Source organism: Hylobates moloch, unplaced genomic scaffold (assembly GCF_009828535.3).
Source record: "Hylobates moloch isolate HMO894 unplaced genomic scaffold, HMol_V3 SCAFFOLD_7, whole genome shotgun sequence".
In the NCBI taxonomy this organism is placed as follows: domain Eukaryota; kingdom Metazoa; phylum Chordata; class Mammalia; order Primates; family Hylobatidae; genus Hylobates; species Hylobates moloch.
The window spans coordinates 18082275-18226453 of record NW_026652282.1 but is presented as its reverse complement, the minus strand read 5'-3'; the positions used below and the strand labels follow the sequence as shown (position 1 = coordinate 18226453).

Here is a 144179-nt window from a genome sequence, read left to right as displayed (position 1 = left end):
TTTTTGATAATGCAACTTCACCACAATACCTTGTCAGAAGAAATACATATTCAGATCAGGGGCAAAGTTTTAAAAATAAAACTTAAGTATATTTTACAAATTCACAGAAATACTTAAGAATTGGGTCTTGTCTTTCTGAGAGACTCATATGCCAAAGGAGAGATAATCTGGGAAAAGTTGGGAAGTTGCCCAGCTTCTGCATGCTGCTTCTACAGCTTGCTTCAGCTGCAATGTATGCAAATTCCATTATTTGCCTACCTTCCCAGAATCAGAGGGTATGACTAAAAATTCAAACTTCAAAGGGATTCTCCTCAAGGAAAAAAGTAAACATGATCTGAATGTATACTCTAGTAGTGGATAATAATCATACAGAAAGTAACTATTTCAAGTATCTTTAAAATATACGCATTTACTAGCACATTCCTAACGTGATCCAACAAAAAGAACTGTTAAAATAATCTTAAACTGTTTTCAGTAATGATATGATGTTAGATGGTAGTGTTGTGATTATTATTGTCATGCAGAATCTGCTGTGTGTCCTTTATAAGATGAATAACTGAACAATTATGTGATTGCCATTCTATCACTCCAGTGTCATTGATAAGTATTTTTAGCATGGGATAAAGCAGACACATATATAAGATTGAAGAAGTTTAATAATACGCTGGTGTCTCTTGAAGTATTATCTATATACATATGTACATATATGTATGCATGTATTTCTTAGCTCTGCATCCTGAAAAGGCATAGGAACAATGACCAACATAGTAATGATAAACTTCCCAGACTTTAGGGTCTTAAAACCACATTTCCCAAGCCTTCTTGGAAAATGGCTGATTTGAGATCTGGAATAGGAAATGTACAAGATGAGCTTGGATTATACTGTGATACAAGACAGAAGGAAGTTATCAAAGACTACTAGGAGTAATCTATCAAGACTATTAGGAGTTGACTCCTGTTTTAGTAGGACTCAGGACTCAACATGAAGAGATTCCCCCTGGTCAAACATGGAACAATTTGAGCATCTAAAAGGACAATAACTGCAATGGATGGAAACACAATAAATACTATTAAATATATGTTTGATGCTATATTAATATTACATTTTAAATATGCTACCTATATCTAAATATAGTTAGTCATATTTAAATAATATTCAATACACTAAATTAGACAATATAAAATAGACATATTTTTCCCCTTGATTCAGCAAATATTAATCAACTGTACTAGAGATAAAAGGATGAATAAAACATTGCCCGACTTAGAGAAGTGCTGTTTAGGGAGATAGGAATTCACACAAATAAGTTAAAACACAGAATTTCAAAGTATTCATGCTGTTTTAAGTGTTTTTAACTTTAGAAGTATAAATGATACACAATTACACAAATCAATAGATAAAAGTACAATTATTTAAAATTTTAAGATATTAATATATTTTTATTAAAATTCAACAGGAAATAAAATTCAACGTATAGTATACTGGGTTGTACTATATATTGCTCTAGTCAAATTTCAAACTTTTTAAAAACTTCTACCAGCTGCAGGTTAGTGACAGAAAGGATGACATCTGTGATCCTAGATTTAAGATTATTTGAAGAATAAAATATTGGTGTACACTCAACTATTTTGACATGACCCAGCAAGAGAAAGTTTAAGGGAGATATATGAGGTGATTGAGGTGGTCAAGTTTTTCTACCAGTCCAAAAAAATGCCACATATAAATAATAAAATTAAGAACTATTTAAAATAAAACTAAATGGTTGTAAAATAAATTTAAATAAATTTTAAATAATGTTTTTGGTAAGGTTGTAGCACTTATGTATGTAAAGCTATTAAAGTTTAAATCTGCATTAAGAGATCTGGAATACTCTTGATTAGTGTAACAAAGGCACAATTGGGGTGCTAGAGGAGCAGAGGAGGAAGAAACTAAACTCTGTGTTAAAACAAATCAAGAAAGGTGGCTTTTAACTGGGTCTTGGAAACAGTGGGTCTTTAGAAAGAGAAAATAATGGCATCATCCACACTCAGTTAAGCTACTATAGTAATTTTCAGATTTTACTTCTGCATATATAAGAATCATTTGAGGGGTGGGTTAAAATGCAGATTCCCAGAAGTACAGATATAGTTGATTCAGAGTGAGGCCTCCAAGATGATATTTATAAAGATGGTATTTCGAGAAACACTTGATCTATTTTACAGTATTACCATGTGAGACAGGAACACCAAAGCTATCCCAAAAGTATCATATATATAGAATCCATAAACTGGTAACCTGCTTTTTATAACATTATCTGCCAGCTCACTCCAAATAGTTCTCAGATCCTCAGAATTGTATGTTTGATTACACATTCCCCCAATTTATTATTTTTTCCCATTAAACTTATTTCTTTCTTTAATAGCTTACTATGTTGAACAGTTGCTTCTAGTTTGTATCTCTTCTTTCAGCAAGATCGGCTTGCTAGTTATTGAAACCCAGAGGCTTTCCACAAAGGGTGAGGATGCAGCATATTTAAAATAGAAGCCAGGCACAGTGGCTCATGCCTGTAATCCCAGCACTTTGGGAGGCCTAGGTGGGCGGATCATTTGAGGCCAGGAGTTCAAGATCAGCTTGGCCAACATGGTGAAACCCCATCTCTACTAAAAATACAAAAATTAGCTGGGTGTGGTGGCACATGCCTGTAATCCCAGCTACTCGGAAGGCTGAGGTAGGAGAATCGCTTGAACCTGGGAGGTAGAGGTTGCAGTGGGCCAAGATTGCACCACTGCACTCCAGCCTGGGTGACAGAGTGAGACTCTGCCTCAAAACAAAAAAAGAACAACAAAACCAAACAGAGAGAGTGCATATTAACCTGCTACTTTATATTAGGGAGAAGAATAGAAACTAAATGACTATGTTATATTTTGTTAAGCTGTAATTTTATGGCATTCATTTTATCATGCTAAGTATTTAAATCGCTCTAGGTACTTTGGGGGGTTTATTTATTAGTAAGATATTTTACTTCCATCAACAGGTGATTTTAAAATACTTGCTTCTAAAGTATGGGTTTTATTAATACTTGGAGTCAAATCCTTTCCCAAAAGATATCTCAAGTTTTAAAGAGAAAATAGCACTGCATATGGATAAATCTATACTTTACAAACCTATTCATGCTGTGGAAAGGTACACCTCTGACATTCCAGTTATTTTTAGGTTAGAATTAAATTTAGTTTTTAAAGACTGGGTTTACAGTCATGATACTATATACTCCCAGGAATTCTCTTCAGTAGCTCAAGCTTTTATTGTATATGCAAAACAAATTCATTTCTTCTTTTTCCTTTTCCATATAATGCTTCTACAAACTATGTGATGCATTTACATGAGCCAAATTCCTAATGAGAAAATATTCATTAAATGAGGCGTGTTTCTTGAATTTTGATCACTAAGTATGCACAGAAACAACCTCCCACAGATGAGCTATACACCCACACAGGATCATAATGTTATCCTTTCTGTGAAACAATGATGCAATTGCTATACTGAGCAGAATAACAGAACAATTTTTACTCCTACATATTACCACTGATGTTCCACACTTTGTCAACAAGTTTTAAGCACCTGGTGGGTCAGAATGCTCAGAACAAGTAGTATTTCTCATCAATTGTATATTATAATCATAAGAACAGTGCGTATGTTATTAATAGTAAATATATAAAGAGAGATAGTGAAGGGAAATAGTGTATATCTCTAATAATAATACTATTATATTTCATGGAACTTTATAAATGCCATAAATTTCCATATGTCTTATTTTCATGTATATATTGTATACTTTTACAAATAATATAAAAATATTGTTTTACTTAGAAGTAATATATAAATAATCCATCTATGTAAACCTTTGATAATGGTACCTTCATACTCAATACTTCAACATATTCTATTATTATCAAAATGTCTTTACATGCCTAAGGGGTTAATAATAGGTAGGGGAGAGGCACAGAGCAAGATGGCAGAATAGAAGGCTCCACAGATTGTCCCCCCAGCCCCCAACAAGGACACCGATTTAACAACTATCTCCATAGAAAAAAACACCTCCATAAGAACCAAAAATCAGGTGAGTACTCACAATACCTAGTTTTAACTTCATATCATTGAAAGAGGCACAGAAGAGGTAGGATAAACAGTCTTCAATTGCCAATGCCCCGTTTCCCTCAAACCCGGGCAGCAGCTGCCTGGTGATGAGAGTGTTTCTGTGCACTGAGGAGAAAGAAAGCCAGTAATTCTGAGGCATTAAACTCAGTGCTGACCTTGTTATAGCAGAAAACAAAACTGAACCAAATTCAGCTCATGTTCACCCATGGAGGGAGCATTTAAACAAGTCCTAACCAGAGGGGAGTCAATCACCAGTCCCAGCCATCTGAACTTGAGTTTCCACAAGCTTGGCCACCATGGGCTACAGTGATGTGGGGCCCCAAATAAACTGCAAAAGCCATCTAGGCCACAAGGACAGCAACTCTTAGGCAAGTCCTAGTGCTGAGCTGGGCCCAGAGACAGTGGACTAGCGGGGCGGCACACAACTTACTGAGATACCAGCTGGGATGGCTAAGGGAGCACCGGCATCAGCCCTCCCCTAACCCCAGGTTGCATAGCTCGTGGCTCCAAAGAAGGCCCCTTCCTTTCACTTGAGGAGAGGAAATGGAAGAGTGGGGAAGACTTTGTTTGCGTCTTGGGATACCAGCTCAGTCACAGCAGGATAGGGTACCAGTCAGAGTCCTGAGGCCCCCTTTCCAGGCCCTAGCTCCTGATAGACATTTCTAGACACACTCTGGATCAAAAGGGAACCTGTTGCCTTAAGGGGAAGGACCCAGTCCAGGTAGCATGCATCACTTGCTAACTGAAAAGCTCTTGGGCCCTGAATAACTAGCAGCAGCGATATCCATCCATGGCAATAAATTGGAAAATTATAGATAAATTCCTAGACACACACAACCTGCCAAAATCTAACCATGAAGAAATCTAAAACCTGAGGAGGCCAATAGCAAGCAATAAGATCGAAGCCATAATAAAAAGTCTCCCAAAAAGGAAAGCTGGGGACATAATGGCTTCACTGCTGAATTCTACCAAACATTAAAGAAGAACAAATACCAATCCTACTCAATCTATGCCAAAAAATAGAGGTGGGGGAGGAAACACTCAAACTCATTCTACAAGGCCAGTATTACCCTGGTACCAAAACCAGACAAAGACACACCAAAGAAAGAAAACTATAGGCCAATATCTGATGAATATTGATGTAAGAATCCTCAACAAAATACTAGCAAACCAAATTCCACAATATATTAATAAGGTCATTCATCATGACCAAGTGTCATTTATTCCTGGGTTCCAAGGATGGTTCAACATACAAAAATCAGTCAGCGTGATACATCATACCAAAAGAATGATGGACAAAAACCATAGGATCATTTCAATTGATGCTGAAAAAGAATTTGATACAATTCAACATCCCTTCATAATAAAAACCATCAAAAGACTGGGTATAGAGCCGGACACAGTGGTTCATGCCTGTAATCTCAGCACTTTGGGAGACCGAGGCTGGCGGATCACAAGGTCAGGTGATCGAGACCATCCTGGCTAACACCGGTGAAAACCCGTCTCTACTAAAAAATTAGCCAGGTGTGGTGGCACGCCCCTGTAGTCCCAGCTACTCGGGAGGGTGAGGCAGGAGAATCACTTGAACCCAGGGGTCAGAGGTTGCAGTGAGCTGAGATCACGTCACTGTACTCCAACCTGGGTGACAGAGTGAGAGTCTGTCTCAAAAAACAAACAAACAAAAAAACTGGGTATAGAAGGAACATACCTCAACATAATAAAAGCCATGTATGATAGACTCACAGCTAGTATCACAATCGGGAAAAACTGAAAGCCTTTCTTCTATGATGTGGAGCACAAGGATGCCCACTTTCACCACTGCTATTCAACATAGTACTGGAAGTCCTAGCCAGAGCAATTAGGCAACAGAAATAAATAAAGTGTATCCAAATTGGAAAGGAAGAAGTCAAATTACCATTGCTTGCAGATGATAATGATCTTAAATTGGGAAAAATCTAAAGACTCCAAGAAAAAACTATTACAATTGATAATCAAGTTTAGTCAAACATACAGGACATAAAATCAACATACAAAAATCAGTAGCATTTCTACATACCAACAGTGAACAATTTGAAAAAGAAAACAAAAACAGTCCCATTTTCAATAGCCACAAATAAAATTACATATCTAGAAATTAACATAACCAAAGAAGTGAAAGATCTCTGTAATAGAAACTATAAAACACTGATAAAAGAAATGGAAGAAGCCACCAAAAAATGAAAAGATATTGCTTGTTCTTGGATTAATCAATATTGTGAAAATGTCCACATTACCTAAGCAATCTATAGATTCAATGCAATCCCTATCAAAATACCAATGACATTCTTCACAGAAATAGAAAAAATAGAAAAAAATCCTAAAATGTATATGGAACCACAAAAGAATAGCCAAAGCTATCCTAAGCAAAAAGAACACAACTGGAGCAATCACAACACCTGACTTCAAATTATACTACTGAGATAGAGTATCTAAGACAAGATGGTACTGGCATAAAAACAGACACAGAGTCCGGTAAAACAGAGCAGACAACCCAGAAACAAATCCACACACCTACAGTGAACTCATTTTCAACAAAGGTGCCAAGGACATACACTGCGGAAAGTACAGCCTCTTGAAGTGCTGGGAAAACTGGATATCCATGGGCATTAGAATGAAACTAGACCTGTATCTCCCGCCATATACAAAATTCAAATAAAAATGGATTAAAGACTTAAATCTAAGACCTCAACCTATGAAACTACTGCCAGAAAACATTGTGGAAACTCTCCATGACATTGGTCTTGGGAAAGATTTCTCGAGTATTACCCCACAATCACATGCAACCAAAGCAAAAATGGACAAATGGGATCACATCAAGTTAAAAAGCTTCTGTACAGCAAAGGAAACAATCAACAAAGTGAAGGGACAAGCCACAACATGGGAGAAAATATTTGCACACTACCCATCTGACAAGCAATTAATAACCAGAATATGTAAGGAAATCAAACAATGATATAGAAAAAAAATCTAATAATCTGATTTAAAAATGGGCAAAAGATTTGAACAGACAGTTTTCAAAAGAAGACATACAAATGGCCATCAGGCATATGAAAAGGTATTCAACATCATTGATCATCAAAAAAATGTAAAGCAAAACTAAAATGACATAGCATATCACCCCAGTTAAAATGGCTTATATCCAAAAGACAGACAATAACAAATGCTGGTGAGGATGTGGAGAAAAGGGAACCTTGTACACTGTTGGTAGGAATGTACATTAGTACAATCATGATGGAGTACAGTTTGGAGGTTCCTTAAAAAACTAAAAATTCAGCTGCCACATAATCCAGCAATCCAACTTCTGGGTATATACCCAATAAAAGGAAATCAGGATATTAAAAAGATATCTGCACTTTCATGTTTTTTTGCAGCTCTGTTCACAATAGCCAAGATTTTGAAGCAAGCTGTGTCTATCAACAGATAAATGGATAAAGAAAATGTAGTACAATGGAGTACTATTCAGCCATTAAAAATGAGATTCAGTCATTTGCAACAGCATCGACGGATCTGGAGATCATTATGAAACAGGCCAGGCACCTAAAGACAAGCACTGCAGGTTCTCACTCATTTGTAGGATTTAAAAATCAAAATAATTGAGCCTATGAAGATAGAGTAGAAAGATGGTTACCAGAGGCTGGGAAATATAGCGGGGGGTGGGGGGTGGAGGAGAAGTGGGGATGGGTATAAAAAATATACAGTTAGAAAGAATAAGATCTAGTATTTGATAGCACAACAGTGTGACTATAGTCAATAATAATTTAATTGTACATTTAAAAATAACTTAAAGCCGGGCGCGGTGGCTCACGCTTGTAATCCCAGCACTTTGGGAGGCCGAGGCGGGCGGATCACGAGGTCAGGAGATCGAGACCACGGTGAAACCTCGTCTCTTCTAAAAATACAAAAAATTAGCCGGGCCCGAGTGGCGGGCGCCTGTAGTACCAGCTACTCGGAGAGGCTGAGGCAGGAGAATGGCGTGAACCCGGGAGGCGGAGGTTGCAGTGAGCCAAGATTGCGCCACTGCACTCCAGCCTGGGCCACAGAGCGAGACTCCGTCTCAAAAAAAAAAAAAAAAAAAAATAACTTAAAAAGTATAATTGGATTATAACATGAAAGATAAATTCTTGAGGGGATGCATACCTCATTTTCCATGATGTGATTATGAATACATTGCAGGCCTGCATCAAACATCTCATGTATTCCATAATATATATGCTTACTATGTATCCACAAAAAATTTCAAATATGCAAAATAATAAACAAGAAATAATGGAGAAGGAAAAGTTAAACATTACTCGCAAATTAATAAACAAGAAGGAAAAGTTAAACATTACTCTTAAGTGTTCAAGCCTGAGGAAATGGATGGATGAATGGTATAGTAGAGATGGAGAAAGGAAATTGAGGAGATTAAAACAATTTTATTTTGTGCACATAAAATTAGAAGCGGCTGAAAACAGAACATGTTACATACAATTGTCTAGCAAGCATTTGATAAAACTGAATTAGAATGGAAATAGAGACAGATCTTGGAGATACTGACATTGAAGGGATAGTTAAAGCTACAAGAAAACAACAATGATGACTTCACCAGAACAGAGTATGTATGGTGGGAAAACAGCTGAGGATAAAACCTCAGACAATGCTTGTTTAGGAGCCAGAGCAAGAATTAATCCCATGGCCAGGATTAAATGAAGAAAGTGATATTACAGAGACAAGAAAAGAGTTTTGGAAAGGGAGAAGGGAAAAACAGTGTCTAATTTAAGTAAGAGTCTGAGAAAAATGACAGCAAGAAGCTTTAAAAATCAGTTTTAATTTAAAAATGGAGATGGAGTAGTTGAAAAAGACAATGTGAGGAGTTCAGATGTACATGTAAGAGTACTAATATAAACTGGCCTTCTAAGAAATATTTCAAGGTAGGAAAGGAACTATAAGTATAGTTTTTTGAGAAGCAGGGTCAAAGTGATGAAAAAAAGAGGGCAGTTTAGCATTTATCATGATACAGTAATTTACAAAAATCCAGATAAACATACTTATATAACTCAGCTGATGTAAAGATTATACATGCAAAGAATATATAAGTATGCTCTATATAACATGATTCTTGTCATTTTTGTTGGGACAGTGTATTAGGAGATGGAAGATCTAGTACTATATACACACCAAGCAGAACGCATCATTAGAGGAGTTGACATGACAGATATGAAGAAAGGAGACTAGCTGACTGAAGTGTGATATTAAAGGGAAAAATAAATGAATCAAGAATATATCTAATACTTTCCATCTTCTTAAAACAGTATAATAAATGTGGCAAATTTATCAATCAGGGGCAAGGAGGCACAAATCTGGTGAAGCTTTAGGATAGCTGGGCTTGGTGGCTCACGCCTGTAATCCCAGCACTCTGGGAGGCCGAGGCGGGTGAATCACTTGAGGTCAGAAGCTCGAGACCAGCTTGGCCAATATGGTGAAACCCCGTCTCTACCAAAAATACAAAAAGTAGCCGGGTGGTGGTAGTGCACACCTGTAATCCCAGCTACTTGGGAGGCTGAGGCAGGAGAATAGCTTGAACCCAGGAGGCAGGCATTGCAGTGAGCTGAGATCGTGACACTGCACTCCAGCCTGGTGGACACGAGCAAAATTCCATCTCAAAAAAAAAAAAAAGAAGGATGAAGAATATTGTCAGGAGGAGAAAATGTTGAGATGAGCTGCTTATTCCTCAGAGAAAAAAGATACTATGATATAGTATTGGCCACAATGAGCTGAAGAACAACAAAAGCAAAATTTATTTTGTAAAAAGAAAACTAACACAGGAACAGAAAACCAAATACCACGTTTTTACTTTAAGTGGGAGCTAAATGATGAGAACACATGGACACATAAAGGGGAACAACAGAAACTGGGGCCTGTCGGAAGGTGGAGGGTGGGAAGAGGGAGAGGAAAAGAAAAAATAACTAATGGGTACTAGGCTTAATACCTGGGTGATGAAATAATCTATACAACAAACCCCCATGACACATACACTATGTGACAAACGTCAACTTGTACCCCTGATCTTAAAAGTTAAAAAAGAAAGCAAAACTTCAGTTTTTCACTAGTTTTAAGTCATTTTATAGTCTTTTACATTCAAAAAAGTTTCTAACAACTTTTCCATAGGGGAGAGGGACTATTCCATTTTTAATAATAAGCTAGAACAATCCTCATCCATTTACCACTTATTGTCAGTCTGATTACTTTTACAGATTTCTGCCTTACAGCATCCCAGCTTAAGTACTGACAGATGACAACTTCATCAAGATGCATACATATAGCAATGGTCTAGAATAGCACTGTCCAATAAAACTTTCTGGGATAACAAAAATGTTCTTTGTCTATTCTGTTCAATTTGATAACCATTAGACACACGTAGCTATTGAGCACTTGAAATGTGGCTCATGCAAATGAGGAATTGAATTTACTTAATTTTAATTGACTTAAATTTACATTTCAATATCCAAATGCAGCTAGTGGTTACTGTGGTGTTAGATGCAGTGCATGTCTAGAGAAATATACTACAGTCCACCCAACAGTTACAAAACAGGAAGCCATTTAATAAAAATGCCAAACAAATAAGAGTAAAGGCCACATCTGGAAGAAAACATGGAGGGATTCAGTTGTACTAACAAGATGTATCCCTTATTATTCCTTCAGCAAACAGCAGATTCCAGTCTATCATGAAATCTACAATAGCAGCACAGTACAATGAAACCAATTCTCTTTGTAGAGTTACCATGAGCATCATAACAATAACAACTCTGTTGAACTGCCTATGAACATCAAGGGATATGGAAATGTTTTGTAAATTACAAAACATGCAAATTTTAGCTGTTATTATGATGATCCACACACAAATTTCAAAAGCAGCTGAATTAAGGTGACTCCTAAGTTCCCTTCCAAGTGAACAAGGCCCTGATTCCATAATTCTGTACTTGCAGTGTCTCCATACCCACAGCTGTAGTAATTTTCCACCTACCACATACACTGGTATACTTGCATCTGCACACATTTACAGATTATCATTACCTTTGAAATGCGTTATGTGCTTGAATCGCTAAAATACATTAATCAATATCATGATGTATCATACAATGATGTTTAACAAAAAATATCAAAGTGTCTTACCTAACTACAAAAGAATAACGAAATGTTCTATTCTTGGCATGGTGTTTATTGATTATTGACTTCTTACCAATACATTATGCCAAGTTATATGTTATTTTACTTAGTGGTCTAGAGAAAAATATGCACAGACCATCCAAAAGATACAAGGATAGAAAAATACCGAAATTCCCAAGGAAAGAAGATGCAAAGAGCTCAAAGGGTAGCAGGAAAGAAAAATCGCATATATGTGTACAAATTGGTAGTCACCGGCAACAAAAGCAAAAATAAACAAGTGGGACTACATCAACCCAAAAAGGTTCTGCTCAGCAAAAGAAAGAATCAACAAAATGAAAAGGCAACCTACAGAATGGGAGAAATATTTGCAAACCATGTATCCAATAAGGGGTTAATATCCAAAATATGTAAGGAACCCACACAACTCAACAGCAAAAATAGAAACAAATAACCTGATTAAAAACTGGGCAAAGGACCTGACTAGACACTTTCCCAAAAACAACATACAAATGGCCAATAGGTATATGAAAAAATGTTCAAAATTGCTAATTATCAGAAAAATGCAAATCAAAACCACAATGAGATATCATCTCACTCTTGTTAGAATGGCTATAACCAAAATGTCAAAAGATAAGAAGTACTGGCAAAAATGTAGAGAAGAGAATTCTTGTCTGCTGTTGGTGGAAACGTAAACTGGTACAGTCACTATGGAAAACAGTATGGAGGTTTCTCGAAAAAATTAAAAATAGAACTACTATATTATCTAGCAATCCCACTTCTGAGTATATATCCAAAGGAAATAAAATCACTATCTTGAAAAGATGTCTGCTTTCCCATTGCAGCATTACTCACCGTAGCCAAGATACAGAAACAATCAAAGTGTACTACATAAGATGAACGGATACAGAAAATGTGATACACACATACACACACACAATGGAATATTAATCATCCTTTAAAAAGAAGGATATTCTCCCACTTGCAACAACATGGATGAACCAAGAGGACATCATGCTAAATGAAATAAGCCAGACATAGAAAGACAAATACTGTGTGATCTCATTTATATATGAAATCTAAAAAACGAAGTCAAACTCTTAGTAACAGAGAGTAGAATGGTGGCTACAATGGACAGGGTGGGAGGAGATAATGGTCAAAGGGCACAGACTTTCAGTCATAAGATGAATAGTTCTGGAGACCTAATGTACAGCATGGTGACAGTAGTCAATAATAATGTATTGCATACTTGACATTTGCTAAGAGAGTAGATTTCAAGTGCTCTTACCTCACACAGATACACACACATATACAGGAAACTGTGTGAGGTGATGAATATGTTAATTAGCTTGTTTGTGGTAATTATTTCACAATGTGTACATACATCAAAGCATCATGTTGTATATCTTAAATATGTACAATTTTAACGTGTCAATCATACCTCAATAAAGCTGGAAAAATATAAATTAGTAGCTGTAAAGAGAGACACGGGTAGAGGGTGTTAAGGAAGGAAAGACTACCACCTAGGTAAGCAGTCTGAGAAAGGCATTTATTTTAAAGAGAAGCATGAGTAGAATCTGGAGGAATAAACAGGAGTTATCCAGATAAAGGCTGAGGAATAGTCAAGGTAAGGGGAATAGCATGATTAAAAAGGCATAGGGCTGAGAACCAGATTTATGCAGGGAGCTAAACATAGTTTGTTCTTACTAGAATATGAATTGTAAAGCAAGAAGAAGTGAAATGAAGCTGATGAAATAGGCTAGTACTTGACCATTTTGAAAGAGCTTAAAATTTATCTTGTACATTAAGGGGGTACCCCTGAAGGGGTATAAGCAGAAGAGTGTTATGATCAAATATGCCACTGACATCAATCTCTCTGGTGGCAATATGATTTAAGGGGATTAAAAAAGAATGAGGGAGAATTTTGCCAATAAGGTTTTCTACAAAGATTTATTTCTGACTTGCTTTCATTCAATCTGTTACATAAGGCAATCTTCATTACAGAATGGCTTGGGGTATAAAAGTTTCATTTACAATCTCTTGGGTAAAGCAAACATCTTTACATAAAAATGACTTATTGGTTATACACTGAAACCATAGAAAGAAGACTCTGTAGAAGCTTTATGCAAAAATGTCACATAAAATCATTAATATAATTTTGTTGGTTTAATAATTAATAAAATAAAAATAGTTGGATTTTCATGTTTTCTGAGACTTAAATCCAATACTTTAACACTTTTATCTCACTATAAAAACCTAGAACATTATTGATGCCAAAAACTCAGAAAGTAGTAAGAATGAGTATATAGACACTCTCAGGTTTGTAAAGGCTCTAGAAGATATGTAAGAGAGAAAAATACTAAGCTTACTTTTTTCTTTTGAAATATAAAATCCATTGATTTACCAGTCAGTTGGAAGATATATTCTAATTGCGCCATTGCTTTACTTTGATCATCATGAATAAGCATTCAGGTTAGGAATTTTCAGTGACAGAAAGAATTACATTGCTCTATAGCCAGAGGTAAATTGATCCACAGGTTTCCATATGGAGAGGTTATTTAGAGTCAAAAGATGTGGACTTAAGTTCTAGTCCTGCCTTACTGCCACATAACTTTGCAGGTTATTTAACCTGTCCCAGCGTGTTGCCTTATATCTGAAACTTAGACAAAAATATCTGCCTCCCAAATGTACTATAAGGACCAAATGAGATGGTATATTTGAAAATACTTCATAAATTGTAAAATATTATACAAACAGATGTACCTTTAGACATAGTTTATATTCATATTTTCCCTCATCTGAAGATCCACTCTGTTATACAGTGAGTGCGACACACAGGAATAACTTGATCTTCACGTCCTTTTAGGTCAGAATTGCTCATCTCTAAGTATAAACTTAGAGAAGGCAAGGCTTTTGAATAAGTAATTGTAAACCATGAGAAACTAGGTTAACATTGATTTTTTCATTTAACAAATATTTATTGATCAATATCCATGTTCCAGGCATTGTCCTTGTTCTGGGGATAGGATGTTGAACAATACATAATTCCTACTATCAAATTGTTTACAGTCTAGTAAAATGTGCAGGAAAATAATAAGATTATTTAATAAGCACCATGATGGGTTAAGAACAGACTGTTGTGCAATAAGCAAACAAGAAACTTGATTTTGTGAAATAAATATGATACTCAATACCTCAAAGAATAAAATCATCAAAATAGTCACTATTAGGAAACCAAAATTTCAGACTTCATTGCACTTAATATTGTGTTTATTGTGAATAATACGGTGGTAGGGCAACAGTCATATAACTTATATGACCTTTAGTATTTGAGGCTTCTAAAATGTCTTAATTGGGCTTGGGTGTCATATTTTGGAAGGATCAGAGGCAACTTCCCAGAGGAAGTGATGTGTAAATTGAGGTTGGAAGGATGAGAGGAACTAACGTTGGAAGAATTGTACTGGGCAAAACAAATATGTAGAAAGGCTTTGGATATGGTTTGGACTTGTGTCCCCACCCAAATCTCATGTCAAATTGTGACCCCCAATGTTGGAAGAGGCGCCTGGTGGGATGTGATTAAATCATGGAGGTGTGTTTCCCCCTTGCTGTTCTTGTGACAGTGAGTTCTCACGAGATCTGGTTGTTGAAAGGTATGTAGTACCTCCCCCTTGCTCTCTCTTTGTCCTTCTCTGGCCACGTAAGATGTGCCTGCTTCCCTTTCACCTTCTGCCATGATTGTAAGTTTCCTGAGGCCTCCCAGCCATGCTTCCTGTACAGCCTGCAGAACTTTGAGTCAATTACACCTCTTTTCTTTATAAATTACCCAGTCTCAGGTAGCTCTTTAAAGCTATGCAAGAATGGACTAATACAGCTTTAGAGACTGAAAATTTGAAAAACTTAAAAGGTCCTATGGCTGAGGCATACAGAGCAACAAGGGCATGAGATATGAAAGAGAAATATGGAGAGATGAACTGAAGAGGGAAAACTTTGGATTCCAATCTAATAATGTGTTGCCTTGAAAGTCAGTTAAATAATATGAGTTTTATCCTGAGGCTAACGAGCAAGCCACTAAGGAGCTTCAAGCAGGGTCTGATATGACTACTATATCAAACTTCTGAACCACTTTAATTATCCTATCATAATCCCACATCCTTCTGTTTAAACTCCATGATGTTTTATTGTTGACTAAAATTGAGAAGTAAAATATATTGTTTCTGCATATATGTATAGCAAAGTATATAAATATCAACTAAAAGGATACATGCCAATGCTCATGCATGCCTCTGAGGAAGGGGCCTGAGCAGAAATACAAACAACTTTATAAAAAAGTTCTGATGCAAATATGACCAAATCTTAATATTTATCAATTTGAAGTGTTGGTCCATGTGTGCTTGTTACATTATTCTCCATTTCTTTCTGTCATTTAATTTTTTCCAAATTATAAAATAAAAGAGAAAGATATTATTACTCATATTTTCCAGGATAGTATATAGAGATAGCTCTGGAGGAGTGTGGCCTGAGAACCACTATGGGTAATTCAAAAAGGGCAAAAGAAACCATATATTGCACAAACTGACTTTGGTAACACTGGTTGTCTCCTGCTGACTAGTGGTTACACATCATTAATCAAAAATTAGGGAAATTATTATTATTACAGAAATGTAGTTCAAAAGCCTTAAATTTTTTAACACATGGGGTCTGTAAAATAAAATAAAATAAAATAAAATAAAATAAAATAAAATAAAATAAAATAAAATAAAATAAAATAAAATAAAATAAGTCATGCTTGTAAAATGGCTGAGAACTACTTTGTTCTTCTGTCAGTGAACATGGCCAATTCTTCCACATCTTGCATAATATTCCTCTACAAAATTCTATTCCAGTTCTCTCCCACGAGGTCATCTAAAGTTAGCTCCAACTACTGTAGTCTTTCACTTCACAATGAAAAACTAATGCCCCAATAATTGAATGAGTGTGTAAAATAATTTTTTAGCATATAGAGACGTGAGGGTACAGGCAAAAGAAAGGCTAATTGTTTTTTCAGCATTCATACGGGTCTTTAACAAATCAAAAAAATCAAAATTTCAAGACTGAAGTAAAAATGTCAAGGTTATCAACGATTAGAAAATTCATTCAGAGTGGGCCAGGCATGGTGGCTCACGCCTGTAATCCCACTACTCTGGGAGGCCTAGGCAGGCAGATCATGAGGTCAGGAGTTTGAGACCAGCCTGGTCAACATGGTGAAACTCCATCTCTACTAAAAATATAAAAAAAATTAGCCGAGCATGGTGGTACACCCCGTAATCCCAGCTACTTGGGAGGCTGAGGCAGGAGAATTGCTTGAACCTGGGAGGTGAAGGTTGCAGTGAGCCGAGATTGCGCCAGTGCACTCCAGCCTGGGTGACAGAGTGAGACTCCATCTTGGGGAAAATAAATAAACAAATGAATTAATTAATTCATTAGATTGAGACTGTAATCCCTGTAACTTTAATAGCTGTCTTGTAACTTTAATAGCTGTGTTTTGACAGCCTGAAGAGGCGGTGAGTTAATTCTCATTATGAACTAAGTTTGTTTATTTTGCATGTCTTGAGACAAGGCCTAAATGGTTTTGAATGGTCTACCAGATAAGTCTACTAGCTTTACATATTTTAAGTTTTCATCAGTTATTTGCTAGTCTTAGTCTTTCCCATTAGATTGTTAATATTTTCAAAGAAGGAACCCTATATTCAACTTCAACGTCTCTTTACTTTCTCAAGGTTCTCTGTACACTCTATAAATATAATCTGAATTTATCTGTTATCAATATTTTATTGCATTGATTCTCTATTTTCACTTTCCATAATAAATATTACACATTGGTTTTACATGAGTATAAAAATGCAACTCATAAAGCCATATCGTTGAAAATAAAATTTCTAATTGCAAAGCTAGTACGGTACACTTAGTTTCTTCACACTTCTATTTTATACAAAAATAGACTGAGTTTCACAGTTTTTAAAACATTCTATATGTGAGTTTGGTTTTAAACTTCAATCTGCATGATCTCAGAAGATATATTTAACAAAAATAGTTGAGCCTTTACTGCAAGATTTGTATTATAGAAAAGATATCAATAACTTTATAGTCATAGAATGAGGCTAACATTTCTTTGTAATAGAAAGTCTCTCTAGCTTCCAGATATTCAAGTTGCTTATGGTAATGACCATCTACGATGTCCCAAGGAAAGGAAACTCTATAGGGACTAAGCAATGGGAGGCATTTTTTCCCTTGTAATAAACTCAAATAAAGGGTGCAAAGCAAAACTAAAATCAAATACTATCATAAAAAAATATAAATTCAACATTAATTCTTTAATTCAAGATTATTCACTTGGCTGTCAGAAAATAGAGATGGTATGGTATATAATTTCTACTATTAGTTTAAAAAATTCCTCAGGCCCTATACATTTGTCTCTTTTATCTATTTAGATTGCATTTTCTTGTAAAAAATGGAATCATTTCTTTTCAGTAATTGTGTGCAGTATTTGAAAAAGCGCCAGTTATGTCCGGGTATGCAAAAAAATAGTTTTAGATCATTGATGATGACAAGATATAAAAATCATAATAAATACTAAATTGTCCAAGTAATAGTACTATCTTAAATCTAGGCTTAATTTGGTACACCTTGAAAAGAGATATTCCATAGAATCCATATCCATTTAAGTTTCCTAGTACTAACGCTGAGTACTGAGTGATTATTAACCAGAATTTTGTGCTTGGACAAAATCTAACAGGTCATTTATTGCCCCCCACCCAAACCTACCAGTCATATTCCAGCAGATTATACTTAAAAAACCGAGTGATCCTTTCTCTGTCACACACACACACACACACAGTACAAACACACTTCAGTATTGAGGAGAGAGAGTTTACATTCAAATAAAAAATATTGTCCTCAAAATTCTAGTATAATGCTATACTGGAATTCTTCATAGATTGATTGCTGTGGCAGACTGTATTATGATTTCCAAACATATACCTGCCATTTTTTAAAGGGAAAAGTAAACTTCCTTGAGCCATTGAAGTCAGTCATGGCTATATGACTTGTTTTGACCAATGAATTGTGAGTAGATGTGTTAGGTAGGTCTCATTTTCATGCAGAAGCTTTAAGAGCCAGTGCATGGTTCACCATGTTCTCTTTTTCCTCTGCCATGATGACCAGCAATGTTCTAGAAGAGACTACTCTATCAGCCTGGGCTTTGAAGTGAATAAGACATAGAGTAAAGCTATAGCAACCCAGGATGCACATGGAGCATGGGCATTTGATATGAGCATTATTAAAAGCCACTAATATTTTCAGGTTGTTTGTCACTGCAGCATAATCTAGTTTTCCTTGACTGATACAACTCTGTACCAATAGAAGGGAAACATAAGGCAGACGTGCATATGAAGACCTAACCAATGCAGATTTTAATGCAATAACCATTTCATTAATTTTCCAGGCTGCATCTCTTCACTTCATGGGTTATTAATTTTTTTTAGTGGTGCTATGTCAAGCCTCACATATTGTTACTCACAATCAACCTCAGGTTACATTCTGCTACCTTCTTGCAAATCTAGTCTTTTTTTTTTTTTTTTTGAGACAGAGTTTCATCTTTGCCAGGTGAGTGCAGTGGTGTGATCTCAGTCATGCAACCTCCGCCTCCTGGTTCAGGTCTCCCTGGCTAATTTTTGTAATTTTAGTAGAGACAGGGTTTCACCATGTTGGCCAGGCTGATCTTGACTCCTGACCTCAGGTGATCTGCCCGCCCTGGCCTCCCAAAGTGCTGGGATTACAGGCATGAGCCATTGCGCCTGGCTCAATCTGGTTTTAACAGATAAATTTTGACTTATTTTATAAGTTTGATTTGTGCTCACTTGTCCTAATTACTTGATTCTGACCAGTTCTTCAACCTGCCGCTGTCATTTACAATTTCAATCCATTATTTTACTTGTGTTAGGGCCTAATTTTATTTGAATTACCTATCTGATGTTGGTGGTCATTCTGACCCAACCTAAGCAGACTGGGATGTTAAAAACTACTTCAGGGCCGGGCGCGGTGGCTCACGCTTGTAATCCCAGCACTTTGGGAGGCCGAGGCGGGCGGATCACGAGGTCAGGAGATCGAGACCACGGTGAAACCCCGTCTCTACTAAAAATACAAAAAATTAGCCGGGCGTGGTGGCGGGCGCCTGTAGTCCCAGCTACTCGGAGAGGCTGAGGCAGGAGAATGGCGTGAACCCGGGAGGTGGAGCTTGCAGTGAGCCGAGATTGAGCCACCGCACTCCAGCCTGGGTGACAGAGCAAGACTCCGTCTCAAAAAAAAAAAAAAAAAAAAAAAAAAAAAAAAACTACTTCAGCAGAAGCGAAATGCCTTAATAAATCAGTGCCTATAACTATTAGGTTGGTGCAAAAGTATTCGTGTTTTTTGCCGTTAAAAGTAATATTAATATTATGACATATGACAAAAACGGTAATTCAGAGAGTAGGAAGATAATGAAAGTACAAGACATAATAAGCATTAAAAGTAATGGCAAAAACTATGATTACTTTTGCACCAACCTAATAGTAACTATAATTTATTTGGTTTGCTGCTTTCATCTTATGTAGGTATGAAAATCTATGTCATGTAATTCATGTATGGTACAATATGATATAATAAATGCTTAAAACATTACTAACGATTATTATTGCTTCTTGTTTTACTAACCTTAGTGCCTTCCCCTGTCTACTACCACCACATCAGTTTCTAGCACTGGTTCTCTCTTTCTTATTACAAGTGTGCAAAAACCACTTTTTAATTAATAACTTATATTTGATGTTTCAAAGAACAAGCCTAATCATTTTGGATATGTATTTACTACAGAGGGACTATAACCCACTAATAACTACAGTTATAAATTGAAAACTAACCAGACTCCTTTATAAATGTATAGGCTCTGGGCTGTTATCACCTATAAATAATTGAACCTCCTGATCCACACTTCTCAATCATTCAGTCTGTGGTAAAGTCTAAAGAATCTGCATTTTCAGTATGCCTCCTTAGATGAATCATGGTCCATGGAAACATGGTCCAGTGTTTCCTTTGGGAAATACTGTTCTTAATTACGTGCATTTTTCCCACCCATATTGTCTCCCTCTAAAGAATGAGTATAGCATAATTGCTATCAACTTTGGCTTCATATTTGAATCGCTTGAGGCATCACTTCAAAAATACTGATGCCAAACCCCACCAAAAAGAATCTAATTTAACGGGTCCTAGATGGGGTTCAGGCATCAGTGCTTTGAAACAGCTCTTTACTTGATTCTAAGCTCCTAAAGTTTCTAAATTCCTGTAATCATTTTTGGTGAACTTTTAAGGGAAAAACAATTATATCATTCTTTCAACAAACACTTATTTGCCAGGCACTGGAGACACAAAAGTGCATGGGGACTACTCCTGCTTCCAAGTCTGTCACAGCAAATCTTTTCTTAAATGAACTATTACTGTTGGCTTGGTTCTTTAAAAAGAATAGTCATAGTATATCACAAATGGTAGCATATCAGGGGCTCTCCTCTGAAGTTTATTTTATCACTCATGAGGGTCAAAAATAGCCTAAGCCACCTTTCTACATCTGTATCCCTATATGTAGTATAAGAATAAAGGTAAAAGTTACCTCTTCTTAGGGTCTTTGTGAGAAAACTATAAAAGCCTCTTCAAAGGTGAACTGCATAATAGGACTCAAATACAGTAATTCAGAGAGTAGAAAGATAATGAAAGTACAAGACATAATAAGCAATAAAATTTTGAGAACATGATATTCACAACTGTAATGATGAGCATGTGCAAACTGTATAGCCTAGTAATTACACTCCTAGTAATTACACTTAAATGTAGGTATATACCCAAATGTCCATGATCAGAACAATGGATAATCATATTGGGGTATGCACATAATGCACATAATTCAGTATTACATGCAGTGAAAATGAATGAACTACAGCTACAGAGGAAAACATGCATGAATTCAGAAATACATACATTGAAAAAAGTAAGAAACAGAGTGACAGCATTGTTACAAGCTCAAAGACAAGCATAATCAAATGATACATTTAGAGAAGTATACGAAACTATTTCAAGAAAAAATAAAACGATAAACACCTTGAGGAGGCAAGCTGATGAAATGGGGGAGGGGCTCAAAAGTAACTGAAACAATATTGGTAATGCTGTAGTTATTTAATTAGAGGGCAGATTGATGAGTATTTATTATTATTCTTCATAACATACATATATGCACTCTTTTGCATGTATGTACGTTTCATAAATTTCAAAATGTAATACACTGAAGAAAGAAGATGTCTGAGAAATAGGATTTACCATTTGCTATCTAAAAGGAATTGATGAGTTTAGTACACCCTCATCTATTCTCCTTCTAATATTATTGATGGTGATAATATCTTTAAAAGTGCATTGACAGGGTGACTCTGATAACATGCAATATAGTTTTGGTTTATAAAAGAATAAACCTATGAAAACAATCTATTCAGCATCCATATTAATATTATACACCGTAAGTCTTTAAGTTTTTGCTCACAAGCCAGGCCAGTATCAGAAAGCTGCAAGAATAATAAATTATTATGCCCCACTCTTCTAGAGTCCTTTGCTAAGTATTAGTATGAAATGATGTCATCACTCTTACCTCTTCATTCTGAGCCTTCAGAAATATGCAGCTGCCAAAAATTAGGTGTTTAATATCATGAATGAGAATTTCTTGTATGTGTATTTATATCTATTTTGATAATATTCTCATACACACACCTTTGAGAAGATACAGGTGCACATATATAACATATCTTCGGTTTTGAAAACTATATATTTTTAGTTTTTGTATTTTTTTTCAGAAAAAAGTCTTCAAGTTATCTGGGTATTATTTCTGATAGTTTTATATCTTACTTCTGACTTACTATATTAGCATTATACAGAAAATTTGAAAAGATATTGCTTCTTTATAATTAAAGTAAAAGGCTGAAGAAAAATTAAAGGATAAACTATAATTGAACTGAATTAAAAGCATTATTTGTTTAAACAGAAAGGAAATGAAAAAATACTGTTGGTATGAATGTAAATTTGTAGAGCCATTATGGAAAATAGAATGTATATTTCACAAAAATAGAACTATCATATGATCCAGTATTCCCACTACTAGGTATTTATCCAATGGAAAGGAAATCGGTATGTCCAAGAGATATCAGCATCTCTATGTTTATTACAGCACTATTCATAACAGCCAAGATAAGGAATCCACCTAAATGTTAATCAACACATGAATGGATGAAGAAAACGTGGTATATGTACACAATGGAATATTATTCAGCCATAAAAAGAATTAAATCCTATAATTCACAGCAACATGGATAAGTCTAAAGGATATTATGTTAAGTGAAATAAGTCAGGCACAGAAAGATAAATATTACATGTTTTCACTCATATGCGAAAGCTAAAAAATTTGAGCTCATAGAAGTAGAGAGTAGATTGTGGTTATTAGAGATTGGGAAGGGTAGGAGAACGGAGGGCATAGGGAGAGATTAGTTAATAGATACGAAATTACAGCTAGACGGGAGGAAAAAAATTCTAGTGTTCTATAGCACTGTAGAATGAATATAGTTACCAATAATTTATTGTATATTTTCAAAAAGCTGGAACAGAGGATTTTGAATGTTCCCACCCTAAAGAAGTGAAAAATATTTGAGATGATGGATATGCTAACTACCCTGATTTGATCATTACAGATTGCATACATGTACTGAAATATGACTCTGTACTCCATAAACATATACAATTATGTGTCAAGTAAAAATAAAAGAAAAAAGTGAAAAAACAGAATCACATTTTAAATTGCCTTGAGTATGCTAATATAATCCATATTGTTTTAAAAATACATATAAAGCTTGTCCTGTTTTTTGGTCTGAAATGTCCCAGTTTCAATCTCAAGAGCCCCAATACAATTTTCAGGTCACCTAGAATGTCTGATTCAGGAAGGTTTAAACACTAACTCTGAGTACATAGTAACAGTAGTATTTAAAGTTGTGTTTTAAACATCTGTGAGACCATTCTGGACAGGCTTTTCATATGCTTTCAACACTTACCATATGAACGACAGAATATGTACCTTGCCTACTCCAGCATAATTTATATCCCCATTTTACATCATTATGTGTATTTACTACTTGAACTTGAATGTGTGAATAGAGATGATACATTCCTGGGTAATCAAAATTAATTTCTGTATTACATTTGAACATGAATGTTTCAACATATCTTGCAGAAAATGAAGCACAGTAATGAATTTGCATTAAAATCTAAAGAACATTCTGAATTATACTAAAATCCTTTTCTTTAAAAAAAAATCACTCATTTTAGAAATGAGATCTTTCTTCACTGCCACTCAATACCAAAAGTAAGCAGAGCATCACTCCTTGAAATTTTCTGTGGAGCAAGAAACTAGCTGAGTTTAGCATTTCCAAAGGCTCTTTCGCTACACAAAATAACTCGAGTGGCCATTTATTAAGCTCCCACTATATGCCAGATGGTGGGCTAAATCAGTTTCTAATCTTCACAACAGCCCAACAATAATCTAAAAATGGTAGGGATCCACTTTTACAGAAAAAGAAAAACAGTATCAGAGATATGAAGTAATTTTTCCAAGTTTATACTGTTTGTTGAAAAGCAAAGCCAGGATGATGAACTTGGATCTACTTCATGTCAAAGCCCACTGCATTATTTTGCCATAAATTGTGAAAGTAAATGATATGAAATGTCAACTAAGAAGGTAAATGAAGTACTATTCATATGCATGAATGTAATTAAGTAAACTATAATATCTATAATCAATAAAATTACAGGCTAAATTTCCTTGAATAAATCTTTAATGAAACTAAAAATTACTTCTGGGCTATTCATTTTAACAAAATTTTGAACTCTAAGCATTTAAAACACAAATTCCAATTCAATAAGTCCTAAAAACTCTTATCTTCTCAAGTATTTACCTTGAGCAATTAACAACTTAAGATAAAACAGATAAAATGGTTATATTACATTTGAGCAGGAATACACTTAAAAAGGGCTATGTACTCAATATGCTCATTTATATCTTTATTTTAAGATGCATTTAGAGGATGTTTCATAAATTATTTACTTTTATTTTCTGTGTTTAAAATAATATAAAGGTAACACAAGTGAACAGAAAGCACATACACATAATTTAAAAGAGGCTGTCCATCAAAAATAAACATTTTTAATACTGATCTTTAAAGAATATTTGTCCATTTACTTGAATAAAGGTTTAGAAAATAAAATACAGCTGACAGTTAAATATGGAACAAAGTAAAACAAAAGAACTGTCAGAAAGTCAGAATAACAACTTAAGTAAAGACATTTATTACAGGAAAGACCAAAGCAACAGCACTAATTGTTTCTGTGTAATTAGGATTGGATTATTGTAAATATCCTTCCTTATAGTTTTCTGTAAAATGTTTTTAACACTATTCAGACAACCAGTGATAACCAAGAACATGTAAAATGGATCTAAGAAGGTTAGAAATGAACAGACCCATAAGCAAGCAGAGATTTTTAATAAATACAGTTTAGAGAGGACCAGTTCAGGTAAAAAGCATATCGTCAAAACTTGAGTTTTAAGAGGAATTTTTCACTCTGTATTTAACATTTCAAAATCTGATTTAAAATGTTCTTCAACATGTTTGAATTTTTCCCTCAGCACCTAATTCAGATTTCATTGTAAATGCAGCTCATGTAAACTAACACCAAATGGAGAAAAAAATCTCTGACATTTATTTTTCAAAACAAAGTTCCTATTTTACTTCCTTTTATCAAGTCTCTTTATTCCTTACCCATTTTTGTAAATAATATTATTTTCATCTTTGTTTTTCACTTTACACTCATTGGCTATTTTTATTTTATTTTACTTTTTTAACTTTTATTTTAGGTTCAGGGGTACATGTGCAGGTTTGTTATATAAGTAAATTGGGTATCATGGAGTTTGCTGTACAGATTTTATCACATACGTAATGAGCATAGTACCCGAAAGGTAGTTTTTCGATCCTCACCCTCCTCCCACCCTTCACCCTCGAGTAGGCACCAGTACCTGTTGTTCCCTTGTGTCCATGTGTACTCAATGTTTGTTCCCACTTATAAGTGAGAAGATATGGTATTTGGTTTTCTGTTCCTGTGTTAAGTTTGCTTAGGATAATGGCCTCCAGCTCCATCCATGTTGCTGCAAATGACATGACCTCATTCTTTTTTATGGCTGCACAGTATTCCATGGTGTATACATACATTTTCTTAATCTAGTCTACTACTGATGGGCATTTAGGTTGATTCTAAGTCTTAACTATTTTTAAATAAATCTCATTTGGTTCTTACAAAAACTTTGAGGTAGAGGTGATTATTTCTGTTTACAGATGGCGAAAACAATGACATGGTTTGTCCAATGTGGAATCATCATGAAAAAACAGGGCTGAGTCTCAAATCTTCCAAGATTATGACCTTGCCCCATGTATTTTAAGCTTCACCAAAGTTTCACCTTGCAAACCAACACTTTTGTGCTTGTTTCTTAACTAGTGACAATCTAATTCATCATTTTTGTGTTTGAAGTGGAGAACATAAAAATGGTACAGTAGAATAATTTTAGGTTAAGCTGATATCCATTAAGGAAGGCATCATGGCAATTATTTCAATGCTGACAAGTAGTGTGTGGGTACCTGTCTCATTGTTCTGATTCAGTTGCTGACAGTGTTCTAAATGAAGCTTCAGTTCTTTGTGAGAATTATATTTAAGATTTTAAAACCAGTTTCTTTTTTTTTTTTTTCAAAAGTGTCATTATAACCAATCTTATGTGACGAGGAAAGTGTTGGGGAGGGGGGCGGAAATCTCTTTAAAAGGCTTCAAATACAATGATCCAAACCCATCACAACTGGGAATAAGTAAAATAAATATAGTAGATTAAATAAATTCCTGCAAATGGAGGTTTTCAAAAGAAACTGACATTAACTTTCTCCTCTAATTTTAGTATTATTTTAAATGTAAGTGGCCAATATCAAGAAGCACTTTCCTTTTACTTCATAGTAGCACCACTTTGTGTTAGGAAGGGGAAAAAAGCCATTTGTGACAGTTTATTTTTAGATATTGATTATCTCATCTTGCTGCAAAGGGAATAAAAATAATTAAAGCTGAATGAAAAATAATTTGAAGCATAGCATATTTCAAAGCATAATCATCATCATAACTGTTCAGAAGAGATTTCTTGAAAGCCTGGTAATAAATGCATGCCCTAGATTTTTTTAAAAGTCTACACCTTGCTTATTCAAATTGGCCTCTTTTACTGGCAGCTTAAGTTTAATTCCTGTCTTCAGATACTTCATACAATTCCAATCGAATGCAGTGATTAGCATGTATATAATGGCTGAATTAGATGATTAGATGAACATTAACTGTTTGTAAGCGATGTAATTTATTTTAAAGTATAATTTAAGTATTTTTCTAAGCTGTGTTCCTTTGGCAAACTTAAAGAGGTATTTCTTCAATGTACTTAACATTCTTTTTTGTTTTTTGATAACTCAAATTCATTTTAGAAAATAAAAATTCATTTGGAAAATAGAGAAAAGTAGAGTCTAAATAAAATCACCCATAGTTTCACCATAAAGAAATAAACACTTAACTATTTTATTTCATTATTTTACCTATTAATCCTTATTCTTCTTGCTACTACTGGTAGCAAGAGACCACAGAGCCCAGAAAAACTTGGTACTGAACAGAGATATCATCACATAACAGTAGAAAAAGAACAGATTATTTAAGATATAATTTACAAGCACTAATATTTCATGCCTACAATTACATTTCCTCTAAAAGATATGTTTGGATATGGGATATGTTCCAGTCAATTCACTCAAGTCTCTTCCATTTCTCCTTGCCTTATACCGGACTTAATTCAAACATTTATATTAGCTGCTGGACCCTGAAGGCATCTGGTTTGGGGATCCCTGGCTTAGATATATTCGAAGTGGAAAATCAGTTCGGGTAATTAGATCACTGTTAAAACCTATTAGGCACATTTGTTTGTATGTGTACAGGTCAGGTTCCTTTTATATCTTCTGGTAAGTTAACTGAGCTATATACATAGTTTCCCAATAAATAATTACACATTTCATTTCTTTAGAATGGTTTGTCTTTGAGAAACTTCTAAACCAGTATCTTACAAACTCTTGGTACACAGGATACTTCCCATTGTTGGAATATGAGGTTGCTAATAAATTAACAGAAAGAACGTTTGTCAGCTAATACCTGTTGCACAATTGTTGTTAACTCCAGGCAGAGTTGTATGACATTATTTCTCGTAACTGAATAGTCTGTCACAGCAGCAAATGGTGACCTATAAAGGGAAAAGGAAAATTGTGATTACTAGTAACAGCTTTTGAAAAGTCCCAAAATATAGTAGCCTAAAATGAGTTTTTCAATAATATGAAATAAATTGTTCTGAAATTTCCATATTGATAAAAATATTCAGGACTTATTTTAAGGAAAGATTTGAAAGAAATGATTGGAAGAAAATTAAATTCAGGAAATATAATGTTTGCTTTCTAACAAATTTCTCTCTTTCTAAAGTTCTTAATTATTTAAGTTCTTTGGTTCTTACAAAGTATCTTAACTACATCTAAAACAAAAATGGAATACTTTAGGCAAAGATAATATGTTAGTTTATTTTCAAAAGAACCTAAGATTCTGAGTACCGTATCTACTTAGAATATTCACAATTAAGAGCTAGTAATAACAACTGCTAAGGTTTACTGAGGGCTCACTATGTGCCAGTTACTATACTAAATGCTTTACATGTATTAGGTCATTTAATCTTCACAACCATTATGAGATAGGCACTATTATTATTCTCATTTTACAGATGAGAAACATAAGGTAGAGAAAGATTAAGTGACTTATCTAAGGTCACACAACTAGTAAGTGGTGGACCTGTATACCGATGTATCTTCAAGTGTTTGAAGCAACTCATTTAGTCATGTGTATAATTCTTTTTACACATGGTTAGATTTAGTTCGGTAATATTTTGTTGAGGGTTTTAATATTTAAGCTCCTGAGAAATATTGGTCTGTAGTTGTTGTTTTTTTTTTTTGGGGGGGGGGGTGTTATATCAGGATAATGATTGCCTCAAAAAATGATACAGGAAAAGTTCCTGCCTTTATTTTCTGGAAGAGATGGTGTAGAAATGGTGTTTCTTCTTCAAATATATAAAATTCACCAATGAAATCATTTGAGCCTGCAGACTTTTTCCACACCTTGAGGCGTTTCTAGGTAATATTCACTTTCTTCAATAGTTATAGGATTATTCAGAGTATCTATTTCATTTTGGGTTATGTTTTAGTACTATTTCTCAAGGAATTGGACCACTTCATCTGAGCTGCCAAATTTATGTGTGAAGTTATCTGTAATATTCGTTCATTAACCTTTACATTTTCATTGACTTCTCTATTGTTTTTCAATTTTGCTAATTTCTGCTCTTATCATTAAGAGGATCTTATTGCTCTGTATTTATTTTGTTCTTATTTTTCTATTTTCTTGAGATGGGAACTTAAATGATTGATTTGAGATCTTTTCTCATATAAAGCATTCAGTGCTTCTGATATATTTACTATATATATTTCTGACATATTTTGAATATATATATTTCTGATATATATAAGCATTCAGTGCTATACACTTCCTTTTCAGCACTGCTTTAGCTGTGTGCCACAAATTATGATTTGGTCTTTTTTCATTCTGTTCAATGTATTACTTTTTATATTCCATGAGACTTGACCATTGGATTACTTATAAGTGTGCTGTATGAGTTACTAGTTTCATTTTATTATCTAATTTCAATTCTTTTAAACTTGTTGAATTTTGTTTTATGATACAGATATGGTCTATCTTGGTGAATGTTCAACGGGTACTTGAAAAGAATTTTTATTCTCCTGTTGTTGGATGAAGTGCTCTAAAAATGTCAATTACATCCTGTTGTTAGGTGGTGGTGCTCAGCTCTTCTAATCTTACTGACTTTCTGTTTAATTTTATCTATTCTTGAGAAAGAGGAAATGAAGTCTACAACTGTGGATTTGTCTATTTCCTCTTTCATTCTGTCAGTTTTTGCTTCATGCACTTTAAAGTTCTGTTGTTTGATATACACATTTTACCAGTGATTTCTGTTTCTTCTTTTTGGATTTACCTACTTATATGCTCATCTGTTACGTTTTGGTGGGCTTTGTTTTTTATCAATATGAATATTCACAGATGTTCATATATGAATATTACACATTACACATTAACCCTCTGCTTTTCATGTTTGTTGCAAATATTTTTCCCACTTTGTCATCTGTCTTATACTTTATTTTTTCTTTTTTATGTAGTCAACATTACATTCCTTTGTATTTTATTGCATTTTAAAAATACTTAGAAAGTCTTTCCACATCTAGACATCATTTTCGCCTATATTTTTTCTAGTTTTCTTGTAAATTTATATTTTCTTCTCAGATATCTGATATATCTAAAATTTATTTTAGTGAAGAAAAATAGATAATGCTCTATCATTATTTATTTTCCAAAGGCTTAACCAAGTGCCACACTACAATTTATTAAATGGCCCTTTCTTTTTCTAGTGGTTTTAACATATTGTTTTCTAAATGATTCTATATACGGCCATGTGCTGCATAAAATGACGTTTTGGTCAACAACAGACCACATGTACCACAGTGGTCTCATAAGATTATAGTACTGTATTCTTACTGTGCCTTTTCTGGGTTTAGATATGGAACAAATACTTACCATTGTGTTACAATTGCCTATAGTATTCAGTACAGTCACATGCTGTACAGGTTTGTAGCCTAGGAGCAACAGGCTATACCATATAGTTTAGGTGTGTAGTAGGCTGCATCATCTAGGTTATGTAAGCACACTCTATGATGTTTGCGCAACAACAAAATTGCCAATCCTTATCATTAGCAATGCGTGACTATACCACAGTGTATTATAGGCTCTCTTTCATGAACTTATCTATTCCTACTCCAAAACCCAGTATATTTTTTCAAGATAATTTACTTAAATAAAAGGAGACATAAGAATTTAAAAAACTGAATTAGAAAAAAATGTGATTAATCAAAATTGTCAGTTAAAAAAAATTAACCTCTTTAGTTGTAAGCAGAAACCAACTTTTAAAAATCCATCCTGATGGAAGTTTTCTAACACTGGATTGTAAGGTGGTTGTATAGGTGTTATCGAAATTTACTAAAACCTATCAAACTGTATACTTAAAATAGGTTAATTTATAGAATATAAATTAGGCCTCAATAAAAATAGTTTTTAATGAAAAATATAAGCACTTCTAGGAGAATATCATTAATTTAAAAAAATTACTTTGGGAGGCCGAGGCAGGTGGATCACGAGGTCAGGAGTTCAAGACCAGCCTGGCCAAGATGGTGAAACCCCCGTCTCTTCTAAAAATACAAAAATTAGCTGGGCATGGTGACGAGTGTCTGTAATCCCAGCTACTCAGGAGACTGAGGCAGGAAAATCCCTTGAACCTGGGCGGCAGAGGTTGCAGTGAGCCGAGATCATGCCACTGCACTCCAGGCTGGGCGACAGAGTGAGACTCTGTCTCAAAAAAAAAAAAAAAAAATTACGTAGAGACCATTTTTGCTGCATTGAAGCATGAAAACTGGCATTTTAAGAATTCAAAAATGCTTCTGGCATGATTAGAAAAGAGTTTCGATTCTTAGGTTTGAAAAGGTCAGAGCCTGTTTATAAAATCTTAAAATTTCATTAAGAAGTGATGAGGTGATGCACAGCATGTTTGTCTTGTTTTGTTTTGTTTTACCATAACTACTTAAAAGGATCTCACTTGATTTTCAAACATAGAAAAGAAAAAATCTATTTGATCACTAAATGTCTATAGCAAACTGAATTCCAAGGGCATGTTTTCCACTTTCCTGACCATTCATATTTTAAGTAGGACAAGCTTCTCACTCAAGATTAAATTTAAAGAAAAAATGAAAAGAAAAATCTAAACACATACCAAGGAAAATAGATTTTATTTTGTAGTGATATAGAATTACCCAAAAGTTTTTGTCTTAGAGGCAAATCGTATACAACTGTACTAACAGCCATTCTTAGCCAGCAGATTTTAAGGTTTGGTATGATGATTTGGGCTGTATCTACATATAAATAAGGGTAAAAGGTCAGGTGGGGCTCCAATCTTTGTGGTTTACCAAAGATTATTACTCAGTCATGACTTAATGATCACCTATAAGAGTAAAAACGATAGATCTCTGTAGAATAACTGAACATGATCAGCATGCATGCACATACACACACATACAAAAACAAAAACAAAAATAAAGAAACTGTTCTTAAGTCTGAAGAAACCCTCAAGTAGAGTTCAGGGTACTTACAAGAAGAACACAATAACTCTAATTAAACGAAATTAAATTCATAGCAAGAAAGCTTTTTGATGCCAGAAAGAGAAAAAAAGATAAAATCCTTGGATCATCGATAAGTGGCTGTTACAGGAATTATCCTATTTAAATCTTAAAAATTAAGCAACTGTACTCCTTAAATCATCATATAGATAATACGATGCTTATATTTCTCTCTGGTGCAAAAGTTTATGATCCTATAAGAAATTATTCTTTGTACATTATATCTAAACAAAAGCATTACATTTATAAAAAGGTTATTAGCGATTCAGAAATCCTAAACAAATTAGAAACTAATAAGGAAAGCTAAGACGTTAATAAGGAAAATCTGGAATGCCTTACTATTTCTCAGGTTGGCACTGCTGAAACCTTAGGGTAGTCTATGAATAATGGTAGTGCCAATGTCACTGCTCTTCCCTGGAATAATTAGTGCTAAGTGAGAAACAATGAGCAGATGAGAGAAAATAAGACCAAACAATGAATCACATTATCTGGTAGCATTTGATGTGGTTTTCTTGGTCTCTGTAATATTTTTCCTGGTATAAAATTAATTTGTCCCATAGTTTCTTATCATGGAAGAAGAAATTAGTTTAACAATTTTCTTACACAAGACAACAAATTTCAGAGAAATCTTAGCAAAAATTCCCTAGTACCTTAAACTCTTATGGCTTAAATATGTAAAAGGTTTTCAATGATATCAAGAGATCTCATTGATCCCATCAAAACAGGATGGCCTTAAAAAGGTATTTTATAAACTATCAGAATTGGATATTACTGGTAAAAATGAAGGAAAAAAACTTTTACTATGAAAGGCAAAATAAACTTTGTTTAATAATAATTTTGAACATTTTTACTAACGTTACTATACAACATAACACTTGTAGTGATCTGTAAACTTCTGAGTATAGATCGATTTGGCAAAGCCACAGAAAACTGCAAGAAATATGAGGTGTCAAAAACAGTAGGATGTAGGTTAAAAACAGACAAGTAAACCATGCATTGAAAATAAACAGTAAAGCTACCAACTGTGATTCGCCTCTGAGAGTATTCTTCTGGGAAAGTCTGGTGTTTCACTCAATTCAATATTTTAATTAGGAGAAAAATGGAATTGTGTTAACCTTAGATTTTATCTTATTTAAGAAATGTAAGGAGCTGGTCTTTGAATGTGTATCTCATTTAAATGGAAGCTCCATTGAAATTGGAGTTTTTGTGAGTCATAAATATTATTTTCCTAGCACACTATTATGCCTTAAACATTTAAAGGTTTTGCAATGGTATCAAAAAATATTTCATTGATCCCTTTAAAATAGAATAATCTTGAAAGGCATTTTAGAAACAATTAGAATTAAATATTAATGTTAAAAATGAGAGAAAATAGTAAACTTTTACCATAAACAGTGAAATAAACATTTTCTATAAATGAAGTTCTATATAGCAATTTCAGATACTGAGGCCCAAAACAGAAAAGTGGTAGTCTTGATTTAGCTTTTGAAGAGAAATAGCAAAATGTAAATAAAGGTTTATATGCCACATCCCTTCCTCAAAATCCTCAAGAATTAGTCAGCATTCAAAATGAGGTGTAGCATGACAAAGGAACATGAAGGAAAAAATAACAGGACTTCAATGTCAGACAAAAATAGATTCAACGTATAACTTTCATACTAGATGAATAACTTTAGGCAAGTTATTTCACATTTCATATGTAAAATGGAGATAATGATATCTGCTTTGTGAGAATTCAATGAGCTGAGAGTATATATACGTATGTATAAAGCATCTAGTTCAGCATCTAGAATAAAATTAAAGATTTTTTTAACCTATTCTTTTTCTTTCTCCCCTTTCAAGTGACATAAAATAAAAACTGTAATAAACCCCAAACATATTGCTGTGGATACACGTTTCCTCCAAAATGTAATAAAAATTTTGTAATGCCATAAAACTTATAGCTGTTTAAAAATGAAAACAGGTGCTTATAACATCAAATTAATCCTATTTAACTGACAAAATTTTTATTCTTCAACTAAAGTATTGTATATCGAAGGAATAAACTAAAGTTAAAGATCAAATGCTTGGCAGTATTCATTTGCAGGGTTCATTTTAAATTCCCCAAATTAAAGCAAATCTGCACTGACACACTGTGTGTGTTTTTATGTGCTTTTGTAGGTGTGTATGCACATATGTGTTTTGTAGGTGATTTGGCACTTACCAAAAGCATTTTATTACATAATGAAAGTAATACCACCATAAAAAATTGATACAATAAAATCTCAAGGACTACTATAGTGTGGGAAATGTGCGATTTTATAAATAGCCATATTTGTCATCAAGAAGTAAAAACATTCTCTATTCACTCTAACAATTTATCTATCCTTCTAACAAATACTAGGGTAAAAAATATATAAATGAATTTACTAAATGTTAATATCAAGGCTGAGCAAATTTATAATTATAGGGAAAATGAGAGTAAAAGAAGATATAATTATAATCAAGGATGTATTCTTTAAGCCTTCTGATTACTGTAAAGCCTACCAAAACAAATGTATTATATTAATAGTACTTAAGGACTAAGCCATATTTTACTTACTGACCATTCATAACTTTTGGAATGTATATATTTAAAATTCAATTAATTTAAACACTTGATAATGTGGTTTAGACAATTATGAAAATTAAATTTTAATAATGTTATAATGCAAAAGAAACATGTAGTCCATTAATTAATTATCAAAAAGCTAGTAATATATAGTTTAGTGTTTCCTATTTGGATTTAGTATCATCACTTTATATTATGTATAAGTATATATAAAATTAGACAATATAAAATTAAGGAAAATTATCTCAATTTTCACCTTAAAAATACAAAAGCTTTACTTTTAATATAAGGCCTCATGTTTTTAAAATGCCAAAATGTAATACTGGTGTGTGTGTGTGTGTGTGTGTGTGTGTGTGTGTGTGTGTGTGTGTGTGTGTGTGTGTGTGTGTGTGTGTGTGTGTGTGTGTGTCTGTGTAGGAACACATGAATATCCTACTGACATTTATTCAAGAAAGAATTCTGGTAATGCATATTATCAGAGTTTCTTATGAAAGACAAAGAGCATTTTTAAAATTTGATTATTAAGCCATTAAACATAGTACATACCCCTTAACAAAAATTCCAAAACTGAAAGTAGAGAACTTGTTTAGTTTTTTAATAAACAGTTGTAATATGTTTTATCATTATAATGTTTAACCACATACAGTATATAATTTAAATTTAAACTTTTCATTTCATATTACAAGACTTTTATACTATTTTATGTGTTCCAAAACAAATGAAAATCACCTAAACCTTAAAAAGTCTAAAAGTGTGTTTATGATATCCAAAATAGTACAATGTAATTAATAACAGAGAATGAATGAAGCGAGGCCAAGGAGACATACAAGGCATGCTATGAAGGTGTCAGTGTCTAATTACCTATTTAAAACTGTTTATAGCATCCCAATGGTCATTTCCTTAAGTACAACCAATTAATACGAATAAAGAACATCAGGACACAAAGCAGTATTATAATAAACAAAAATTTATAAATTTTATTATGACAGCCAAATAATGATTTTGCTTATAAAGCAGCAAGGTATTTTACAGTTGTCAGACTAATTATTGATTGGCTACTTAGTTGGACATCAAATTTTATAAAAGACTAATATCTATTTAATACCCCTATATTGTGGTAAATCATCATTAGACATTTATTACTTGGTAGTCCTCTGCCTGTCCAATCCTTTCACAACAAAATGCAAAATAATGTTATATTCAAACTGGTGTCTGAGGAGAAGATACTTATGAAACATGTGGAAGACTTTACCTGTCCAACCAGGCAAGCAGACTCTTGGCTGCTCCAATCAGATCCACAACTGAGGTCAGAAAGTCGTTTGGCAATTTTCGGCTGGTCCTCCCATCATAATGGCCACTCCTTCTCCTTCCTGTTATAAAATTCTGTAGATTTTTGGCAGATGCATTCAACTTGTGAGAAAGGGTTTTTAGATTTTCTGTTTCCAAGCCATAATTCTGAATTATAAAAAAAGAGAGAGAATATACTTAAAGTCAATTCTATTCATTCATGAAAATATTTACTGAATACTTTATTATGCACAGGCAATGGGGTAGCATTAGAGTTACAAATGAATAAGATAGGATTCCTGACCTAGCAGAGCCCACAGTTAAGTGACTATTTGGGAAGATGTCATATAAAGAAATTATAATAAAATGTGTTAAGTACTAATATGAACATGGAAAGATAAGGGCATTGTATCTTAGAACTATGCTACCCAAGATAGCAAGATTGTAAGAAATAATAAATTTGTTTTTTAAAACCAAAACCTAAGTTTATTTACTTGTGAAATTAATTATTATCAGCAATTATTTTTGAGTAGATATTCTATTAACAATACACATGGTCAGGAATGTAGGTACTAGGAATAATTCTGCTTCCCCAAAGTTAGGAAAATAAACACAACCAACAATAATAAAATGAAAAAGTAAGAAATAAATCAGGTAAATAAATCAGATAAAAAATACGTACTCTACATAATGATGCATAAGAAGCTTCTTTTATAATATGGTATCAGGAAAAACTCTGCTTCCTCAGGGGAACTAATACACTTTCTCCTTTTTGTAATACAAATTATGAAACTAAAATTATTTTTGTTTTTGTCCTGGCTGTATTAGCTCACAACTAAATATGGAGCACACCAAAAACAATCACAGTGACTTTTTGGTAAGTGTATTTGTTTTCTTCTTTTCTTTGTTCTCACATTTCAACTAATATTTGTTAATTCATCCTAAATATCTTATCTATTATACCTTATTGCAGAAAGGGGTTATATGAATAAGTGTAATAAGCCTTTTTACTATCTTCAAATAGAAAAAGATTGTAGGATCCCTTCAAACTTTGGGGAAAGTTTTCATAAGTTACAATTAAAATGTAAAGCAGCTAATTGTGTGTTGTAAAACATCCCTTAAAAAGGCTGGTTATTATTATCCAAGGATAACCTTGATTAAAACACTTAGCAGCAAGCACATTACTGTTGTGTGTAAAGTTAAAATTATTACCACCTTACTGAAAATGACAAAACCCAAAGAATGTAAGAATTTGCTTGGGCCTGGGAGGCTAAGTTTGACTTACCTTTTCACAGTTGGGGAAACTGAGGTATGGGAAGATTTCTTTTTTTAACAGTTTGCTTAAAAACCCAGTACTTAGACTAGACAGAGTTCAGAATGGAACTACAAGTCACCAGGCCATCTGTGAGCGGATATGTCTACTACATTCCTTAGCATCAATATTCTACTCCTATTCTCAGAAACATGGTAACAATAATTAAGTCAAAGTGGAAGATGAAGGGTGAAAAAGGAAAGTCATACAATGAATTAAACTATGTTATTAAGTCAACAATCATTGGGTACCTACTTTGTATATAACATTTAGGTGTCTTCTTTTCCTATGGCAATTTAAGACAAGAGAAAATTTAGTGGAGACAAAATGAGGGGAGAGGAAGGTTCTGATGCCTAAACATTAAATACCAAGTTATGTATGTTACCACTACAGATTTAATCGTGATAAAAGTCTGCCTGTCTTTTGCTGAGAATTTACATATTTATTAAAAGAACACTTTCTTCTAAAGTTATAAATTTGTTTTCTAAAATAACATAGTATAAATATGTTAAATATTCACTGCTTAATTTGAACTGTAATATTCTTCTCTTATGTTAAAAGATTTGGCTTGGGCAACTAAAACAACATTCTATTCAAATTCTATTGCATCTGAGAATGGAATATTTGTGAAATGTGGGAGAGTTTGTCCAGCCGGTCACTAAAGTATGAAAGAAATCCTCTTATGTTTATAAAAGATGTTCTCTAATGACTAGATAAGAACAATTTATAACTATACAAACTAACTGTAAATGATCCTTCTTCTGTAAATGTAACTGTAAATGAAAATACTGAAAAGTAAAGTATTTTCAGAAGTTTTCCCTGTGTTAAAGCATTTTTCTAAAGTAAAAAATGATTGCATTTTTCATTTTTGTGTATAAATGAGTTTAATAAGAAAACATTTGTTTGCCAACAAATTATAGTAATCTCTTACAGAAGTTCAAATTATAACAATTTATTAGAGAGAAGCCTACTCAATCAACTTGGTAACTGATATTTCACTCTGTAGCCATTAGCCTCCATAAAAGATTATTTTAAATTGTTTCTCTCTATATAACACTAGCATCTCAAATGATTTATTAGGAAAGGTAAAATAATATTAATCTTCTTATAAATAAAAATCCAAAGGCAAAGTAAAAATATTTCAGTCTTTAAAATTTAAGAAACTAAAATTATTATTTTTCATATGACTCAAGAATTAGGTAATATAATAATCATGAGGACAAAACCTGGAAGGATACTCTCAGAAGTTCTAACTTGGAAACCTTCTAAAAATAGATTATGCAGAATAGAGGTGAAAAATGTGGAGGACAGAGAAATGCAGAGGCAAAAAGAATCTTTAAAAGATATGCAGCAGAGGATGGGGAAGGAAATTCTTAAAACTTGTTCTAGTTAATGAACATAACTACACTGATAATCCAAAAACATGTTTTAAAAATTTAGAAGAGTATAATAGATTAGAAGCTCATCTGTATGTAACCAGATTTATGTGCTATACTATTTTAACAAAAGAGTTTAATTGATCTCTCAAGTTAACTTTTTAATTTTTAGAAGTTATTTTATTTTATTTTTTTGATACAGGGTCTCGTTCTGTCACCCAGGCTGGAGTGCAGCGGCATTATCACAGCTCACTGCAGCCTGGACTTCCTGGGCTCAAGCGATCCTTCCACCTCAGCCTTCTGAGTACCTGGTACTACAGGTGTATGCCAGCACACCTGGCTAATTTTTAAATTTTTTGTAAAGATGTGGTCTTGCTACATTGCCCAGGCTGGTCTTGAACTCCTAGGCTCAAGTGATCTGCCCTCCTCAGGCTCACAAAGTGCTGGAATTACAGGCAAGCCACCATGCCCAGCCTCAGGTTAATTTTTATCATTACAACTCTCAATTACTACCAATACAGATACCTTCTGGCTATTTCTTTCATGTAAGTGGATGGTTTGTTTTGACTTGGTAAGTCACCAGTAAATCACACACCCTTACCTACCATTTAAAGAACTGACGAGTAAATCAAGCACCTTTTGCTTTAGGCCAGGGGTATGGAGGGCACTGCCTCAACTTTTTACAAATGCAGGTTTATTCACCACAGATTTGCTTTTTACTGGATATGCATAGCAAAACTTGGTATTACTATTAGTATAAAAAGGACTACCTCAAGAAAACAAAAACTTAGACATGAAATGTACTTAGCTGCTGTGTTTGTCATATATGTTACTTATTCGTTCATGTACTTGGCCATTACCATGTGCCAGAACCAGTAATGACTTAGAACTGATTCAACACAGCCATTTAAGTCTTAATGAATTTATGCTAAGTTCATATCAGCCTTCTCTTTCAATCATATGCATGCAAAAGCATTTGAAAGAAATAAAGAAATGTATTTAACATTTTAGAAAAATAATGTTAGCTATATCCTCACTAGTGGCAAATTTTCACTAACCACTTAACTAGAAATAATATTGGCACCACAGATTTTACAGTGTCAATGCCATTTTATTCAGAGCTCTTAATTTAAATGCATCGTATAGCAGGTTTTTAGCTTTATAATACACTGCTTTATAAATATGAGTGAGTCCTAAAAGGCTTGCTTTAATGAATTTTTTTGGAAAACAAATTATTTTAAGATGAATGAACCAAGCAATTATGTTGCAAAGAAACAAATCCCAGCAATTGCAAACATCAAATCTTTCATGCAAAATGCCTGAAATTATAAGTACATGAAAAATGAAATGAAAACTGTTCTTATCCTGTCACAAATGATTTATTTACAGTTCCTAATAAAAAGTGTATTGTCAGAACACAAATTAAGGACCATACATTAAGCTATATATATTTTTTATTTACATTTTTACTCTTTCAGTTAATATTCTTTGCTCTCTATTGAAGCATACTAAATTATAGCTTAATAGCTTGAAATATTATTACACCTCCAAATCATGAAAAGCTTACTTCTTTCTAGAATAACACGATGCAAACAATATATCTGATGCTTAATAAATATATATTGCATGAATAAACAAGTGGCTAAATAAACCTTTCATTCTCATCAGCTGCCATAAACATTTATTCACATAAGGAATAACTTCAAGACAAGGTAGACGAAAATACAGTATAGCTTAAAGAAACAAAAGGAATCTACTAATTTTTCTGTCTTCCTTATATGAGGAACAGAAACTTCAAAGTCAAAGGCTGTGTAGGTAAGAGAAAAATCATGCTTCTCTGAAGAAAGACGGAGAGTTTAATTCAGTAAGATAACATTAATTTAACATCTTTTTTGAGCTAAGCACTGGGCAGAAAGCTGAATACAAAATATGAACTAAACAAAGGTGTCTTCCTTTGAGGAGCCCAACATGAATTAAAGGATAAAAGAACCTAAGCAAAGAATTGTAATACAAGGTGTTAAGTTACCTTTTTTCCCATCACCTCCCATTCTGCACAAGCTAAATGAAAATTCTCAATTTTCTCTGAATATTCCATATTCTTTCACAATGATATTTCTTCCGCCTAGATAACTTTTCTCCAACTTTTTGTCTGGCAAACATCTAATCATCCTGCAAGACCAAATGCATATCTTACCTACACTTCCTGAATCCCTCAGAAGTGTTCATTTCCTTCTACACTCCCCTGGAATTTTCTTTAAATCTATGTTGTCTTCTAATGGCTATTGTCTTTCTTAATGGACTGTATATATTTCAGGAGTACAGACTGTGTCTTTTTCATCTTTGCATTCCCCGTGATAGCACTCTTTGAGCATGAATATGTAATTGTTGAAAAAGAAATGAATACAGTAGACATAAGGAAAATGCAGAAAGGCCAGTAAAGATCAGAGAGACAAGACTTAGCAGGGTAAAGGGAAATTCAAAGAGCAGTTGGGGACAGAGGGGAAGGAGATAAAGATACAGTCCCAATAGCACAACTTCCTGGACTAGTCAACTCAGCTTGTTGAGAAGGAATCTCACCTCCTGATTTCATAATGGTATGTAGAAGAAAATTAGAATTCACTACCCAGAAATTTGCTTTACATTCCCCAGAAAGCATCTGTTGCATAAACTGAAATACATCTGTACTTCTGACTTGTTGATGTATATCCACTACATTAGGAAGGGGTAAGAAGGAAGTTTAACATTTGACCTCTTTGGGGACTGCGACTAAGGAACTGTTGAATAAACAGAAAAAAAAAATTGCTGTTTATTTTCCGTGTTAACTTCCAGAAGAGCTCAATTACATAATGAAGTATCCAAATGACATGACTTAAACCTGGTGCTTAAACCCAGAACTGTACAGGGATTAAAGCTCAGCATCTGAAAGGATTCACCACAGCTACATGGTTCAAACTTAGAAGTGGTCTAGACATCTATTTCTGATGCCATGCTTTTAAGTAGGTTTAGGTCAGCAGAGCCTTGTTCATGGGTCAAACTTCAAACGTCTAGACTGTATGTATGTTAACACTGTCAATCAATATTCCTTCCTTTCTCAACTGGCAGTGTGAGAGCCTAGCACATGAGTGGTTCATCTATGAAGAGCCCTGCTTATGAGACATACAATCTGGACTTAAGGTTCTGATATACCCAAGTCTTACTGTTATAAAAGATGTTACAAACAGGGAACTGTTATTTGGCACTAATATAACAAATTTAAGGAAGGAAGAAAATATCAGGTCCAGTTGGTTGAGAATCAGGGTTTTTTTCTTCTATTTGCATTTCAATTATCAAAAGAAGACAAGAAAAAAGGGAAAAGCAACAAAAGAAGAAAAAGAGAAGTTTCCCTCTTCACCAGTTTTATGTCCTTACCAATGCACACAGAAGGTCAACTGCTTCCAAGATCAGTTCCTGATGGCCAATGCGGCTGACCCCCAGATCTTCTAGCTCCTGATGTGTAATGCGCAGCAGCTGGTCCCCACTGATCTTCTCCCTCTCGAAGTTCTTAATATACTGCTGCAGACAGTCATCAAGACCTACAAAATAAAAGTATGAAAGACCAGAATGAAAACATGGTCAAACCAAATAAATGTGAAGGGTGGGTTAGAAGCAAGCATTAGTGCTACCATGTCACAAATTAAGTCCATTTTAACTCTGAACTAGCCAAATCCTTCGCCCTTTCTTAACCCACCTATGGGCTACAGTGAAAAAGAAAATCACTTCATCATACACATAGTTGTTAGGTACCTAGTTGAATTTTCCTCAGCACGTACTGGAAATCTTTACCTTTCTTCTGTGCAGTTCTCCTTGCTGACTATTTCATAAAGTATGCCAACAGGCAAGTTCCCCTATTTTCAAATTTATCTGCATCACATTCTTACTTTCTTACTTAAACCCCACTTCATAGGAAGAGGTATCCTTCCTATTTAAAGCTAATCTATCTTTCCGTACTCTGTAGTCCCATATTCTGCCACCTTAACACGACTTCAATAACTAAAAAATTAAATTCTCTCTTTGTTTCAACTATTGCCTATTGACTCATTCTATGTTCAAATCTCTGCCGTCTTAAAACAAAACACAAAATCCTTTCTTTGATTTCGTTGATCATGTGTGCTCCCCACTAGTCTGTTTCCCTCTTTGGATTCAAGCCCTTACTCTTATTTCCTCACCTGTGATGCACTCCTTAATCCATTATCATTTGGATTTTACTCAAATCTAAAAGTAGAAATCAGGATTACCCAGGGCAATTCATAAGTGATTGGCTAGGCTATAGATTAAGTCAGTTTCAATCACCTGTGAAGTGGCCTGATACAAATGATGAACTGGACTAATAAAACTAACGCTCTAGAAATTTAAGTAAAGAATACCAAGAAAATAAGGCAATTAGCTGAAACTAAGAGGTCCTCATTATGTCAAGGAGGGAGACCAGAGGCTATAAGGGGCTACATTCCAGCTGAAGTTATGGAGGAGCAGAAATTATAAGAGAATAGAAAAAACAGAGATGAAATTAGAAAAGATGTGCAAAAGGAAGTCAAGTTTCCAAACAGGGAGATTATGTAGCCATTGAGAAAGAAAACGAGTCAGTCCTAAAAGCAGTGTGATTCCTGACAGGGTCTAGTATAAGGCCACAGATGTCTTTACTACAGTCTCAAACTTCCTTAAAGTAACTAGAATTACTTTGTAGCCTCCCTATACAATCTTCTTTTTCTTTCATTCTCCATTAGTATGTGTATACTGATGAGGGCTGAAATGTTCTCACTGGATATAGCAATGTGAAAGTCACTAGTGACATTCCTGAGAGTTGTTTTCACAGTGATGGTAATAAGCCAGCACCAAATGAGTTGAGGAGTCTTCAAAACAGTCAGGCTACGTAAGAGAAGAGAAAAATAAGAGGATATCTAGAGAATATGGGATTGAGAGAGAGAGTTTGTTTTTCTTTCTTAAAGATGTTAGAGACTTGAAGATATTTAAATGTGGATAAGAACTGTATATCTCTATTGAAAAAGGAGGGAAGGAGGAGAAGATGGGTGTAGATGCAGGTAGATTTATAGCCTGTGAGTAAGATGAGGGACTCCCTGCCTAATAACTAAGACAACATTATGGATCTGTGTGAGAGTTCACTGAGATATTTGTAAATAAAATAAACATGTAAATTGATACTACTACAAATATGTGCTGAATACCTAAATGGATTTGGTACTAATTACAGTGTCACAGAGCTAAACAGGATTTATATTTTAAAAGGAAGACTCTAAAGTCAGGAACAAGGGGAAAAATGAAGGAATTATTTGTCAGACACTGCTGTGAACGCTGGAGATAAAAGGGTAAATAAGACACAGACCTCAAGGGATGCAGTACTTGCATTAGGTATTATTTGTAACCTAGAGATGACTTAAAAGTATACAAGAGGATTTCATAGGTTATATCCAAATACCATACTATTTTATATAAGGGACATGAGCATTTGCAGAGTTTGGTATCAATGGGGGTTCCTGGAACCAATCTCCCTCAACTGTATAGGGTGAAAGGTATAGTGGTCCATACAACTTGAGGGTTGGCCAGACAAAGGGGCATCTAAGAATGAAAACAAAAACGGATCAGAGAGGACAAGGTAATAATAAGGAAGGCATGACAGACAAGTGTTAAATGCAGCACAGCATTCTAGTAAGATAAGGACTAAAGCACTCTGAGAATTAAGAGATAATCAATGATTTTAGCCAGAACAGTATTAGAATAATGCAAAGAGAAGCCAGACAGACTACGGGATTGAGCAATGACTGGGAAATGAGAAAGTGAAGGCCTTGCATGTAGAATATTCCTTTAGAAGATTATAGGATAATGGTGAGGATGGGAAGTAAACAGAGAGATGCCAAGTCATGTCAAAGAGACTGCTGTTATACCAATTTCAGAAGTGAAGAAACTAAAGCTCAGTGAGATTAGGTAATTCTCTAAGTGTACACAGTAAGTAAGTGGCAAGCAAACCAATAATTAAAACCTGGTCCCAGAGGATCCAAAATCTAACCTAATTTGACTATATCAGACCATCTCAAGACTGAAAAAACACATCTCAACAATAAAGTGGATTCATACCCTTGCAAAAATAAATGGGTAAATGGAGATAGAAACATACAGTTATTAAAATGAAAAAGAAGAATAACATACAACAGTGGCTAATGAAATCACACTCTTCTAGACCTATCAGAAAAAAAATTAAAACTACCAAGGACTAAAGTCCATGCTAGCATACTCTTGATGAATTCAATACTGTGTAAAGTACCCAGATGGCATTCAATCTGAAGTTGCATTTGAATGAATGAAAGGGGAAACATTGCAAATAGTTTTTGATACCACTGAAACCAATATAATACATGTTGACCTGAGAAACCCCTGTTCTTTATGTTCTTCAAAGGCATCCTTAACAGTCATCCTCCTACAAGCAAGTAGTCGCTCTATAACAAGTAGTATATGATTTGTTTTCACAAGGATTCTCAAGAAAACCAAATAAAATTTTAAAAGGAAGGATAATTTTCTTCTGGGACTGTTCTCATTTACTCTGTCCTAACTTATTTTGAAAAAGGCTACACTTTGAATAGTTTTATATCAATTCTATATAGAAGAATTGATGCTGAATAATAGTAATACCTTCTATTATTTATGAACTGTATATCATTATCTTGATTTTACAGATAAGAAAATTTAAATTTAGGGACCATGCCTGGGATCCCACAGCTTATAAATGGTAAGGCAAGGTCTAAACCCAAGTCCATTTGACTCTAAATCCATGCTCTTAAAGACTATGCAGAATTAGGAGTGAGGGAGGAACGGAAAGCATGGTTTCCAAACCTCTAGACTGTACCATACCAAAAGTCATTATACCAAAAATGTTTTTCTATTTTCCATTAAAACTTTAAGGTCTTTGTTTAATATATATTTATTTAAATTATGCTTTGCATCAAAAGGCATTTAAGTATATTGTTTACACATACACAATTCAGAAGGGCAATACAAATTGAAAGTAGATGAGGAAAATATGGTTAGTCATAAAGTGGGAGCCAGAATAATGAAAATATAAAAAATTCACACAAATGAAAAACACCAATAGTTTAAAACATTCATTAGATAACAGCAAGCCAGTTTCTCGGAGAAGCCCATCCAGTCTTTTATTAAACTGATACATAATAACTGTATATACTTATGAGATACATGTGGTATTCTGATACATTATACAAAGTATAATGATAAAAACAGGGTAATTGGAATATCCATCACCTCAAACATGCCCATCCATTTTTGACACTAAAGTCAGCAAAAAGGATTTCTTGTGGGAAGAAATCCTTGTGTAATGTAATAAACAACACCTTCAATAAACTCTTTTGATAAATACAACTATAAGTTCCCATTGGACTGTTTTCTTACAGCAAGGCTGAAAATACATTTAAAAAATATTACATTGTATTGCAGACCAAATAATAACTGGTTATCATGAAGATAGAAACATGTTTATCTTTGCTGACTTTAAGGACATTACAATCTATCAACAGGGTTTATAATTCCAGGGAGAAAATAAGTACATAAGTGAAAATAGGCCCCCACAGTAGGAAAGAGCATCGGGGCAGGGATGTGCGGGGGGAGAAGACCAGGAAGAGATTGACAGCTGAGGCCAAGATTTAGCCACGGTGAAGGTTAGGAAATTTCTTGAAGGCACAGGAAAGAAGGTCCAGGGTGACTGAGGGAAACCCATGCAGTAGCTGCTGATCCTGCTGGCCCTATAGCTGGGCACCATGGGATTAGGCAGGGCTGAGCTCCTAAGGGCCTAGCAGCAGGGCCTGCAGGTACCCTGGGGAAATTCCATAAGCATCCACTTATGCAGTGAGCCTTCAGGGAGACCAATATGAGCAGTGCTATGGATACACTCTCCCCAGCAGGGTCCTTTGTGAGGCTAGAATTTAAGCTCCAGTACACAAGTTTCTGCAAGAAGAATCTGGAGTGCAAAGTCAAGTCCAGTGGAAAGAAGCAGAAATGCCTGGCCTACATCAAATTTGAGGATAAAGTTTTGGGCCAGATGGTCCATTGCCCCATACAGATGCAGGATTGACAGGAGCCTGAAAAGCACCAGGAGATCCAGTGCAGTAGAGTGGAGCAGGGCAGCCATGACCCTCACAGCTACTACTTCCCTGGACAATTTGCCTTCTTTTCAAGGCCCTGCTCCCCAGCACAGAACCCTGGACTGAATTTTATCATGCTCCCCAGACAGTTGCACGTGGTAACCAGTGGAATACCCTGCCCTTCTAGTGATGATCCCACTATATCCCCAGCTAATAAAACTACTCTCCAAAAAACAAAGAAAAAAATAAATATAAAATAAAAAAAAAGATTACCATAGAATTCAGCAATTCCACTTCAGGCTATATACCCAAACAAAATGAAAGCAGATATTTGAAGAGATAGTTGTACACCTATGTTCATAAAAGCATTATTCACAATAGGCGAGAGGTGGAAGCAACCCAAGTGTTCACTGATGTATAAGTAGATAAAGAAAATGTTGGAGGAGGTGGAGCAAGATGGTAGAACAGAAGGCTCCACCAATTGCCTTCCCTAGCCCCCAGCAAGGACACCAATTTAATAATTATCTACACAAAAAAGCACCCTCATAGGAACCAAAAATCAGGTGAGCACTCACAGTACCCGGTTTTAACTTTGCATCACTGAAAAAGGCACTGAAAACCTAAAAAAAAAAAAAAAAAAAAAAAAAAAAGTCTTAAATCAGTGATGCCACACCTTCCTTAAGCCCAGGCAGTGGTAGCGTGGTGACTAGAGTGTTTCTTTGTGCTGGAGGGAGAGCACAGCAATTTGTGAGGCATTGAACTTACTGCTGTCCTGATAGAGCAGAAAGGAAAACAAGACCAAACTCAGCTGATGCCCACCCACAGAGGGAGCATTAAACCAGCCCTAGCCAGGGGGGAATCGTCAATCCTGGCAGTTGGAACCTGAGTTCCCACAAACCTTGCCACCATGGGCTAAAGTGCTATGAGGATTTAAATAAATAAACTTGAAACACAGTCTAGGCCACAAGGACTGCAAATCCTAGGAGAGTCCTAATGCTGAACAGGGCCCAGAGACAGTGGATAGGGGTGACACACAACATACTAAAACACCAGCCAGGGTGGTCAAGAGAGTGGTATTATCCCTTCCCTAACCCCAGGCTTTATAGCTCATGGCTCCAAAAGAGACTCCTTCCTTCCGCTTGAGGAGAAAACAGGGAAAACTTTATCTTGCATCTTGGATACTAGCTTAGCCACAGCAGGATAGGGCACTGGTCAGAGTCATGAGGGCACCTTTCCAGGCCCAAGCTCCTGGATGACATTCCTAGACATACCCTGGTCCAGAAGGGAATGACCCCATCCTGGCACCATTCATCACCAGCTAACTGAAGAGCCCTTGGGCCCTGAATAAGCAGCAATGATACCCAAGTACTAAATCAAGGGCCCTGTGTGAGACTGTGAGACTTGTTGGCTTCAGGTGAGACCCAGCACATTTGGAGCTGTGGTTGACCACGGGGCACAGTTCCTTCTGCTTCAAAAAAGCAGAGGGAAAAAGAAAGGGGACTTTGTCTTGTACCTTAGGTACCAGCTCATGCATAGGGGACTAGAGAACAAAGCAGGCTCTTGGGGTCCACAATTCTAGGACTTGGCTCTTGGATGGATGGCATTTCTGGACCTGCCCTGGGCCAGAGGGGAGCCCACCGTCCTTGAAGGGTGAGGCCCAGGCCAGGCAGCATTCGCTACAAGCTGATTGAAGAGACCTCGGGCCTTAAGGAAAGAGCAGTGGTAGTCTGGCAGTACTTACCGTGGTTTTGTGGTGATGGTGGCCATGGGGTGGGGCTCCTCTGCCTTTGGAAAGGGGAGAGAAGAGTGGGAAGAACTACATCTTGTGGTTTGAGTGTCAGATCAGCCGCGGTACAACAGAACACCAGGTGCACTTCTAAGGTTTTAAATGCTAGTCCCTGGCTCCCAGACAGCACCTCTGGACCCACCCAGGGCATGGGGGAAATTGCTGCCCCGAAGGGAAGAACAAAAGCCCATTGGCTTTGGCATTTGCTGACTGTAGAGCCTCAGGGTCTTGAGAGAACATAGGCAGTAGCCAGGGAGGGGTTAAAGCAAGACTTGAGCAAGATGTAGTGCTGTGTTGGCTTCAGGTATGACCCAGCACAGTCACGGTGGTGGTGGCCACAACGGTGCTTGTCTCACTCCACCCACAGCTCCAGGTGGCTCACAACAGACTGAGAGACTGTTTATTTGGGAGACAGTAAGGGAAGAGAACAAAAGTCTCTGCCAGGTAATCCAGAGAATTATCCCAGATCTTGTCCAAGATCATCAAGGAGGCCTCTATGAGTCTGTAAGAAGCACAGCATCACTGGGCTTGGTGTGCTCCCTGAGGCAGATACAGCTTAGATCATAATACCTAAGTCCTTTCGAATATCTGGAATGCCTTCCCAAGAAGGATGGGTACAAACAAGTCTTGGCTGCAAAAACTATAATAAATTCCTAACTTGTCAATGCCCAGCAACAGATAAACATCTACAAGTATTAGGACAATTTGGGAAAACATAACCTCATCAAATGAACGAAATAAGGCACCAAGTACCAATCCTGGAAAAACAAAAGATATGTGACATTTCAGGTAGAGAATTCAAAATAGCTCTTTTGAGGAAACTTAAAAGAAATTTCAAGATAACACAGAGAATAAATTCAGAATTCTATCAGATAAATTTAACAAAGAGATTGAAATAATTTAAAAGAATCAAGCAGAAATACTGGAGCTGAAAAATGCAATTGTCATACTGAAAAATGCATCAGAGTCTTCTAACAGCAGATTTGGTCAGGCAGAAGAAAGAATTCGTGAGCTTGAAGACTGGCTATTTGAAAATACACAGTCAGAAGAGATTAAAAAAAGAATAAAAAACAATTAACCATGCCTACAGGCACCTCAAAAGGGAATATATAAGAGTTATTGCCCTTAATCAGGAGGTAGAGGAAAAAGTCAGGGTTAGAAGGTTTATTGAAAGGAATAATAACAGAGAACTTCCCAAACCTAGAGAAATACATCAATACCTAAGTACAAGAAGGTTATAGAACACCAAGCAGATTTAACCCAAAGACGATATCAGATAAATTTAACAAAGAGATTGAAATAATTTAAAAGAATCAAGCAGAAATACTGGAGCCGAAAAATGCAATTGTCATACTGAAAATGCATCAGAGTCTTTTAACAGTGATTATTAAGTGCCTTGACTACCTCAAGTCCAAAAGTCAAGGATAAAGGATCCTCAAAGCAACAAGAGAACACAAACAAACAACATACAATGGAGCTCCAATACCTCTGATGACAGAGTTTTCAGTGGAAAACTTATAGGCCAGCAAAGAGTGGCATGACATATTTAAAGTGATGAAGGAAAAAACTTTTACCCTAGAAGAGTATAAACAGCAAAAATATTCTTCAAACATGAGGGAGAAATAAAGACTTTCCCGAACAAAAGCTGTGGAATTTCCTCAACATGAGACCTGTCCTGCAAGAAATGCTAAAGGAAGTACTTCAATCAGAAAGAAAAGGACATTTATGAGCAATAACTAGTCATCTAAAGGTAAAAAACTTACTGGCAATAGTAACCACACAAAAAAACACAGAATAGTATAACAACACTGTAATTGTGGTGTGCAAACTCCTTTTATCCTAAGCAGAAAGATTAAACAATGAACCAATCAAAAATAATAACTACAACAGCTTTTCAAGACATAGTACAATAAGATCTAAATAGAAACAACAAAAAGTTAAATAGTGGGAGTATGAATTTGAGGCGTAGAGTTTTTATTACTTTTCTTTTTGCTTGTTTGTTTGTTAGTGCAAACAGTGTTAAGTTCTTATCAGCTTAAAATAATGGTTATTAAGATAGTATTTGCAAGGCTCATGGGAACCTCAAACCAAGAAACTAAATCATTTCAACAGAGAAAATCACTTTCACTAAAAGGAAGATAGAACAGAAAGAAAGAAAGAAGGAAGAGACCACAAAACAACCAGAAAACAAATAACAAAATGGCAGGAGGAAGTCTTTACTTATCAACAGTAACACTGAATATAAATGGACTAAACTCTCCAATTAAAAAGTCATAGAGTGGCTGCATAAATTTAAAAACAAAACAAAACACAGTGATCTGTTGCCTATAAGAAACACACTTCACCTATAAAGACACACATAGACTGAAAATAAAGGAATGGAAAAGATATTCCAAGCCAATGGAAACCGAATAAAACTAGAAATTGATGACAAGAGGAATTTTGGAAACTATACAAATACATGAAAATTGAACAATACATTTCCAAATGACAAGTGGATCAATGAAGAAATTAGGAAGGAAATTGAAAACTTTCTTGAAACAAATGATAATGAAAACACAACATACAAAAACCTATGGGATATAGCAAAAGCAGTACTAAGAGGGAAATTTATAGTTATATGTGCTTACATCAAAAAAGAAGAAAAACTTCAAAGAAACAACCTAACAATGCATCTTAAAGAGCTAGAAAAGAGAACAAACCAAACCCAAAATACTAGAAGAGATAATAAAGATAAGACCGTAAACAAATGAAACTGAAATGAAGCAACACAAAACAGCAATAAAACAAAAAATTGGCATTTTGAAAAGTTAAACAAAATTGACAAACCTTTGGCTAGACTAAGAAAATAAGAAAGAAGACCCAAATAAATAAATAAAATCAGAGGTAAAAACGGACACATTACACTTGATACTGCAGAAATTCAAAGGATCATTAGTGGCTACTATGAGAAACTACATGCCGATAAACTGGAAAATCGTGAAGAAATGAGCAAATTTCTAGACAAAAACAACCTACCAAGATTGAACTATAAAGAAATCTAAAACTTGAATAGGCCAATAACAAGTAAGGAGATTGAAGCCGTAATAAAAAGTCTCACAGTAAAGAAAAGCCTGGGAGCTGATGGCTTCACAGGTGAATTCTACCAAATATTTAAAGGAGAACTAATACCAATCTGACCTAAACTATTCTGAAAAATAGAAGAGAATACTGCCAAACTCATTTCATGAGGCAAGTATTACCCTGATACCAAAACCAAAGACACATTGAAAAAAGAAAACTACAGGCCAATATATCTGATGAATATTGATGCAAAAAACCTCAACAAAATACTAGCAACTGAATACAGTAATATGAAATACTTTAAAACAATCATTCATCATGACCAAGTATTTAACCCTGGGATGCAAGAATTGTTCAACATATGCAAATCAATCAATGTGGTACATCATATCTACAGAATAACGAACAAAAACCATCTGATCATTTCATTTGATGCTGAAAAAGCATTTGATAAAATTCAACATCCTTTCATGATAAAAACCCTCAAAAAGCTGAGTATAGAAGGAACATACCTTAACATAATAAAAGCCATATATGGCAGTCCCACAGCTAGTATCATACTGAACAGGGAAAAACTGAAAGCCTTTCCTTCAAGATCTGGAACACGACAAAGATGCCCACTGCCACCACTGTTATTCAACATAGTACTGGAAGTCCTAGCTAGAGCAGCCAGGCAAGAGAAATAAATAAATGGCATCCAAATTGGAAAGGAAGAAGTCAAATTATTCTTCATATATATATATATATATAAAAAATAAGTTCTAGGGTACATGTGCACAACGTGCATGTTTGTTACATGTGTATACATGTGCCATGTTGGTGTGCTGCACCCATTAACTCATCATTTACATTAGGTATATCTCCTAATGCTATCCCTCCCCCCTCCCCCCACCCCACAACAGGCCCTAGTGTGTGATGTTCCCCTTCCTGTGTCAGGAAACCATCATTCTCAGCAAACTATCGCAAGGACAAAAAACCAAACACCATATGTTCTCACTCATAGGTGGGAATTGAACAATGAGAAGTCAAATTATTCTTATTTGCTGACGAGATGATCTTATATTTAGAAAAACCTAAAGAATCCACAAAAAAACTATTAGAAGTGATAAATTCAGTAAAGTTGCAGGATACAATATTAACACACAAAAATCAGTAGCATTTCTACATGCCAACAGTCAACAACCTGAAAGAGAAAATAAAGTAATTTAATTTATAATAGCCCCACATAAAGTTAAACACCTAGGAATCAACTTAACCAAAGAAGTGAAAGATCTCTACAATGAAAAGTATACAACACTGATGCAAGAAATGGAAGAGACCACCAAAAAAATGGAAAGATATTTCATGTTCATGGATTGGAAGAATGAATATTTTTTAAAATGTCCATATTACTCAAAGCAATCTACAGATTCAGTGCAATCCCTATCAAAATACCAATGACATTCTTCACAGAAATAGAAAAAAGACCATCCTAAAACTTATATGGAATCACAAAAGACTCAGAATAGCCAAAGCTATCCTAAGCAAAAAGAACACAACTGGAGGAATCACACACCTGACTTCAAATTATACTACTGAGGTATAGTAAACAAGACAGCATGGTACTGGCATAAAAACAGACACAGAGAAGAGTGGAACAGAATAGAGAACACAGAAACAAATCCACACACCCACAGTGTACTCATTTTCGACAAAAGTGCCAAGGACATACACTGGAGAAGGCTGATCTCTTTAATAAATGGTTCTGGGAAAACTGGATATCCATGGGCAGAAGAATGAAACTAGATCCGTATCTCCTGCTATATACAAAATTCAAAATTGATTAAAGACTTAAATCTAAGACCTCAAACTATGAAACTACTACCAGAAAACATCGCTGAAGCTCTCCAGGACATTGGTCTTGGCAAAGATTTCTTGAGTAATACCCCACAATCACAGGCAACCAAAGCAAAAATGAACAAATGGGGTCACATAACTTAAAAAGCTTCTGCACAGCAAAGGAAACAGTCAACAAAGTGAAGAGACAACCCACAAAATGGGAGAAAATATTTGCAAGCTACCCACTTGACAAGGGATTAATAACCAGAATATGTAAGGAGCTCAAACAACTCCATAGGAAAAAAAAAAAATCTAATTATCTGGTTGAAAATGGGCAAAAGATTTGAATAGGCAGTTCTCAAAAGACATACAAATGGCATAAGGTATATGAAAAGGTATTCAGCGTCACTGATCATCACAGAAATGCAAAGAAAAACTACAATGAGATAGCATCTCACCCCAGTTAAAACGGCTTATATCCAAAAGACAAGCAGTAACAAATCCTGGTAAGGATGTGGAGAAAAGGGAACCCTTGCATGCTGTTGGTGGGAATGTAAATTAGTACAACCACTATGGAGAATAGTTTAGTGGTTCCTCAAAAAACTAAAAATAGAGCTACCACATGATCCAGCAATCCTACTGCTGGGTATACACTCCAAAGAAAGGAAATCAGGATATCAATGAGATATCTGCACTGGGTCCCAGAAGACCCAGTGGCTATTCTGGGTCTTTTGTGGTTCCATATAAATTTTAGGATGGTTTTTTCTTCTATTTCTGTGAAAAATGTCATTGGTATTTTGATAGGGATTTGTTGCAGTTCTGCAGTTTGTTGCAGTTCTGTTCACAATAGCCAAGATTTTTGAAGCAACTTGTGTCCATCAACAAGTGAATAAAGAAAATGTGGTACTTATACATAATGGAGTAATATTCAGCCATAAAAAAGAATGATATCCTGTCATTTGCAACAACATGGTTGGAACTAGAGATCATTATGTCAAGTGAAATAAGCTAGGCACAGAAAGACAAACATCAAATGTTCTCACTTATTTGTGGGATCTAAAAATTAAACAGAGTAGAAGGATGGTTACCAAAGGGTGGGAAGGGTAGCGGTGGGGGGAGGTGAGGGGAAGGTGGAGAAGGTTAATACTTACAAAAATATATTTAGAAAGAATGAATAAGTTCTACTATTTGACAGCAAATAGTAGAGTCACTCGGTCAAGTGACTATAGCGAATAATTTAATTGTACATTTTAATATAACTAAAATAATATAGCTATATTGTTTGTAACACAAAGGATAAATGCTGGAGAGGATGGATACCCCATTCTCCATGATGTGATCATTTCACATTGCATGCCTGTATCAAAACATCTCATGTACCCCATATATACACACCTATGTACCCATAAAAATTAAAAATATTTTTTAAATGTTGTATACACGTTTTAAAATGTGTATACATTTTTATTCAGCCTTAAAAAGAAAGTGCTGATACATGGTACTGCATGGATCAACCCTGAAGACATTATGCTAAGTGAAATAAGCTATTCACAAAAGGACAGATACTGTATGATTCCGCTTATATGAGGCATGCAGTCGTCATGCAGTTGTTAAATTCAGAGACAGAAAGTAGAATGGGGCTGCCAGAGGCTGAGGGGAGGGATAATAGGGATTGTTGTTTAATGAGTAAAGAGTTTCAGTTTTGCAAGATGAAAATAATTCTGTGAATAGATGCTGAGGTCAGTAGCACAAAAATGTGAATGTACTTAATGCCAGCGAACTGTACACTTAAAGATGGTTAAGATAGTATGTTTGATGATATGTGCATTTTACACTTAAAAATGCAATGGTTAAAACGGCAAATTTTATGTTATCTATATTTTACTATAATAAGAAGTACAAATTAACCAACAGATTAACCTTAAATAGCCTAAATTCGCTCCTTTCAAATTTTAATTAGACCTAAGCATTTTGGGAGGCATATGGGTATGTGAAAGCCACAGCTTTAAGTTACTATTTTACATCTGATTACGAATGCTATGTCCATCTATGTGTAATCAAACTTCACTAATAGATATAAAATTTTCTTTTCTATTGAATACAAAGAAACCACTAGTGGCAACGATTTGCTCAATTTAGTATATTCTACATAGAAGTCATCAGTATGATGTCTCACTCAATCCTAATTCACCATGAAAAAATTACCTAATCATGATGGGACTTAATACGGCTATCTTTTTAAATATTTTCATTTAATATCTAAGCAATATTGAGTGAGGACATGCTGAAAACCGTACACTAGAAATATCAAGGGAAAAAAGAATTTTGTATCTAAATGACACCTAGATGAATTTTAAAGTAATTAGTGTCATGAAGAATTAGTCAGTCATCTTTGCCAAGGTGCCAGGAGAAACTATCTTCTCCAAGGAGGACTTGCCCACGGGCAAGAGGAGACAGTCTTCCAGGTGGGGGAGGTAAGAGGAAGTGGTAATGAGAACAATGCTGGAGACTTGCCATTGTAAAGGGCAAAACTTGTTGATCCAACTTTACTTCTGAGGACACATCTAATCTTGGCTTATCTCAGTCCCAGGCTTCCCTAATGCTCCTGATATTTTTAGATTTAAACTAGGTTCCAAAGTCAATAACTGCCTGTTCTTTATTCTTCTACAACACAGACTTCTACACGATTTTCCTAAGGAATGCCTCCCTTCCTGTCCCTAGTATCAGGATGCTCATCTCACTGCTTTTCTAATTCCTGATACCAACTTTTATTTATTAATTGAACAAATATTTGTTGAACGCCTATTTTTGAGCCAGGCATTATTCTAGGGAGTAAAGAAGAAAAATGAGCAGAAATGGACATGGCCCCTGCTTTCACTGAGGTAATAGTTTATTGAGAGAGAATCACGTTAAGTAATCACACAAACAACCCAAAAAGTAATTGAAGGAAAGTAAAGGTACCTGGCATGGTGCTCCAAGAGCCCATAATACGGTGATTTGACCATGTCAGAGAGATCAGGGGTAAGTTTTCTGGGAGAAGTGTGGCAAGAACTGAGGTCTAGAGATGACTGGGAGTTAACTAGCTAAAGAGGGAGGAAAGAGTATTAGACCCTGAAAACAGCAAGGACTCAGCAGCTTGGAGACAGGAGTGAGAGTATGAGGCATTGAAAGAAGGCCACCATGACTGAAGGCTGTGTTCAGACTCCTGTTCTGAAAAACTCTTCTCTAGTTTCAACGTGTAGAACAGTGACTTGTGGCCACTTTGCCTTTTGCCGCAGAAAGGATCATCTTTGGTTGTAATCTTCCTGCTTGGCACCTCCACTTGGTTCGCTATTTTAGCTATGCAAGTTGAAGCTTTTCTACACATGTTCTTTCTTTGGCCATTTTATTCCTCTATGCCTATCTAAAATTCCTCTTACTCTCCTCTTAGTAATGGAAGTTAAGGAAAAGATCTACAAGTAGAACTTATTTCATACATTATTTAGAACTATATCCATTGTCTCCTGAAAAAGAATTCAAAATCAACAGAAAAAATGTGGTAAAAGGTAAATTACCTTCAAAAGTGGTAATTCCAGAAAAAACTGTATAGTAATATAGAGGTAAAAAAACTGCCATTAGAAGTTACAGCTGATCATATTAATTCAGACATATGCATCTTATTAAATATGACTGAAATAATCTCCACAAAAGAAAAGTTTAGCATAAAAGTACTGCAGAAACAAAGGGCACCATCTACTATTAAACTTAATCTAAATATATCCCCTGTGATCCTTCCCTAATAAAAAACAAATCTTATTCATCATTTCAAATACACACACACACACACACAAACACACACTTGCCCAATATAAATGAATGTCAGCATTATTAACTACTCAATAAGTTTACAGAGTCACACACACACACAAAATCCTTTGGTGCTTTAGAATTTTTTGACTCTTAAAACATGTTCTAAAATACTGGGCTAATTTAAATACTTAGTCAACATGCACTTTGCATCTAATCACTAAACTATCATTACTTTTATTGAATATTAAAGTTAAAATAAAGCTATGAATGTTAGTATCTTATCACAAGTAAGGATTTAATGTTAGGATAAAAAGAATCCTACATTTATACAACAGCCATTTCTGATTATGTTTCCTAAAAATAATATAAGTGGTGATATCCAATTTTTTGTTTTGCTTTATATATCAGAATCAATTTGTAACATAGCACAATGAAATTAAAAGCCAAATAATTTCTTTTCACCTATGAAGTAAATTTTACTTGACCCAGGAAAATAGCCTATTTTGAAGGCCTGTTTTTTTCTCCTAAAATATATAAGATTTTCTCAAAATAATTCCAATTTTATTTTAAAATTATATATTAAGTACAAATTTCTAATTACTACTCAAAACAATGTCAGTTTTCCATTGCTTCTCAAATTTTATATGCATATAAAACATCTGGGGATCTGATTAAACTGTAGTAAATTTTGATTTAGTTGGAGTGTGGCCTGAGATTTTGTATTTCTAACAAGCTCCAAAATATTAACATTACTAGAGCAACACTTGTCGAAGGCAAAAAGAGACTTGATTTTTTTCAATAAGTGATGAAGTCATCAAATAGGACAATAATGATGATTGGTTTTATATATATATATATACACACACACACACGGTTTTACATACACACACACACACAATTAGGCTTATGTTTCTAGATTATTTAGCCATGCCGTTTTTGTAACTGCCAGCCTCAATTAGAAAATATATAATGATACTCAAGAATTAACAAATATTTCTCAGAACTCTATAGACAACAAAGGAACTGTAAGCTAGACAAATTATTACAACTAAAAGGAGAGAAAAAGTCTATTCCAAAATAATTTTAATTATGTTTATTTGAATAAATCCCTAATTTCATGTTTTATGGATACATAGAGAACTTCCTTATTTTCCCAAAAGTGAAGCCTGTGGAGAAATTCACCAGGCTAAATGAAAAATTAGTCTCAACCTGCACAATACTGTTATGAACTCTAAAAGAATGTGGCAGAAGCTCTTCAAAAAAGTAAAGAAACCACAAACAATATAAGTTCATATTCCTTATCAAACATTTCTCAAAGAACTCTGAAAATATGTATTCTAATTTTTTTGTAATTCCTCTCTGCTCAGCAAAATTCTCCTGAGTTATGACAGCATTTTACTATGATCAACGTTCATTGAGGAAGTGAGGTTTCTCCTTTCACCAATCAAACTAGAAGATGTCAGTTGTAATCACTGCTTTCCCTTGGCTCCCCCTAGACTCCAAATTTTACAACTGGATAGGAATCAGAAGAAATACCTGAAAGTCATAAAGGAAGGAGTAAAAAGTTCTGCAGATGCCTTTGAATGACGATGGTGGGGAGAGTGGATATCAAACCTTGACTAATACTGTGACTAAGAAACAGTTTGACAGACCCACATATATATAATTTTTTTATTTTTTTATGTAAGGTTTTCTTTCATTTAAAAGATCATTCACAAAATACCATATCCATAGATTTACTTTATGTCATATAGCTGAATGTGTTAAGTGTTTGGAATTCCATTCTTACATTTAAAAGTCAAATGGATTGCCCAGAACCTGTACTCATCTCTTACTACAGAGACATTTCTTCTCCAGTCACAAATTAACCTCCATAACATCTGTTTCTTAGCACAGTGTAATTGCTTGCCAGGAATTTAAGAACTAACTTTTAGATGACATTTGTAAAGTCCAAGTCATGATTTAACACCACATTCATATTGTTGGCAACCCAACAGTTAAAGGAGCTTAATGTTCTTACGATTCTCCTGTGATTACATTACTGCTGAAAAACCTAGTTTCATAGATAGGAGTCTATAAGAGGACAAAAATATATGGACATCATCTTCACTTAGGTCTCAGAATTTTAAAAAAACTAACATGATATGTAATTGAAGGTCCTTAGATACTGACGTCATATGAGAAGACAAATCTTTTTTAATACCTTCACAAGACATAAAAGGGTAAACAAAAGCTCTTCTCCTAGGGAAAGGAGACTAAGCAAGACAAAAAAGAACGTGGAGTGGAGTGGAGTGGAGGTTGGGGGTGGTTAGGTAAGGGCAAAGATCCAACACATGTAATGACTTTATATTATGTAAAGCACTATCCAAGAAACTTCTGAGCTTGGCTCAACAAGTGTATTTTCACTCACTTTCCTAGGAAACTTTGGTCACTGCCTGAAAGCAGCTGTGCAAACAATCTTTTAGTAAGCTCTCCACTGGTGTGTTTCAATGAGAAGAACCTGACGGATGCAAGATCTGTATACATATAAATACACTACCATTGCCTGCTACACAGAATTATACTCAAGACAGCTGTAAATCAACCTGTGAAAGAAACCAACAACTTATCGAGAGTCATCCTCAGTAGCCACAGATTAACGGGAATTTCCTGCACTATCCTGCAAATGTTATAAATATAACAAGTAAAAGCTAATGTTGATAAGAATTGCAAATAATCATTATGAAATGTATAGAAAATATTGGTAGACATTTCTAAATTAACGTATATGGGAAAGATGAATATTATCTTTCTATTTAAAATGTATAGTTGGATCAAAATGCTCCTTTCCCAAAGGCAATAGTTCACTACTCATGATAACTTTAAACAGCAGGCTACTGAATTCAAGATATTTTTCTAGAAATGGAAAAAATTTCTAAGGATCCTAGAGTGAATAAGAACTTTTTATTTTAAAAAAAGAAAATAAGAAATATACTAAAATATGTAACAACATAAGAAAATCTACAATTACTTTTTATTGTCAGCAGCCTCCCAGGAAACATGTTCCTTTGGTTATAGCACCACAGATTAAAAATTTAAGAAGTGTGTGATTCATTCAGTAATGATAAAGGCAACTTTAAGTTCCTGTTACGTTTTATACACTTTACTTATGAACAAAGCGCTCTGATCTTGACCTACCAGTGCTATAATCCAAAAAAGGTAAAGAATTCAAAATGGAACCTTGCATTTCTATTCAAAACTGAGTCATGTCATCCATGGAAAATTTTATATATAAAAGAGCTGATTTCATTACTTTTCATGACAATCCCAAATCTTGCCAAGAAGGAGGAAAAAACAACCAAAATTTCTGCTTGAATAGGAGGGGGTGAGGGGTTCTTGATAATCTTGTGAGAACACAATAGAAAAAGAAAAAGAAACTAGAGAATAATAAAAAGCATAGCATAGGAAACAGAATAGCTGATCTTGAGAAACTAGTATTCTCTGGAAGAAAATATGGCCCAGGTGCATCTGTCTTAACTACCAAAGGTTCTACTATGGCATCTATTCTCCAACACATAGAGTATATTCCAACCTTGAGGTTAACAAGTTCAACTTTGGGCAGTTAATGAATACTTAATGAGGAGACATGTTTTCTGTGATAAAATTTATTTCTTTTGTCCTTCACTTCAACCTTCTAATAATTCCTGAGTACAACATTAAGTACAGTTTTATATTTGCTTCCAAACACCTTACAGCATTAAGATTTATTTTAGAAATAATATAGTTCTAATCTATATTCCAAAACCACATGAAAGGAAAAATGGGCAGTAATCAAGAAATATTTGAAAAAGCAAAACATGGGGGTGAGGAAACTTGTCATTCAGATAGCAAACATTCTATAAAGTAACAATAATTCAAAATTCCAATGAAATAGAAAATGGATAAATATATCCAAAAAGGAAGAATCCAGAAACAGACCTATGCATCTGTATTTTAGTTTACATAGTTGAGGTTTATCATTTTGATTTTTTATAAAGTTAGCATTTCAAATAAGTGAGGGGAAAATTACCCCATAAGTTGTGTTAGAACGCCTGGCTCTCCATCTGGGAAAAAAGTAATGTTAGATCCTCTACTTTATATTGCACTTTTTTTTTTTTTTTTTTTTTTGAGACAGAGTTTTGCTCTGTTGCCCAGGCTGGAGTACAGTGGCACAATCTTGGCTCACTCCAACCTCTGACTCCCTGGTTAAGGAGATTCTCCTGCCTCAGCCTCCCAAGCAGCTGGGATTACAGACACGTATCACCATGCCCGACTAGTTTTTGCATTTTCAGTAGAGACAGGGTTTCACCATTTTGGCCAGGCTGGTCTCGAACTCCTGACTTCAAATGATCTGCCCGCCTCAACCTCTCAAAGTGCTAAGGTTACAGGTGTAAGCCACCATGCCTGGCCAGAATATACTGTACATTTTTTAAAATTACATAATAAAAAGCTAAAGGTTTTAAGAAATGAATATATTGGGACAATATATAGGAAAAGATTTATATAATATAGGGATGGAAAATGTCTTCCCAAGCAAGATACAACAATGAGTAGCCACAAAAGGGAAAAAATGACAGACAGAACATTAAGTTTTAAATATTGTCCTGTTAAAAGACACTTAGGGGACTTTTTAAAAACTGTACACACATAAACCCTAGCTTCTGATAAAATCTCATCATCCCCCTTTCTCCCGCTTTACTCCTTAAGATGTTATGCTTTAGTGAGCCACTGTTTCTTATAGAAGCATGTTGCATCTCTCCTATATAGATCCCAGAATAGGCTATTTTTTTCTTCAAAGCAAATTCTATGAAAGGTAAGTGATTAGGTACACTGGATCTTTCAACTAATTAAGCTATTCTTGCAATTTGGTTTACTTAGCTACATATTGCTGCATGTTTCTATTTATGAAAATAGAAGCTGCAATGAAAGACCCTATGTGGAATTGTTTGCTATACAATGCTATTTTTTGGAAGTAGTTACTTAAAATGTACTGTAGTTTACCCTTTGTTCTGCCAAGTAGCAGGTGGTATACATGAAATATAGTAGCTGTATAAAGAACAGAAACTTATACATTGGAGTCAATAACCCTTATTTAGGGTAAGATTCTGCATTTAATTATCAGATACTTATTAATAGTAAGACCAGCTATGGGACTAAATGCCATTTTTGTATTTCCAGAATAGCACCTAGTTCACAGAAGGTATTTAATACATGCTGGCATAATGAGCATCCTTTCTGCTTTATTTTAAAATTCAACATAGATTTAAAGTTACTTTTGTGGGTTTCTATAAATTTTATGTAAGATCTTTTCCTTCCGAAACTTACATTTATTGAAGAATCACCAATTAACTCTTTTCTCTCTATAACTAAACTTTACGATCATCAGTCACAGTCACAGTAGAATTTAACATACTTTCCATATCTCACCATCATGAAATCTGAGTTACCTTTGATATTTTATGAAGTTAGACTAATTGACACTAAAGTTCATATGATAAAATTTAGGGTAGAACTGTTTGTTAATGTATATAAACAAATCATGGTAATTAGGAATGAGTCTACTCTTAAAAGTTAGTAACAGTATAAATTTATAATTTTGCCAGTGATGTTTTAAAGAGAATACATGTAGCAGGTGACAAGATTGAGAATGCTGATGGAGAACTGATTTCCCGTATGCCTGTTACCTGCAAATAATCACATCTGCAAAATGAGGTGGGGGAGAGTCTGCCATGTTAGAAGAAAATTTTCCTATTGTATGTGAAATTTTCCCTAGAAATATATACCAATGTAAAAATCTTGGGTTTTTTAGTACTTTTGTGGCTTCAATTTTTACACTTAGATCCCTAATCCACTTGGAGGTTATTCTTGTGTAAGCTGCAAAGTATTTAATTGTATCTCTTTCCAAATGGCAATGGACAACCATCTTTTTCCCAGTAATCTGAGATGCAACCTTTATCATATAGTAAACTTCTATATGTGCCAGGATCTAGTTCTAGGCTTTCTATTCTTTTCCACTGGTATATCTGTCTATGCATGGGCCAGCACCATACTGTTTTTATTATAGAGGTTTTATAATATTTTAATGCCTGGTAAAGCTAATCTTCCCTCATAGTTTTTCAGTGTTTTCCTGGCTCTTCCTGTTCATAGGTTTGATGAACTTGTTAATAGGTTTGACTCAATCATGAGCTTAAGGATTCAACAGATCAATTTAAGAATTATGTCCTAAACATAATTAAAATGGTAAATCACGCACAAAAAATTATGTCAAATAAATATAAAAATCTTTATTTACTATTTTAGCATTATCCTCTCTTTTAGCATAAATACTTAGGAGCTAATTAAATGTCAACTAGCTTCACGTTCTAAGATACTAAAAATGTATTTTTATTTGTAAAATGTTGTAATATAATCTACGTGCTCATTTGCCACTAAAATTTCATATTAGTTGCTAGATTAAAAATGAAAAAATCATACATACTGTTTTAAAATATTAAACCTAAGTTGTTCATAACTTCAAATATAGTCTTCAGCATAAACATTTGCATTACCTAACTAAATATGAAAATTTAAAAATCATTTTAAAATATTAATAATTTATTCTAATTTTCCAAATTCTATTGAATAAACAAAAATAGGGGTGTTATAAAGGTTCCTTTTACTTGCCCTAGGTTTGCAACTCTATGTCCTTACTTATCCAGTGACACAATACAGAGTCGTGCAGGTTATGTACTGTTAACCTACACAACCATGTATGGCTGTGGCAACCCTGTTTTTATCCTTTTTTGATCAGTAGAAAAGCACTTCTTTGAACTCAGGTAAGATGAACTAGAGATAAATAAGGGTCACTATTGTGTAGGTGTTCTTATTTAATTTGAGAGACCATATGTTTGAGAGAAAATGCATGGTCTATTGCTTCAGAGGACCCTGGGTTCTGAGTTTTGAATCTATTATTTACTAGTAAGTCCTTTAATCTGTTTCATCTTTAAAATTGGTTAATAACATCTAAACTAGAGATGCTGCTGCAATGTCCAAATCAAGTCAGTATGAAAAGCGGCTGACACTTAATGGGCACAGCATGAATAGTTACTATTTGTACAAATATCTAGTTTTACATTTATTGTACATTAGAAGTTTCCCAGGATCAAAGACTATGCTATTTCTGTTTCTTTGTTGCTTCCAGAATGAGCTGTGCAGTGATCTAAAAACAAAGGTGGTAAAAAAGAAAATGTTTGCTCTGACCGATTCTTAAAATGAAATTAACCAAAAGATAGGGATTGCTGTATGTTATATAGGTTTCTCTACTTTAGACAGGACTTAGTACACTACTGAAATAGGTACATAGATGCACACGTATACACATACCTACTCTCACTCCAGGACTAAATAATTATGAAAGGAAAGGGGAAAAATGGGGCATTGAAAAATGATGTGCCCCGAACCCAGAAGTGATATTTGTTCGGCTTTGAAAAAGGCCAAAATAAATTATTTTAGAGCCAGATCTTTGTAGCACATGCCATTACCATTTTGGTTAAGTTTGTAGATTTAGATAATGATCAAGAAATACAAACCCATATTATTTCCAATTTTAAAATACACTTTTTTTTTTAACCATATAACATTAAAAAGTCAAAAGGTTGCTATCTACCCTTACAGAAAATTTTCAGCTATTTTAAGATTATTTATAGTGGACTATCCAACCTCCTTACTTTCTTCCTGATCATTTCTTAACCCAGTTTTCTAAGCTCATTCATTCTAATACTATTAGTATTGCTGACATCCTGGCTTATAATAGAAATCCTAATTTAACAAATCACTGTTCAGCAAAGATATATCTTGGCCAAAAGGAACAAGCTTGAACAAGGTATAGTTTAAATTCCTGGACTTAAAAGCTAAAAAAGACTAAAATCTTTTAAAACTCTACTTGCATACTTCTAGCACTGCAAAACACTTGTAAGGAAGTAAGAAAGAAAGGAGCCACTGAAACATAAAATTTTAAAATGTGATCTTTCATCTGCCCTTTCAGTCCATACATAATGAAACTTCTAAATTTAGGCAAGTTTGTCCAAAAAGAATTAAGGCATTTTATTCATTGAAAAATATTTTCTCTATATATTTTGATTTGGTTTTTCATTCAGGCAACAACCTATGAACTTTTTGTTCATAGAACAGCTTTCAATAGAAATGTTTAATCTATACAAACATATAAAAAGGAAATAAATGATCTTAAATAAAATGTATCTTTCTTAGGTCTTGAAAAGGAAGAAGAGAAAAAAAAAGGAGACCTACAATATTTCTGGCCCTGCCCCTAAATTTACATATGACACAAAAGTTTAAGAGGAGTAGCAGTTGCCTGAGATCAGGTTTTATTAACTAGGGTGATTTCCTTCATTTATTCATTTGAGAAATATTTATTGTGCCCATGTGCCAAATACTATTCTTAAAGTCTTCAGAAATTCAGACACTGCTAAGTCGTAATAAAATATCATGTATAACCAAATGGAAATTATGTGCAGTTCTACATTTCAGAAGTATGCCTTTTTTTAATGATCAGAAACAGGGCATCCAAGTATATTAAGACAAAGCACTCTACAATCAGAAATTTTTGTATGAGCAGGCCATGTTGAGTTCAGCTGCCCATTCTTGGGCTCTTTATTTCTATGTACATTTTCTCGGTAATCTTTTATTTTTCTCTAATTTCGTTATGTAATTTCAGTGAAATTAAATTGGAATGCCTCAAAAATACATTATTTCATTGAAATTCAATTACAGTATTAATTAATTGCAGGTTACTGGCATGATGCCTGGTTGTAACAATAATTAGCTTCTACTATGATCTTTGCATATATTATCACCCCCTGACTACAACTCTTCTTTATAGGTGGTGGTGGTGGTGGTGGTGGTGGTGGTGGTGGTAGTGGTACTAATAATAGCCAACACTGAACTAGAATGTACTAAGTGCCAGTGACTTAGTACATCTTTTACATAGACTACGTCATTTAAACCTCAGTACTCTTTGAGGTAGGTGTTATTTCTTCATTTTAAAAACGAGAAAACTGAATAACTCAAAGAGGTTATTATGTACCCAAATTCACACAGCCATAAATAGCAAAGCTGGCATTTAAATATAGGTGTATTTGGCTTCAAAGGCCACACTTTTCCACACTGTAATATAGTGACAATGTATGCCGGTGGTAGTTAGTTATACAATAGTCATGGTAGACAGCCCTGACAGGCCTATTCTTTGGAAGTACAAGTTAATGTGACTTAAAGATTCTGACAAAACTTAGAATGGGGCTATTCTGATCCCCTAATGAAAAGAATAACTGCACTATCCTAAGAGGTTTTTATAATGGATTAAACGTTTAGAGAAAATTTTTAAAACATCTAAGTATGTAGCAACATGCTTTATTTTACTATTAAAAAACGAACTCATACAAATAAAAATATTACCCAAACATACAGAATTAGTGCTGTTATAATTAGTAAACTATGTGTTTTCAAGTAAGACTACAAAGATAGAGGGACTACTGACTTTAAAATAAATTTCCTTTCATTTGAAGGATATGCAAGTTACTTCCATATAAAAAATACATATAAGGTATAACCTGAGGATATATACTCAGAAAGTAGCCATTGGATTAAAGATTTTGTTTTTTATAAGGTACTTAAGTATGTTGAACTCATATTAAGAAAACACTTCTAAACGGCATTTATGCTTTCAAGTTATTTATTTGAGTGGATGGAGGTGGGCAGTTTCTGTACTTCCAAATTCTATTGGTATTTATGAAGAGTAATCAACCAAGTTTTCTAATATTGTATTACTGGTCTGTATAATTGCATAAATACTTTAGATATACATATAGATTCCAAGTCCAGCAGAGATCTAAGTTAAATTTTAACAGCAGTATCTTACAAAGACAGATAGGAAAAAACATTAAGGGTCATATTCCAGTGCTACCTAGGTTGAGAGTGGTTAACGCATTAAAAAAAATACAGTAACGACTCAATTATTAAGTTCTCTACTATACAAGGTGCTTTCATTTTAACATATCAAGTTATAATTTAAATTTAGCTAAACTAAATCAGAATTACAAATGAGTGAAACAAGCATAACTAAATTAAGAATTCAAAACTGCTGGTTCAATATAAAGTCATAGATTTCAGTTTTTATACCACTTAACATTAATTTTTCCAAGGACTTAGGCATTTGAGAAATATTTAAGTTACACTATGTGCCAGTTTGCCATTTTCCATGGAACATGAAGAGCCCAGGCGGCTGCCAATGACGCTAACTTTTCCTACTGGCCCCAGATGTATGACTCAGTGCTGTCCTGAGGTGACCACACTTCTTAAGGTGGCAGGAAGTGTTATTTTATCTTTGACAGCAGCTATCAGAAAATGTGCATAATGACACAGTTCATTTTCAAGTGATTAAGTTACATGTTTTTGCCTTCCTTAAAGGATGACAAATCTTGAAAAATACAATATCTAAAAATTAACATACAACAGAAAGTAGTTTGTAAAAGATAGTAAGTACCATTAGAGAAATATGTAGAATAAAAATCACACAATCGCATTATAGTGGTGAAAAAAAGTATTTTATATTTTCACTTATTGAATACTTGACAGCACACATAGTACAAGAGACCTATATAAATATTAAATTTGAAAAATCTATTAATGTATTTGTTTCCATTTTGTTAAATACTTTTAGTTACTAAAATAATTACCAGAAATTTCACTATGATCCATACAATGTACATACTTTATCAAAGCACTGATAAATGCAGGTATCACACTGCTATAGTTACTCTCATTTTAAATAAATATTTTTTTAAAATCTGAGATTCCAATTGTTGAGGCTTTATATCACTAGGATGTCGGAATGTTGGAAAGAGACAGAAATCAGAACAGTTTAAATGATATAAAGTCTACTATATAGAAGTAACATGTACAATAGGCACAAAGGAGGACATCAAAATCAATAAGCTTTCTGAATAAATTTTAAAATAATTCAGCAGCCTTGATCTTTCAAAATGCACTTTTTAAATTGACATGTAATAATTGTGCATATTTACGGGCTACAGAGTACGTGTATACAATGTAATGATCAAATCAGGGTAATTAGCATATTTATCACCTTAAACGTTTATCATTTCTTTGTGTTGGGACCATTCAAAATCCTCTCTTCTAGCTATTTGAAAACATAAATTACTGTTAACTATAGTTACCCTACAGTACTATAGAAAACTAGAACTTATTCCTCCTATCTGACTGTAATTTTGTATCCATTAACCAACCTCTCCCAAACCCCTATTCCAATTCCCCATCCCCACTCCCCTTCCCATCCTCTAGTAATCACAATTCTACTCTCTACTTAAATGCATTCAATTTTTTTAGCTACCACACATGAGTGAGAACATGTGGTATCAAATGTACTTTTTTGGTGTATCATAGACAGCTACTTGTATTATAAAACACAAGGGACCAATTTATTCTAATATATTAATTCCAGTAGTATGAATGAGGTTACTTAAATAATATAGACAGCTAAGGGTTTAAAGCGTCAAAAAATTCACACTTAGAGTTTTACGTGCATGTATATTGCTCATAATTAAAATGGAAAATTATTAAAGTGAATTACAATAAATTATTCAGCACAGCAAACCACTTATTCAGCTCTAAACGGACCTCAAAAAGTACTGTGTGTTCAGATTTGTGTTTAATCCTGTTGCACTGGGCTATGTTAAAAATCTGCAAAGCTTTAGAAAATGAGATTTAAAATCATTGAGTCACAGCCCACAGAGATTAGAAGACCATCAGGAGAAGATTTTCTAGCAGTTAATAGCATTTTAACTATAAATGGGGTTTGGCATTTCAGAATCTTACATTCAGTTATGATAAAATGAAATCTAAAACAAACATTTCTAATGAGGGGATTATTCTACGAAGTAGGTTTGTTGCGTGTGTTAATAAAGACGTGCTGTAACTTTGACACCAGTGATCAAAAGAACTCATTCTCTTGTTTCTAATAGAGGATGTCCTCACAACAATGAAAAGATCTATGCAACATAGTATTTCTGAGCTTTCATATTGAGTTATTTGCTATACTAATTTTGCTACTAGAAAGATATATGAATTTAGAGAAGTCCTTCAACCTCTCTGAGCTCAGTTGCTTACAAGTAACATGAGGGCATAGGGCCAAGAGATTTCTAAAAGTTCATTCTCATTCTAGCTATCAATTCATCTCATAGATTGTGCAGAGAACAAGAGTGTCAGTGTGTAGAGCATGTTCTTTTATAAAAGAAAATGTTACAAACTGTTTTAAATGATGATGTGTTTCAATAACGGACCAAGAACTGTATTTGAGTTTGTGTTTCAAATTTGCCCATTAAATATAATAAAACCATACATGTTAAAGTTTGATAAAAATAGGCATAAATTTCGCTAAGAACTTAAGGGTTGTACTTGCACTCCAAGCATAAAAAAAATCTGTTTGATGCATTCACAGACATTTAGATATAACTTACAGAACTATCATATTACACAGACTTTTAATTTTAAAAGTATGATTTAAATATGACCACCAAGAACAAAAAGTACTGTTTTTTTCAGATACTCCATATCAATTTACATATACCACATATTTTAATTTATGTTTTCCTTGCTCTTACAGGTGTATTTAGAATTCAAATTTTTGTTTTTAATATATTAGGGCTTCAGCCACCTGAAACCTTTTTGTATATTACCAAGGGGCAGGCAGAGAAGACAGTGTGAATAGTTAAGACTCTCCAAGAGGCTGGAGGGCATTTGCTCAATGATATGCTTGCTAACCTGTAACTGTTAAAAGTTTTCAGTGGTGAAAGACTATAGTGGCACATATACACCATGGAATACTACGCAGCCATAAAAAATGATGAGTTCGTGTCCTTTGTAGGGACATGGATGAAACTGGAAAACATCATTCTCAGTAAACTATCGCAAGGACAAAAAACCAAACACCGCATGTTCTCACTCATAGGTGGGAATTGAACAATGAGAACTCATGGACACAGGAAGGGGAACATCACACTCCGGGGACTGTTGTGGGGTGGGGGGAGGGGGGAGGGACAGCATTAGGAGATATACCTAATGCTAAATGACGAGCTAATGGGTGCAGGAAATCAACATGGCACATGGATACATATGTAACAAACCTGCACATTGTGCACATGTACCCTAAAACCTAAAGTATAATAAAAAAAAAAAAAGAAAAAAAAAAAAAGAAAAAGGAAAAAAGAAAGAAAAAAGAGAAAGGATAAAGATTTGTAACCTAATGTCTTAGGAATTTGCCAAACAGAATCTGTAAAGATAAACTGGCATTGGTGGCCTAGACCTGTGGGCATTCAAATCCACCTAAAACATAAAAAATACACCTTCCACTTTTGTTACATAGCAAATCTTTGAGTAAAGCACATACAGTTTCGTGTTTGGCATTTAATTACTGGGTAGAAAAAAACTTAAACTGAAAAATTCAGAGGGCCCAACTGTCACTGGTGGTCATAAAAGTAGATGTAAAGAAAATCAAGAATGTTTATCATTCATCACTTATAAACCAAGTATGAACATGAATTCAGAAGCTTATAATCACCAAATCTTACAGCTTTTAAGATCATATCATCCAACTTTCTTTTATAGGAAAGAAAACCAGAAATCCAAATAATTTGCCCTACCCTAGGTAACCCTGACAGAAGTAGAGCTGTCTCAACCACACGATCTCTTTTTTTTTTTTCAAGGCATTCATTTACTCGAAGACTTATGTGTTTTTAATAATTGAGTTATGAATGGCTGAGAGCCGACCATTCTAAAAAATCCAAATGGTCTTCAAAGTTTAAATGAAAATATAAAATCTGACATCTTACTATCCACTGTCGTTTAGAAATATGTCAATATCAAAAAGATTGAAGAAGTAGCAATAACAAAATCATGGTGAATATTTCTGAAAAGCTTTAAGGTCAACATTGTTACATTATTATACTGATTAAAAGAAAGCTCTTAATAAATTTGTGTATTTTTTAAATTCCTCAAAATGAAGTCTTATATATGAGTTGACATCATTTACACAAGATGTACTAGTTGGATATATAGAGCATTTTTATAAGGAAAACACAAATGCAGACCAAAATGTAAAACCTAAGAAAAACAAAACTGCTGGTAATAAAAAAATTAAAAGCTGGCATAGGAGCTTTGGGAAAGTACACTTTCAAACAACTATTCTACACAATTTGGGAACTAATTTGCAGTCTTAATGCTTCTCAATTGTCCTCAATCCAAATACCACTTGTGACACATGAATGAGAAAAGGCATTGTTTTGCCAATGATTCTCTCTTGTTTTCAGTGATCCAAGCTGAAATGAATTGGTTCATTTGTTTCTTACAATTGACTGTTTTTCCTATGAAAAGTCAATACATTTCTATCACTTAAATGGAGCTCTAGTGCTAAGTACCTATCATTTTCATTGCACAGATTCAGTGTTTCATAATAATTTTGATCACCATGTATAATAATAAACCTGTTACAATAAAACTCTTACATTCCAATCTTCTGACAAGATTTGAGAAATAAAATTTAAATAATCATAAACCTTGTGATAAAATAACGCTGAGAAGTACTAGGGGACCGTGATATACAAGGTTTACTACTGAGATGAGGCCTATACTGATTCAGGACTTAGCCAGGTTTGGTGGAGCCATCAACAACAATGCCTTAGGACCTTTGTATTGAGTTCCCTGGAAGGAAAAATGGAATATACCATTCTAATAACTAGGCTAAATTAGTTAAGTAGTCTTTTGACTCAAATAAGTAAAAACATTGATTCGGAGAGAAACACTCCAATACAGCTGTTAGAAAAAGAAGTGGCTACATGACATAAGTTAGTAAAAGGGAAAGAGTGCCCAAAACAAAGCCAGCCACCTGAAATCTATAACCCAGACGCATTTTTAAATCAGTATAATCTTATTTTCATGCCATATCATAAGGCAACACATGTGAGCTATATCTAGTAATTTATTTCTAAACTGGAATACATAAAAAATTCTTTTCCATTAAGATCATTTTAAATCCTGTACAGTAATAAATTCTTTTTTGCCAGTGTCAGAATGTTATTCCATTTCTGCCTGGACTGTATATTAATTATTCCTCAGCTATTCTCTATAAAATACATTTTAATTATCTCCATTTTAAAATAAAGGGTTTGAGAAGTAAAGACATGAATTAAACACACATACAAATACAGGACAGAATGTGGGATGGACCACAACCTCCAATCACAACTTGGTACTACAGATAATTTGTATTGTCTTCTATATACAGTGCTTCCTACTAGTATTTGTCCCTTTAATTTTATTCATCTGTATGCAATCTAGAGATGGAGGAAGAAAGGGGAAGAGGAATGCATCTTTTGACATGACTACAGGTGATAAAGATATTTCCCACAGCCTGGAAAGGCATCATCTGGCATTTTCATTTGGGAAAGTAGAATACTAATTTCTTAGCAGCCTACAAGACAGTGGTTACTATACAATGATTACTTTTAATTAACTTCACTGAAGAACTCATGTCCATCTGCACCCTGAAAAAGCTTCCAAGTCTACTTCTCACCATCTGCATTTCATAAGTTATGCAAATCACACAATTTGCTTCTAACATTCTGTTGTTAATTATTATAAGACTGTATTACTGCAATGGCTAGCCACCCTAAATCTGTGAAATTTTATGAAAAGTATTATTGGAAAGCATTGAAACAACTTAGTCTAAACATTGCCCACCTAACCCGAGATAAATTCTAAAGTTTTAAGATATTGGAAATTCTTTTGAAAAGTCAAACCATCCTTTCTGGCCATATATTCAAAACTAGTTTCAAACCCTTGATATTTAATGTATAATTGACACAGGTTGTCTTTTGAAGCTTTCTTTAAATGTAAAGCATTCTTACCTTACTGAAATAAAACAACCTGTCCTTCATTCCTGTGAGCATAGCTTAAGAATAGTTTGTACAAAAAGCAGAAGCATTTCACAGAGAGCACATTAATGCATAGCTAGGCTGGTACTCACAGAGCATAAATCAGAAAAAGACATTTGGCAGCAAATCAGGGCAACACTTTCAAGACATTCACATCAACAACATCAACAGAACTTCACATTTTTACAGAGAGGGATTAATAACAAAGAATCAAGTAAGTTGAAATTGTGACAATTTTAACATTTCAATTTTTTGTGGAAAGAAAAAAAGTATCAGGTTAATGCATTACGTTTTCTGTCAGTTTCTTTATCTACTGATTACCAAAGACTGAGCTTTTTAGAATTTTCACACCATTAAACTAAAAAACAAGGATGATCTTAATCAGAAAGGCACAAGAATTAAGGGCAAGTATGAAGTTTTGAAACATAATGTAATTTCTTGGAGATGTGACCAAAGGAGGTCTTAAATTACAACCCCTCATAACCCAAACTCATCTACTAAATGCACTACATGGACTCATTTTAAGATGAAAATAAGGTACCACATTTAATGACAAGAAGAAAAACATTGACTTCCTTGATTAAAAACAATCAGAAAAGGTCTCTGAGTTATATTCAATTTCAGCAAAACTGCTTGGTACGGTTTGGATTTCTGTCCCCACCCAAATCTCATGTTGAACTGTAATCCCCAGTGTTGGAGGAGGCGCCTGGTGGGAGGTGACTGCATCATGGAGGCAGATTTCCCCCTTGCTGTTCTTGTGATAGTGAGTGAATACTCACAAGACCTGATTGTTTAAAAGTATGTGGCATCTTCCCCTTTGCTCTCTTCCTCCTTCTCCAGCCATGTAAGGCATGCCTGCTTCTCCTTTGCCTTCTGCCATGATTGAAAGTTTTGCGAGGCCTCCCCAGCAATGCTTCCTGTACAGCCTGTGGAACTGTAAGCCAATTAAACCTCTTTTCCTTATATATTACCCAGTCTCAGGTAGTTCTTTACTAGCAACGTGACTATGGACTAACACAAAAAATTGGTATGTAGGAGTGGGGCATTGCCATAAAGACACCTAAAAATGTGGATGCAGTTTTGGAACTTGGTAATGGGCAGAGGTTGGAACAGTCTGGAGGGCTCAGAAGAAGACAGGAAGATGAGGGAAAGTCTGGAACTTCTTAGAGACTTATTGAATGATTGTAACCAAAATGCTGATAGTGATATGGACAGTCAAGTCCAGGCTGAGGTAACCTCATATGGAAATGAGGAAATTATTGGGAACTGCAGTAAAGGTCACTCTTGCAATGCTTTACCAAGGAGACTGGCAGCATTATGCCCCTGCTCAAGGGATCTGTGGAACTTTGAACTTCAGAGTGATGATTTAGAGTATCTGGCAGAAGAAATTTCTAAGCAGCAAAGCATTCAAGAAGTGGCCTAGTAGCTTCTAACAGTGTATGGTCATATGCATGAGCAAAGAGATGGTATGAAACTGGAACTTATATTTAAAAGGGAAGCAGAGCATAAAAGTTCAGAAATTTGCAGTCTGACTATCTGGTACAAAAGAAAAACCCATTTTCTGGGAAGGTTCTGGGAGGAATTCAAGATAGCTGTAGACATTTGCATAAGTAAAGAGGAGCTGAAAGTTAATAAGCAAGACAATGAGGAAAAGGTCTCGAAGGCATTTCAGAAACTTTCATAGCAGCCCCCTCCTGTTAGAGGCCCAGAGGCCTAGAAGGGAAGAATGGTTTTTGTAGGCTGGATCCAGAGCCTGGCTGCCCTGTACAACCTCAGGACACTGCCTCCTGTGTCCCCAGCCACTCCAGCTCCAGCTGCGGCCAAAAGGACCCCAGATACACCTTAGGCTGCTGCTCCAGAGGGTACAAGCTGTAAACCTTGGCAGCTTCCACATGTTGTTAAGCCTGCGGGTGCATAGAGGGTAAGAGTTGAGGCTTAGGAGCCTCTGCCTAGATTTCAGAGGATCTATGGAAATGTATGGATGTCCAGGCACAAGTCTACTGTAGGGGAGGAGACTTCATGGATGACCTCTACTAGGGCAATGTTGGGGGGAAATGTGGGGCCCACACACAGAGTCCCTACTGGGGCACTGCCTAGTGGAGCTGTGAAGAGGACCACCATCTTCCAGACCACGGAATGGTAGATCCACCAACAGCTTGCACCATGCACCTGGAAAAGACGTAGGCACTCAGTGCCAGCCTGGGATAGCCACCAAGGGAGTTGTACCCTTCACAGACACAGGGCCAGAGCTGCCCATGGCCTTGGGAACCCACTCCTTGCATCAGTGTGGCCTGGATGTGAGACATGGAGTCAAGGGAGGTAATTATGGAGCTTTAAGATTTAATGACTGCCCTGCTGGGTTTCAGACTTGCGTGGTCCTGTAGCCCCTTTCTTTTGGCTGATTTCTCCCTTTTGGAATGGGTGTATTTACCCAATGCCTGTAACCCCATTGTATCTTGGAGGTACCTAACTTGGTTTTGATTTTGCAGTGTCATAGATGGAAGAAACTTGCCTTCTCTCAGATGAGACTTTGGACTGTAGACTTTTAAGTTAATGCTGAAATAAGTTAAGACTTGGCAGACTGTTGAGATGGGATGATTCTATTTTGCAATGTGAGAAGGACATGAGATTTGGGAGAGGCCGGGGCAGAATGATATGGTTTGGATTTGTGGCCCCACCCAAAACTCAGGTCGAATTGTAATCCCCAATGTTGGAGGAGGGCCCTGGTGGGAGGTGATTGGTTCATGGGGTGGATTTCCCCCTTGCTGTTCTCATGATAGTGAGTGAGTGCTCACGAGACCTGGTTGTTTCAAAGTGTGTGGCACCTTTCCCTTTGCTCTCTTCCTCCTTCTCTAGCCATGTAAGACGTGCCTGCTTCCCCTTCACCTTCCACCATGATTGAAAGTTTTCTGAGGCTTCCCCAGCCGTGTTTCCTGTACAGCCTGTGGAACCGTGAGCCAATTAAACCTCTTTTCATTATAAATTACCCAGTCTCAGGTAGGTCTTTATGCCAGTAATGCAAGAACAGACTAATATACTGCCCTAGGTAAGTAAATATCTGCCCTAAGTAAATGTGTGTGCATATTTATACACACATTTATATATACAGCTGATTATCAATTATAAACCACAAGATTTATTTACTTAAAAATTATCATGCCTTGCTTAACATTCCCACACAAATTGCCTACAGGAAACAGAAACTACAATTAGAAGGAACACTGGGAGTCAAGCTTTGTTAACAATGTTTAGAATAGCACACTCTTCTGTCTGAGAGTTTAATTGCAAATTGTTTAGCATTAAGGTAAAATGAGAAGATGGAGCTAACTTTTGGTGGTCTCCATCCTATCCATGTACATTTAGTCTCCTTTTCTTAAACATATTTCCTGATTAGCAAAAGGTAGAAAATGCTAATCAAATAAAAGAATAAATTTAGTAGAATGAAAACAAAGTATAACATTCATTCAATAAAATTATTTTTCAAATCACAACAATATGTATTCATAAAATTTAAAAAATGTTCACACGTGGAAAAGTATAAGGTTTACAAAAAAGAAAAGTGGTAAGGCCAGGGATCCTGATGCCAGGCCAGGGCCAATATTGTTTCCTGGGAGCATTTTGAGAATTATGAGTAGTACTGGGTTATCACAATGATTAGGTTACTGAATGATTACTAGATCCATGGATGGAACAATCCCACATAGTGAAGAACTACTCTATATCCCAAGTGCCCTTTTTTATTTGAAAGACTTTATTATTAATACTTCCAGAGAGGCAAAATAAAACTATTCATATATGAGACATAGCTTATCTTTTGGTATTACCAAATTTGAAAAATACTGTAACTTTTTTATTTGAACAACTTTTTAAAAATTTCAGAATAGTTTTACATCTACAGAAAAGTTGCAAAAAATAGTATAAAGAGTTCCTGTATACTCTTCACCCATATTCTCCTATTATTAACATCTCACATTACTATGGTACATTCACTACACTAAGGAACCAACCTTGTTATATTGCTAATAAACTAAACTCCACACTTTATTTGCATTTCATTAGTTTTTTCCTAATGTACTTTTCCATTCCAAGATCCTATTTAGAATGCCATAATATAACTAATTACCATGTCTCCTTAGCCTTTTCTGGTTTTTGAGTTTCTCACATTTCCCTTGTTATTGGTGACCTTGACAGTTTTGTGGAGTATTGGTTCGGTATTCTGAAAAATGTCCTTAAATGTGGGCTTTTCTTATGTTTTTCTCATGGTTAGAATGGGGTTATGCGTTTGTGGGGAGTAAGGAAAGACCACAGAGATAAAGAACCATTCTCATCATATCATATCAATCATATCACATCACATCATATCACATCGTATCATGGGTACATGCTATCAACATGACTTATCGCTGATGATGTTAACCTTGATCACTTGGCCAAGGTAGCAACTGCCAGGTTTCTCCACTATAAAGTTGTATGTTTCCCCTTTTTCATACTCTACTCTCTGGAAACAAGTCACTAAGTGCAACCTACAATCAAGGAGTGGGAATTTAAGTGCCACCTCTTTTGTGGTGGGAGTTAGGGAGTATGTATATAAACGATTTGTAATTCTCTACATGGAAGATTTGTCTCTTCTCCTCCATTTCTTTACTTATCCAGACATTTATTTATACCAGGATGGATCCATGAATATATATGTATTTTAGATGTTGGGTTATAATCCAATACTATAATACTTTATTGTTCAAACTGTTCCAGCTTTAGCTATTGGAAGCTCTTTCAGATTGGCTTTTGAGTCTTTTACATGCCCTCATCATTGTGTTTTTTGAACACTTCCTTACTTTATGGTACTACAGGATACTCCAGGCTCTTCTCACATATTCCCTATCCCAGCCCTAGAATATAACATTCTCCAAAAAGCTGTTTCCTTCACTCATGACTTTCAAATGTTCAATAGGAATTACTAAAATGGCGTATCAAATGAGTCTGGTCCATTAACACTTCTCCTAATATTTGTTTTTACTTCACTGTCTATTAGTTCATCTGTTCTTCCACTTTCTTGTATACACTCTATGGAACAACTTCTGATCTTAATGCTTCTTTTAAATCCAGATATGTTCATTAAAAGTAGGGAAAAATAGGCCCGGCGCAGTGGCTCACACCTGTAATCCCAGCACTTTGGGAGGCTGAGGCAGGTGGATCACGAGGTCAGGAGATTGAGACCATCCTGGCTAACACAGTGAAACCCCGTGTTCACTAAAAATATAAAAAATTAGCCGGGTGTGGTGGCGGGCGCCTGTAGTCCCGGCTACTCAGGAGGCTGAGGCAGAAGAATGGTGTGAACCCGGGAGGCGGAGCTTGCAGTGAGCCGAGATCGACCACTGCACTCTAGCCTGGGCGACAGAGCGAGACTCCATCTCAAAACAAAAAAAGTAGGAAAAATATCAATTATTTTCTTCTTGTATAGTCATACTGAGTATGTACATATAGAAACCCATATTATTTTATTATGTATTTTTCTTTTTATTATAATAAGGGCATTTTAGTGACTTTTTAAAAATTATGCGAGTAGGTAGGTTATATTATCTGTGAATTTTATTTCAGGAGATATTACATAACATCTGTTATGTAAAACATCCAAAAAGATTGACATAGGAAAAAAGAATAAGCTAGACTACAATGTGTGCACCTGATCTGGATTCTGATTGAAGAAAAAAAAGTGTTTGACATTTATGAAACTAGAAATTTGTACAAATAGATATTGATATTAAGGAATGAATGGACAGTGGTGTGATAATAGTGTTATAGTTCCTCAGCTATTATTCTGCTGTATTTCGTATTTCTTTTCTTTTCTTTTTTTTTTTTTTTTTTTGAGACAAGGTCTCACTCTATCACCCAGGCTGGAGTACAGTGGCACGATCACAGCCCACTGCAGCCTCAACCTTCCTGGTTCTGGTGATCCTCCCACCTCAGCCACCTGAGTAGCTGGGACTACAGGCATGCCCCACCATGCCTGGCTAATTTTTGTGTTTTCTGTAGAGACAGAGTTTCGTCATGTTGCCCAGGCTGATCTCGACCTCCTGAGCTCAAGTGATTTGCCCACCTCAACCTCCTGAAGTGCTAGAATTACAGGCATGAGACACCACACCCAGCCCACTGCTGTATTTATTTTCTATGTGCATGCATTAGTTTCCAGTATGTATATGTTTAAGAATAAGCAGCTTCATTTGAAAATCTAAAACATAAGAAACCACTGCCTTTAAACATTAAATCAGACACATCTTAAAATTAATGTAGATGGAGATTCACAATATTACCATATTTAAACCAGATTGTTTTTTAAAACAAGATGTCAACAATTATTTCAAAGAAAGTGATGAAATTCTCAAAAACATCCCCAAACAAAATTAAATTTAATTCATATGAATTTTAAAGGATAATGAGCAGTTTAGGAGAAAAAGGTGCTTTATAGAGTCAGAGAGACAAGACTAAGGTAACTTCAAAGTAGTTGATAATTTACCACAGTTCACAATTTGTTTTAAGGTTCTATTGTCCTGGGTATTGTAATAGCTTTTATAAAAAGTGAGAAACTTCAAACCATTCTCTCCACAAGTAAAGAACAATTTAAGTTATTTTCACTTATTTTAACACTTCCAGTCTGAAGCAAACTCACCTTAACTCTTTCTATTAAAAGAAAGCAAGGAGAAACAGAAAATACCATGTTTGCATAACTCTGATCTGAACAAATCCTACTTTAAGTTTCCACATATATACTAGAATATATATTTTTAAAACATATACAAAATTATGTGTATCACTTTCAAATATAATGTAGATGGAATTGTGCCTTTCGTTACCATTTTACAAGCACTCCATTGGTCAAATATCTCTAATTCAACTTGACCACTCCATATTTTGCATTTATTTCACAATAGTTTTTTAACTAATTATGATTAAATTTCCTCTAGCATTTAAATTGCTTTTGTGATTCACTAAGCTTTCCTATCATATCACAATTTGGTCTACGATAAATGTTTCCAAACAAAACAATTTGAGGAGATGAATTAACATTTTGTAGGTATATAAGGGTTTCAGATCCATCGGAATGCACCAAAAAATGTCTGCTGTTCAAAGAAACACTAACGAAATGCAGGTAGCAAGGCTAATCACTGTTGAGTAAATCTGAACAAAACATCATTATTTTTGGTAAAATATGATATACTTATGAATGTCTATTATCAGGCACCACATATTAACAATCCTTTGAGAACAAAACATCTCAGCACTGGGTTCTTGGCAGTAGTGCTCAGAGTAGGCTTTTTTTTTTTTTTTTTTGCCTACATCCAGACTCAGCAGAGGGGAACATCAAACTCTAGGGGTCACTTCAAAATAGAAAAGCTGTCACCGAGACTACAGTAATATGTGGCATCTTTGTCACTAATGAAAGCCCTATCCTGAGAAGTAGAAACAACTCATCATGCATACACACGTGCACACACACATCTCACTAGAAGCCCAAAGGACACAAAAACTATAGCCCACCTTACCAGATACTAGAGAAGGTAGGTCTGATGGAGAGGACAGACACATCTTTGAAAAGTATTTCTAGGATTCCTCTCACGTCACATCTACCTCTGCTAGAAAAGCAAGGTGGAAATATTAGGTATTTTGGAACCAATCAGAAATAAATACTTAAAACAAACACCTGCTTAATAAATATACAGATATATAGGACAAGTCATTCAACATTTCTAAGTAAAAATCTCTCTAAGCCAAAGTTCCTTCATCTGTAAAATAGGGATTAAGTCCAACCTTTCAGGGCTAAGACAGGCATTAAATGTAATGTAGGGAAAGCACCTAGCACAGGACACAGTATGTAGTAAGCACTTAATAAATATAATCTATTATTAGTTCTGCCTCTGAATATTGCCAACAGAATATAATCTCTTCCTTTAAAAAAGTTGACATTTATATGTGCTTACTATATACAAGGCATTGTTTTAAGTATACCACAACAGAAAAATGTGGCAAAATGTAGAAACACCTTTTAGATTGGTAATTGTAGATAATACCAGCATCCCCATTTTATAAAAAGGAGAAAACTTGGGAAAATTACTTAAAATCTTCCTAAGATCACACAAGCTAAGAAGTGCTAAAGTCAGGATACAAACCCAGGTATCTTGATTCCAAAGTGCTCTTACCTGTACTATATTATATATTATGCCAATTTTAAAAGGATAGAAAATACAGAAAAAAATTTTAAAAGGTCAATTCTGAAAACCATTGTGTACATATCTGAACTGTGTCCTTTACCCACTAAATTGTAAATCCAATCCAGTAGGGGAAAAGTTGACGTCAAACCTAATTTCACTGAACAGCTGTACAATCTCTGTTGAGCTGCTTAACTTCTCTGTACTTTACCTACAAAAAGGTGTTAATAACTCTCCCTTATCTCACTTTTAAAGATTATTAGTAATAATATAATGTGAAGTACATGACCTTTCCAATTTGGGTGAATGAGAAGAACCAAGCTATATTAAATAATGTTTGCAAAATACTCCAAAAAATAAAAACTGATAATTCTAAGTATACAGAAATTCTAAGTAAAAATACAACTCCTTTCTAACTAGCATATTTTCAGTATGTAAGTGGCTCCTGGCAAAGTATAGTAAAAAGACATTGTATTGTCCCAGGTCAAACAATTTCTTTCCAATCTTGTTTGCATTATTAGATTGATCAGCAAACCCTTCCTTCACATATTAAGAGTAATCTTCAATAGGAGCACAGTGAAATTATCACAAATCCCAAATAAACAGAATCTCAATTAACAGGTTTTTACCATACATAAACTCAAAGCATTATGTCTAGGGCCACTGGAAAGAAAAATCATCTAACCCAAATATTTCACAGAACTAACTACTGTGTGTGTGTCAAGTCAACATCAAACTGAAAGTCTCTGGTCTGACAGCTAGAAGGCAACAGAGCAGGCTTCTGGATAAGGAGGCCCTGTTCCTTTGATTTAATGTAACATTGGTGCCAACAGAGACTGCCACAAAGCTCATCCTGACACCAATATAATGGGAAATGGGGAAAGAGCACCTAGCCCTGCCATATTATGCTAGCTCTATACCACATCAAACTTGGTTTCTATGTAGGTTCCAGCAGGCCAGGAGGAAAACTAGCCACTGGACTACTATATGTCTGTTTTGAGCATCATGAGCAAAATCTCTACACTTTCTCTGTTATATGTATTTAATATCCCAATGGCCTGTTTTGAAAATCAAAATATAAATGATTTTCGCAAAATTAAAATATAAATTTTCTGAAAAAATATACAAAATAAATTCCTATATACACATAAAAAACACACCAAAATTAAAACAAAAATTCAGCCAGTGTTAACATTAATCATTCAGCTGTATTATTTAATGCCAGCATTTTAAAGGTTTTTACTAATAAATTACATTGCTAAGTATAACAAACAACTTACTAGAAAATAGATTCTTTTATAATCTTTGGTAAGTAAGTTGAAAAAAGGAAAATCTAGGATCTAAGCCAGGCTTCCATTGATTTGTTCTAGCTATTACTTAAGAAAACATGTTGCAAGCCTGTTTTAAAAATAGCAGACGTATCTGGAACAAAATAAAAAGTTCAAACAAACACCAAAAAAAAAAAAAAAAAAAAGATATTGAGCAACATTTAAAAAGGCAACTAATTTAATGAGGTTTCTTCTTATCTACCACTGTAACTAAAGACTATCCAACCTACCTAATTTCTAAGAACATTAATGTCAAGTAAACATATAACGGTCATGTATGCTATACTTGATATTAGTTATGTAACAATATTTTTATCATGAAAAACTATCATATATTGGTGTCAGTGCAAGTTTTGGTTTATTAAATAAATCTTGGTTTTTCAAACAATTTTATGTTGTGGTAAAATAGTCAATAGATGAACAAAGAAAGCTAAAACAGTTATTACTGCACTTTAGTAAAATTTAAAATTCAATGCATTTATGCAAATAGCAACAAACTCTTTTTTCCTGAAATTGCAAGAGTAAGATAATGAAAACTTCCATTAGAATTAATGATTGTAATTTAAATTAAAATCAAACAATAAATTAAATACATCTTTAAAATTTAAAAATTCCATCTTGTAGAATAGTTGTTTGTAAGACAAATCAGGGCACAATTGCAATCCATTGTTTTGCAGTACTAGCTAGAACATTTAAGCCTGATGGGGTTTTATAAAGAGTTAACAAACTGGCATGCCTATTAAGATCTTTACAATTTCACTTATTCTGATTTTATTTTAATGATTCTAAATTGGGAGGAGGCAGGCTTTATTAGAAAATTTTTGGTAATTTGCCTACTAGTGATTATCTAGCAGCATGTAATTCATAGAAAATCCACTTGAGGCACCTGTATTTAGCAAACTATGCTTTGCAATAATTCTGTACATATGTTCTTAACAAGTGCCCTTCAAAAATTAGTAATGATAAACTTACATCTAGTTTTTAAAGTTTTCTTTTTTTCAAAATCAGAGGGAAGGGTGAAAAATTACCCAAGAAAATGCTGATTTAAGATGCAGCTTTAAATACCTTAATTGTATTCCTATTAATAAAAACGGAAACTGAACACTAAATATAATAAATAAGATAATGGTTTCATCAAGCCCAAGGGTTGTTTTTCCATTTTATCATCCCAATTAACAAATAAAGGATATCCTCACAACAGAATAATGCATTTTAATTTTTTATATGAGCTTTTTGTTTTTATTTTTATGAGGACAAAACTAAGACATCTGATCAATTTCACTCTATCATGCATTCTAAAATATATAGAGTTCTTTAAAAAATACCCAAATGAAGAAACAATTAGAAAATTTGAATGAAGGGAAATAAATGCTTAGGAGAAAGAGGGTGTTTTAATGTTTTAATAAGTCTTTGCTTATCATGTTGTCTTATTAAGTGACATTAGTAATATTTATACTATTTATAATATGGCATAAATACAAACGTGTTATTAATTTACTGAAATTATTATTTTATAACAAAATAAGTTTAAACCATGATTCGTATCTTTGAATTGGCTAGAGCACTACAACTATGAGAAATGGATAAAGCAACCCTACTTCTACTGTATTCTGGCACACAATATACAAGTTGGCACTGAAGTATCCATTAGAGCATTATAAGAGACTTTACGTGCATTGTCATTTAGGAAAGCAGATTTGCTGACAGACCAGTAATCTGTGAATAAATTAATTTATTCCTTCCCTCAACAAATATTTTCTAAGTGCCTATTTTATACCAGATACTTTTTTACACACTGGTACAAGAAATAGATGGGGTCCCTGCACTCATCTAGTGGGGGAGTTGGAGATCAAATAACCATCCAAATTAATATAAAAATAAAACTGGTGAATGGGACACAGGAGATATACATGGTACTAGGACAGCATATAACTGAGGATTTGATGTGATTTAACAAATCTGGAAAGGCTTTCCTAAGGTGGATGAGAAAAAGCCTAAGACGTGAAGGGTGAGTAAGACTCAACTAGGTGAAGAGGGATGAGGGAACATATTAAGTGCAAATGCCCAGTGGTAGGCAAACAGGAAGGACGGTGAGGCAGCCTGTATACTTGGTGCTGGGCATGACGCTTACCTCATAGTAAATGACCAAACCTTCAAGGGTCTTATAGGCCATGTTAAGGACTTTGACTTTACCCTAAAAACAATGAGAAGTCATTAAATTGTTTTAAACTGATGAGGGTAAAAAGTGAGAGAATGAGATCGGATGAGATTCATTTTCAAGGAATTCATCCTGACTGCAGGTGTATGGATCAAACAAATAAACAAAATTAAGATGCTACAATTATCATGACCTCAAATGAAAATGGTCATATTTTGTGTCTTGTAGTAATAGGAAAAAAAGGGAAACAGAGTACATTAATTTTACCTTTTTTAAACTCAACCACCACTTCTCCAACTTTTCCACTGATGCATCTGTAATTGCTCAAAAGAGTGTACTCAACCCTGGGAGGTCTGGAGAATACAGCTTTAAACAGCCTGCTGCAAGCCTAAAATTCCTGTTAAGTCTCTGGTCTCATCTTTGAAATAATGCCAATTTTGCTTTCTACATCATGAATATAATATCCATGTTTGTTTTAATATAATGTTTAAAAAGCTTAGCAAAACAAAACAAAACAAAACAAAAAAACTCTTTGGCTTCTTTTGATCATTTGACTTCTACAACCACAAAAATATACCATTTTGAGGAACACAGGCCTATGCTGTACGTGAAAACTGTGAATTCACTCACTGAATGTAATTCAACACAATGATTCCACATTGAAGACTATACTTGCTGTTTTTAATCAGACACTAAACAATAAAAAGCCATAAACAATTAAAACTTATAGACTCCATTTTTTTCAAATTACTTTATACTCCCTTCCCCCACCCTTTTTAAAAATTAGTATAGATGATCCATTCTTTTAGTACTCTTTTTAGAAGCTAATAACTTTATTTTTCACAATAACCCTTATGTGTGAAGTACTGCAGGGAAGACACATAGAAAGCTAAAAGTCATTAAGAACAATTTGAGGCTGGGTGCGGTGGCTCACGCCTGTAATCCCAACACTTTAGGAGGCTGAGGCAGGTGGATCACTTGAGGTCAGGAGTTCAAGACCAGCTTGGCCAACATGGTGAAATCCCATCTCTACTAAAAAATACAAAAATTAGCCAGGGGTGGTGGTGGGTGCCTGTAATCCCAGCTACTCGAGAGGTTGAGGCATGAGAATCACTTGAACCCAGGAGGCGGAGGTTGCAGTGAGCTGAGATTCTGCCACTGCACTCCAGCCTGGGTGATAGAGCAAGACTCTATCTCAAAAAAAAAAAAAGAACAAATTGAGCCCTAATCTAGGGTTGCTCTGTTATAAATAAAAATGATAATTTAATATTGCTTTAAGAACAGTATTAATACTTAAAAGTCTATTTCCATTCTTCATATAAGAACTTGGTTCAGTAAAATTCGAAATATCTAACAACGTAATGTTAATGATTTAATTAGTCTTCAAAATAATTTAACACTGTTTTCAAATCATTCCTGAGAAACAGATTTGAAACAGCTGTACCAATTCAATACACATTCTTTGTGGGCTTATTTTTGGCAGCTAAAGTTTTATAATGTGGCATTTATTTAAACTCAGGACATGATGAGAGTTTTATTGTCTTTGTGAAATGCAGATTTGTTCTTGTACTTTTGTGCCACCTACTCATGCTCCTCCCTCATTTTCCCTCTACTGCCCACCTCTCTCCTTCATCCAGACAAACCTATATACAACCCCCCTTTAGTTAATAACCCCATTTCAACTCTAGAGTTTCTTGCTATGCTGCTACATTTAGTACACATCCCTCTTAGATTATGCTTTAATTAAATAAGTAGCTTAAATAGTTGCTAGAACCCCACCCTCCTCACAGATCCCTTCCTGATTCAATAAAATTATCATCTTCTCTTTCCAGTGGTACTCATATACAGCCTTTAAAAAAATTACTATGTGTGCTAGTTGGCACCTCTCTCTGTCTTTGCCTAAGTTTGTCAATGTCACTACCATCCCTTACAGAGGCTAATTTCCCCAAAGCAGAGAATAATTAATTTAAAACAACCCATTAAAGCACCTTCCATGCAAAAGCACTGAGAAAATAATATCTATAGAGCAAATATATCTACATAAATATACTCCTTGTTCCTAATCTGCACTAAATTATGAGTGTTACATTAAGGAGCAAATGTTAATAACACTATAAGAAAAATAACATTTCTTCTGAACAAAATTCTACATATGGAAAAGATATATTTCTTCTTTACATAAAATGACAAGAATTCCTGTTCCCCCAAAAAAGTCAAATCCAAAGTAGACAATTGTTGGTGCCAATTTAGTCACCTTTCAATTGAAAAAAATACCCTAATTTTTCAAAAGGAAGTGATACAAACAATTTGATCACTTAAGCTTATTTGTAGTTCCTGCCAGAAAATTATTTCCAATGTCTCTCTCAAGACAGTTTAACTCAAAATTTTGATATTTTCCTTTATGTAATAAAGACAAACTTCAACCTCAGCTCTGGGTCCTATGACGGGAAAAATAATTACTAAAGAGTATTGTACCTGTCAAAACATCTTTGCCTTATCCAATACATTCTCCTTTACAGCATTTAACTTTTATACTGACTAGACTTTATATAATCACTACATTTTCCTCTATTATAGGATTGTATACAAAACATTGGTTTTGCTTTTTATACCTAAAAGAATGTATTTTATTTTCTATCCTCAAGATGGCTGAGTCATCAGGACAGAAATTAGAAGTCAGAGAATGCCTCTTGAAGAAATGATTTATAGTAAACAGGAAAGAGTAGAGCAGTTGATTGTGGAATGGGTTGAGAAAAGGCTATCTTAAAAATTTATATTATTTTAAGAAACATAATAATACAAAAGTGGCTGGAGCTAAATCACAGAGATGGTAAGAGAAGACCAGCAAAATGGGGCCTATTGGTTAACTCTGAAAAGTCATAATCATTTTATTTGACTCAGAGAGATTAAAGATTACTGGAAGAATGTAATATAGGGAGCTGAGTCCTAGAAAAATAACTTAGTCATGTGGATATTTTGAATGCGTCTCAGAATTGGAAAAGACGTAAGAAAAAAATTGGAATGACTGGGTGTGACATGGACTAGGAAAATTAATAATAAAGTTACTAACAGTGGCCCTAAAGCATTCAGGGGTTTTTGTTATATTTCAGTGGGCAAAAAAGTAGAGATGGTCTGGGGACTCAAACAACTGCAGATTATGAAATATTTCCAGGCCCTGCAAGTGAACAGGTAGGAGCTGAGAAATAACTTATTTTAGAATAACAGATGGAGGAAAAATTAGAACAATTATTGGCCTACTTTTCTGCCTATGGCTTTTTCCAATAACTCATTTGCCTTTATTTATCTTGAAAAGAGTTTATGTTTTAAAATATAAAAACTACAAAGGGATTGGATGCAATTTCCAATTGAAGAAGGTCAGTTTCAAATGCTAAATTATGAGTATTTGATTTTCTCCAAAAATATTTTTATAAAATTAATATTAAAAATTAATTTGAAGGTCTATAAGATATCTCCAAGTAGACAGAAGTACTATCAGGATAATTTGGGATATAGCTACTTATTTCACTGACTCATAAGGAGTTCATGTATTTACTGGAAATAACATTGACACTGTGTCATATCCAATTTTTATTGTCAGTAGAAAATTTAGTTGAGAATTTGATTTTACAAATAATAAAGTTGGTGAGCAAATGAATACAAGGATTTCCTTATATCTTCACTACTAACAATATATGAATTTTATATTTCCATCTCCCTCAAATATTTTAATAAAAATTAATCAATCAAAATGAATCCATTTATACATTGCATCAAAATTGCAATGTAAAAATTGTCCCTCATAAATAATCTTGAATATATGCCACTAAAGCTTAATAATCTTGTCAGCTTTTTTTCCACCTTCATTTCCCTCTCTGGGACTGAGTTTCTATACCACTTCTACAAATTGTCTAGAATCATAAATACATGGCCATTCCTATTCTTATACACTTAGTGATTCTTTTTCTGTTTAGTCAAGAGAAAAATACCCTAGAAAGTACATAAAGAATGTACCTTACTAAACAGTTATAACTATTTATGATTGTGACCAGCTGAAAGCATATACTATATACTTTTAATGTTAAGGATGATGAAACTGTCTCATTTGGAGCATCCTCTGAAGAACTCCCACACTGCAGTTGTTCAAGAGTCTTGTTCATTCTTTGGTACTGCCTTTACAACACTACATATTATACAACACTAAATGAGGTTTAGCCATCTCAAAGCTACAGCCTAAATTAGCAGTTGACTTTTAAATATTACTGCATTACTGCAGGACGAAAATATTTTTAAAATGTCCTTTGTTAAACTTTATTTGGGGAAAAGGGCAAAGAGAGAAAAATTAAGGTAACAGTGTAAGTTACAAGTTGAGGAAATGTTTGTTTCATCCAACTATTTTTTTAAATATCATTTTCTGATAATATCTCAAATCAAATATATATGAATATTAAGGAAATTTCAGCAGTAAGTAGTTTGGGATTTGAAATATACAGGTAATTATATCATTCATTCTCTTCCAGTCATATGTGTACACGATACACAAACTATCTTGGCTACCCAAATGATCTTTTCAAATAGCTCTAAAATGCGTCACCAACAGGTATGAAAACAAGGTATTCGACTTACATATAAAAAAAAATTTCAAATCACAGCTAACAATGTTAACCTAACTTCAAAGAAGCCACGTTTTAGGCTGGAAAGATTTTTAAAGGACTAGTGTACTGAACAACTAATAATGTGTGTCAGAATAGGTGCATCATATATTCTACTTGCTTCAGTGGACCTAAACTATGGAGAGAGGGGAAACTGCAAGAATATAACTGGGAGGGTGGGAGGTGGAGATTGAGTATGCAGCACTCACTACAGGCATCATGGGAATTTGCGAAAGGTAGTCTATGAAGGTAATCAGACTCCCATGGAGCCAAGATAGCTTGTCTTTTAATATTTCAGCAACAGACTCAAACTAAAGTAACCTTTTAGACAAGTCCAAAGAACGGGGTTTTAAGCATTGTTGCTTCCTGCATATACTCTGGCTCTTTCTTCCATCACTGAGAAACAGAGAAGGTGGAGAGTGAGGAGAATTGGTGGGAATCTAAGATATTGGAATTTCAATAGCAAATATATAAAGAGAAAAAGCAGCAGCAAAGATGAGCCACTGCAGGACTTTGTCTTAGTCATCTTTATATCCCCCATGGCACCTTAGCACAATGCACTGCACACAGGAGGGCAGTCGATAAATAATGTATTAGGTTTAATTCAATTCACTCACATTTGTACTGCTTAGCAGTTACAAAGCAGTTTCCACATATTAGAAAAGAAAAGCAAAGTAAATGAGGAATAAAGGGGCGAGTAAGGGAATAAAAGGAAAGCAAAATAAAGAAAAATCCACAAGAATAAGCAAGCGGCCAAAAAGGCTGGGGAAAAAAATGAGCAAAAAAAAATCAGTTTCTCCCTGTCACTCTCAATCCCTCCCAATCACTTCACCTTTTGTTCTAAATTATCTGGAGCTTAGAAAGTCTGACTGCTAAGTAAGCCCAAGAAGGGGCTCCTTCATCGTAGGAACGGGCATTTTCAGCGATAATAAGCCTTTGGTCCCTGACTGATCTACCTAGAGTTTGCTCAGGTATGACCTCGAGCAAAGAGCTAACATTTCCCAAGTGTGGCCACGGATCCTTTACTCCATTCCATCCCATTCATCCCCTCTTCAATTCCCAAAATCTTAGGGAAGAGTTAGGCCTGGGGATCCAAGGGGTTGGTGGGTGGGGGAGTCCTCTACAAGCCCCTTAACTCAGACAACAGAGGGAGGTAGTGAGACAGGAAAGCCCAGGGATTAGAAAAAAAGCTCACGTTTGCGATTAGGAGGGTGAGTGTCTATAACTGTGGTTATTATAAATCGCCAGGGGCAAAAAGGGGGAACCTTCGAGATGGAAGAAATGTGAAGGTACCTGAATGCGCATCACCTTACATCTGGCGTTGAGCCCTTAATAAAAAGCCGTGAGGTCCAAAACCTCGACTGGCTTGAAAGGGAGAAAGCAGAGAAGGCAAAGGATGCGAGGTGATGCGCTGGAGGCAGCCCACAGATACCAGCAAGGATGCTGTCCCAGGGGAAGCATGATGTCCTCACCCTCAAAGTAGCACGTACCCCCGCCCTGGGCATCCTCAGCCAAATCTGGGTGTGAGGGGATGCCAGGCTCCAAATGGGGGCGGCCGCGTCCTGACCCCATTATGCGGGCTAAAAGTTGCTTGGGAGAGTTGGCGCTGGGGAAGGCACCTGGCAAGGGCGGCCGCCGAGGGGGAGTCAGCTTTCCCAGGAACAAAGGGGCCAGGGAAGGGCGACCAGGGAAGCAGGTCCTGGGGGAGTCCACCCTGAGCTGGGAGATAAGGGTCGCCACATCCTCCTGGCCCAGGGGCAGTAAGGGGAGCGGGGAGTACGCAAGATGCGCCGGTATTCCGCCTCCCGACTTCCTGCCTCCAACCGGGTGGCGCCCGCTGCCCTCTAGCTCTCTGGCCGCTCCGCGCCCCTCTAGCTGGAGACAAAAGGAGACCGGGGACCCCAGGCCCCTGCCAGTCCTGGAGGACTCCCGCCCCGACGCGTACGACGATCCGCCAGTGGAAGCCGCGGTGGCGGGCTCTGGCGCGGCGGGCGCCCCCTCCTAACCTCGCACTGGTGCCCCGCGCCCCAGTGCCGCCTCACCCTCCCCGCAGCGGGCATTACCTTTCATCCAGTCCACTACTTGACTCGGAGACCATTTGCTCACCGGTTCCATTATCAGAGCCATGGGTACGGGGTCGGTTCCGTGCAGAGCGCAGAGCTCAGTCACAAAACGAACTCAGCAGCCCGAGCTGCTCTCAGGTGGGGTCCCTTGCTGGCCGCAGCCTCCCTGGGCGGGCGGCGCGGAGAAAGCGGCTTTTGTGTGTCGGGTCTCGCGGCTGTAACGTTTCTCAGCCAACCGCTGGCAGGAACGGCGACGGGGAGGGAAACGTGCAGGAGTCGTGGCTCCGCGCCGGGTCTGCTCAGTTCCCGCTAAGGCGGCTGCTGCTGCTGCTGCTGCTGCCTCCGCCGCTCCGCTCGGGTCTCCGTCCATGGTTTGAGCTGCTGGAGGGGTCGCGTCGCCGAGGGAAGCAGCCTCTGCCGCACGCCCTCAGCCAACTTGCCCGCTCGCCTCACGCGCGGGAGTGAAGCCCCCAGCACGACTAGCTGCCCGGCGGAAATGACGAGGGGCCTCCTGCCACCCAAAATATCTCTCCGCAGCCTTCGGGTGCGGGGCGCGCGCGCCACGAGCCCCCCGCCCGCTCGCTGCCGCGCGGTCCCGCCCCCAGGGCCGACGGCAGGCGCGCGAGGCGCGTGCGCGTGCGCGTGCCGGCACGAGGCCGGAGCCCAGGGTCTGTCTGGCAGGCAGACAGGTGCCAGCAGCTCGCAGCCTGGCGTTCCCGCTCTGGGGGCCGTCCGGGAACAGAGGCGCGCGAAGTGCGCGTGCGCGGCGGCGGAGGCGGTGGCGGCGCAAGGCAGAGCCAGAGCCCGGAGTCAGTCAATCAGGTGCGGGCGGCTGGAGCATGGCTTTGTGAGGCCTCTGAGGGGACCTGGCGGTGGCGGCCACGGCGGGACGGGCCGCCCACCAGTTGAACTCCGGCAGCTGAGGCGGCTGAGGAGGTATCCGCGGCCCCACCACCGAGGGGAGGGGGACACCACTGAGCGCGGGGCTTACAGCGAGAGCCCGGGCTTTCCTGGCTCTCGCTTTCGCCCTCGCCCTCCCCGCTGCTGAGTGGGCTCCGGAGGTGATTCCCGAGACCCGCGTACGCCTGCAGAGACGGAGGTGTGGACTTCCGTGGACGAGAACGGGGCTCCGCCTGCCAGAAGCGCAGCGATGATGAGGCAGGAGAGCTAGTGCTGTCGGATCTTCCCCGGGTGATGAGCGGGTCCTGGGAAGTCAGGCGTTGAGGCCGTCACTTGCCAGCTGCTGGTTGTGGTGATCTTGAGACAGGTTCTGCCCCAAGTACCATTTGAAAAGGCTCTGTTTCAGGTTTTGGGCCAACTCCTCTAAAGTACCTATTTTAGAGAATGTCATTTTGTGTTTGATATTCTTATATATTAATAAGAACCGAAGGGCAACAATGGGATTTAAAATGAGTGACAAATTGTAAACATGATTTTTCAAAACTCATTTTCTTCAAAAACCATACACAGGCTACTATGCAACAGTTAGTAAAATACAGTTTGCCTAATGAGGCTTCACTTTAAAAGACAAATATTCCTAGAGTGTAGATGCAAACTCTACCACCGTTATAGGCGTTTTCTCTGTATCATTCTTAAATAGGTCCATTAAGTAAAAGAGAAACTTTTTAAATAAGCATTCCAGTAATGTCAATAGGTTTTGCCAGTTCCTGTGGTAACCCATTTTCTCTAGTCCAATTTTATAAGATGCAGAAATGTCACGTTCTTTAACTGGCATGAGTTGACACCCTCCCCCCCCCACACACAAACAGCTGAAACCACGGTAGTTAAAATATTGTGACGTTTTTAACTGCTGATTTCAATGCTAGTGATAGAGAACAAGTAAAATTTAAGATGGCCTGTATTTAGGCTTCTTTATTTTTCTAACTATCCAAACTTAGAAGTATATGCAGAATTTTGGAAAGACATTTAGAAAATTATCTAGACAAGCCTACACTCAGGGGACACAGATACAACACTTTACTTTCACAATCCAGATCGTGGTGGTGACTTGCAATTTTTTCTTGGCTGACCAGGTGTGAAAGGTATTGTATTTTGTTGTGCTTACATTCCAATAGAGTTTAAGAAAATTACATCAATGTTTCTAGAAAAGACCGTTTTCAGTGTCAGTAATTGAAGGAGTAGCTATATATATATATATTTTTTAACATGTAATGGATACATTGTGGGGCTGCAGTCATAGGGAGATGCTAAAAGTAATTTTATCAAAATAATGCCGCTAATAATAACAATGAATATTTATTGAGCATGGTGCTAAGTACCTTACATGTGTTTTATCCTCCAAAACAGCTCATCATTAGCCACATTTTACACATAAGAAAACCCCACCTATCACATTCACTTCCTATCTCCAAACCTATTACACATAATGCAATAAATGTTGGATAAATTAATGAATAAGGCTTAAAAAGGTAATTTGTCTGATGTCATGATGCACCAAGTTAAGGTGATTCCAGAATGTGAACTTTTAAAACTAGTAAAAAGAGTTGTATCAGTGTCACAAAACGAACAGTATGAGTGATGGAAAGCCCATTGAGTGTTAACAGAATATGTCTCATCAGAAGTAACTACAAAAAAGTGTGAGTCACCCTGAGTGTTCCTGACCAGAACCTAAACAGCAACTCTGAGAATGTAGAAAATGACTAAATTTGACTGACACACCAAACTGCACCTTGAGGCTGGGCTTGCAGGACAAGCAAGGTTCAAAGTGAGATATTGCTTGCTTAATGAGTGGAATATCAAAACAAATGTCAAAGACCAGGATGCAGTAAAAATAAAATAGATGTATATCTCATGAAAAGACCAGTGCCAAAGAAGATGGGAAAACAAGATCCCAGAGAAAGATTTTGAGGAAGACCCTAGATCAGAATTCAGTCATATATGTTCTCCTCTTATTTATGTTAAAGTAAGGAATTCATTTGGTCTAATCACCTGAGATTATTAAAAAAAAATAAATCTAAGAACTAGTAATGACTGAAACAAAATGTAGGTGTGGAGTTATACTATCTAGCAGATTTTACCAAGGCTTTAAATATTTGCCCTAATTCCTTCTCCCTGAGGTTTCCCCTACAGAACATAGCATTTGCCTTTGATTTTGACAATACAATGAGCATTAATCACTTCATTTAATTTGTTCAGAACATAAGTGGCTTTTTACTTCAAATATTCTTGATTTGGGGGAAAGAAAAATAAAAGGATTAAATCTTCATTGCCTTCACTCTTATTCTTAACTACAAATGACTCAGCTAAAACTTTCTTGCATTTTTCCTTTCACAACTTTTCAAATAAAATAGGTTTTATTTTATTTTTTTTCTTGTTAGTCAAAATGTTAATGTCTCGCTCCATTTTTGTAAGTGTAGTGTAATGTGATTACATACAGACTTTAGCAGCTTAATTTTGCCTTCTCCTAATGCAAAATACAGTCTCAAAGATTAGGAGAAAGTGTGTTGTCATAAAATACATACTAAAACATAATGCAGTAAATAGAATGATGTCACACTTACTTCAACAGTCTAGACATAAAAGCAAAACTGATCTTTGGAAGCAGCCTTAGATTCTTTTTGGAAGCAGACAAAGTATAAATATTAAATTTTTTTTTTTTTTTTTTTTTTTTTTTGAGACAGAGTCTTGCTCTTTGACCCAGGCTGGAGTGCAGTGGCGCGACCTCGGCTCACTGCAAGCCCCGCCTCCTGGGTTCACGCCATTCTCCTGCCTCAGCCTCCCGAGTAGCTGGGACTACAGGCGCCCGCCACCACGCCCGGCTAATTTTTTTTTGTATTTTTAATAGGGACGGGGTTTCACCGTGTTAGCCAGGATGGTCTCGATCTCCTGACCTCGTGATCCGCCCGTCTCGGCCTCCCAAAGTGCTGGGATAACAGGCGTGAGCCACTGCGCCCGGCCTAAATATTAAATTAATTGGAAACATAACTTGTGAGATATTTGCACCCATATCAAAATGAATCACTTTAAATGATCTTTTTATTTTAAAAATAATCTCGAGTCAATTTATGGCACTAGTTGTTATAGTTTGGTCTTTTCTAATCTTCTGCCTCTAGATTTCACTAAAAAACTCTTGACCAAAATATTCTCTTAAGGTTTTATAGTAAAAGAAGTGATTCTAATTAGCTTCAGATATGGAATTTACAAATGGTTTCCTAAGTAGAAGCTGGGTGCTCAAAGGATCTGACTTTCAGAGGTTAGGTCAGATAGGGAGGGAGCGTTCCACTGGAAGAAAGACCTTCAATCCTTTGTCCCTTTGGGGCCAAAGAAAGGAGTAAAAAATAAGAATGTTTCTTCTTGAGCTGCAAGCTTAGTATCTCTGACCCCTACGTTGTCCAACCTAGGCTATCTTATAGGGGCCATAATCTTCACTTAGCGTTTTTTCCTGCTAAAATGCTTGCTCTGCATCAGACCTCAGACTTGTCATGTAAGACATATTTTAATGTTTTTAGTTACTTAACATTTAGACAAAATGTATTGCAGAGTCCTTTCTGGTAATTTTCCCAGTTCATTTAGATTTAGTATTTTTTGCTAGAGCCGTCTGTTTGATTTTTAGAATTCTTGCCATTTTAATGAGTAATATTCTATCAAACTATTTTCTCTCTTTTATCTGTTGTCTTTTAATGGGTAGTAAGAAATGACAACACAGAACAGCTTTGAGGGTAGTCCATTATCTAAACTAGAGGAAAGGATAGGAACCTCCTTTTTCCACTTATTTTTGCTCAGACCTTCCCTATAATTTCAAAAGTTGATGTTCTATGCTTGCCCAAACTATACCCCTTGATCAGAAAAAATTAGGCGTTTCTGGTAAGACTAGTAAACAAAACACATTATTCCCGAGAACAATATGTAAAACTTGGTCCAGAGAAATCTCAGCAAAATTTCTGAAACAATTTCTTTGCAGTGTAATCCAACTAACAGCTATGAATTAAGTACCAAAGCCTCTGATATACCCAACCACTTGATGGCAATCTGTCTAAGCTTCCAATCATCAGAGACTTTAACTGTAAATGGGCCTTCAGTGCACTGCTCTGGGCCGATCTCCCTCTAGATTAACAGGGAGAAGCACCCAGAGAGGATAATTAAATTAATAGAATCCTTTCTTTGCTGTTCTGCCTCTAGGGTAAACTGTATTAAATCCAGCCACGTCCTTTCTTGACCATGATATACAGCAATACTCTCTGGGTGAAGAGAAATTGGCTTGAGTTGAGGTTATCCCAATAGGGTTTAATAGGGCTCTTTCCAGGGCCCCTCCCTGCTGCATTAATCACAATCTAATAAAAATCCCAGAGCCCACCAAGATTAGGAAACCTAGTTTTCTTAACACATAAAGCCCTAGCCCACCAGGGAAGCTTTCAATGTGCTTTTCAGCCATAAATGACAGGCATATAAACTCATTATTCAATAAACATTTCTTTGAGCACAATGTGCTGCTCAAGTTGTATCCTTTGATCAGAAAAATTAGCTTGATTTTGTGGATGCAAAGACGACCAAGATTTTCATAGACTGGTAGCAGAAACAGAAACGTGTAGTTAATTTAATAGGATAATGTGATAAGTGCAGTGATAGATGTGTCCAGTGATATGTGAAGAGAAATACCTAGCAGCTGGGAGGAAGACTATATGGAAAGGATAATGCCTCATTTAGATTTTAAAGGACGACAGCCAGGCAATAATGCAGAAGCGAGCTTATAGGCAGAAGGGACAGTGCAGTCAAAGTTGTAGAGCACTATGTATAGGTACCTGGATTGCTGGCATTAAAAACCAAAGCAAGAGGTGACAGGAGATGAGGTGGGAAGGATAGGCAACAGCTAGATTATGGAAAAAATCAAACTGTCCAAGATAGAGCCATCTAAGGATTTTAAGAAATGGAGTGACTTGGTCATATTTATACATTTATGTTTTATATAGACTACTCTGGCAACCATGGAGAAAACAGATTCAAGAGAGATAGGATGCAATTCAGAGGATGTGGCAATAGACCAGTGAAGAGATGACTCAGGTCAGAAATAGGACAGTGGAGGTGGGGATGGAGAGAAAAAGATATATTTAATAAATAGGTTCTCCATTAGATACAGGAGATTAGAAAAAGAGCAATATCAAGAATGATTCCTGGGATTCTAGCTTGGGTAAATGGGTAAATTGTTTCTCCTCCATATAAAAAATAAAGGGAGCTGACTTGGGAGGGGAAAGTGATCTGAGATATTAGTTCTGTTTTGGACATTCTAAAGATGAAATACCTATAGGGCAGTCAAGAAGAGATTTCCAGTAGGTAGTTTCTGTGATCATGTATAGGAATGTGAAGCTGAGTATGGGCTGAAGATATGTTTGAGAGTTACTACTAAAACAAGAATATGGATGAGACAGGGAGGATGTCAGGTGCCCCATTGAGGAAGCCCACAGAAGAGAAAGAGAAGGTATGTAAATTATAAGAAGAACCAAGAGAATGTAGTGTCACGATACCCCAATGAACAAAGAATTTCAGGTAGAAAGAAGTGAAAAATTGTGTGAAGTGCAAAAATGATGCTGTTCCAACAAGAACAGAAAAAAAGAATCTGGTAGTTTTGTCAGTTTTTATATCTTTATGGCATTATTAAGGTCTGTGAAAGAACTGGATGTCAGAATAGGGAGGCTTGGTATATAGGGCATTAATTTTTTCACAAGTTGATTTTCCTTCTATCTTTCCCCATAGCCTACCTATGTGCATATTTTATTCAGATGGATCCACAATGAATTACTACAATTCTTCAATTTACCCACTACCACTTGCATTAATCTCTTTTTTTTTTTTTTTTTTTTTTTGAGACGGAGTCTTGCTCTGTCACCCAGGCTGGAGTGCAGTGGCACCATCTTGGCTCACTGCCAGCTTTGCCTCCCGGGTTCACGCCATTCTCCTGCCTCAGCCTCCAGAGTAGCTGGGACTACAGGCATCCGCCACCAGGCCTGGCTAATTTTTTGCATTTTTAGTAGAGATGGGGTTTCACCGTGTTAGCCAGGATGGTCTCGATCTCCTGACCTTGTGATCCGCCCACCTTGGCCTTCCAAAGTGCTGGGATTAAAGGCGTGAGCCACTGCACCCAGCCTGCATTAATCTTTTCTAATGAAATCCCAGACACTAATAATGACACCTACTCTTATCTGGTTATATTTTACCACTTCTAGTAGTATGATGACACTCTTTAAACTGGACTGGCTTTGAAATCCCCCCTCCATCAGTTACAGGGGAACAGCTTTGCCGTGGCACCCTGGGATCTTACACATCTCCACATAAGCCCTGTAGGCAAAGATCAATTGCATTGTGACACATGTTTTGGCAGAATGCTCTACAATCCTGCCTGGAACATGGCAAGACAGTCAGTCTAGTAAAGAACTATCAAAGTCAATTTCTCATCTGCCACCCTGGTTCCAGTGAGGCATGGGACTTTCCATCTTACCCAAACTTCAGATACAGTTTCAGACTAAAAATGGTTTAGCTGTAGTTTAGAGTTGGCTCTTCAACAACAGAGTGACCCAACATCCGTGTCTTCTATCATCTGTCCCTTAGGATTTGGTGTTATCCTATGGGACTAGGGACATGGGGAGCCAACATCATGCTGATTTTGCACTGCTGTCTGTGTAAATAATAAACTTTCCCAATCTATTCGGAGTTGTCTCTTTACTGGCCAAATCTATGGAAGTGTGACAAGCCAACTTAGCAGCTGCCACCATGCTGCTGCATAGGTACTGCTTGACCACTTGGCACAGATCTGACCTAAGAAGCCCATAAATACGCCCAAAAGGAGTCAGATCTGCTGAACGTCTGCCTGTGGATAAACTAGGCCAGTCCAGCGTGGCCTAGTATATCAGCAGCAGCAGCGGCAGCAGCAGGAGCAGCAGCAGCAGCAGCAACTGTTTCAGATTTGAAAAGACTACATTTTTCCTAATCATTAGGGCTTCCTAAGATAACCCATAATTAATAAAAATCCTGTGTTGATATTGCAGGATAGGAAACAAAGGAAAGACTCTGATCTAAAGCCTTTATTCTGAGCTTTAATGTTATTTACAAAACACAGAAATTTAGGGAATGCTGTCACATTCAAGATTATAGGTCCATTTTCATTTGAACATTTAGCAGTCCTACTTGGAAGTGGCAAATGTGAACTGGCAAAATTCATGCTAGATAAGCTGAAAGGTCCTGTTTATAGGTTAACTGGTACATCTCTATAGACAGATCAAAAATTTTAATGAAAATGTGTTTAAGGTAGGAGAGCAATTGTTTAATATTTGGCTAATAATTGACAGACTACAGAGTATGAAAGATGGAGATTGGGAAAGATAGTTTCCCTTCTCCATAGGTTTTTTTTTTTTTCCTCAAATAGGTCTTATTTACTTCTAGGAAGATCGGGTAACTTAGGATGCTCATACCAAGTTGGAACAAAATCAATTATTCCTACTGACCAGGAACTGTATCCAGAAAGAGAGAGAGGCATGTAAGTGTGTCATTGCTTTTGACATTTTCTTGATTTTGAAAGAAAACAGTTATTTCGGTAATGTAATGAAAATATTTTGGTTTAGTTACTCTTAGGAACTATTTCAAATATTTTATAGTATAATGCAAGCTGTCATTTATTGATTTTTCAAAGTGATCATCTACTCTGTATAGGCCCTGTGCTTAGCACTATCAATACAAAAATGAGTAAAACATGGTTTCTGTCCTCAAAGCCTGTAAACCAAAAAAGCATACAAATATATATTTTTGATATAATGTAGCAAGTGTAATGACAGAGACATACAAAAGTATTATGAGTGTATGTCACAGTATGAAAATATAAGTGCATACCAAATTAATAAATAAAAAAGCATCTATCTCTCTATATTAGAAGGCGGCAATGGAGATCAATCAGGCAAGAGAAAAAAATGAAAAGTATCCAAATAAGAAAGAAGGAGTCAAACTCTCTCTCTTCACTGGCAATATGATTCTATACTTAGAAAACCCTAAAGACTCCACCAAAAGGCTACTAGAACTGATAAACTATTTTAGCAAGTTTTCAGGATAGAAAATCAATGCACAAAAATCAATAGCATTTTTATACACCAACAATGTCCAGGCTGAGAGTCAAATCAAGAACATAATCCCATTTAGAATAGCCACAAAGAAAATGAAATGCCTAGGAATACAGGTAACCAACGAGATGAAAGAGCTCTACAAGGAGAACTATAAAACCATGCTGAAAGAACACAACTCAAATAAATAGAAAAACATTCCACATTCATGGATTGGAAGAATCAATGGCCATACTACCCAGAGCAATTTACAGATTCAATGCTATTCCTATCAAACTATGAACATCATTCTTCACAGAATTAGAAAAAGCTATTCTAAAATTCATATGGAATCAAAAGAGGCTGTATAGCCAAAGCAATCCTAAGCCAAAAGAACAAAACCAGAGGCATCACACTACCCAACTTCCAACTATACTGTAATGCTGCAGTAACCAAAAGAGCATGGTACTGGTACAAAAACAGCTGCATAGACTAATGGAACAGAATAGAAAACTCAGAAATAAAGCCATACACAGCAAAGACATGGAATCAGCCTTGGTGCCCATCATTGGTGGATTGAATAAAGAAAAAAATGTTTTTCATAAAACACCATGGAATACTATGCAGCCACAAAAAATATGTCCTTTCCAGCAACATGGATGGAGCTGGAGTGAATTAATGCAGGAACAGAAAACCAAATACTGCATGTTCTTACTTATAAGTAGGACACATGGACATAAACATGGGAACAATAGACACTGCAGACTACTGGTGAGGAGGCATGGGTTGAAATACTATGTATTGGGTAGCACGCTCACTACCTAGGTGAAATATACCCATGTAACAAACCTGCACATGTATCCCCTGTATCTAAAATAAAAGTTGAAATTAAAACAAAGAAGATGGCAATGTAATTTGTGTATTTTGTTTTGTCTCCATTCATTCAGCAAACATTTATTAAACAGTTATTGTGTACCATGTATAATGTTTCATCTCCATTCATTCAACAAACGTTTATTAAATGGTTATTGTGCACCAGGTACTGGGCTAAGCACCATAGGTAAATCAGTGAATATAATGGACTGGTTCCTGATCCTATGGAGCTTACAAACCGTACAATATACTAGTAAACTATATATATATATATAAACTCAAATTATGAAAAGCCCTGGTATGAAATGTACAAGGTATAGTGATAGAAAACAACTGGAGTGAAGGAAAGAGGAAACTCCCTAAGATGATCAGAAAATACTTCTCTGAGTAGTTGACTTTTAGGCACAGTCTTGAGATATAAGAAGGATATAGGCATGAAAAGACCAGAAATAGCTCATTCAAGGGAGAAATAAAAGCATGTGTGAAATCTCTAAGGCATAAAGAATTTGAGATGACTGAGGAACAGAAAGGAAATCAGCATGGCTGAAACAGTGAATGGGCAAAGGGCATAAAAAGAGGCTAGAGAAGTAGGCTGGAGTTAGAGAAAACAGGGTTGTAATCTATGTGATAACTATCTTAAAGTGCAGTGACAAGCCACTGAGGATTGTAAGCAGGTCAGAAACATGATATGACTTTTTTTTTAAATTATATAAGGAGGTCCACTTCTAGAAAGTTGCAGTAGACATACCTTTCCCTATTCCTTCTGTTAAGCACACCTAAAATCCCTGGACATTATGTATATGTATAACATAAGAAGACTGAAAGGTGGAGAGAAGAAAGCAGACCAAGAAGTTAACTCAGAACCAAGGAATAACATTGTGGTGAGTTCTTCAGGTTTTTAATTTTTTGCCTCATATGTATCAGACTTTGAGCTGAACAGGCCGGAAACCTGGAAATGCCAAAGATGCAGACAAAAAGGGTCTGAGAAAAGCCTGCTCTCTCTATCAAAGTAATCAGGAAAGGGTCAGCTGAGAAAGATAGGAAATGTTCAGACAATAACCACTCTACTCCAACCACAGAAAAAACTGTGGCCCTACTCCCACCCATGCCAGCAAAGGCAAAGTAGGGAGCCTAGACTTCCACCTTTGCAAGGCCATATCAAGGCACCCAAACATCACCGCCATGGTGGACAGAGTCAGAGAAGGACAAGTAGGAACTGGGACTTTGATTTTTTGCTAGGCAGTAATGAGCCACCTACTCATCTGCAGTGTCAATGGAACCTGGACTTCTACCTCCATCCAGCAGCAATGGAGTGCCCCCTTCTCCACTGGGATGGTGTCAGAGGAGTCCCTGTGGAGAGTTAAGACTTTGACCACTGCCAAGCAGTAATTAGGCCACCTCCCACCCCATGATGTCAGCAGAAACCAAATGGTGACCTTAAGTAATGAACCACTCTTACCAATCCTAGCCAGGGAGGTATTTGTGGAAGCCTGTAGGAAAGTCAGAACTCTAACTGTAGTTCATATAGCTCAGCAGTAATGAAAAGCCCCACCTTAGGTGTCAATGAAGGCTGAGTGGGGAGCCTGGACATTTACCACACCTGGCTGAAAGAAGGCAGTGCCCTTGCTTCTCTTGCTGGATCTGATTACAGAAAGACAATTAAAAGAAGGTTTATATAAGATACGAAGGCTCATAACAATACCCCCAACATCTATGTTTCAACTGAAATTCACTTGTCAGACTAATAACCAGGAAATTTTCAAACTGAATGAAAGAAGATAATCAATAGAGGCCAACATGATTACAGAAATATTAGAATTATCTGACAAGGATAAAAGTTAAATAGTGATTACCAGGGGCTGGGGGAGGGGAAAATGGGAGTTGTTGCCTAATGGGTAAGTTCTGGAAAGGGATAGTGCAGATGGTTGTACAACATTGTGAACATACTTAATGCCACTACATTTTACATGTAAAATGGTAATTTTGTTATGTATGTTTTACCAAAATAAAAAAAAATACTAAAAAAGGCAAAAAGCAGGAAGCCATGGAAAGAAATGGCACATTTTTCAAGTGTTGAAAAAAAAAGTACTGTCAACCTAGGATTCTATATTCAGCAAAAATATTGTCTAAGAATGACAGGTAAATCAAGATATCCTCAGATGAAGAAGAACTAAGAAATTTTGCCAGCATAAATATCATAAAAAATGGGTAAAGGAAGTTCTCTACATAGAAAAGAAATCATAAAAGGAGGAATAATGAAACATTAGGAAGAAAGAACATAGGAAGCAAAAATATGAATAAATACAATATAGACTTTCTCTGCTTGAGTTTTTTAAATTATGTTTTATGGTTTCAGCAAAAATTATAACATTGTCTGATGTGGTTTTAAATGTATGTAGATGATACATATGACTAGGGAGTATAAATGGGGAAAGTAAAGTCATGTAAAGAAAGGTAAGCTTTCTAAACTTCACTTGAACTGGTAAAATAATGACACTAGTAGACTATGATAAGTTATGTTTATATAATATAATACCTAGAGTAACCACTAAAGAACTATAACACAGATATACTCAAAAACACTGTAGATAAAATGAGACTCTAAAAAATATTCACATAACCCATAGAAAGGCAGAAAAAAGAAAACGGATGAAAAACAACAGAGAAAAATAAAATGGCACACTTAAGCTCCAACACGTAATTGTCTCAAATATAAATGGTCTAAGTACACAAAAGAGTGTAGAGTGGATTTAAAAACATGACCCAACTATATGTTGTTTACAGGAAACTCACTTCAAATATAATGATATAGGTTGAAAGTAAAAGGATGGAAAATATATACTGTGCAAATATATTTTTTAAAGGAGTAGCTATATTAACATCAGATAAAGTAGACTTCAAAGGGGAAGAAAACTAAAGGAGTAAAACAGAAGGCTGGTATACTCATTTTATGTGGTGGAGAGTTAAGGGATACTTTACCTGGTTGATGGAAAAAAAATCGTCTAAATATATTCCTTAAAGTTACAATGGTAAGCAATAAAGGGGCTGAAAATAAAAAAAAAAATGACATGGGGGAAACGAATGAAGCAGTAGAGGTATGGTGTAAATTAGCTAAATACTCTTATGCCATGACAAAAAGTCCTTGGATAATGCCCTAAATTAACAAATCTACTAATACAATCAGCTTAAATGAGGTAAAAAGGAAGTGCATAAGGATGGGGCAGAGGACTACGGTTTTTTCATTGTAAGTCCTTATAAACCATTTGATTATTAACTCGTATGTATTACTTTAGTAAACATCTTTTAAATATTTTATTTTATTTTTTAGAGAGACAGGGTCTTGCTCTGTCACCCAGGCTGGAGTGCAGTGGCATGATAATAGCTCACTGTAACCTTGAACTCCTGGGCTCAGACAATCCTTCCACCTCAGCCTCCTGAGTAGCAAGCACTACAGGCATGCACCATGCCCAACTAATTTTTTTAGCACCATGCCCAGCTAATTGTTTTGTAGAGGCAGGGTCTTGCTATGTTACCCAGGCTGGTCTCAAACTCCTGGCCTTAAGAAATTCTCCCACCTCAGCCTCACAAAGCACTGAGAATACAAGTATGAGTCACCACGTCTGGCCTAAAAATATTTTAAATAAATAAGAAGTCTCTACTGTGACTTACTAGCACATAAAGACTGAAGTCCCTTGCATGGTCGTCAAGTCATTTACAGGATGACCTCAATCTAGCTTTACCTCACTATTTCTAACCATACTCTTAGCACGATTTATGTTTTAGCGACATCAAAAAACAGTCTTGCTTCTCTTGTTTAGTCTGTCACTCAAGCACCATTTTAACTCATCAAGACTCTATTGAAATGTATCTTCCTCTATGGAATCTTTTCCAAATCAACCACTCGCTTACTTCCAAGGGTAGAATTCTTATCTGCTTTTGAGCATGTTTTATTTTCATTCCATTTCTATATGCAATGGGTATACAGTATACTTTTTGAATGGAAGTAAAATAGAACATGAACTCTCTGAATTCAAAATAGAAAAAGTTTCACATATTCATAGGTAAGAAGCACAAGAATTGTACATATAATATGAAAATATATGGACATCCATATTTAAAAAGGGTTGTTAGTAGGAAAGTATAGTCTGACCCCTGGAAATTCTAATGGATCACATTTTATGACAACTTTTCCTCTCTTCCTGACTTCATGGAAATTCACCATATGTCTCCTAAGTCAGAAACCATATTTTCAGAACAATATATTATTTCTAAGCTTCTCTGAAGCAGCACATCTTTTCTCATTAGACAAAATGTCCCATATCATTCAATTATAAATTAATCCAATTTTTATGAGATTTGCAATCTGATAGAAGAAATAGAAACTGGTTGATAATGAAAATTTGACAGCATTTTCTTGCTTTCCAGGCAAATAATTTTGCAAAAATCCTATATGAAGGCATAATTACCAAGCTCTTTTCCATTAACATTTGGCTGCTTTTAATTTTCAACAAAACAATCTTATTTTTGTTTTATTTTATGGCAGATTATGGCCATTATGAGAAGGGGTGCATTACTACTTATTTGCCTTTGACTGTGTCTAGATTTTTAAATTGGTATCAATGATTGGTTGTTCTAATACGATGACTCTTAGGGTACCAGATGTCTGGCAGTTTGGAAATAAAGATTTATGGCTTTACATCTGCCTAGCTATTAATCTGAATGTGTAAATTCAAAAGGCAAAATTAAGGATGGTTTTAGTAGCAAAACTTCTTAATTTTCATTGAAGTATATATGCTCATCAAAATTATCTCACAGAGCTAGCTAGCTGCATAAATTGCATTCTTATAACTTATATGAAAATAAATTTTGTATAAAAAAATCACAATTTTACCAGAACATGTAGAATTGCGAAGCAATGTGATAGAGAGAGAGCTAAATTAAGGGTGAGAAGAGTTGGAACTTATGTCTAATTTCAAGTTTAGGGCTCTATAATATTGGGTAAATTACATAACCCCATTAACCCTTGCAATTTTCATTGGAAATATGGGGATTCCCACCTCTTAGAATTGTCATGAGGCTCAAGTGAAAAAATTTATCAAAACTCATTGTAAACTATGCAAATGTGTAGTAAAGCTGTTATGCAAGTTGTGTAGCATTCGTAGTATAAAATACCAAAATATCCTCAAGATTGAATACTCTTTAAGGTAATCTTTAAGGTTATCTTTGGTAGTCAAAACTCATTTGAAACCAAGTCTACCCAGTAAATTCGATGCTCCAACTAGCTAACACTGTTTTTGGTTAAATTAAAAAAAAAGAATAGCTATAAAATAGACATTTTAAAAGTCATGCCACTTCAAATTACTGAAGACAATGTTTAAAAGTTCCTGAATATTTTGAATTATATCAGCATTCCAAAAATGACAATTTTGAGTGCTTAACACCAATGGATTGTATTTCTTTGGTTATGTTTCTCACAATAATTTATCTGCATTTTACAATTATTATATTATTCTATCTTCAGTCTGTATGTTGGGTTTAAAATACTACTCTACAAAAAATTAAAGTAGAGCACAAAATAACCAAGTATAATTGTTTGCAAAATGAGAAATCAAAAATATTCACTCATTTGCTGTGCAGAAGGTCTTTAGTTTAATTAGATCTTATTTGTCAATTTTGGCTTTTGTTGCAATTGCTTTTGGTGTTTTAGTCATGAAGTCTTTGCCCATGTCTATGTCCTGAATGGCATTGCCTAGGTTTTCTTTTTTTTTTTTTTATTATACTTTAGGTTTTAGGGTACATGTGCACAATGTGCAGGTTTGTTACATATGTATCCATGTGCCATGTTGGTGTGCTGCACCCATTAACTCGTCATTTAGCATTAGGTATATCTCCTAATGCTGTCCCTCCCCGCTCCCCCCACCCCACAACAGTCCCCGGAGTGTGATGTTCCCCTTCCTGTGTCCATGAGTTCTCATTGTTCAATTCCCACCTATGAGTGAGAACATGCGGTGTTTGGTTTTTTGTCCTTGTGATAGTTTACTGAGAATGATGTTTTCCAGTTTCATCCATGTCCCCACAAAGGACATGAACTCATCATTTTTTCTGGCTGCATAGTATTCCATGGTGTATATGTGCCACATTTTCTTAATCCAGTCTATCGTTGTTGGACATTTGGGTTGGTTCCAACTCTTTGCCATTGTGAATAGTGCCGCAATAAACATACGTGTGCATGTGTCTTTATAGCAGCACGATTTATAGTCCTTTGGGTATATACCCAGTAATGGGATGGCTGGGTCAAATGGTATTTCTAGTTCGAGATCCCTGAGGAATCGCCACACTGACTTCCACAATGGTTGAACTAGTTTACAGTCCCACCAACAGTGTAAAAGTGTTCCTAATTCTCCACATCCTCTCCAGCACCTGTTGTTTCCTGACTTTTTAATGATGGCCATTCTAACTGGTGTGAGATGGTATCTCACTGTGGTTTTGATTTGCATTTCTCAGATGGCCAGTGATGATGAGCATTTCTTCATGTGTTTTTTGGCTGCATAAATGTCTTCTTTTGAAAAGTGTCTGTTCATGTCCTTTGCCCACTTTTTGATGGGGTTGTTTGTTTTTTTCTTGTAAATTTGTTTGAGTTCATTGTAGATTCTGGATATTAGCCCTTTGTCAGTTGAGTAGGTTGCAAAAATTTTCTCCCATTTTGTAGGTTGCCTGTTCACTCTGATGTTAGTTTCTTTTGCTGTGCAGAAGCTCTTTAGTTTAATTAGATCCCATTTGTCAATTTTGGCTTTTGTTGCTATTGCTTTTGGTGTTTTAGACATGAAGTCCTTGCCCACGCCTATGTCCTGAATGGTATTGCCTAGGTTTTCTTCTAGGGTTTTTATGGTTTTAGGTCTAACATGTAAGTCTTTAATCCATCTTGAATTAATTTTTGTATAAGGTGTAAGGAAGGGATCCAGTTTCAGCTTTCTACATATGGCTAGCCAGTTTTCCCAGCACCATTTATTAAATAGGGAATCCTTTCCCCATTGCTTGTTTTTGTCAGGTTTGTCAAAGATCAGATAGTTGTAGATATGCTGCATTATTTCTGAGGGCTCTGTTCTGTTCCATTGATCTATGTCTCTGTTGTGGTACCAGTACCATGCTGTTTTGGTTACTGTAGCCTTGTAGTATAGTTTGAAGTCAGGTAGTGTGATGCCTCCAGCTTTGTTCTTTTGGCTTAGGATTGACTTGGCGATGCGGGCTCTTTTTTGGTTCCATATGAACTTTAAAGTAGTTTTTTTCCAATTCTGTGAAGAAAGTCATTGGTAGCTTGATGGGGATGGCATTGAATCTATAAATTACCTTGGGCAGTATGGCCATTTTCACAATATTGATTCTTCCAACCCATCAGCATGGAATGTTCTTCCATTTGTTTGTATCCTCTTTTATTTCATTGAGCAGTGGTTTGTAGTTCTCCTTGAAGAGGTCCTTCACATCCCTTGTAATTGCTCTTTGAAGCAATTGTGAATGGGAGTTCACTCATGATTTGGCTCTCTGTTTGTCTGTGATTGGTGTACAAGAATGCTTGTGATTTTTGTACATTGATTTTGTATCCTGAGACTTTGCTGAAGTTGCTAATCAGCTTAAGGAGATTTTGGGCCGAGACGATGGGGTTTTCTAGATATACAATCATGTCATCTGCAAACAGGGACAATTTGACTTCCTCTTTTCCTAATTGAATACCCTTTATTTCCTTCTCCTGCCTGATTGCCCTGGCCAGAACTTCCAGCACTATGTTGAATAGGAGTGGTGAGAGAGGGCATCCCTGTCTTGTGCCAGTTTTCAAAGAGAATGCTTCCAGTTTTTGCCCATTCAGTATGATATTGGCTGTGGGTTTGTCATAGATAGCTATTATTATTTCGAGATACGTCCCATCAATACCTAATTTATTGAGAGTTTTTAGCATGAAGGGTTGTTGAATTTTGTCAAAGGCCTTTTCTGCATCTATTGAGATAATCATGTGGTTTTTCTCTTTGGTTCTGTTTATATGCTGGATTACATTTATTGATTTGCGTATGTTGAACCAGCCTTGCATCCCAGGGATGAAGCCCACTTGATCATGGTGGATAAGCTTTTTGATGTGCTGCTGGATTCGATTTGCCAGTATTTTATTGAGGATTTTTGCATCAATGTTCATCAAGGATATTGGTCTGAAATTCTCTTTTTTGGTTATGTCTCTGCCAGGCTTTGGTATCAGGACGATGCTGGCCTCATAAAATGTGTTAGGGAGGATTCCCTCTTTTTCTATCAATTGGAATAGTTTCAGAAGGAATGGTACCAGTTCCTCCTTGTACCTCTGGTAGAATTCGGCTGTGAATCCATCTGGTCCTGGACTCTTTTTGGTTGGTAAGCTATTGATTATTGCCACAATTTCAGAGCCTGTTATCGGTCTATTCAGAGATTCAACTTCTTCCTGGTTTAGTCTTGGGAGGGTGTATTTGTCGAGGAATTTATCCATTTCTTCTAGATTTTCTAGTTTATTTGCATAGAGGTGTTTGTAGTATTCTCTGATGGTAGATTGTATTTCTGCGGGATCGGTGGTGATATCCCCTTTTTCATTTTTTATTGCGTCTATTTGATTCTTCTCTCTTTTCTTCTTTATTAGTCTTGCTAGCGGTCTATCAATTTTGTTGATCTTTTCAAAAAACCAGCTCCTGGATTCATTAATTTTTTGAATCAGTTCTGCTCTGATTTTAGTTATTTCTAGCCTTCTGCCAACTTTTGAATGTGTTTGCTCTTGCTTTTCTAGTTCTTTTAATTATGATTTTCGGATGTCAATTTTGGATCTTTCCTGCTTTCCCTTGTGGGCATTTAGTGCTATAAATTTCCCTCTACACACTGCTTTGAATGTGTCCCAGAGATTCTGGTATGTTGTGTGTTTGTTCTCGTTGGTTTCAAAGAGCATCTTTATTTCTGCCTTCATTTCATTATGTATCCAGTAGTCATTCAGGAGCAGGTTGTTCAGTTTCCATGTATTTGTGCGGTTTTGAGTGAGTTTCTTAATCCTGAGTTCTAGTTTGATTGCACTGTGGTCTGAGAGACAGTTTGTTATAATTTCTGTTCTTTTATGTTTGCTGAGGAGAGCTTTAGTTCCAACTATATGGTCAATTTTGGAATAGGTGTGGTGTGTTGCTGAAAAAAATGTATATTCTGTTGATTTGGGGTGGAGAGTTCTGTAGATGTCTATTAGGTCCACTTTGTGTAGAGCTGAGTTCAATTCCTGGATATCCTTGTTAACTTTCTGTCTCGTTGATCTGTCTAATGCTGACAGTGGGGTGTTAAAATCTCCCGTTATTATTGTGTGGGAGTTTAAGTCCCTTTGTAGGTCACTCAGGACTTGCTTTATGAATCTGGGTGCTCCTGTGTTGGGTGCATATATATTTAGGATAGTTAGCTCTTCTTGTTGAATTGATCCCTTTACCATTATGTAATGGCCTTGTCTCTTTTGATGTTTGTTGGTTTAAAGTCTATTTTATCAGAGACTAGGATTGCAACCCCTGCCTTTTTTTGTTTTCCATTTGCTTGATAGATCTTCCTCCATCCCTTTATTTTGAGTCTATGTGTGTCTGCCTAGGTTTTCTTCTAGGGTTTTAATGGTTTTAGATCTTAGGTTTAAGTCTTTGCCCATGCCTATGTCCTGAATGGTATTCCCTAGGTTTTCTTCTAGGGTTTTTATGGTTTTTGTGTCTTAGGTTTAAGTGTTTAACGCATTTTGAGTTAATTTTTGTATAAGGTATAAGGAAGGGGTCCAGTTTGTTTTCTTCACATATGTTAGCCAGTTTTCCCAGCACCATTTATTAAATAAGGAATCCTTTCCCCATTGCTTGTTTTTGTCAGGTTTGTTGAAGACCAGATGGTTGTAGATGTGTGGTGTTATTTCTGAGGCCTCTGCTCTGTTCCATTGGTCTATATATCTGTTTTGGTACCAGTACCCTGCTAGTTTGGTTACTGTAGCCTTGTAGTATAGTTTGAAGTCAGCATGATTCCTCTAGCTTTGTTCTTTTTGCTTAAGATTGTCCTGGGTATACGGGCTCTTTTTTGGTTCCATATGAAGTTTAAAGTAGTTTTTTCTAGTTCTGTGAAGAAAGCCATTGGTAGCTTGATGAGAATAGCACTGAATCTATAAATTACTTTGGGCAGTATGGCCGTTTTCATGATATTGATTCTTCCTATCCATAAGGAGGGAAAGTTTTTCCCTTTGTGTGTGTCCTTTCTTATTTCCTTGAGCAGTGGTTTGTAGTTCTTGAAGAGGTCCTTCACGTCCCTTGTAAGTTGTATTTCTAGGTATTTTATTTTCTTTGTAGCAATTGTGAATGGGAGTTCACTCAATTCGGCTGTTTGTCTGTTATGGGTTTATAGGAATGCTTGTGATTTTCACACATTGATTTTGCATCCTGAGACTTTGCTGAAATGGCTAATCAGCTTGAGTTTTGAGGCTGAGACGATGGGGTTTTCTACATATACAATCATGTCAAGAAACTATCATCAGAGTGAACAGGCAATCTACAGAATGGGAGAAAATTTTTGCAATATATCCACCTGAGAAAGGTCTAACATCCAGAATCTAAACAGAACTTAAACAAATTTACAAGAAAAAAAATAAACAACCCCATCGAAAAGTGGGTGATGGATATGAACAGACACTTCTCAAAAGAAGACATTTATGTGGCCAACAAACATATGAGAAAAAGCTCATCATCACTGAGCGTTAGAGAAATGCAAATCAAAACCACCATGAGATACCATCTCATGCCAGTTAGAATGGTGATCATTAAAAAGTCTGGAAACAGGCAGAGTGCGGTGGCTCACGCCTGTAATTCCAGAACTTTGGGAGGCTGAGGCAGGCAGATCACGAGGTCAAGAGACCGAGACCATTCTGGCTAACATGGTGAAACCCCATCTCTACTAAAAATACAAAAAATTAGCTGGGCATGGTGGCACATGCCTGTAGTCCCAGCTACTTGGGAGGCTGAGGCAGGAGAATTGCTTGAACCCAGGAGGCAGAGGTTGCAGTGAGCCCAGATCACACCACTGCACTCTAGCCTGGGTGACAGAGCGAGACCCAACCAAAAAAAAAAAAAAAAAAAAAAAGTCTGGAAACAACAGAAGCTGGTGAGGATGCGGAGAAATAGGAATGCTTTCACACTGTTGGTGGGAGTGTAAATTAGTTCAACCATTGTGGAAGACTGTGTGGTGATTCCTCAAGGATCTAGAACCAGAAATACCATTTCTCCCAGCAATCCTGTTACTGGGTATATACCCAAAGGAATATAAATCATTCTATTATAAAGACACGTGCACATGTATGTTTATTGCAGCACTATTTACGATAGCAAATACTCGGAACCAACCCAAATCCCCATCAATGATAGACTGGATAAAGAAAATGTGGCACATATACACCATGCAATATTATGCAGCCATAAAAAAGAATGAGTTCATGTCCTTTGCAGGGACATGGATGAAGCTGGAAACCATCATTCTCAGCAAACTAACACAGGAACAGAAAACCAAACACTGCATGTTTTCACTCATAAGTGGGAGTTGAGCAATGAGAACACATGGACACAGGGAGGGGAGCATCACACACCAGGGTCTGTTGGTGGGTGGAGTACAAAGGGAGGGATAGCATTAGGACAAATACCTAATGCATGCTGGACTTAAAACCTAGATGACAGGTCGACAGGTGCAGCAAACCACCATGGCACATGTATACCTATGTAACAAACTTGCACATTCTGCACACATATCCCAGAACTTAAAGTATAATAATAATTTTAAAAATGGAAGAGCATGTTGATGTTAGCTGAAACAAAATATTGGGAGACACTTGCATGAGCAGTTGTTCTCATACGAATATATCACATACATAAGCATTAAAATGGTTGCCAATACTTCTGTTCGGGGGTACCCCAGCTTTACTAGCACCTTCAGCACCTCCTAGTCATCAATTACATATTCCATTAACATTAAATATTAAAACCTTTAGTACTAATTTCAGCTTTTCCCACAAAGTGGTGAATTTTAAAATCCATTTTTAAGTTTTAAAAATTGCTGGTTAATAGATCACTATGCTTCCTTCTTCATAAAAAAAGTTCAGGCCATCATGTACTATTTTCTTGAATGCCCATCATAACCCTAATAAATAGATTAAAGGTCAAATGCATATGTTAGCCTCCAAATATATGCAAAAAAGAATTTGGCATAATTAAATATTCAATCCCTATTTTAAAATGCTAATAAGTTATAATAAAAATATTGCCTCGTCAAAATAATCTTTTGGGTGACTTCTGGTTCTGTCAAGATGGAATAGCCCCATTCCTTCTAGGTCCTCCGCTCACAACTAAATAACCTAGATCTAACAATATAAACAGGCATAGGAAGACTCTGAAACATTGAAAGAAACAGGTTGACAGCTTAGGTAATTTGTTACTTGAGGAAATACACAGTGATGAGTTTCCTGAATTTCCTTATTACTTCCTATATATCCTGGACAGAGTAAGGCAGAATCCTTCTATCCAGAACTGCCAACAGGCAAAGACAAAATAAGTTCCAAGAAAAGCCAGTCTCCCCCTCCCACCAAGCCAAACGATCAGGAAAAGTGTGGCCTAACATCAGAAAACCTTTTTATCAATACCTATGCTATACACGACAAACAACAATGGAGAGACAACACCTCACTCCACCATCGTTTCAGTAATATTCCATTTGATGCAAGTGAGTAGCACTCTAATTTCTGCACTGTCAGTAAGCTGAATGGGGATCTGATCTTCCATCCCCTGCCCAGTAGTAGCAGGCAGCAGTTATCTGATTCCCCTGTAAAAGTAGTATTAATTGGACCAAGCAGGCTGCTGATCTTCTACCCTCTGCATGGTAGAAGCATGTAGTGCTCTGATTCCCTTACTGGAATACTATTGGTTGTGCTGGGATGGGAGAGAGGAACTTCCATTCCCCACCTGGCAGGAGCACGTAATGTTCAGACTTCCCCACCAGAGTCATTTCAGTGGTATTCAGTGGTGAGCTAAACCTTGAGTTGTACCTAGCAGCAATAAGACTTAATGAGGTGGTCGGGGCTGGTGCTTGCCACTAGTAGGCTTCACTACCCATCACCCTCTCCATGTCACAGGGCCCAGTGAGGAGCTGCACTTTCACTCCCACCTGAGATTAATAAGACTGAATAAGGCAGTGCTAGTCAGGACTACTAAGCACTCACTTTCTGCCTACCCCTGGTGTCGACAAGGCCAGTGCAGAGCTGAACCTCTAAACTTGCCCAGCAGTAATGAGACTGAATGATGTGGTATTAAGGAAGGCTAGACAGCTCTTCTGTTCCTTCACTGAAGATGTCAAAGTGGTCCTGTAGGAAGCTGAGTCGCTACACCCACCTGTCGGTGTCCCACTTTCACTAGGAAGTTATCTGTGGGGGCTGAGGAGGAGCTTTTATTCGCACATCTTCCATGAGGCAGTGTGAGTAAGTGGCCCACTTTTGCCTGGGTGGTGTTGGCAGGACATTCACCCCAGCTGTCATGGCAGCTACACCTAAACAGATGGACTGTCTGTTAAAATAAAGAAGATTAAATAGGATGCATAGTTTCATAATATCATATCCAGAATGTCCAGGATACAATAAAAATCATCCATTATAACACAAACCAGGAAAATCAGACATAATCAAGAAAAAACAATAGATGTCAACACCAAGAGAAATTAAGTATTGGAATTACCTGACAAAGTTTTTAAAGCAGCTATCATAAAAATGTTTCAACAAGAAATTATGAATTATTTTAAATAATGAAAAATGGAAAGAAATTAATTTTCTATTTTTCACCAAAGAAATAAAGCTATAAGAGATAAATAACTAGAAATCATAGATATAAAATTAAAATAATCAAAATGAAAACCTTGCTCAATGGCTCAGCAGTACGGAAGATAAAAAACAAAATAAATGAACTAGAATAAGATCAATAGAATTTATGCAGTCTAAACAACAAAGAAAAAATAGACTGAAAAAAAATATGAACAGAGTCCCAGGGACTGATGAGACAATAGCAAAACAGATCATTTCTATCATCAGAGTTCCAGAAAGAGAGGAGAGAGACAATGGCAGTGAAATATTATTCAAGTAATAACAAAAAATAATAGTGGCTGAATTTGTTTTGGCAATTTGTTATTATTTATTGAGGAGTCCAGCTCCAGGTAAAAATCCTATGTGTGATCTTTCAGGCCCGGTTATAAGCAAGCCTGACTGGGAAGAAGCTGCCTCCTCATACCACATTTGCACTGTCAATGGATTGCAATTTTCTGGAGGGAGTTAAGGACTCAGCCTTTCTTTGCCCCACCCCAAGGAGCCATGCTCATATGCATATTTACAATCCTAGCCTTGGTGCCTTCATTCATTGGTCTCCCTTTTTTTTTTCAAATTTTAAGTTCAGGGGTACATGTGCATGATGTGCAGGTTTGTTATAGGTCAAGGTGTGCCATGGTAGTTTGCTCCACAGATCATCCCATCATCTAAGTATTAAGCCCAGCATCCCTTAGCTATTCTTCTGGATGCTGTCCCTTCCCACATATGCCCTCTGACATGTTGCAGTGTATGTTATTCCCCACCAGGTGTCCATGTGTTCGCATCATTCAGCTCCCATTATAAGTGAGAACATGTAGTGTTTGGTTTTCAGTTCCTGCATTAGTTTGCTGAGGATAATAGCTTCCAACTCCATCCATGTCCTTGCAAAAGACATAATCTTGTTCCTTTTTATGGCCACATAGTATTCCGGGGTGTATATGTAGCACATTTTCTTTATCCATTCTATAACTGATGGGTATTTAGGTTGATTTCATGTCTTTGTTATTGTGAATATTGCTGCAATAAACATATGCATGCATGTATCTTTTTTTTTTTTTTGAGACAAGGTCTCCCTCTGTTGCCCAGGCTGGAGTGCAGTGGCATGATCTTGGCTCACTGCAACCTCTGCCTCCCGGGATCAAGTGATTCTTCCTCCTCAGCCTCCTGAGTAGCTGGGGTTACAGGTGCACGCCACCACACCCAGCTAATTTTTGTATTTTTAGTAGAGACGGGATTTCACCATATTGGTCAGGCTGGTCTGGAACTCCTGACCTCAGGTGATCTACCTGACTCGGTGTCCCAAAGTGCTGGGATTACAGGCGTGAGCCACTGCACCCGGCCGCATGTATCTTTATAACAGAATAATTTATATCCCTTTGGGTATATACCCAGTAATGGGACTGCTGGGTCAAATGGTAGTTCTGCCTCTAAGCCTTTGAGGAATCACCACACTGTCTTCCACATTGGTTGAACTAATTTACACTTGTACCAACGATGTAAAAGCATTCCTTTTTCTCCACAACCTCACCAGCATCTCTTGTTTTATGACTTTTTAATAATAGCTATTCTGAATGGATGTGAGATAGTATCTCATTGTGGTTTTGATTTGCATTTCTCTAATGGTCAGTGATGTTGAGCTTTTTTCATGTTTGTTGGCTGCACTAACGTCTTCTTTTGAGAAGTGTCTGTTTATGTCTTTTGTCTAATTTTTAATGGGGTTATTTCTTGTAAATTTGTTTAAGTTCCTCATAGATTCTGGATATTAGATCTTGTCAGCTGGATAGATTACAAAAATTTTACCCCATTCTATGAGTTGTCTGATTATAGTTTCTTTTGATGTGCAGAAGCTCTTTAGGTGTATTAGATCCTATTTGTCAATTTTTGCTGTTCTTGCAATTGCTTTTGGTGTTTTTGCCATGAAATATTTGCCCATGCCTATGTCCTGAATGGTATTGCCTAGATTTTCTTCTAGGGTTTTTATAGTTTTGGGTTTTTCATTTAAGTCTTTAATCCATCTTGAGTTAATTTTTGTATATGGTGTAAGGAATGGGTCCAGCTTAAATTTTCTGTATATGGGCTAGCCAGTTCTCCCAGTACCATTTTTTAAATGGGGAATCCTTTCCCCATTGCTTGTTTTTGTCAGGTTTGTTGAAGATTAGATGGTTGTAGGTGTGCCATCTTATTTCTGAGTTGTCTATTCTGTTCTGCTGGTCTATGTTTCTGTTCTTGTACCAGTACTGTGCTGTTTTGGTTACTGTAGCCTTGTAGTATAGTTTGAAGTTGGGTAGCTTGATGCCTCCAGCTTTGTACTTTTTGTTTAGGATTGTCTTAGCTATTCAGGCTCTTATTTCATTCACATATGAATTTTAAAATAGTTTTTTCTAATTATGTGAAGAATGTCAATGGTAGTTTAATGTGAATAGCATTGAATATATAAATTACTTTGGGCAATGTGGCTATTTTCATGGTATTGATTGTTCCTATCTATGAGCATGGAATGTTCTTCCATTTGTTTTGTGCTCTCTGATTTCTCTGAGCAGTGGTTTGTAGCTGTATTTCTAGGTATTTTATTCTTTTTGTAGTGATTTTGAATGGGAGTTCATTCATGATTTGGCTCTCTGCTTGCCTTTTGTTGGTGTGTAAAAATGCTAGTGACTTTTGCACATTGATTCTTTATCCCGAGACTTTGCCGAAGTTGCTTATCAGTTTAAGAAGCTTCTGGGCTGAGACAATGGGGTTTTCTAGATATAGGATCATGTCATCTGCAAACAAAGGTAATTTGACTTCCTCTCTTCATATTTGAATTCTCTTTACTTTCTTTCTCTTGCCTGATTTCCCTGACCAGAACTTCCAGGACTGTGTTGAGTAGGAGTGATGAGAGAGTGCATCTTTGTCTTGTGCTGGTTTTCAAGGGGAATGCATCCTGCTTTTGCCCATTCAGTATGATATTGGTTGTGAGTTTATCATATATGGCTCTTATTATTTTGAGGTATGTTCCTTCAATATCTAATTTATTGAGAGTTTTTAACATGAAGGGATGTTGAATTTTATCAAAGGTTTTTTGAATCTATTGAGATAATCATGTGGTTTTAGTCTTTAGTTCTGTTTATTTCACAAATCACATTTATTGATTTGCATGTGTTGAACCAACCTTGCCTCCCAGGGATGAAGCCAACTTGATCATGGTGGAGAAGCTTTTTAATGTGCTACTGGATTTGGTTGGCCGACATTTTATTGAAGACTTTTGTATCCATGTTCATCAAAGTTATTGGCCTGAAGTGCTCTTTTATTTATCGTATCTCTGCCAAGATTTGGTATCAGGATGATGCTGGCCTTAGAATGAGATAGGGAGGAGTCCCTCCTTTTCAACTTTTTTGGAATAGTTTCAGTAGAAATGGTGCTAGCTATTGTTTTCTCATCTGGTAGAATTCAGCTGTGAATCTGTCTGATCCTGAGGTTTTTTGTTTTGTTTTGTTTTTTTGGCTGGTAGGCTATTTATTACTGCCTCAATTTCAGAATTTGTTTTTGGTCTATTTAGGGATTCAATTTCTCCCTGCTTCAGCCTTGGGAGGGTGTATGTGCCCAGGAATTTATTCATTTCCTCTAGAATTTCTAGTTTATGTGCATAGAGGTGTTTGTAATATTCTCTGATAGTTGTTTGTATTTCTGTGGGATCAGTGGTGATATCCTCCTAATCATTTCTGATTGTGCTTATTTGATTCTTCTCTTTTTTTCTTCTCTATTAGTCTAGCTATCAGTCTATTTTATTAATTAAAACAAAAGCAGTTCCTGGACTTACTGATTTTTTGAAGTTCTTTTGTGTGTGTGTGTGTGTGTGTGTGTGTGTGTGTGTGTGTGTGTGTGTCTATCTCCTTCAGTTCAGCTCTGATCTTGGTTATTATTTGTCTTCTGCTAGCTTTGGGATTTGTTTTCTTTTGGTTCTCTACTTCTTTTCTCTGTGGTTTTAGGTTGTTAACTTGAGATCTTTCTAGCTTTTTGATGTGGGCATTTAGTGCTATGAATTTCCCTCTTAACACTGCTTTAGCTGCATTCCAGAGATTCCGGTACATTATCTCCTTGTGCTCATTAGTTTCAAAGAACTTCTTGATTTCTGCCTTAATTTCGTTATTTACCCAAGAGTCACTCAGGATCATGTTGTTCATTATCCATGTAGGTGTGTGGTTTTGAGTGAATTTCTTAATCTTGAGTTCTAATTTGATTGTGCTGTGGTCTGAGAGACTTTGTTCTGATTTCAGTTCTTTTGCATTTGCTGAGGTGTGTTTTACTTCTAATTATGCAATCAATTTTAGAGTAAGTGCTGTGTGGTGATGAGAAGAATGTATGTTCTGTTGTTTTTGGGTGGACAGTCCTGTAGATATCTATCAGGTTCACTTGATCAAGAGTTGAGTTCAGGTCCTGAATATCTCTGTTAATTTTATGTCTCAATGGTCTGTTTAATATTGTCAGTGGGGTGTTAAAGTCTCCCACTATTATCGTGTGGGAGTTTAAGTCTCTTTGTAGGTCTCTAAGAACTTGTTTTATGAATCTGGGTGCTCTTGTATTGGGTGCATATATATTTAGGATAGTTAGCTCTTCTTGTTGAATTGAACCCTTTTCTATTATGTAATGCCCTTCTTTTTCTTTTTTAATCTTTGTTGTTTTAGAGTCTATTTTGTCAGAAACTAGGATTCTAACCCCTCCTTTTTTCTGTTTTCATTTGCTTGATAGATTTTCCTTCTTCCTTTTATTTTGAGTCTATATGTGTCTTTGCACATGAAATGGGTCTCTTTAAGACAGCACACCGATGGGTCTTGCCTCTTTATCCAGTTTGCCATTCTGTGTCTTGTAATTGGGGCATTTAGTCTAATTACATTTAAGGTTAGCATTGTTATGTGTGGATTTGATCCTGTCATCACGATGCTAGCTGGTTATTTTGCAGACTTGTTTATGTGGTTGCTTCATAGTGTCACTGGTCTGTGTATTTCAGTGTGTTTTTGTAGTGGCTAGTAACAGCTTTTCTTTTCTGTATTTAGTGCTTCCTTCAGGAGCTCTTGCAAGGCAGGCCTGGTGGTGACAAATTCCCTCAGCATTTGCTTGTCTGAAAAAGGATTTTATTTCTCCTTCACTTATGAAGCTTAATTTGGCCTGATACGAAATTCTGTGTTGAAAATTTTTTTCTTCTAGAATGCTGAATATTGTCCCCCAATCTTGTTTGGCTTGTAGTTTTCTGCTGAGAGGTCTGCTATTAGTTTGATGGGCTTTCCTTTTTAGGTGACCTGGCTTTTTTTCTTTCATTTTGACCTTAGATAATCTGATGATTATGTGTCTTGGGGCTGATCTTCTCATGGAGTATCTTACTGGGGTTCTCTGAATTTCCTGAATTTGAATGTTGGCCTGTCTTGCTAAGTTGGGAAAGTTCTCCTGGATGATATCCTGCGGAATTTTCCAATTTGGTTCCATTCTCCCTGTCTCTTTCAGGTACCCAAATCAGTCATAGGTTCAATCTCTTTACATAATTCCATATTTCTTGAAGGTTTTGTTCATTCCTTTTCATTGTTTTTTTTTTTTCTATTCTTGTCTGCCTCTCTTATTTCCGAAAGATAGTCTTCAAGCTTGTTGATTCTTTTCTCTGCTTGATCTATTCTGCTATTGATGCTTGTGATTGCATTGTGAAGTTCTCATAGTCTGTTTTTCAGCTCCATCAGGTCAGTTATGTTCCTCTCTAAACTGGCTATTCTGCCTCTCTGCTCCTGTATTGTTTTATCATGATTGTTAGCTTCTTTGCGTTGGGTTACAACATGCTCCTTTAGCTTAGGAAAGTTCACTATTACACACCTGAAGCTTACTTCTGTCAATTCAGCCATCTCAGTCTTGGCCCAGTTCTGTGCCCTTGCTGGAGAGGTGCTGCAGTCATTTGGAGGAGAAGAGGCATTCTGGCTTTTTGAGTTTTCAGTGTTTTTGCAGTGATTCTTTTTCATCTTTGTGGGCTTATTTACCTTCAGTCTTTCAGGTTACTGATCTTTGAATGTGGCTTTTGTGGAGTCTTTGTTGTTGTTGTTTACTGTTTTTCTTTTAACAGTCAGCCCAGTCTTCCATAGGGCTACTGCGGTTTTTTAAGGGACCACTCCAGACCCTAGTTTCCTCAGTTTTTCCTGTACCTGGAGGTATCACCAGTGAAGCCTGCAAAACAGCAAAGATGGGAGCCTGCTTCTTCCTCTGGAAGCTTTGTCCCAGCAGGGTACTGACCTGTTGCTGGCCTGAACATGCCTGTAGGAGGTGTCTGGAGACCCCTGTTGGGAGGTCTCACCCAGTCAGGAGGAGCAGAATCAGGGACCCACTTAAAGAAGCAGTCTGGCTGCTTTTTGGTAGAGCAGGTGTACTGCTTTGTTGGGGGACCCTTCCTTGTTTGAACCATGTGAACTCTCCAAAGCCAGCAGGCTGGAATGGCTGAGTTGACCGAACCACAGAGATGGCAGCTGCCAAAGTGCTGGGATTACAGGTGTGAGCCACTGCGCCTGGCCCAGACTGCTTCTTTAAGCAGGATCCAGATCACGATCCATTCCTCCTCACTGGGCAGGACCTCCCTGCAGGGGCTCCAGCCACTCCAGCCAGGATTATACACACAGAGCTGTGATCTCTCACTGGGATGGAGCTCCTGCACTTTGGGAGGCTGAGGCGGGCAGACCATGAAGTCAAGAGATCAAGACCATCCTGGTCAACGTGATGAAACCCCATCTGTACTAAAAAATACAAAAATTAGCTGGACATGGTGGTGTGTGCCTGCAGTCCCAGCTACTTGGGAGGCTGAGGCAGGAGAATCGCTTGAACCTGGGAGGTGGAGGTTGCAGTGAGCCGAGATTGTGCCACTGGCCACAATCTGGCAAAGCAGCTGTGCTGAATTGGTGGGGAACCCTTCCTCATCCAGACTGTTTGTACTCTTTGAAGCTGGATGGCTGGAATGGCTGAGTTGACTGAACCACAGAGATGGTGGCCACCCCTCCCTCTGGGAACTCCATCCCATCTCAGGCAGACTCTAGCCTGTTGCCATTGGCTGGTAGGAATTCCAAGCCAATGGGTGCTATCTTTTGAGGTACTTTGGAAATGGAGCCTGCACAATGATGCTTCTTTGCTCCCTGGATTCAGCCCCATCCTAAGGGTATGTATGGATGGACCTTCCACCTTGCCAGGGATCCCAGGGCCAGAGTATATAAAATTGCTGGGTCTTTGTGTGTGCCTGAGTGGCTGCACTGTGGAGACTCCACACAGCTCTGTGTATCAGACACAAGGCCCTGGTGGTGTGGGCTCACAAGGGGATCTCCTGACCCATGGGTTTCAAAGATCCATGGGAGAAGCATGGTTTCCCAGATGGGGTTGCACAATCACTCACTACATCCCTTGGCTGTGGGTAGGAGGTCCTTTGGTTCTGTGTTGCTCCTGGGTGGGCCGTCACCCCACCCTGCTTTTCTTTGTTCTCTGTGGATTGAGTTGTTTGCCCAATCAGTCCCAATGCAATAACCTGTATATTTCAGTAGAAGGTGCTGATTTCACTCACCCCTTTCATTCCTCTCCATGAGCGCCATGGACCACAGCTGCTTCTAATTGGTCATCTTGGTCCCACTGTTCTCTTTATTGGGGGCTGAAATTTTGACCACAGAAATAAGCCTACTGATTCAAGAAGCTAAGCATACTCTAAATAGGATAAATTCACAGAAATCCACACTAACAGAAATCATAATTAAACTTCTGAAAATTAAAGACAAGAAAAATATTTTGAAAGCAGCCAGAGAGAGATGCTGCATTATTTATAGGGGAACACTGATTGCCAAGACTGCTGATCTCTCATCTGAAATTATGGAGATCAGAAGTAAATAGCACAACAGTTTTCAAGTGCTGAATGTAAAGAACTGTTACAGAGAGTTCTGTATCTGGAGAAAATATATTTTATGAATGAAGGGGAAATAAAAATGTTCTGATACAAAGGAAAATTAAAAATTATGTGCAAGCAACAGTCCTATTACAGATTGCTAAAGAAAATTCTATATTCAGAAAGCTAATAACAGAAGGCTTTCAACCTCAGAAAGGAAAGAAAATTGGAATGTGTAAAAATAGGAGTAACTATAATAGATTATCCAACTCCTCATAAGTTTTCATTTTTTAAAATTAATTAATTAATTAATTTATTTATTTATTTATTTCGAGACGGAGTCTTGCTCTGTTGCCAAGGCTGGATTGCAGTGGTGCCCTCTTGGCTCACTTCAATCTCCAGCTCCCAAGATCAAGGAATTCCCCTGCCTCAGCCTCCTGAGTATCTGGGATTACAGGCACCTGCCACCACACCCAGCTAATTTTTTTTTTGTATTTTTAGTAGAGATAGGGTTTCACCATGTTGGTCAGACTGGTCTCAAACTCCTGACCTCAGGTGATTCGCCCACCTCAGCCTCCCAAAGTGCTGGGATTACAGGCATGAGCCACCATGTCTGGCCCTCATAAGTTTTTAAAATTATATTTGAAGGTTGAGGCAAAAATTATAACACCAGTTGATGTGGTGCTTAACATAGGTAGAGGACATACTTGAAACAAATATTTTTTAAGTGGGGAGGATAAAAGGACATAAATAGAGGTCATGTTTCAATATTTTACAAAAAATTTATAATACTAAAACCAGTACATTAGTATATTTACATATTTATATTATAATACCTAGAACAACTATAAGAAAACTGTATGGACAAATTTATTCAAAAACACTATATATTTGCCAGGATAGAATCTTCAAAATATTTAAAACCCATAGGGAGATAAGAAAAGAGAAAAAGAAGAATGAGAAACAGAAAACAAAGAGAAAACAATATAATATCTGACATAAGACATACATAACAATAATTAACTTAAATGTAAATGGTTTGTCTACACCAATTAAAAGAAAGATTGGCAGAGTGACTGAAAAAATCCCCACAAAATCCACTTATTTGTAGTTTCTGGTCCAACATGTAAAGAATTTAGAAGTCATCATCCATTCATCACAAGCAAAAAGCCAAATAAACAGAAAATCAGCAATTCTTCTTAGATCCATTAGAGAATTGTGATCATAAGGAAAACCACTGCTCTGAAAACTGGAAAGATGGAAATATAGCGAATCACAACTTACCAGAACAGAAGCTGCAGTTGGAACCTGGTAGAAACACATAAATTGTAATTGGTGAATTGCTTGAACCTGAGTATGGGTTAAGCTTGAGAGATAAAACATTCCTAGGCACCTAGCCTTTGGGAAATTTCCTACTTTTGTGATTGATTTATACCTCCAGAAGCCCCAATAGGTTGTCAGGGTGAAGATCAGAGAAAATCCACTGTTGCTTTTAGCAGGGCAAGGGGAAAGTAAGTATTTCAAAATATGCCAAGAGTATTCTGTTCTCATTAACAAACGCCTGTCCTAAAGACAAACTATTTTTAATTTTTTTAATTTTTAAGTTTTATGGGTACATACTAGGTGTATATATTTCTGAAGTATGTAAAATATTTTGATAAAGGCTTACAATGCATAATAACCACATCAGGGTAAATAGGTATCCATCACCTCAAGCATTCATCATTTGTTTATGTTACAAGCAATCCAATTATACTCTTTTATTTTAAAATGTACAATAAATTATTGTTGACTGTAATCACCCTGTTGTGCTCCCCATATACTAGACCTTATTCATTCTATCTGTATGTATTTTTGTACCTGTTATTAATCCCCATTCCCCCACACCCCCTACAACTCTTCCCAGCCTCTGGTAATGATCATTTTACTATCTCCATGAGTTCAAGTGTTTTCATTTTTTGCTCCAACAAATTTTTGAGAACATGTGAAGTTTGTCTTCCTGTGCCTGCCTTATTTCACTTAACATAATGTGGTCCAGTTCCATCCATGTTTTTACAAATAACAGGATCTCATTCTTTTTTATGGCTGAATTGTATTCCATTGTGTATGCGTACCACACTTTGTTTATTCATTTGTCTGTTTATGGACACTTAGGTTACTTCCAAATTTTGCCTATTGTGAATAGTGCTACAATATACATAAGACTGCAGATGTTGTTTCAATATATGAATTTCCTTTCTTTTGGGTATATACCTGGTAGAGGGATTATTGGATCATGTGGTAGCTCTATTTTTAGTTTTTGAGGAAACTCTATACTGTTTTCCATAGTGGCCATACTAATTTACATTCTCACCAATAGTGTGCATTGGTTGCCTTTTCTCATCATCCTTACTAGCATTTATTATTGCCTATGTTTTGGATAGTGTATTAGTCCATTTACACACTGCTGATAAAGACATACCAGAGACTGGGAAGAAAAAGAAGTTTAATTGGACTTACAATTCCACATAGCTCAGGAGGCCTCAGAATCATGGCGGGAGGTGAAAGACACATCTTACATGGTGGCAGCAAGAGAAAATAAGGAAGATGCAAAAGCGGAAACCCCTGATAAAACCATCAGATCTTGTGAGACTTGTTCACAACCACAAGAACAGTATGGGGGAAACCACCGCCATGATTTAAATTATTTCCCACTGGCTCCCTCCCATAACATATGGGAATTATGGGAGTACAATTCAAGATGAGATTTGGGTGGGGACACAGAACCAAACCATATCAGATAAAAACCATTTTTACTGGGGTGAGATGACAACTCATTGTACATTTGATTTGCATTTCTTTAATGATCAATAATTTTGCATACCTTTTCATATACCTATTTTCTATTTGTGTGTCTTCTTTTGAGAAATGTATATTCAAATCTCTTGCTCATTTTTAGAATCATATTATTAGTTGAGTTTTTGATCTCCTAATATATTCTGGTTATTAATCCCTTGTCAGACGGATACTTTCCAAACATTTTCTCCCATTCTCTGGGTTGTCTCTTCATTTTGTTTATCATTTCATTTGCTGTGCAGAAGCTTTTTAACATGCTGTGATCCCATTTGTCCATTTTTGCTTTGACTACTTGGGCTTGTAGGGTATAACTCAAAAAATATTTGCCTATCCAAACGTCCTAGAGAGTTTACCCAAAGTTTTCTTTGAGTTGTTTCATAATTTAGAGTCTTAGAATTAAGTCTTCAATCCATTTTGATTTGAATTTTGTACATGGCAAGAGATAGGGGTCTAGTTTCATTCTTCTGCATATGGATATCTAGTATTCCCAGTACCATTTATTAAAGAGACTGTCTTTTCCCCAGTGTATGTCTTTGGTACTTTTGTCAAAAACGAGTTCACTGAAGATGTCTGGATTTAATTTTGGGTTGTCTATTTTGTTCCACTGGTCCATGTGTCTGTTTTTATGCCAGTACCATGCTGTTTTGCTTACTATAGCTCTGTAGTATAATTTGAAGCTAGGTAATGTGATTCCTCCAGTTTAGTTCTTTTTGCTTAGGGTAGCTTTGGCTATTCAGTATCTTTTCTGGTTACTTATACATTTTAGGATTTTTTCTATTTCTGTAAAGAATGTCATTGTTACTTTGATAGGGATTGCATTGACTCTACAGATTGCTTTGGGTAATATAGACATTTTAACAATAGATTCTTTGAATACATGAACATGGAATTTTTTTTTATTTTTTGTGTCCTCTTCAATTTTTTGCATCAATGTTTTATAGTTTTAATTTTAGAAAATCTTTCACTGTTTTGGTTAATTCCTAGGTATTTAATTTTATTTGTAGTGATTGTACCTGGAATTACTTTCTTGATTTCTTTTTAAGGTTGTTTGCTGTTGGCATATAGAAATGCTTCTGATTTTTGTATGTTGATTTTGTATCCTGAAACTTTACTGAATTTGTTCATCAATTCTAATCGTTTGTGTGTGTGTGTGTGTGTGTGTGTGTGTGTGTGTGGAGACTTTAGGTATTTCCAAATATAAGATCATATCATCTGCAAACAAGGATAATTTGACTTCTTCCTTTCCAATTTGGATGCTCTTTCTTTTTTCTCTTGTCGGATTGCTCTAGCTAGGGCTTCCAGTACTATGTTGAATAACAGTCATAAAGTGAGTACCCTTGTCCTCTTCCAGATCTTGAAGGAAAAGCTTTCAATTTTTCAGTATGATACTAGCTGTGGGTCTGTCCTATATGGCTTTATTCGTGTTGAGGTATGTTTCTCCTACACCCAGTTTTCTGAGGGTTTTTTTCCCATGAAGGGATACTGCATTTTATCAAATGCTTTTTTCAGTATCAATTGAAATAACCAGAGGGGTTTTGCCCTTAATTCTGTTGATATGATGTATCACATTGAGTGATTTGCATATGTAGAATCATTCTTTCATCCCAGGGATAAATTCCACTTGGTCATGATAAATTATCTTTTTAATGTGTTGTTGAATTTGGTTTGCTAGTATTTTGTTGAGGATTTTTGTATCAATGTTCATCAGGGATATTGGCCTGTAATTGTCTTTTTTTCATGTATCTTTGTCTGGTTTTAGTATCCGTAAAACTGGCCTCATAGAATCACTTTGGAAATATTCCTTCCTTCTTTCTTTTTCAGAATAGTTTGCTTAGGATTAGCATTAGTACTTCTTTAAATATTTGGTAGAATCCAGTGGTGAAGCCATTGGGTCTTGGGCTTTTCTTTGCTGGGAGATGTTTTATCATGGCTTTGATCTCATCACTTATTATTGTTTTCTTTGGGTTTTTTATTTCTTCATGGTTGAATCTTGATAAATTTTATGTGTCTTGGAATTTATCCATTTCTTCTAGGTTTTCCAATTTATTGGCATATGGTGGCTCATAGTAGTCTCTAATGATCCTTTGAATTTCTGTGGTATTAGTTGTCCTGTCTCCTTTTTCTTTTTTTATTGTTTAAAAACTTTTATTTCAGGTTCAGGGCTATATGTGAAGGCTTGTTATATAGGTATATTCATTTCATGGATGTTTGATGTGCAGATTGTTTTATCACCCAGGTACTAAGCCTAGTACCCAATATTTATTTTTTCTATTCCTCTCCCTCCTCCCACTCTCCACCCACTGGTAGACCCCCAGTGGCTCTTTTTCCACTCGTTGTGGTTTTCTATTTGTACATTAGTTCTCTAAGTATAATGGCTTCCAGCTTCATCCATATTTCTGCAAAGGACATAATCTCATTCTTTTTTATGGCTGCATAGCATTTCATGGTGTATATGTACCACATTTTTAAAATCCAGTCTTCCATTGATGGGCCTTTAGGTTGATCCCTTGTCTTTGCTAGTGTGAATTGTGCTGCAGTGAACATCCCCATGCATGTGTCTTTATGATAGAATGATTTATATTCCTTTGGGTATATACCCAGTAATGGGATTGTTGGGTTGAATGGTAGTTCTGTTTTGAGCTCTTTGATAAATTTTCACACTGCTTTCCACAATGGTTGAACTAATTTACACTTCCACCAACAGTTTATAAGTATTCTCTTTTCTCCACAACCTTGTCAGCATCTGTTAATTTTGACTTTTTAGTAATAGCCATTCTGACTGATGTGAATTAGTATTTCATTGTGTTTTTGATTTGCATTTCTCTAATGATCAGTTATATTGAGCTTTCTTCCATATGCTTGTTGGCTGCATGTATGTCTTCTTTTGAAAAGTGTCTGTTCATATCATTTGTTCACTTTTTTATGTGGTTGTTTTTGTCTTGTAAATTTGTCTAAGTTCCTTATAGATGTTTGATATTAGACCTTTGTCAGATGTGTAGTGATATGGTTTAGCTCTCTGTCCCCACCCAAATCTCATGTTGAATTGTGATCCTGAGTGTTGGAGGTGGGGCCTGGTGAGAGGTGATTGGATTATGGTTCTAATGGTTTAACACCATCCCCCTAGTGCTGCAGAGTTTTTGTAGTTTCTGGTTTTACATTTAAGTCTTTAATCCATCTTGAGTTAATTTTTGTATGCAGTTAAAGATAGGGTTTCAGTTTAAATCGTCTGCATATGGCTACCACTCATCATGACACCATTTATTGGATAGGGAGTCTATCGGGGGAAATTCAGCCCCCAATATTTCAACATGAGTCCTTTTCTATTTTCCCTAAGTGTTGGCTGGTCTGAGAAATAAAGGGAAAGAGTACAAAGAGAGAAATTTTAAAGCCAGTTGTTCAGGGGAGACATCAAATGTTGGCAGGTTCCATGATGTCCCCCAAGCCACAAAACCAGCAAGCTTTTATTAGTGATTTTCAAAAGGGGAGGGAGTTTACGAATAGGGTGTGGGTCACAGAGGTCACATGCTTCACAAGATAATAAAATATCACAAGGCAAATGGAGGCAGGGTGAGATCACAGGACCGGGGTGAAATTAAAATTGCTAATGAAGTTTCGGGCATGCATTGTCATTGATAACATCTTATCAGGAGACAGGGTTTGACAGCAGACAATCTGTCTGACCAAAATTTATTAGGCGGGAATTTCCTTGTCCTAATAAGCCTGGGAGCGCTACAGGAGACCAGGGCTTATTTCATCCCTTATCTACAACCGTAAAAGACAGACGTTCCCAGAGCAGCCATTTCAGAGGCCTACCCCTAGGAACGCATTCTTTTTCTCAGGGCTCTTCCTTGCTGAGAAAAAGAATTCAGCGATATTTCTCCTATTTGCTTTTGAAAGAAGAGAAATATGGCTCTGTTCTGCCCGGCCCACAGGCAGCCGGACTTTAAGGTTATCTCCCTTGTTCCCTGATCATCACTGTTATCCTGTTCTTTTTTCAAGGTGCCCAGATTTCATATTGTTTAAACAATTTGTGCAGTTAATGCAATCATCACAGGGTCCTGAGGCGACATTCATCCTCAGCTTACAAAGTTGATGGGATTAAGAGATTAAAGACAGACATAGGAAATCACAACAGTATTGACTGGGGAAGTGATAAATGTCCATTAAATCTTCGCAATTTATGTTCAGAGATTGCAGTAAAGACAGGCTTAAGAAATTATAAGTGTATTAATTTAGGGAACTAATAAATGTCCATGAAATCTTCACAACTTATAGTCTTCTGCCATGGCTTCAGCTGGTCCCTCCGTTTGGGGTCCCTGACTTCCTGCAACAGGAGTCCTTTTCCCATTGCTCATTTTTGTTAGCCTTGTCAAAGATCAGATGGTTTTAGGTGTGTGGCCTTATTTCTGGGCTTTCTATTCTGTTCCATTGGTCTATGTGTCTCTTTTTGTACCAGTACCATGCTATTTTGATTACTGTAGTATAGTTTGAACTCAGGCATCATGATGCCTCCTGCTTTGTTCTTTTTGCTTAGGATTGTTCTGGGTATTCAGGCTCTTTTTTGGTTCCATAAGAATTTTAAAATAGTTTTTTTCTAGATCTGTGAAGACTGTCATTGGTAGTCTGATAGGAATAGTATTGAATCTGTAAATCGCTTTCAGAAGTATGGCCATTTTAACAATATCGATTCTTTCTATCCCTGAGCATGGAATGTTTTTCATTTTGTTTGTGTCATGTCTGATTTCTTTTGCAGTGTTTTGTAATTCTCCTTGTAGAGATCTTTCACCTCCCTGGTTAGCTGTATTCTAGGTATTTTATTCTTTTTGTGGCAATTGTGAATGGGATTGCATTCCTGATTTGGTTCTCAGCTTGACTGTTGTTGTGTATAGGAATGCTAGTGATTTTTGTATGTTGATTTTGTATCCTGAAACTTTGCTGAAATTGTTTATCAGCTTAGAAAGCTTTTAGGCTGAGACTATGGGCTTTGCTAGATATATAAAATGTCCTCTCCAAACAGGGATAGTTTGACTTCCTCTGTTCCCATTTGGATGCCTTTTATTTCTTTCTCTTGATTGATTCCTCTGGTCAGGACATCCAATACTATGTTGACTAGGAGTGGTGAGAGAGGGCGTCTTTGTCTTGTGTTGGTTTTCAAGGGAAATGCTTCCAGGTTTTACCCTTTCAGTATGATGTTGGCTGTGGGTTTGTCATATATGGCTCTTATTATTTTGAGGTAAGTTCATTCAATACCTAGTTTGTTGAGAGTTTTTACCATGAAGGGATGTTGAATTTTATCAAAGCCTTTTCTGTGTCTGTTGAGATAATCATGTAGTTTTTGTCTTTAGTTCTGTTTATCTCACAAATCACATTTATTGATTTGCATATGTTGAACCAATCTTGCATCCTGGGGATGAAGCCAACTTGATCATGGTGGATTAGCTTTTTGATTTGTTGCTGGGTTCAGTTTGCTAGTATTTTGTTGAGGATTTTTGCATTGATGTTTATCAAGGATATTGCCCTGAAGTTTTCTCTTTTTATGTATCTCTGCCAGGTTTTGGTATCAGGATGATGCTGGCCTCATAGAATGAGTTAGTGGGGGAGTCTCTTCTCATTTTTTTTGGAATAGCTTCAGTAGAAATGGTACCAGCTCTTGTTTGTATATCTGGTAGCATTTGGCTGTGAATTTATCTGGTCTTGGGCTTTTTTGGTTGGTAGGCTATTTATTATTGCCTCAATTACAGAACTTTTTATTGGTCTGTTCAGGGATTCAATTTCTTCCTGCTTCAGTCTTGGGAGGGTGTATGTGTCCAGGAATTTATCCATATCTTTTAGATTTTCTAGTTTATGTGCATGAAGTGTTCTTAATATTCTCTAGCTTGTGGTCTATCTATTTTGTTAAGTTTCATTTCAAAAAACCAGCTCCTGGCTTTGTTGATCTTTTGAATGGCTTTTTATGTCTCAATCTCCTTCAGTTCAGCTCTGATTTTGGCTGCTTCTTGTCTTCTGCTAGCTTTGGAGCTGGTTTGCTCTTGCTTCTCTATTTTTTTTTTTTTTTGGTTGTGATGTTAGGTTGTTAATTTGAGATCTTTCTAAGTTTTTGATGTGGGAGTTCAGTGCTAAAAATTTCCATCTTAACACTGCTTTTGCTGTGTCCTGAGATTCTTGTATGTTGTATCTTTGTTCTCACTAGTTTCAAATAACTTCATGATTTCTGTCTTAATTTCATTTTCACCCAAAAGTCATTCAGGAGTAGGTTGTTTAATTTTTATGTAATTGTATGGGTTTGAGCAATTTTCTTAGTCTTGAATTCTATTTTTATTGCAGTTTGGTCTGATAGAGTGGTTAGTATGATTTTAATTCTTTTGAATTTGCCCATGATTGTTTTACATCTAATTATGTTTTTGATTTTAGATCATTTTTATGTGCAGATGAGAAGAATGTATGTCATGTTGTTTTTGGATGGTGAATTCTGTAGATGTTTTCAAATCCATTTGGTCCACTATTGAGTTCAGGTCCTGAATATATATATATTTTCTGCCTTGATGATCTGTCTAAAACTGTCAGTGGGGTGTTTTATTCTCCCACTATTATTGTGTGTGAGTCTAAGTCTCATGGAATGTCTCTAAGAACTTGCTTTGTGAATCTGCGTGCTCCTGTGTTGGGCACATATATATTTAGGATAGTTAGTCTTCTTGTTCTATTAAACCCTTTACCATTATGTAATGTCCTTAATTGCCTTTTTTTATATTTGTTTGTTTAAAATTTGTGTTGTCTGAAATTAGGATAGCAACCCCTGCTTTATTCTGTTTTCTATTTGCATGTTTGACTTTCCACCATCCATTTATTTTGAGCCTATGTGTGTTGTTGTATGTGACATGGGTTTCTTGAAGACAGCATACCACTGGGTCTTGCTTCTTTATCCAGCTTGCCACTCTGTGCCTTTTAATTGGGGCATTTAGCCTGTTTACATTTAAGATTACCATTGATATTTGTGAATTTGATCCTGTCATCCTGTTATTAGATGTTCATTATATTGACTTGTTTGTGTGGTTGCTTTATAGTGTCACTAGTTTTCATTCTTATGTGTGTTTTTGTATTGGCTGGTAATGGCCTTTCCTTTCCACATTTAGTGCTCCCTTCATGAGCTCTTGTAAGGCAGGTGTGGTGGTAGGTAATACATTACCTCAGCATTTGCTTGTCTGAGAAGGCTCTTATTTCCCTTTTGCTTATGAAGCTTTGTTTGACTGGATATGAAATTCTTGATTGGAATTTCTTTTCTTCAAGAATGTTGAGTACAGGCCTCCAATCTCTTCTGGCTTTTAGGATTTCTGCTGAGAGGTCCACTATTAGTTTGATGGGCTTCCCTTTGTAGGTGATCTGTTCTTTCTCTCTAACCTGCCTTTAATATTTTTTATTTTGTTTTGACCTTGAAGAAGCTGACTAATAGATGTCTTGGGGATGATCTTGTTAAGTGTTTTTTTTTTTTTGTGGGGGTTCTCTGCATTTCCTGATTTTGAACGTTAGCCTCTCTAGCTATATTGGAGAAGTTCTCATGGATGATATCCTGAAATATGTTTTCCAAGTTGCTTCCATTCTCCCCGTCTCTTTCAGGGATGCCAATGGGTTGTACATTCAGTCTATTTACATAATCCCAGACTTCTCTGAGATTTTGTTCATTCCTTTTCATTGTTTTTTAAATTATTTTCTGACTATCTTATTTCAGAAAGCAAGTTTTCAAGCTCTGAAATTCTTTCCTCAGCTTGGTTTATTTTGCTGTTAATACTTGTGATTGCATTATGAAATTCTTGTAGTGTGAGCTTCAGCTTTATCAGGTCGGTTACCTTCTTTTCTATACTGGCTATTTTGTCCTTCATTTCTTGTATAGATTTTTGTGATACTTATCTTCCTTAGATTGGGTTTCAACATTCTCCTGATTCTTGATGATCTTTGTTGCTATCCATATTTTAAATTATATTTCTGTAATTTCAGCCATCTCATCCTGGTTAAGAACTCTTGCTGGAGAACTGGTGTAGTAGTTTAGAGGAAAGAAGACACTTTGGATTTTTGAGTTGTCAGAGTTCTTGAGCTGTTTCTTTCTCATCTTTGTGGGCTGATGTTTCTTCAGTCTTTTAAGTTGCTGTCCTTTGGGTGATATTTTTTCTTTTATCCTATTTGATGCTATGAGGTGTTTGATTGTGGTATAAGGAGTGTTCATTTGACTGACTTCATTACTGGAAGGTTTTAGGGGGCCAAGGCTCAGCTTAGGACTCCTGGAATACATGCTCTAACTCTGGGGGACTAGTTTTGGGTCCCAGCTTTATTCTCTGGCTTCTTGAAGTTAGGAACTTGCTGTGCTGGAGGGATCAAGGTGCTCCCACACTGCTGGTCACAACTTTCCAATTGGTGGTGCCTGCCAACACATTTCATAGAGTGATGGCAGCAGGACTTATCTTCGTTCACACATGCCAGCAGCAGTGGCAGTGGCAGCATAGCAGCATGCATACTTGTCAGCTGCAGCAGGGTGCTATTGGGTGCTGGGGTGCTGGCCTCTTTGCAAGCATTTGCTGCAACAGCGGTAGCAGTACATATTGATGGGATGGCGGGGGACCTCTGCCGGTGACTGTGCATGCATTCACACTGGTGGTGGTGTTAGCATGGGGGAAGTGTGCTCATGTGCACAGAACTGTGTGTGCCCTCTGCCTGTTCACATTGGTGGTAGTGGCTGCTCAGTCCTGTGGGAGGGTTTACAGTTTTCCATGCCTTATTTTGCACTGGCAGCAGTGTTGGCGCAGGTGCAGGGCATTGGTGGGCATGGGGTGGGTGGAAGGGAAAGCAAGGTCTGCCTGCACACAAATGTGCTGGCACATGTGGGAGGTGGCCATGGGCGAGTGCCTGCAGGCAAAACAGCACTGTGGAGGCTGCAAAGCAGGGAGGGCACAGGCAGGTTGGTACATGTTCCTAGGGGCCTCTTTGCTGAAGCACTCTGCTGGTCATGTGCAGGAAGTACCTGGGGCTGCACTGCAAGCAAGCCATGGTCAGACTGGGGCCCTAGGAGAGGCCAGCAGACCAAGGAGTACTCAGGTTGGACCAGCCCCATGTCTTGGGCAGGATCACCTTGAAAAGTTCGGGTCTGACAGTTCCCCTAGGACTGAAGTCTCCTATGGGAGCAAGTTGAGCCTAGGGGATCGGGCATCCCTGGCCATGCCCCACTATAGATATTCTCACACCAAACCCTCTGGGCTCCACTCTGGCTGGAGTTCTGCCCTTATCACTTCTCTAGCCAGCTTTTTCTGCCAACTCAAGTGCCCATGGTGGTTGAGGGGTCTCCTCCTGCCAGAATTTCAGAGGCCTGTGGTGAGATTGGGTTGCTCCTTGCCTGTTCAACTCACCCCCTCTGCAGGAGTCAATGGGGGAAAGGAACAAGTCCCAGTGCATTGTGGCCCCATGCTTCCTTTTTCGTCTTTGATCCTGTTTATGTGGATTTTTTTTCTTTTTTCTTAGTTGGGCTAAAGGTATGTTGATTCTATTTATGTCTTCAAAATATCAACCTTTCATTTCATTGATCATTTATATTGTTTTCTCTATTTCACTTTCATTTATTTGTGCTCTGATTTTTACTATTTCTTTTATTCTAGTGATTTTGAGTTTAGTTTGCTCTTGCTTTTCTAGTTCTTTAATATGCATTGTTAAGTTGTTTATTTGAAATTTTTCTTCTTTTTTGATGCAGGAGCTTATCGCTATGAACTTTCCTCTTGGTATTGCTTTCACTACATGCCATAGGTTTTGGTATGTTTTGTTTCCATTGTCATAATAAAATTAAGAAGGAAATTTTAAATTTTCCTTCTTAATTTCTTCATTGACTCGCTGGTCATTCCATAGTATATTATAAAGTCCCCATGCATTTGTATACTTTCCAGAATTCCTCTTATTGATGTCTAGTTTTATTCCAGTGTGGTGAGAGAAGATAACTGATATAATTTCAATTTTGAATGCTTTAAGACTTGTCTTATGACCTAACATATGGTCTATCCTTGAGAATAATTCATGTACTGAGGGAGAGAATGTGTATTCTGCAGCCACTGGATGAAGTGTTTTGTAAATTTCTATTAGGTCCATTTGGTCTATAGTGCAGATTAAGTCTGATGTTTCTTTGTTGATTTTATGTCTGGAAGATCTGTGCAATGCTGCAAGTGGGGTGTTAAAGTTTCCTGTTATTGTATTGGGGTCTGTGTATCTCTTTAGTTCTAACAATATTTGCTTTATATATCTGGGTGATTTTGTGTCAGGTGCATACATATTTAAAATTGTTACAGCCTCTTGCTGAGTTGACCCCTTTATCATTATATGATGACATTCTTTGTCTCTTTTCATAGTTTTTGTATTGAAATATATTTTGTCTGATGTAAGTTTAGCTACTCCTCCTCTTTTGTGTTTTCTATTGGCGTGGAATATCTTTTTCTGTCCCTTTATTTTCAGTTTTTGTGTGCCTTTATAGGTGAAGTGTGTTTCTTGTAGGCAACAGATCAGTGGGTCTTTTTTAAAAAATCCATTCAGCCATTCTATGTCTTGTTTGGAGAGTTTAGTCTATTTACATTCTGTGTCATTATTTATAAATAGGGACTTACTGTTGCCCTTTTGTTATTTGTTTTCTGGTTGTTTTGTGATCTCTTTTCCTTCCTTCCTTTCTTCCTTCCTTCCTTTTTGTGAAGATGATTTTCTCTGGTGGTATGATTTCATTTCTTGCTTTTTATGTTTTGTGTATGTTTTGTAGGTTTTTAGACTTGAGATTACTATGAGGCTTGCAAACAAGATCTTTTAACCTAAGGAGAAACTATTTTATCAGAGCCTAACCCATGCGGATGTTATGAGAGCTTAACCAGTGTGGAAGAAGGGAAATACCCATCTGTAACCCCATCTAGCCTTTATAATGGGGGAGGGGTAATACATAACTCCAGCTCCCTCTAGCCTTCCTTTCTCACATAAGGAAGGGAAAAAGCTGAGAAGCACTTGTGAAGGTTACGGCACAGAAGCACTGGCCAAGTAAATGATGGAGACGTATTAATAGCAATATAAAATGCTTCTTATAAGAATTCAACAAGCCTCTTGTATAATAATATAGGATTATAGTTGAATAGAACTACAAGGTCTAGGCTGCATTTGAGAAGAAATTTCAGGGGAAACCCAAAAGCAATGTGGGAGACAGAAACAAGGACACTAGAGGAAATTTTAGTCTCTGACATCTACAGTTATGACAAACAGTAACATAGCCTAACTCTTACTCAGATAAACATAAAACCTCACACTAAAGACCTATTTTTCTCAGTACATTTCCTGATACATCATGTCTGGCTTTAAAAAAATTTTTTTAAATTAAAAGACATGCTAAATAAAAGATAGAACAAAAAGCCTGAAGAATTGGACCAAGCATCAGAACCAGACTTAGATATGGCAGAGATCTGGGGATTATTAAAATGGAAATTTAAAATAACAACAGTTAATATGCTAATGGTTCTAACAGAAAAGCAAACAACACACAAAAACAAATGGGTAATGTCAGTAGAGAGATGAAAACCCTAAGAATCAAAAGGAAATTCTAGAAATCAAAAACTGTGTGAGAAAAATGAAGAATACGTTTGGTGGACACATCAGTAGACTGGAACCAGCTGAGGACAGAATCAGTGACCTTAAGCATCTGTCAATAGATACTTCCTAAACTCAAAAACAAAGACAGTAAGGAATGAAAAAAATCCAACTGGATATGGGACAATTATAAAAGGTGTAACATGTACAAAATGAGAATACCAGAAAAAGATGAAAGGGAGAAAGGGATAAAGAAATATGTGAAGCTATAATGGCTGAGAATTTTCTAAAATTAGTGACATAAACCAAATTGCACATTCGGGAAACTAAGAGAACACCAAGCAGGATTATCTTCACCTAGGCATATCATACTCAAAGTGCCAAAAATGAAAGAGAGAAAAACTTGAATGAAGCCAGAGGGATAAAAATCCTTACTGTTGAAGTAAAAGATGTAAATTATATCAAACTTTTTCTTCAGAAACTATACAAGCAAGAAAAGTGTAGTGAAATACTTAAAGTGCTGAAAAAACAAAACTCCTCCAATCTAGATATCTGTATTCAGCAAAATTATCTTGCAAAAGTGAGGAAGAAATAAAAGCTCTCTCAGACAAAAAGAATTTGAGGGAATTTGTTGCTAGTAGACTTGCATTTCAAGAAATGTTAAAAGAAGCTCTTCAGAAAGAAGAAAAATTATATAGGTCAGAAACTCAGATCTTCATAAAGAATGGTAGAGTATTAGTGAAGGAATAATTAAGGGTTAGTTATCTTATTTTTCCTTTCCTAATTGATCTGACTTATAGCATTTTCCTAAAGTAATAACAGCAACTATATATTGGATGACTATAGATTATGGATAAGTGAAATAAATGAGAACAATGTTATAAGGGACAGGAGGGAGGAATTGAGAATACTGTTATAAGGTACCCACAGTACATGAAAATTGGCATAGTGTTATTTTAGCCTATACTTGGGTTAGTTGTAAATATATATTTCAAACTCCAAGGCAACTACTAACAACATTTTTTAAAGTATAATTTATACGCTAAGAAAAGAGAGAAAATGGAATTATATAAAATGCTCAATTAAAACCAGGGAATGTAGAAAAGTGGTGGAAGACACAAAAAGAAACAAAAGATAGTGGCAGTGAATGGAGTTACAAATATGGTCAATATTAATGCAACCATATCAATAATCACTTTAACTGTAAATAATCTATATACCAATTAAAAGACTGTGACTATAAATTGTAAAAAATAGTAAGAACCAACTATATGTTAACTATAAGAAATCTTTAAATATAAAGACACAGATAGACTAAAAGTAAAGGTATAGAGAAAGGTATACCATGCTAACACTAATCAAAATAAACCTGGAGTGGCTACATTAATATGAGACAAGGCAGACTTTAAAGCAAATAAAATTATCAGGGATAAAGAGGGGCATTACATAATGACAAAGGGGACAGTTTTCCAAGAAGACAAAACAATCCTTAATATGTATGTGCCTAAGAACAAAGCATCAGAATATGGGAGGCCAAAAGTGATAGAACTGCCAAGAGGAATAGACAAGTCTCTCATTATATATAGTAGGAGATTTCAATACTTCAACATATTATATGTTTGAGGATAGGAAAACTCAATGTTGTTAAGAGGTCAGTTCTTCCCAAACTGATCTATAGATTCAACACAATCCCAATCAAAATTACAGCAAAATATGTTGTACATACAGACCAACTGACTCTAAAGTTTAATAGGAGGGCAAAATGCCCAGAATAGTCAACACAATGCTGAAGAAGAATGAAGCCAAAGGACTGACACTACTCAAGTTCAGGACTTACTATAAAGCCACAGTAATCAAGGCAGTGTAGTATTGGCAAAAGAATGCATGGCTAGATCAATGGAACAAAGTAGAGAGCTCAGAAATAGACCTACAAAAATATACTCAACTGATCTTTGACAAAGGATCAAAGGCAATTCAATGGAGAAAGGATAGGCTTTTTGACAAGTGATGTTAGAAAAACTGGATATCCACGTGCAAAAAAAAAAGTTAGACACAGAACTTAGTTTTCACAAAATTATCTCAAAATGGATTATAGATCTAAATGTAAAGTGCAAAAGTGTAAAGTATCTAGAAAAGTAACAGAAAAAATATCTGGATAACTATGGGTTTGGTGATGACTTTTTAGATACAACATCAAATGCATTATTCTTGAATGAAAAAATTGATAAGTTGGATTTCATTATAATTAAAAACTGCTCTATGAAATACACAATGAAAAGAAAATAAACAGACTTGGAGAAAATATTGAATAAAAGACTTGTATTGAAAATACACAAAAACTCAGGCTGGGTGCAGTGGCTCATGCCTGGAATCCCAGCTCTTTGGGAGGCTGAGGTGGGAGGATCACCTGAGGTCAGGAGTTCTAGACCAGTCTGGTCAACATGGTGCACTACTAAAAATCCAAAAAATTACCTGGGCATGGTGGTGCATGCCCATAATCCCAGCTAGTCAGGAGGCTGAGGCAAGAGAATGGCTTGAACCCTGGAGGCAGAAGTTGCAGTGAGCCGAGATGGTGCCACTGCACTCTAGCCTGGGCAACAGAGCCAGACTCCATCTCAAAATAATAATAAGAAAAGGAAATACACAAAAACTCTTAAATTCCACAATAAGAAAAAAAACCAATTTTTGGCCTGGTGTGGTGGCTTATGCCGGTAATCTTGGCATTTTGGGAAGCTGAGGTGGGCGGATTGCCTGAGCTCAGGGGTTCGAGACCAGCCTGGGGAACATGGTGAAACCCCATCTCTACTAAAATATGAAAAATTAGCTGGGGATGTTGGTGCACCTGTAGTCGCAGCCACATGAGGAGGCTGAAGCATGAGAATTGCTTTAACCCGGGAGGCAGATGCTGCAGTGAGCTGAGATCCTGCCACTGCACTCCAGCCTGGGTGACAGAGTGAGACTCTGCCTCGAAAAAAAAAAAAAAAAAAAGAAAAGAAAAAGAAAGAAAGAGAAAGAAAGGAAGGAAGGATGCCTCACCAAAGAAGATATACAAATGGCAAATAAGGAAATAAAAACGTGTTCAACATCATATGTCATTAGGGAATTGCAAATTAAAACAATAATGAGCTATCATCACACATCTGGCTAAAATCGAAAGCACTGACAACATCCAATGATGACAAGGATGCAGCAGAAACTAGCATTCATTGCTGGTAGGAATGCAAAATGGTATAGCCACTTTGAAAGACAGATGGAAAGGTTCTTACAAAACTAAACATACTTTTGCCATATGATTCAGCAGTCATACTTTTTGGTATATACCCAAATGAGTTAAAAAATAACTTATGTCCACATAAAACAATGCACTCAAATACTTATATTAATAGCACTGTTATTCTTGCCAAAACCTAGCAGCAACCAAGACGTCTTTCAATAGATGAAGATACACAAATCATGGTCAATGGACTATTACTCAGTGATAAAAACAAATGAACTATCAAGCTATGAAAAGACATGAATGAACCTTAAATGCATATGACTAAGTGAAAGAAGACAGTTTGAAAAGGCTGTATACTGTATGATTCCCACTATATGACATTCTGGAAAAGGCAGAACTATAGAGACAGTAAAAATTTCAGTGGTTTCCAAGGATTTAGGAAGAGGGAGGAAAGAGAGAATGAATAGGTCGAGCACATGGCATTCTTAAGGTGGTGAAAGTATTCTGTTTGATACTATAATGATAAATACATGATGTAATTCAAAAGGTGTGATGGACTTAAATGTACAATGTAAAACTATAAATCTTCTAAAAATCTTTGGAATGTCAAGTTAAGTAAGGAATTCTTGGACTTGTCACCAAAAGCAAGACTCATGAAAGGTAAAATTAATAAATTGGGCCTCATCAATATTAAAACTTTGATCTGTGAAAGACAATGTGATGAGAATGGAAAGATAAAGCTGCAGATTGTGTGAATATATTTGTGAAGCACATATCCTACAAAAGACTAATATCTATAATGTATAAAGAACTCTCTGTCTCAAAAGTCAAATGTAAGAAAACAAAAAATGAAATTAGAATATGGGCAGATATATGAAGACAACAAGGAAAAAACACAGAAGTCAAAAGCAATGAAATGATGGTTAATATTATTAGTCATCAAAGAAGTGCAAATTAAAACCACAATGACATACCACTAAACATTTATGAGAATGGCTACAAAAAAAATCAGGAATAAAAGAAGGAACACTATAGACCCTATAGATGTTAAAATGATGAAGTAGTACTAAAACAGCTCTATGTCCATAAATTTGACAAATTGAGTGTAATGAACAAATACCAAGAAAAACAAAAATCACCAAAACTTATTTAGAAAAATAGAAATAGAAATAACAAAATTGGAGAACACACATTTCAACTCAATTTTGAGGCTAGCATTATCCTGATATCAAACACAAAGACATTAGAGGAAAACAAAATCACAAACTGATATTCCTCATGAATAAAGATACACAAATCCTCTACTAAAATTTTGGAAAATTGAATCCAGCAATACATAAGAAGAATCATGTATCATGACCAAGTGGGATTTACCACAGGAATCTAGGACTGGTTCAACACTCAAAAATCAACCAATATAATTAACATTATTAATTATATTAAGAGATCAAAGAAGACATATCATCTCAATAGAACCAGAAAAAGCATTTGACAAAATTTAACATCTATTAATGATTTTTTGAAAAAAATCTCAGCATGTTAGGAATAGAAGGCAACTCCCTTTACCTGAGTTACCCACAGCTAACATCATACTGAATGATGAAAGACTAATGCTTCTCTATACAATGAGGAACAAGACAAGGATATTTCCTCCCCCTACTCTTGTTCAACAGCTTACTGGAAGTCTTATCCTTGTGCAGTAAGTCCAGAAGGAGAAATAAAAGACATCCAGATTAGAAAGAAAGAAACAAAACTATTTCTATGCTCAAATGACATGGCTGTCTATACAGAAATCCTCAACAAGTCTACAAAGAAACACCTAGACATAATAAATGAGTTTAGCAAGTTTGCAGGATACAAAGTCAATAAATCTAAAAAGCCGATTTTATTTTTATATTTTAAAAATCAACAATTGGAATACAATATTGAAAGAACAGTACCAAAATACTGAAATGTATAGATTTAAATCTAACGGAATGTGTGCAGAATCTGTATGCTAAAAACTATAAAACACCAATGACAGAAATAAGGACATTGATATCATTTGGCTGTGTCCCCACCAAAATCTCATCTTAATTGTAGCTCCCATAATTCCAATGTGTTGTGGGAGGAAACTCATGGTAGATAATTGAATCATGGGTGTGGTTTCCCCCATACGGTTCTCATCATAGTGAATAAGTCTCCTGAGATCTAATGGTTTTATAAGGGGTTTCCCTTTTCACTTGGTTCTCATTTTCTCTTTTGTCTGCTGCCATGTAAGACATGCCTTTTGCCCTCCACCATGATTGTGGGGCCTCCCCAGCCACGTGGAACTGTGAGTCTATTAAACCTTTTTCCTTTCTAAGCTACCCAGTCTTGGGTATGTCTTATTTAGCAGTGTGAGAACAGACTAATACAGTAAATTGGTACCAGGTAGTGGGCACTGCTGTAAAGATACCCAAAAATGTGGAAGCAACTTTGGAACTGGGTAACAGGCAGAGATTGGAACAGTTTGGAGGGCTCAGAAGAAGATAGGAAAATGTGGGAAAGTTTGGAACTTCCTAGAGACTTGGAGGGCTCAGAGACAGGAAGATGTGGGAAAGTTTGGCACTTCCTAGAGACTTGTTGAATGGCTTTGACCAAAATGCTGATAATGATATGGACAATGAAATCCAGGCTGAGGTGATGTCAGATGGACATGAGGAACTTGTTGGGAACTGGACTAAGGTCACTCTTGCCATGTTTTAGCAAAGAGACTGGTGGCATTTTGCCCCTGCCCTAGAGATCTGTGGAACTTTGAACTTGAGGGAGATGATTTAGGGTATCTGGTGGAAGAAATTCCTAAGCAGCAAAGCAAAAGGTGACTTGGGCACTGTTAAAAGCATTAAGTGGTAAAAGGGAAACAGAGTGTAAAAGTTTGGAAAAATTGCAACCGGACGATGCCAAAGAAAAGAAAAACCCATTTTCTGAGGAGAAAATCAAGCTGGCTGAAGAAATTTTCATAAGTGATGAGGAGCCAAATGTTAATTACCAAGACAATGGGGAAAATGTCTCCAGAGCATGTTGGAAGTCTTCATGGCATCCCCTCCCATCACAGGCCCAGAGGCGTAGGAGGAAAAAATGGTTTTGTGGGCTGGGCCCAGGGCCTTGCTGCTTTCTGCAGCCTCAGGACTTGTTGCCCTGCATCCCAGCCCTGGCTAAAATGGGCCAATGTAAACCTCAGGCTGTTGCTTCAGAGGGTGCAAGCGCCAAGCTTTGGAGGCTTACACGTGGTGTTGGGCCTGCAGGTGCACAGAGGTCAAGAATTGAGGTTTGGAAACCTCTGCCTAGATTTCAGAGGATGGAAATACCTGTATGTCCAGGAAGAGATGTGCTGCAGGGGCAGAGCCCTCATGGAGAACATCTGCTAGGGCAGGGCAGACGGGAAATGTGGGGCGTGAGCTCCCACACAGAGTCCCCACTGGGGCACTCCCTAGT

The 144179-nt window shown here is 36.2% G+C and overlaps 1 protein-coding gene across 1 annotated transcript; it reads right to left on the bottom strand.

The window, feature by feature from the left end:
* Positions 1-26238: 26238 nt before the first annotated feature.
* Positions 26239-91792, bottom strand: LOC131383908 (connector enhancer of kinase suppressor of ras 2-like). Its single transcript, XM_058441496.1, has 4 exons — positions 91432-91792; positions 41822-41985; positions 35691-35893; positions 26239-27761 (listed from the first exon to the last, which is right to left on the bottom strand). Exons 1-4 carry the CDS (start codon positions 91493-91495, stop codon positions 27644-27646), a joined length of 549 nt encoding a protein of 182 aa, XP_058297479.1. The 5' UTR covers positions 91496-91792; the 3' UTR covers positions 26239-27643.
* Positions 91793-144179: the final 52387 nt, after the last annotated feature.

Excerpts from the sequence above, each read along its gene's own strand:
- LOC131383908 (XM_058441496.1), bottom strand. The coding sequence starts at position 91,495 with ATGGCTCTGATAATGGAACCGGTGAGCAAATGGTCTCCGAGTCAAGTA. Across the intron at positions 35,894-41,821 it reads TTGACCTTCTGTGTGCATTG|AATTATGGCTTGGAAACAGA; the intron begins GTAAGGACATAA and ends TTTATAATTCAG. Across the intron at positions 27,762-35,690 it reads CTGCTTGCCTGGTTGGACAG|GTCACCATTTGCTGCTGTGA; the intron begins GTAAAGTCTTCC and ends TTCCCTTTATAG.